Source organism: Myxine glutinosa, chromosome 2, assembly GCF_964187855.1.
Source record: "Myxine glutinosa chromosome 2, kmMyxGlut1.1, whole genome shotgun sequence".
NCBI classification, from domain to species: Eukaryota; Metazoa; Chordata; class Myxini; order Myxiniformes; family Myxinidae; genus Myxine; species Myxine glutinosa.
The window spans coordinates 170,385,674-170,529,852 of record NC_136262.1 but is presented as its reverse complement, the minus strand read 5'-3'; the positions used below and the strand labels follow the sequence as shown (position 1 = coordinate 170,529,852).

General features: G+C 46.4%; 2 protein-coding genes across 4 annotated transcripts in view; both read right to left on the bottom strand.

The window, feature by feature from the left end:
• LOC137421082 (platelet-derived growth factor C) overlaps positions 1-11,631 on the bottom strand; it is a 95,591-nt gene extending 83,960 nt beyond the window's left edge. The window contains exon 1 of the mRNA XM_078772671.1: positions 11,404-11,631. Coding sequence (XP_078628797.1) covers positions 11,404-11,476 — 73 coding nt within the window. The 5' untranslated portion in view covers positions 11,477-11,631. The remainder of the gene's footprint in view (positions 1-11,403) is intronic.
• Positions 11,632-80,956: 69,325 nt separating this feature from the next.
• On the bottom strand, positions 80,957-137,240 carry POLR1E (RNA polymerase I subunit E). Of its 3 annotated transcripts, none has more exons than XM_068106791.2 (12): positions 137,101-137,240; positions 130,581-130,684; positions 127,548-127,624; positions 127,343-127,428; positions 127,170-127,225; positions 103,679-103,823; positions 95,135-95,242; positions 90,446-90,542; positions 89,279-89,418; positions 81,922-82,003; positions 81,606-81,743; positions 80,957-81,411 (listed from the first exon to the last, which is right to left on the bottom strand). In XM_068106791.2, exons 1-12 carry the CDS (start codon positions 137,162-137,164, stop codon positions 81,240-81,242), a joined length of 1,269 nt encoding a protein of 422 aa, XP_067962892.2. In that variant the 5' UTR covers positions 137,165-137,240; the 3' UTR covers positions 80,957-81,239. The 3 variants fall into 3 exon arrangements, with proteins under 3 accessions (XP_067962892.2, XP_067962893.2, XP_067962894.2); XM_068106792.2 differs by having other exon boundaries at positions 81,606-81,737; XM_068106793.2 differs by lacking the exon at positions 81,606-81,743.
• Between the last annotated feature and the right edge of the window lie 6,939 nt (positions 137,241-144,179).

Sequence of the window (144,179 nt, the reverse complement as noted above, 5' to 3'; positions counted from 1 at the left end):
ACAGACTGACGGACGGGCGACGCACCATCCCATAAGCTCTCCAGAACTACGTTGCAGGTGAAATTAAAATGACCCCAATTTTAATGTTACTGTAAAGTATTTCTATTGCGTATATTTTATACAGTACATGTTATCCATATTAAGTCTGTCTCTGTCTCTGTCTTTCTCTTTCTCTTTCTCTTTCTCTTTCTCTTTCTCTTTCTCTTTCTCTCTCTCTCTCTCTCTCTCTCTCTCTCTCTCTCTCTCTCTCTCTCTCTCTCTCTCTCTCTCTCTCTCTCTCTCTCCAATTCACCAATAATTGACATTGGACTGGTAGGATAGTTCGATGTAAAGGATAGCCGAGACTACTTGAGGTAGCCTATGCACACTCACCTCTGAGCTGTCTAGCCCAGGTTCGAATCTCGACGCAGGTAGCAGTTTGAGGTGTCGAGCAGCAGAGTCCAAATATCCCAACTTGTTGGTGGGGAAGAAAATTGCCGTGGTTTGTTCCCACGGGATAGAAAAGTATGGATGACAGCAAACTAAACCTTCGGAGTTAAGAAGGTGAAGGTCTCACAGACAGAGCCAGTTATAGGTAATGGATATTGGCCCCATCAAAAATACCGTCCGTTGTGTCGGTATCCGGATGCTTGCTTACATGTAAAGTTTGTGTACCCAGAGCCTCCGTTTAGCGCCAGTGGAGCCTGCAGCCGCTGGGGACCACCCAAAAATAGGGGCCACCCACATCAGCTAAAGCATCTTTCTTTAAAGTCCAGTTGTGCAACATAGATGATATCAATAACACAATCCTGCATGCCTACCGGCTACCAATCGCTTCACTGATGGGTTTAATCAAAGACATCATGTTGCACTTCACAACCACATGGCGTATCTGTCTGTGAATCTCAATGAGGATGAAAAATACAGTGAAACACGCGAAAACCGGACCTTTCATGGCAGTGTTGGTGTTGGTGTTGTTGTTGTTGTTTTATTTATTTGCTCCTTCCGTGTCCGTCACACTCTATTCGAAAATCGTAAATGGTTCCTGCCGCCATACATTAAACATCTTCTTCATGCAATTCAGAAAGATAGACGGACTTTTAAAATAGAAACCTGAATGTTTTATGTTTAAACAGACATTGATTTTTTTCCAAGTAGGCCTATAAATGATAGGCCTACTTGGAAAAAAATCAATTCTATTATAGTATAATCGATCATTTCTTCTTGTTTCCATACTTTTTCAAGTAACATCCCTACATCCTTTTTAATTTAAAAAAAATGTTTTTATTACTTGTTAAATAGCTTTCCAACGACCTCAAAGTAAATCGATTGACATTTACTATGAATTATTTACGATTCTACGTCATTTCCTCAATCTTCCGGAAGTACCTTTAGGACGTGAGTCAGCGTTATCTTCTTTATCTTAACACATTCGGCATTAGGCTCACATGAGCTATCCTGGCAATAATGAACAGTGATAGGCACAGAAACCAAGGTCCGAGGCATTCCGAATCTGGGACAGCAAAAATTAGATAGCAAGAGGCGTCGAAGGTTGGAGAAACAAAATTGAGAGGCTGTCTTGAGAAATTTCTGATCGAACCACCCAGATTCGGTAGCACAGCACATTTGACTCAATGTCACAGATCCAGCGCCAGGAGCAAGACAGGAATTCTGGGGACATGGATAAAGACACAACACTTTCAATGGAAGAGCAGATGCCTGGAGCAGAGAAAGAATCAGTTGGAGGTGAGCAGTCTGTGGATTTTGTCGAAAAATTTGCTGACTATTCAGTGGCCTCAAGTGCTGGACCAGGTGACAATTTCTGCCAATGTCAAGTTCGGTCCAAAGCATGTGAAACTGCATGAATTTCCAAATAAACAATGCGAATAGGAGATTCTCAGCTGAAAAATATTAAAGAAAGCTCAAAAATGGTGAACGAATCGAGCGCACATGTCTCATATATTCTATAGCGGTCTACACTGTGCACCGCTTCGTTTGTAAGCCTTTTGGAAATGTCGCCATGGATCTCACCTGTGATAGTGTTTCGGCCTGGAAAGATTTGTCAAAAACATTGTCCCGACATGAAATCTCACCACACCACACAGCTTGCATGCAGAAGTGGAAGGAATTGGATGCAAGGTTAAAAGCCGGAAAGACTCTCGATGATAAGCTTCAGAGTTTGATAGAGCTGGAGAAAAACCATTGGAGAAACGTCCTTGAGCGTTTGATTGCAATTGTTCATTTTTTAGCTGAGAGATATCTGGCATTCCTTGGGTCATCGAAAGGCCTCTATGAGCCTAACTGGTAATTTTCTTGGGCAGTTGGAGTTGATGGCTCGATTTGACCCAGTCATGCAGGAGCATATTCGATGATCATCAACCGGGGAAGTACGAGATAACTATCTGAGTGCCGATATTCAGAACGAGCTCCTTGGATTAATAGCCAACAAAATCAGAAATGAAATACTTGCACATGTTTCAACTTACAAGTCCGACTCAGTGTTGCCCAGATATCGGACACCAAGAGCAACTTTCCATCATCATCCACTTCGTTTGTGTGCAAGCTGGCGAGTCTTCTGAAATATGTGAACATTTCATATCATTTTTGTTGTGAAAGACACGACCGGCATAAAACTAACGGAGAAGTCATTGGAAATATTGGACGGCTTTGGTCTGCCTTTGTCTGACTGCAGAGGCGTGCGAGTCATGTTATTTTGACTCCATGACTCATACATGTTTGATGCTCTTCTCCGCATCCCCTCAGTGAATATCTCAAGAATTTATATCCATAATAGACCAAATCCACCACGTAATACTTCAAAATAATTATATTTTTGAGCAATTTTCGGAATGATGTGACATTCACTTTGTTCTGTTCTCGAGTTGTTGCCTTTGAGCTTTATTTGCAGGAATTCATCATTTTTGTCTTTTCAGTCTGTACTACATTTTATGCCCGGTGTGTACCCCGGTTTAGAAGAGGTACACCGTATCCCTGCGTGTCGTAAGAGGCGACTAAAAGGGTTGGCGTCAGGAAGGGCAACCGGCCATAAAACACACTGCCTCAAAGAGGGAACCATGACAAGTACAATTACATATGGGCAGGGTACAGCCCGAAGTACCTCGTGGGGGACCTCACTCCCTCTCGTCAAAAATTAAGGTGGGGAACCCGATCGAAGCAAGGGTGGAAATCACTCCATTTATGACGACGAAACGTCTGATGCCCGACGTAGAGATCGGTTTCTGAGGTTTGGGACATGGAATGTCGGGACAATGACAGGGAGATCAGGAGAAGTGGTGGAAGTATTGGTCAGAAGAAGAGTGGACATATGTTGTGTGCAGGAGACGAGATGGAAGGGAAATGGTGTGAGAATGGTGAAGGGTAGGCAGGGACATAAATACGAGTTTGTGTGGCAAGGGTGCCCGGAGGGCGTGAATGGTGTTGGTGTCCTGTTTTCTGAGGAGTTTGTGGACAGTGTGGTGAGTGTGACCAGCGTGAGTGAAAGGTTGATGATGGTGAGAATGATGATTGGAAAGCTCTTGGTGAACGTCATCTCGGGATATACTCCGCAGGTCGGTCGGAGCGATGAAGAGAAGGACAAGTTCTGGTTTGCAATAGAGAAGCTGATGGAAAACGTGAACAATGAGGAAGTTGTTGTGGTAGGACACCTAAATGGATATGTGGGAAGGAGTATAGACGGTTTTGAGAAAGTTCATCGGGGTTACGGATATGGTGTGAGGAATGAAGAAGGTGCAAGGATTTTGGAGTTGGCTGATGGAGCTGGGTTGTTGATTTGTAATACTCAGTTCCAGAAAGAGGATAATAAGCTTGTTACATACACGTCAGGTGGGTCGACGACAACCGTTGACTACCTGATGGTGCGTAGGTGAGATCGGGGGCACCTCCGGGACACAAAGGTGATCCCGGGGGAGGAGGCTGTTTCACAGCACCACTTGGTTGGCTGCAACATAAGGGTGAAATGTCCGAGGAGAGCTCGGCGGGTGAAGTACCAACTGAGAATGAAGGTGTGGAGGTTGAAAGAGGCGACAGTGAGGGAGGCATTAAAAGAGAGGCTGAGTATAGCAGAGGATGATGTAGTTGAGCTTGAAAGTGGTTGGATGTCAATGAAAGATAGTCTATTGGGAGCCGTTGGTGAGGTATATGGATGGACAAAAGGACCACCGAGGCACTCGGAAACATGGTGGTGGGATGTTGAAGTTGGAAAGAGGATTGACGAAAAGAGGAAGAGGTTCAAGGAGTGGCAGAAGGTGAAGGGTACGGTGGCAGAAAAAGCAGAGCATGAAAGTTATAAGGCAGCCAAGAAGGCTGCAAAGAAAGAGGTAGCAAAGGCGCAGGAGGCATGTAGGAAAATGTTCGGAGAACGCTTGGATTCGGAAGAGGGTCAGAGAGCGGTATTCAGGATTGCAAAGGAGATAGGGAAAGAGAGGTGTGATGGGGGTAAGTTGCTTGAAGGATGAAGTGGAACAAATCATTGTGGACCCAGATGGAATTAAAGGAAGATGGAAGAGATATATGGAAATGCTGCTGAATGCAGAGAATGAATGGGATGGCAACATAGAGAGTAACCCAGTTTTAGGACTGGCAGAGAAGATAACTGAGAAGGAAGTTGAGGAAGCGATAAAAGCAATGAAGAGTAGAAAAGCGGGAGGGCCGACGGGAGTTGTGGGAGATAGGTTGAAGGCAGCAGGAAGTTGGGGTGTGAAGAGAATGACAGAGATCTGTAATCTGGTGGTGAAAGAAGGCCGCTATTGGAGAAGCGATAAAGTTATTGGAGCATGGAATTAAGGTATTGGAAAGGGTGTTGGAGAGGACTACAAGGAAGAAAGTGAAGATTGACGAAATGCAGCTGGGATTTATGCCAGGCAGAGGAACGACAGACGCGCTCTTTCTTGTGAGGCAGTTGCAGGATAAGTACATGGAGAAGAGGAAGAAGTTGTTTCTTGGGTTTGTTGATCTGGAGAAAGCATTCGATAGGGTTCCACACGAAGTAGTGACATGGGCATTGAGGAAGTTAGGAGTGGAGGAATGGTTGATCAGAGTCGTGATGGAAATGTACGAAAGAGCGCGCACAGCTGTAAGGACGAAGGACGGGGACAGTGGTGAGTTTGAGGTGAAGGTGGGAGTGCATCAGGGGTCGGTACTAAGTCCACTAAAAATTTGTAGCTGTGATGGAGGTGCTGGCTCGGAATGTAAAGGAGGGTTTACCGTGGGAGTTGTTGTATGCAGATGATCTGGTGTTGATTGTAGAAAGTGTGGATGGACTGAAGGAGAAGATGAACGAGTGGAAGGAATATATGGAGACAAAAGGTCTGAAGGTGAATATCGGAAAAACGAAGGTGATGGCAAGTGCTAAACCATGTGGTGAGGTGGAAAGAAATGGGAAGTGGCCGTGTGCTGTGTGCAGGAAGGGTGTCGTAGTGAACTCCATTCAACGTACAATGTGCACTGAGTGGGTTCATCAAAAATGCAGTGTTCTGAGAGGGTCATTAACCGGTGTGGCAGCTACATTCACGTGTAAGGTGTGCACAGAGGGAGCTGCAGATGGAGGAAATGTTGAGTTGGATCTTGGAGACGGCCTGGAGCTGGAAGGTGTGAAAACATTTTGCTACCTCGGAGACATGCTGAATGGAGAAGGTGGATCAGACTCGGCAACGGTTGCAAGAGTGAGAAGTGCATGGAAGAAGTTTCTGGAACTGATTGGCGTGCTGACGAGGAGGGGATTGTCGTTGAAGCTGAAGGGAAAGGTGTATGCTGCATGTGTGAGAAGTGTTATGATTTATGGGAGCGAGACATGAGGAATGAACGTAGAGCAGCAACTAAGGGTGGAAAGGGTGGAAATGCGAATGGTTTGGTGGATGTGCGGAGTATCGTTGAGAGAGAGGAAGACAAATGATGAATTGCAAAAGATGATGGGAATAGAGCCTGTGATGGATGCTGAGAAGGGAAACAGGTTGAGATGGTTTGGTCACGGGTTGAGGAAGGATGAAAGTGACTGGTTGAGAAGAGTGATGGAAATGAATGTAGAAGGAAGTAGAGGATGGGGAAGAACGAGAAAGACTTGGCTAAAGGTGGTGGAAGAAGAAATGCGGGCAAAGGGGTTAACAAGGAGAGATGCAGAAAATAGGGCAAAATGGTGGAGATTGTCATGGGGACCGCAAGGTTAACCCCCGCTCTAGCAGGAAAAAATGGCCTTAAAATGCCTGTTGTTGTTTTGTTGTGTCGTCTCTACTACATCTGTGCTCAGTTTGTTGGTGATCGGCAGATCGGGTCATTATTGACAGAGCTGTGTGCGTATAGATATATTCAGAAATCATCAGATCTGCATTTGCTTTTTCCATCGTGAAATTCGAATAAACGACGTCATTTTCCCTGTCGTAATTTCTCCTCTCGCTCATCATTTCATTTTAGCGATTGATTGGGGTTTTTAAGAGGGTTCTACAAACGAATTCTGAAGGATTTCTGCAGCTCAGTTTCTGAGATATAAAGATTTTTTAAATGTTTGCATTTTTGGTCATTGTGATTTTTAAGGTCAAATTTTAATTTTTGTATCCCAATGGAACATGGCAGTCAATTCCTAAGTCAGATTTGGTTTGATGTGCCTTAATTCATAGATTTGATGGGCTTAAATGCAAAACCCCACTTCTTTCTCTGATGTTTCATTCCAGAGTTATTGTTAGAAATGCGATTTTCACCCTTTGATGACCTTTACATGTGGAATTGGTTCATTGTTGGCCACATATCACACTCTGCTTGACCCAGACTACTATCCTATCAAGTTTGGTTACAATCGGTCCAGGCATAGCCGAGATATGACAATACATTACCCATGATGGTGTGGAAAGACAGATACACGCAGAGACAGACAGAACTGGTCATTTGAATACTTCGCTAACCCCCTCTGGAACCGAGGTATGAATCGATTCTTCGCCTGAAGATCTGTCACCATAATATTAGCCCTCCAAAAGAAAGGGCCGCCACATGAGGTTTGCAGGGGCCCCCCACATACCCAGCAGAGGCTCTGCAGTGTACCAACATGTACATCACAGTAGCAGAGGGCGAGGAACATTTAAAAATGTCTGTGGAAAATAAATTGGATGTTGGAAAGTTTGAGGAATTTTTTTAAGAGACTTGTCATTTCCAGCCGAACGCAAACTGCAAGTGCTCTCGAATGTCCGACAGGTCGGATGACTGATCCATCGAATCAGGTGTGGTGGTGGGACCCCCATGCCCCATCATAGGGAAAGGAAACTAAATATGCTTAATCCCCTCTCGCCCTCCCCCCAACCCTACCTCCACCTCCCAGGACACTGAACTCCAGGCGCCGGTTCACACCTGCACATCCCTTTGCAAATAATTCCCATGACCTCCCGACGGTGCTAAGCCGGCTTTCCCGCACACAGACCTGGACGAAGGAACATTCCACGGAGCTTTAGCCAGAGGCGCCACGACAGCGATGGAACGCCCACACGGCGACGACTCGGACAATCCGCCTTCAACACGCGTCTCACGTCTTGTGGCTTGTGATCTCGAGTGCAAGACTCACCCGAGCGCCCGTCTCCTGCTCTCTCACCGGAACATCTGTCTGCTCTCTCACCAGAACGCCCGTCTCCCACTCTCTCACCAGAACGTCCGTCTGCTCTCTCACCAGAACGTCCGTCTGCTCTCTCAACAGAACGCCCGTTTCCTCTCTCACCAGAACGCTCGTCTCCCACTGTCTCACCAGAACGCCCATCTCTCTCTCACCAGAACGCTCGTCTCCCACTCTCTCACCAGAACGCCCGTCTCTCGCTCTCTCACCAGAACGCCCATCTCTCTCTCACCAGAACGCTCGTCTCTCGCTCTCTCACCAGAACGCCCATCTCTCTCTCACCAGAACGCCCATCTCTCTCTCACCAGAACGCCCATCTCTCTCTCACCAGAACGCTCGTCTCTCGCTCTCTCACCAGAACGCCCGTCACTCGCTCTCTCACCAGAACGCCCGTCTCCCGCTCTCTCACCAGAACGTCCGTCTGCTCTCTCACCAGAACGTCCGTCTGCTCTCTCACCAGAACGCCCATCTCTCTCTCACCAGAACGCCCATCTCTCTCTCACCAGAACGCCCATCTCTCTCTCACCAGAACGCTCGTCTCCCACTCTCTCACCAGAACGCCCATCTCTCTCTCACCAGAACGCCCGTCTCTCTCTCACCAGAACGCCCGTCTCTCTCTCACCAGAACGCCCGTCTCTCTCTCACCAGAACGCCCGTCTCTCTCTCACCAGAACGCCCGTCTCTCTCTCTCTCTCTCACCAGAACGCCCGTCTCTCTCACCAGAACGCCCGTCTCTCTCTCTCTCTCACCAGAACGCCCGTCTCTCTCTCTCTCTCACCAGAACGCCCGTTTCCTCTCTCACCCGTGCGCCCGTCTCCCGCTCTCTCACCCGTCTCCCGCTCTCTCACCCGTCTCCCGCTCTCTCTCTCTTTCTCTTTCTCTTTCTTTCTCTCTCTCTCTCTCTCTCTCACCAGAGCGCCCGTCTTTCTTTCTCTCACCAGAGCGCCCATCTTTCTTTCTCTCACCAGAGCGCCCGTCTTTCTTTCTCTCACCAGAGCGCCCGTCTTTCTTTCTCTCACCAGAGCGCCCGTCTTTCTTGCTCTCACCAGAGCGCCCGTCTTTCTTGCTCTCACCAGAGTGCCCGTCTTTCTTGCTCTCACCAGAGCGCCCGTCTTTCTTTCTCTTTCTCTTTCTCTCTCTCTCTCACCAGAGCGCACGTCTTTCTTGCTCTCACCAGAGCGCCCGTCTTTCTTGCTCTCACCAGAGCACCCGTCTTTCTTTCTCTTTCTCTTTCTCTCTCTCTCTCTCTCACCAGAGCGCCCGTCTTTCTTTCTCTCACCAGAGCGCCCGTCTTTCTCTCACCAGAGCGCCCGTCTTTCTTTGTCTCACCAGAGCGCCCGTCTTTCTCTCACCAGAGCGCCCGTCTTTCTTTCTCTCACCAGAGCGCCCGTCTTTCTCTCACCAGAGCGCCTGTCTTTCTTTCTCTCACCAGAGCGCCCGTCTTTCTCTCACCAGAGCGCCCGTCTTTCTTTCTCTCACCAGAGCGCCCGTCTTTCTTTCTCTCACCAGAGCGCCCGTCTTTCTTTCTCTCACCAGAGCGCCCGTCTTTCTTTCTCTCACCAGAGCGCCCGTCTTTCTTTCTCTCACCAGAGCGCCCGTCTTTCTTTCTCTCACCAGAGCGCCTGTCTTTCTCTCACCAGACCGCCCGTCTTTCTTTCTCTCACCAGAGCGCCCGTCTTTCTCTCACCAGAGCGCCCGTCTTTCTTTCTCTCACCAGAGCGCCCGTCTTTCTTTCCCTCACCAGAGCGCCCGTCTTTCTTTCTCTCACCAGAGCGCCCGTCTTTATTTCTCTCACCAGAGCGCCCGTCTTTCTTTCTCTCACCAGAGCGCCCGTCTTTCTTTCTCTCACCAGAGCGCCCGTCTTTCTTTCTCTCACCAGAGCGCCCGTCTTTCTTTCTCTCACCAGTGCGCCCGTCTTTCTTTCTCTCACCAGAGCACCCGTCTTTCTTTCTCTCACCAGAGCGCCCGTCTTTCTTTCTCTCACCAGAGCGCCCGTCTTTCTCTCTCTCACCAGAGCGCACATCTCTCTCTCTCTCTCTCTCTCTCACCAGAGCGTCCGTCTTTCTTTCTCTCACCAGAGCGCCCGTCTTTCTTTCTCTCACCAGAGCGCCCATCTTTCTTTCTCTCACCAGTGCGCCCGTCTTTCTTTCTCTCACCAGAGCGCCCGTCTTTCTTTCTCTCACCAGAGCGCCCGTCTTTCTCTCTCTCACCAGAGCGCACATCTCTCTCTCTCTCTCTCACCAGAGCGTCCGTCTTTCTTTCCCTCACCAGAGCGCCCGTCTTTCTTTCCGCCACCAGAGCGCTCGTCTTTCTCACCAGAGCGCCCGTCTTGCTTTCTCTCACCAGAGCGCCCGTCTTGCTTTCTCTCACCAGAGCGCCCGTCTTTTTCTCTCACCAGAGCGCCCGTCTTTTTCTCTCACCAGAGCGCCCGTCTTTTTCTCTCACCAGAGCGCCCGTCTTTCTCTCTCTCACCAGAGCGCGCGTCTTTCTCGCTCTCAGCAGAGCGCGCGTCTTTCTCTCTCTCACCAGAGCGGACGTCTTTCTCTCTCTCACCAGAGCACACGTCTTTCTTTCTCTCACCAGAGCGCCCGTCTTTCTCTCTCTCACCAGAGCGCCCGTCTTTCTCTCTCTCACCAGAGCACCCGTCTTTCTCTCTCTCACCAGAGCGCCCGTCTTTCTCTCACCAGAGCGCCCGTCTTTCTCTCTCTCACCAGAGAGCACGTCTTTCTTTCTCTCACCAGAGCGCACGTCTTTCTTTCTCTCACCAGAGCGCCCGTCTTTCTTTCTCTCACCAGAGCGCCCGTCCTTTTCTCTCACCAGAGCGCACGTCTTTTTCTCTCATCAGAGCGCCCGTCTTTTTCTCTCACCAGAGCGCCCGTCTTTTTCTCTCACCAGAGCGCCCGTCTTTCTCTCTCTCACCAGAGCGCTCGTCTTTCTTTCTCTCACCAGAGCGCCCGTCCTTTTCTCTCACCAGAGCGCACGTCTTTTTCTCTCACCAGAGCGCACGTCTTTTTCTCTCACCAGAGCGCCCGTCTTTTTCTCTCACCAGAGCGCCCGTCTTTCTCTCTCTCTCACCAGAGCGCACGTCTTTCTCGCTCTCACTAGAGCGCACGTCTTTCTCTCTCTCACCAGAGCGCACGTCTTTCTTTCTCTCACCAGAGCGCTCGTCTTTCTCTCTCTCACCAGAGCGCACGTCTTTCTCTCTCTCACCAGAGCGCACGTCTTTCTCTCTCTCACCAGAGCGCTCGTCTTTCTTTCTCTCACCAGAGCGCCCGTCTTTCTTTCTCTCACCAGAGCGCTCGTCTTTCTCACCAGAGCGCCCGTCTATCTTTCTCTCACCAGAGCACCCGTCTCCCGCTCTCACCCTCTTCTGGCCTTAGTCGCTGGGCGTCCCACCTCAATGCATGGCTACTGTCAGAGGAGGTGGTGGGTGAGGTGCCCGTGCCAGTTGGCGATCCCTCCTTGAGACTCCAAACGACGCAATAACGTAAACATGGCGTAACTTGTTTTTTTGAACTAGTCTGGGTTTTGTGTAAATGCAGCCAGCCTATGTGGCGGCCGTCACCAACACCTCACCGACACCTCCTCTGAGAACACCCCACGAGGCGGGACGTTCGGCTCTGCATCTCGTATCGAATTAAAAAAAACAACAACACCTTTCACTACAGACCCGAACAGCCGAACTGAACACCCAAGGTGAGTGCGTAATGACGTAAACGTACACAACCCCCGCCCACGCGCACGTAATATATTTATGGGCAACAAGTTACCCATTATAAAATTATGACGTCATGTCGGGGATGCCAGAGTTAACTTACCGGCTGGTTCAGTTTCCGATGCCGTGTGCTGCCAAAGCTGGAGCAGCAGCAGCAGGATTCGGACCCACGGCATCGCCAGACGTCCTCGCCAATGGACTTGGCGTTTCTGCTTCAACCTGAGACGCGTCGAGACCCTCTAAACATTGACCGCTCAATCCCACCCGCTCGCTGCCACGCTCCGTTCCTCGGCCACCGATCTGTGCACGCGTTCATCCATCCGACCGCACCCAAAACTACCGAGGCTGCACTACAAACGAACCTCCCACCCCCCCGCAGTGGAGTTAAGTGCGGTGCCCCGAGCTCCGCGCACTGGAAGTGTTTTTGTGCCGAATGAACCGCGCCCGGCTCCTTTGTCACGGTGGATTCGCTTCAATGTGCGGGGAGGATGGGGGTGATGGAGGGGGAGAAGTGGGGCAGCACCGCCAGGGGTGGGGCGTGAAGGATGCCCGACCACATAATCAATGAACCTCTCACTGTCACTCTCCGTGCTTTCTCCTCCTCCTCGAACTCACCCTGCGGGCTCCATCCCCTCGTCCCATTGTCCTTGCACGTTCCGTCTCGGTAAACGCGTGGGGACATTCCGGGGCACACCTATGGCCGTGGCTTTGTTTCAAACCAAAAGTTTAATTGCGAAGCCTGTTCTGTCCTGGTATCCGACCATGAGGGCCTGAAGAAGCTGCTTTTGTTTGCTTCAAGGATTTGACAACAGAGGGGTCATTCCGGAATTCTTCGCACCTGTTCCTGACACTCTGTCCGTATCGGAGATATGACACCTTTGGCGCGAACAAAAGTTGCATAAACGTAAATAAAAGTTTCTATTGCAGAGAACACCTGATGTGGATGGTCAAGAACTGAAGACATAACCAAGACAGACGAGATTCTATCAGGAGGAGGTATATATGGGGCAAATATGGGGTGCATCTTGGCCCACATACAATATTCATGAAAAACTATAGACACTGTCGGCGAAAATAAATTTCCTTAACCTATTTCGACATTTTAAAATGGGCTGGCAGGATGGCTTTGGCTCTAGAGGTGCGCACACTCACCTGGAAGCTGTTAACCTGGGTTTGAATCCCGACTCGGCCATAATCAGTGTGTACCATCCCACTCACCCTGTGCTTCACCGGCTCATTCATCAGTGTGTACCATCCCACTGATGGACGTTAAACTGGGCGTCCCGTCTAACAGAAATAGTTGATGGCCGTTATAAAGATGCCACGGTGTCCTTCACGAAGAGTAGGCGAGCCATCGCCGGCATTCCGAACAAATAAAACATTCCTGCTCTAACGTCAGGTTGGACCACAGGTTCATGAAATATTGGGATCAAGCTTCCCCTGACCAACCCCACAATAGCGTGACAATAATTGTAGTTGTTGAAAATTTTAAGATAAAAAAAAACCAATATATATGTATGTACAGTGCATTCAGAAAGTATTCAGACCCCTTCACCTTTTTCACATTTTGTTATGTTGCAGCCTTGTGCTGAAATCGTTTAAATTCATTTTTTCCCTCATCAATCTACACTCAATACCCCATAATGAAAAAGAGAAAACAGCATTTTAGAAAGTTTTGCAAATTTATTAAAAATAAAAAACTGAAATATCACATTGACATAGGTATTCAGACCCTTTGCTATGACACTTGAAATTTAGCTCAGGTGCCTCCCATTTCTCTTGATCATCTTTGAGATGTTTCTACACCTTGATTGGAGTCCACCTGTGGTAAATTCAATTGATTGGACATGATTTGGAAAGGCCCACACCTGTCTATATAAGGTCTCAACTGACAATGCATATCAGAGCAAAAACCAAGCCATGGGGTCGAAGGAACTGCCTGCAGAGCTCAGAGACAGGATTGTGTCGAGGCACAGATCTGGGGAAGCCCACAAAAACATTTCTGCTGCATTGAAGGTTCCCAAGAGCACAGTGGCCTCCATAATTCTTAAATGGAAGAAGTTTGGAACAACCAGGATTCTTCCTAGAGCTGGCCGCCCGGCCAAACTGAGCAATCGGGGGAGAAGGGCCTTGGTAAGAGAGGTGACCAAGAACCCGATGGTCACTCTGGCTGAGCTCCAGAGATCCTTTGTGGAGATGGGAGAAACTTCCAGAAGGACAACCATCACTGCAACACTCCACCGATCTGGGCTTTATGGCAGAGTGGCCAGATGGAAACCTCTCCTCATTGAAAGACACATGAAAGCCCGCTTGGAGTTTGCAAAAAAGCACCTGAAGGACTCTCAGACTGTGAGAAACAAGATTCTGTGGGCTTTCATTTGGCCGGGCAGCCAGCTCCACGAAGAGTCCTTTTTTTTTTGTATACTGAATCGAGGCTCGTGAAAGAGCTGACATTTACTTCACAAACAAATCAACCAGACAAACAAAATATATAAAAAGAGGGAGTGGAAGACAAGATGGGGAGAGAAGGGGAAGCACACAAACACAACAATTGAGAGCAGGGAGATGTGTGGGAGGGAGAGGGCTTGGGGGGAGGAGGCGTGGGAAGGGGTAGGAGAAATATAAAACACAAGGACACCAAGGACTTCCAGGACAGAAGTTGGTATTTCAAAAAAGTGGATTTGGGGTGAAATTAGCGGGGGTAGAAAAGATCAAGGTTTTGGATGGGGGAAGATAAGAGATGGTGGTGAACAGCTGTTTTAAAGACCTGGAGGGTGCAGTGGGATTGAAGAGAGTGAGGGAGTTTGTTCCAGAGGCAGGAGAAAAGAGGAATGAAGGAGTGAAGGTGAGCCGAAAGTCTTGATTTTGGCAGGTTTAACCATAAGAGGGTTGCAGGCAGATCTTGTGCGACCGGCAGGAATATTTGCGGGACAGAGCCCAGAGAGAGCTGGGGGGAGGCAAGGCCAGAGAGGAGTCGGTAGAAGACAGAAAGACCACCAACCTGCCTGCGGTGAGTGAGTGAAAGGCCCTTGGAGTTAGCTTCATCACGGGAGATTCCAATGATTCTGAACGCTTTGGTTTCAACAGCGTGAGGACGAGCTAGGTGTGAGGCAGGAGCACCAGCGCAGAGGGGAGAGCAGTATTCCATTGAGCTGTGGATGAAAGCCTTGTATGTGGTGAGGAGCTCAGGTTTGCCAAGGAAGGACTTCGCACGACGGTGGATGCCCAGTCGGCGACTGGCTTTGGAGGCCAGATTTGAAATGTGGTTTTCCCAGGAAAGATCATAGCAGACAGTGAGACCCAAAAGCTTGAGTGACAGAACTTCTTGGAGAGGATTATTCAGAAAGTAGATGGGAGGGTTGTCTAGTCGGTCTTTTCGGCGAGACATCGTAAGAGTGTGAGATTTGTCAGGATTGGAAGACATGTTCCACTTGTTTGCCCAGTCTGTGATTTTGTCCAGGTCTGCATTGAGTGAGGAGGATGAAGACTGCCGATCTGAGGGATGGGGAATGGAGCGACAGAGAGTAGAGTCATCAGCAAAGAGATAGAGAGGATTTTCAAGAGAGTCAGAGAGATCATCGAAGAAGACCAGAAAAAGCACAGGGCCCAGAACACTGCCTTGGGGAACTCCAGCCTGAACAGGAAGAGGAGATGAGAGAAACCCATTCAGGGCCACACGTTAACTACGACTAGAGAGGAAGTCCGCCAGCCATGCGTGGAGATTTCCATGGATACCAAAAGAGGAGAGTTTGATGAGCAGAGCGGGGTGCCAGACCGTATCGAAGGCACGTGATATGTCAAGGGAGACAGCTCTAATTTCCTGTTTGGCATTGAGGACCTCCATCCATTGTTGAGAAAGCAGAAGCAGCATGTCCAGAGTAGAGTGACCAGGTCTGAAACCAAATTGATGATCAGAGATCAAGCCATTGGAGAAGAGGAAAGATTTCATGTCTGAAGCAATGATGGATTCCATGACTTTGCTGATAATTGGGAGAAGGCTGATTGGTCTGTAGTTGCTAGGATCTGTTTTTGCACCTTTTTTGTGCAAAGCGGTGATGTTGGCTGATTTCCAAGCAGATGGCAGATGACCTTGAGCAAAAGAGAGGGTGAAGAGAACAGAGAGAGGGAGTGAAAGAGCGGAAGAACAGGATTTTAGGACCCGTAGGCTGATGCCGTCAGGTCCAGTTGCAGAATCAGAGTCGAGGGTTGACAGAAACTTTTCCACCTTGTCAGGAGGAAAGGACACAGAGTTCAGGAGCAGCTGGGTACGACTGGGTACAGAGAGGGATGGGTGTGGGACACAAGATTTAGACTTAGATGGAAACACAGAGTTGAGGCATTCAGCTTTTTCACGTGCGGAGTCAGCCGTGTAGCCATTTGAGGTGAGGAAGGGGATGGAGGGGGAACAAACACCAGAAACAGATTTGACCAGACGCCACCAGGATTTGGAAGAGGGAGACAGATAAGAGAGTTTGGTCCTGAGAACGGAGAGATATTGTTTCCTGGCTCTCGTGAGGGTGGACACACACTTGTTTCGGGCTTTGTGAAAGGAAATGAGATTTCCTTCCGTTGGATTTGCTTTCCAGGAGACGAAAGCAAGTTGTTTCTGGGCAATAGCCTCACCACAAGATTCCGTGTACCATGGACGGGAGGAAGGGTATGACAACTGAAGACGTACACACATTAATCGTACACTTTTCAAAATACAATCTCACCCCTCCCCTCCAAATCTTCCCCATCACCCCTCCCCTCCAAATCTTCCCCATCACCCCCCCCCCTTCAAAACTTCCCCATCATCCCTCCCCTCCAAATCTACCCCCTTGCCCCTCCCCTCCAAATCTTCCCCATCACCCATCTTTCAAATTTTCCCCCTTGCCCCTCCCCTCCAAATCTTCCCCATCACCCATCCCTTTCAAATCTTCCCCCTTGCCCCTCCCCTCCAAATCTTCCCCATCACCCATCCCTTTCAAATCTTCCCCCTTGCCCCTTCCCTCCAAATCTTCCCCATCACCCCTCCCCTCCAAAACTTCCCCATCACCCCTCCCCTCTAAATCTACCCCCTTGCCCCTTCCCTCCAAATCTTCCCAATCACCCATTCCTTTCAAATCTCCCCCCACACCCCTCCCCTCCGAGACTCTCCCTCGCTCCTCCCCTCCTAGACTCCCCTCTCACCACTCCTCCTCAAAGCGTCCTCCCCGCTTCTTCCCCCTTCCAACTTTCACCTTCATCTCACTCAACCTTCTGCCTCACTCTTCCCCCTCGTCAAATAACACCTCACTGCGCCTCACCCAATCACCATCAAACCTTTTGTCCGCCCCATTCTTCCCTTTCTCCAAGCTATTCTGTAATCTCTGACACACCTTCAACAGCTCTCCCTACCTCTTCCTCCTCTTCCACATCTTACCCGACCCCTCCCCCCTCCTGTTCTGTATCCGATGCTCCCCCTTCCTCTTCCTTAAAAGTATGGACCTCAAACATCCGGGGCCTTCGCTCAAACTTGTCTGATCTCTCCATACAGGTTGCTGCTGACAAACCAGATGTGATCTGCTTAACATAAACTTTCCTCCTTCATGATGTCTCTGATTCCTTGGTATCTATCCCAGGTTACTCCCTCCTCCGGTATGATAGACCTGAGCCTCGTCCTGGAGGTGGGGTTGCTATCTTTATTAAAAAAACTCTCTTCCTCACTCGCCCTGCACTGCCCTCTCTCCACCTCACCCCCAGGAATACCTTTGGCTATGGCTTCCCCTTCGCTCCCACCTTTTGTTCATATGTGTGTTGTACCGTCCACCAAACAGTGATGACTCCATCTACATCTCGCTGTCTGAGAATCTGGACCAACTTCTATCTACCCATCCCAACTCTCTCTTCCTCATATGTGGTGATTTCAACTGTCACCATGCCAGTTGGCTGGGTGTGGGTACCTTTCTCACCAGCCATGGCTCTTCAGCAAAGGACTTCTGTGACTCACTGGGACTGACACAATCTGTCAATTTCCCGACCCGGATTTCAATCAACGGAGCATCTTCTCTTCTGGACTTGGTTATGACTAACTTCCCTGAAAATGTCTGCTGCTCTTCTTCTGCTCCAATCGGCTCTTCTTATCATGTGCTTGTTAAAGTGGACATCTCTCTGACCATTCTCAGAGAGCCTCCTCAGCGTCGACGAGTCTGGCATTTCACTCAGGCCAACTGGCACGGTCTTCAAGCAGCCATCAATCATCTGGACTGGTCTCCCATCTCTACCGCCTCTGACATCAACTCATCCTGGGAATTCTTCCAAAGTAAATTTATCTCCCTCATGCACAGATTTATCCCATCTCGTCTTCAATTGTCATACCCTTCCTCCCGTCCATGGTACATGGAATCTTGTGGTGAGGCTATTGCCCAGAAACAACTTGCTTTCGTCTCCTGGAAAGCAAATCCAACGGAAGGAAATCTCATTTCCTTTCACAAAGCCCGAAACAAGTGTTACATATTTATGTGAATGTATGTGAATTACCATGCAGGTGTTTGCTTCCGTGTGTAGTATATTAAGTTGTTGTGTAGTTGTTGTGGTTGGAGGGTCAGGAGCCCTTCTGAAAGAGTGGCAGGAAACGGAAGTGGCCGGAAGCGGAAGTGACGGGAAACGGAGGAAAAAAGACACGAGGAGAGAAAAGGACGGTGCTTCCTCTTCCTCGCCCCGCGACGACGAGAAGGTGGAATCGACCTTACGCTGCGCGGAAAACGCGCCGTTGCGAAACGTCTGGCGAGAGGAGTTACCTGGGCGGTAAATACCTTTGGACACGTCCAGTCACTGTGAGTTCGTGCACGAAACCAAGCGTCCGGGACAGTTTGCCCCGTCTACAAAGACGCGTACGGGTCCGCACGTTGGGCCTCGCTCGAGTCGGAAGCCGCGCTGGGTTTTGCCCCGTCTACAAAGACGCGTACGGGTCCGCACGTTGGGCCTCGCTCGCGTCGGAAGCCGCGCTGGGTTTTTGCCCATCTACAAGGACGCGTAAGAGTCGCACTTGGGGCCTCGCGCACGTTGGACGCCGCGCTGGGTTTGCCCCGTGGCTTGGCAAGGAGGTGCGCTGCAGCCGCGGCCCCAGTCCGAGACGGCACGTTTAGAGCACGTCCGCCCGGGGCTCGTTCAACCGCCCGTGTGCGGAGAGGAGAGACATTGACCACGGAGGGAGTCAGGAGTGGGGCTCACGTGAGGAATGTATAAGATTAAGATGGCCATCTTAGAGTTGTGTAGATGAGTTCACATGGTTGTAATATTGATTGTGCATTGTTGATGGTTGTTGATTGCTCAGTGAATATATTATTGATTATTCCGGATCCTTGGTGTGGGGTTTCTTCTTGACCGGAATTCATATTGATTGCGTTACGAAAGCGTATAAACCATATATCTTTCTGGCGGGGTCCCTCCCACGGTCCGGGGGTCACCAAGACCAGGTAGTTACCGGGAGGACCACGTAACAGAATTGGGGGCTCGTCCAAATTACGATTTGCGGTTTCGCAATTGGGTCTACGTCCGGGATCTAAAAGTGTATAAAATAATAAAATAATAATATTTTTGGTAATTAAAATTTATTAATTAATTATTAATTGGTAATATTTTTTTTTTGAGAAATTGGGGAAAGTCTTGGGGTGAAGGTTAACAGGTGTTAACGATAGGCACCATGGCGTTTGTGGCACAGAACTTTGGGGTAACCCCGAGTGAGGCACAGTTCCGAGCGTTGCTAAAGTCGGATCTCTTGAAATTGGCCAAACATTTTAACTTGGAGGTCCGAACTAATTTGAGGAAGGCAGAGTTGCAGGCCACGGTGATACAATCTATGGTGGGATTAGGAACATGGGACGAGTTAGCCTGGGAGTGGCTACCCGAAGAACCAGAAGACGTGGAGCTCCGGAAACTGGAGTTACAATTACGGAGCCAGGAACGGATCAAAGAAGAAGAAAGGAAAGCAGAAAAGGAAAGAGCAGAAGAAGAAAGGAAAGCAGAAAAGGAAAGAGCAGAAGAAGAAAGGAAAGCAGAAAAGGAAAGAGCAGAAGAAGAAAGGAAAGCAGAGGAGAGGAGAGAAGAGAAACAAGCAGAGGAAAGGAGAGTGGAACGAGAACTCCAGGAAAGGTTAGCAGAAGAAGAAAGGAAAGCAGAAAAGGAAAGAGCAGAAGAAGAAAGGAAAGCAGAAAAGGAAAGAGCAGAGGAAGAAAGGAAAGCAGAGGAGAGGAGAGAAGAGAAACAAGCAGAGGAAAGGAGAGTGGAAAGAGAACTCCAGGAAAGAAGAGAAAAGGAACAAGCAGAGGAAAGGAGAGCTGCAAGGGACCTCGAAGCAGAGGAGAGAAAAGCGGAAAGGGAATTAAAGGAACGTGACATGCAGCTTCAGCAAGAAATCAAATTCAAGGAGCTGGAGTTAATGAGAGAACGGGGAGAGGCACCACCCTTGCTGACGGGGTCGACACCTAACCAGAAAACCTGGGATGTGGGCAGACATGTGAGGCTGGTTCCACCGTTCAGTGAAAAAGAAGTCGCGAAATTCTTCCCACACTTTGAGAAAGTGGCTCGACAATTAAACTGGCCGGAGGAGGCCTGGACCATACTCGTACAAAGTGTGCTGGTGGGGAAAGCTCAGGAAATTTATTCGGCGCTACCAATGGACCAATGTGCAGATTATGAGGTACTGAAGAAGCACATCCTCAAGGCCTATGAGTTGGTTCCGGAAGCTTACAGGCAAAAATTCAGGAATGCCAGGAAGAGGGAGAGTGAGACCCATGTGGAGTTTGCCAGAGTGAAAGAAAACATGTTTGATCGGTGGTGTGAGTCAAAAGGAGTCGGGAAAGACTTCGAGACATTGCGGGACTTGATCCTGGTGGAGGAATTCCAGCAGTGTGTCCACGAGGACATCAAAGTGTACCTGCAGGAAAAGAAGGTACCAAAGTTGTGGGACGCAGCCACCATGGCAGATGATTATGCCTTAACCCACCGAATAGGGGTCCACGAACCTAACTCCTCGCCTAGATCTCCGCAGGGGAGGTGGGGAACAGCAGGTGCGGAGAACGACCATACATGGCGGCGGCCTCGAGATGATTATGGGGACAACTATGATACCCCACCGGTTCGAAATCAGAGGGATGCGGGCCCAAGACAAACTTATAGTTCGGGGGGCCCGAGGCAGACCCCGAGTTTTTCCTCCGGGCCTACTTGCGCGTTTTGCAAAAAACCTGGACACTTGATGTCCAGTTGTTACCTCATGAAAAGGGACAACCCAGAGCGGAGTCCGACTATTACAACTCCGAATGCGATGGCTAGCGTAAGAAATCGCCATCAAGAGGGTTACCAACCATTTGTTTCCGAGGGGTTTGTGTCACTGGATGGAGCCTCGACTAACCGGAGACCGGTTAGGATATTGAGAGACACAGGGGCCCATCAATCTTTAATGCTTGAAGGCATTTTGCCATGGTCCGAGGAGACGGCAACGGGGGATAGTGTTCGTTTACAGGGGATCGGGGGCGGTGTTAGTGCTCCCCTTCAGGTCATCCAGTTGGAGTCCGATTTGGTGTCAGGACCGGTCACCGTCGGTTTACAAGCCACGTTTCCTGTAGAGGGTGTATCTGTGGTTCTCGGGAATGATTTGGCCGGGGGTCAAGTTTATGGTAACCTGAGGGTTGAGAAAGAGCCCAGCAGGGAAAATAACACCACACCAGCTCGGGATGGTGACAAAAGTGCCAAGTTATTTGTAGGGGGACTGAACTTCAAAACAGAGGAAGAAGTTCTGACCTCTGTCTTCAACAGATATGGGCCGCTGGTGGAAGTGCGGTTGGTAAGAGACTGGGAAACGCAACAGTCAAGAGGGTTCGGCTTTGTCACGTTTGCCAGCACAAAAGACGCCAGAGAGGCAGAGAAGAATTGGAATGGCAAGGATTTGGAGGGTCGGACCATAACAGTAGGGAAGGCATTTCGTAGGCGTCGAGAGGTCTACAGGAGAGGACAACTGGGCGGTAGTTTTGGTGGTGGCCGCAGTCAATATTATTATGGAGGCTCCCTGAGTTACGGCCGCTCCCGAAGGAAGAATTGGCAAAGTAGTGGCCGAGAAGAAGACCGGTATTCAGGGGACTACAGGGACCAGTGGTCCCACCCTAATTATTGGGGACGTTCCGAGAAGTTGAAGCACTGAAGGCGGCGGAGCCGCCGAGCCAAGATTCCTACACGAATTAACCGTGAACGCCGTTCCTAAAGGCGCCCATGTAGAGAACTTTCCTGCACGGACTAACCGTGAACTCCACGTTCCTCAAGGCGCCCATGTAGAGAACTTTCCTGCACGGACTAACCGTGAACTCCGCGTTCCTAAAGGCATCCATGTAGTGAATACTCGGCTTGGCCTCCCGGAAAAGTGCTATCGAGTGGCTTAACTGGCTTTATTTTTAAGTGATAACTGTGCCCGGGGGGAATTGATAATGTGGGGGGGTTGAGTTATCTGGTTTATTTCTCCAAATTGGCCGGCAAAGAAAGTTTTCGCTGGGTTCAAACTTTCTTTCTTGAAGGGGGGGAGTGTTACATATTTATGTGAATGTATGTGAATTACCATGCAGGTGTTTGCTTCCGTGTGTAGTATATTAAGTTGTTGTGTAGTTGTTGTGGTTGGAGGGTCAGGAGCCCTTCTGAAAGAGTGGCAGGAAACGGAAGTGGCCGGAAGCGGAAGTGACGGGAAACGGAGGAAAAAAGACACGAGGAGAGAAAAGGACGGTGCTTCCTCTTCCTCGCCCCGCGACGACGAGAAGGTGGAATCGACCTTACGCTGCGCGGAAAACGCGCCGTTGCGAAACGTCTGGCGAGAGGAGTTACCTGGGCGGTAAATACCTTTGGACACGTCCAGTCACTGTGAGTTCGTGCACGAAACCAAGCGTCCGGGACAGTTTGCCCCGTCTACAAAGACGCGTACGGGTCCGCACGTTGGGCCTCGCTCGAGTCGGAAGCCGCGCTGGGTTTTGCCCCGTCTACAAAGACGCGTACGGGTCCGCACGTTGGGCCTCGCTCGCGTCGGAAGCCGCGCTGGGTTTTTGCCCATCTACAAGGACGCGTAAGAGTCGCACTTGGGGCCTCGCGCACGTTGGACGCCGCGCTGGGTTTGCCCCGTGGCTTGGCAAGGAGGTGCGCTGCAGCCGCGGCCCCAGTCCGAGACGGCACGTTTAGAGCACGTCCGCCCGGGGCTCGTTCAACCGCCCGTGTGCGGAGAGGAGAGACATTGACCACGGAGGGAGTCAGGAGTGGGGCTCACGTGAGGAATGTATAAGATTAAGATGGCCATCTTAGAGTTGTGTAGATGAGTTCACATGGTTGTAATATTGATTGTGCATTGTTGATGGTTGTTGATTGCTCAGTGAATATATTATTGATTATTCCGGATCCTTGGTGTGGGGTTTCTTCTTGACCGGAATTCATATTGATTGCGTTACGAAAGCGTATAAACCATATATCTTTCTGGCGGGGTCCCTCCCACGGTCCGGGGGTCACCAAGACCAGGTAGTTACCGGGAGGACCACGTAACACAAGTGTGTGTCCACCCTCAGGAGAGACAGGAAACAATATCTCTCCGTTCTCAGGACCGAACTCTCTTATCTGTCTCCCTCTTCCAAATCCTGGTGGCGTCTGGTCAAATCTGTTTCTGGTGTTTGTTCCCCCTCCATCCCCTCCCTCACCTCAAACGGCCACACGGCTGACTCCGCACGTGAAAAAGCTGAATGCCTCAACTCTGTGTTTGCCTCTAAATCTTGTGTCCCAAACCCATCCCTCTCTGTACCCACCGTACCCAGTCGTACCCAGCTGCTCCTGGACTCTGTGTCCTTTCCTCCTGACAAGGTGGAAAAGTTTCTGTCAACCCTCGACTCGGATTCTGCAACTGGACCTGACGGCATCAGCCCACAGGTCCTAAAATCCTGTTCTTCCGCTCTTTCACTCCCTCTCTCTGTTCTCTTCACCCTCTCTTTTGCTCAAGGTCATCTTCCATCTGCTTGGAAATCTGCCAACATCACCGCTTTGCACAAAAAGGTGCAAAAACAGATCCCAGCAACTACAGACCAATCAGCCTTCTCCCAATTATCAGCAAAGTCATGGAATCCATCATTGCTTCAGATATGAAATCTTTCCTCTTCTCCAATGGCTTGATCTCTGATCATCAATTTGGTTTCAGACCTGGACACTCTACTCTGGACATGCTGCTTCTGCTTTCACAACAATGGATGGAGGTCCTCAATGCCAAACAGGAAATTAGAGCAGTCTCCCTTGACATATCAGTGCCTTCGATACGGTCTGGCACCCCGCTCTGCTCACCAAACTCTCCTCTTTTGGTATCCATGGAAATCTCCACGCATGGCTGGCGGACTACCTCCCTAGTCGTAGTCAACGTGTGGCCCTAAATGGGTTTCTCTCATCTCCTCTTCCTGTTCAGGCTGGAGTTCCCCAAGGCAGTGTTCTGGGCCCTGTGCTTTTTCTGGTCTTCATCAATGATCTCTCTAGCCTGGTGTTGGTTTAGCGGTGAGGGTGCCGGCTTGGGATCCTTGGATCCTGGGTTCGAATCCTGATCGATCGCTGAATTAACGCCAGGGGGGTTGACTCAGCCTGTCATCCTTCCGAGGTCGGCAAATTGAGTACCAGCTTGCTGGGATGAATGATCACGGTGTGTACCCCGGTTTAGAATAGGTACACACCATATCCCTGCGCATCCTAAGAGCGTGACCAAGGGTTGGTGTCAGGAAGGGCATCCGGCCATAAAAACATTGCCTCAAACAGGGAACCATGATTGTCATGGGGCCCGCAAGGCTAACCCCCACTCTAGTGGGGAAAACGGCCTTAAAACGATCATTCATTCATTCATTCATTCATTCATTCATTCATCAATGATCTCTCTGACTCTCTTGAAAATCCTCTCTATCTCTTTGCTGATGACTCTACTTTCTGTCGCTCCATTCTTCATCCCTCAGATCGGCAGTCTGCAGCCTCCTCACTCTCTGTAGACCTGGATAAAATCACAGACTGGGCAAACAATTGGAACATGTCTTTCAATCCTGACCAATCTCACACTCTTACGATGTCTCTCCGAAAAGACCGACTGGACAACCCTCCCATCCACTTTCTGAATAATCCTCTCCAATAAGTTCTGTCACTCAAGCTTTTGGGTCTCACTATCTGCCATGATCTTTCCTGGGAAAACCACATTTCAAATCTGGCCGTCAAAGCCAGTCGACTGGGCATCCTCCGTCGTGCAAAGTCCTTCCTTGGCACACCTGAGCTCCTCACCACATACAAGGCTTTCATCCGCAGCTCAATGGAATACTGCTCTCCCCTCTGGGCTGGTGCTCCTGCCTCACACCGAGCTCGTCTTCACCCTGTTGAAGCCAAAGCATTCAGAATAATTGGAATCTCCCACGATGAAGCTAACTCCAAGGGCCTCTCACTCACTCACCGCAGGCAGGTTGGTGGTCTTTCCGTCTTCTACCGACTCCTCTCTGGCCTTGCCCCCCCAGCTCTCTCTGGGCTCTGTGCCGCAAATATTCCTACAGGTCGCACAAGATCTGCCTGCAACCCTCTTATGGTTAAACTGCCAAAATCAAGACTCTCTGCTCACCTTCACTCCTTCATTCTTCTTTTCTCCCGCCTCTGGAACAAACTCCCTCACTCTCTTCAATCCCACTCCACCCTCCAGGTCTTTAAAACAGCTGTTCACCACCATCTCTTATCTTCCCCCATCCAAAACCTTGATCTTTTCTACCCCTGCTAATTTCACCCCAATTCCACTTTTTTGAAACACCAACTTCTGTCCTGGAAGTCCTTGGTGTCCTTGTGTTTTATACTTCTCCCTCCCCCCCCCCCTTCCCACGCCTCCTCCCCCCAAGCCCTCTCCCTTCCACACATCTCCCTGCTCTCAAATGTTGTGTTTGTGTGCTTCCCCTTCTCTCCCCATCTTGTCTTCCGCTCCCTCTTTTTATATATTTTGTTTGTCTGGTTGATTTGTTTGTGAAGTAAATGTTAGTTCTTTCACGAGCCTCGATTCAGTATACAAAAAAAAAAGCAAAAAAAAAAAAAGACGAGATGGGATAAATCTGTGCATGAGAGAGAGCAATATACTTTGGAAGAATTGCCAGGATGAGTTGATGTCAGAGGCGGTAGAGATGGGAGACCAGTCCATATGATTGATGGCTGCTTGAAGACCGTGCCAGTTGGCCTGAGTGAAATGCCAGACTCGTCGACGCTGAGGAGGCTCTCTGAGAATGGTCAGAGAGATGTCCACTTTAACAAGCACATGATCAGATGAGCCGATTGGAGCAGAAGAAGAGCAGCAAACATTTTCAGGGAAGTTTGTCATAACCAAGTCCAGAAGAGAAGATGCTCCGTTGACTGAGATCCGGGTCGGGAAATTGACAGATTGTGTCAGTCCCAGTGAGTCGCAGAAGTCCTTTGCTGAAGAGCCATGGCTGGTGAGAGAGGTACCCACACCCAGCCAACTGGCATGGTGACAATTGAAATCACCACATATGAGGAAGAGAGAGTTGGGATGGGTAGATAGAAGTTGGTCCATATCAGACAGCGAGATGTAGATGGAGTCATCACTGTTTGGTGGACGGTACAACACACATATGAACAAAAGGTGGGAGTGAAGGGGAAGCCGTAGCCAAAGGTATTCCTGGGTGTGAGGTGGAGAGAGGGCAGTGCAGGGCGAGTGAGGAAGAGTTTAAAAAAAAATAAAGATAGCAACCCCACCTCCAGGACGAGGCTCGGGTCTATCATACCAGAGGAGGGAGTAACCTGGGAGAGATACCAAGGAATCAGAGACATCATGAAGGAGGAAGGTTTCTGTTAAGCAGATCACGTCTGGTTTGTCAGAAGCAACCTTTATGGAGAGATCAGTCAAGTTTGAGCGAAGGCCCCGGATGTTTGAGGACCATACCGTGAATGAAGAGGAAGGGGGAGCATCAGATACAGAACAGGGGGGGGGGGGGGGGGTAGGGTAAGATGTGGAAGAGGAGGAAGAGGTAGGGAGAGCTGTTGAAGGTGTGTCAGAGATTTCAGAACAGCTTGGAGAAAGGGAAGAATGGGGTGGACAAAAGGTTTGATGGTGATTGGGTGAGGCGCAGTGAGGTGTTATTTGAGGAGGGGGAAGAGTGAGGCAGAAGGTTGGGGGAGATGAAGTTGGAAGGGGGAAGAAGCGGGGAGGACGCTTTGAGGAGGAGGGGTGAGAGGGGAGTCTAGGAGGGGAGGAGCGAGGGAGATTCTCGGAGGGGAGAGGTGTGGGGGGAGTTTAGGAGGGAAGGGGCAAGGGGGGAGATTTGAAAGGGATGGGTGATGGGGAAGATTTGGAGGGGAGGGGCAAGGGGGAAGATTTGAAAGAGATGGGTGATGGGGATGATTTGGAGGGGAGGGGCAAGAGGGTAGATTTGGAGGGGAGGGGTGATGGGGAAGTTTTGGAGGGGAGGGGTGATGGGGAAGTTTTGGAGGTAAGGGGTGATGGGGAAGATTTGGAGGGGAGGGGCAATGGGGAAGATTTGAAAGGGATGGGTGATGGGGAAGATTTGGAGGGGAGGGGCAAGGGGGAATATTTGAAAGAGATGGGTGATGGGGAAGATTTGGAGGGGAGGGGCAAGGGGGTAGATTTGGAGGGGAGGGGTGATGGGGAAGTTTTGGAGGGGAGGGGTGATGGGGAAGTTTTGGAGGGAAGGGGTGATGGGGAAGTTTTGGAGGGTAGGGGTGATGGGGAAGATTTGGAGGGGAGGGGTAAGATTGGATTTTGAAAAGTGTACGATTCATGGGAAACGAACATTTATTGCAAAATGAGTTTCTTCAGACCTTCGAGTCAAAAATACGTTTGAGGGCGCTGAAGGAGGGGTGGAGTGCTGGAGAGTTTCAGGAATGTAGAAAAGAGGAACTGTAAGAGATGGAAAAAAAATTTGGAATGAATAGATTTGGTGAGCAAGTCAAAAGCATCCTTTTTTTTTTTTTTTTTTTTTTTTTTTGTATACAAGATCGAGGCTCGTGAAAGAGCGAACATTAATCACACAGAAAGACAAACCGACACATAAAACATATAACATAGGGAGCGGTAGACAAGATGGGGAGAGAGGGGGAAGGACACAAACACAACAGAAGAAGAAGAAGTTTCTTCTTTTATAGAAGAAGAAGAAAAAGGTGTTATAACATACAACAGAATACAGTTCTTCAGGGGAAAGTTTAAACATTTTTAACAACGTGATCACGTGATCACGAACAACGTGATCGAAGAATGAACGAACAAATAAGAACAACGAAAAAACGAATAAGAACAGAGAAGAAATATTTTATGGGTTTTTTTTTTTTGAGTTGAGATTTTAAACAAGGAAGTATGGGGTGCAAAGACTGGGAAAAACAGAGAACGAAAGTAATTGCAGCGCAATCGACGAACCGCTGAGAGAAAAACAAAGCCTCAAGCCAAGGTCGGACACGGTAGCCTACTACACTAGGCCTCAGAATACGCAACACGAATTAACCGACGATTTTGTATACAGGTATGAAAAATTAACACCGAGAATCTTACTATAGACACATTAATAGGTACACACACCGAAAGATAGATACAGTTTCGACAAAAACACAATTGTGAAAAATTACTTAACTTCGAAAGCGTGAGCGCATGGACAGCTTCAAAGAGACGTGACCTCCAATCAATTTCTCCCATAGAGAAATGGGAGGCACCTGAGCTAAATTTCAAGTGTCATAGCAAAGGGTATGAATACTTATGTCAATGTGATATTTCAGTTTTTTCTTTTTAATAAATTTGCAAAACTTTCTAAAATCCTGTTTTCTCTTTGTCATTATGGGGTATTGAGTGTAGATTGATGAGGGAAAAAATGAATTTAAACGATTTCAGCATAAGGCTGCAACATAACAAAATGTGAAAAAAGTGAAGGGGTCTGAATACTTTCTGAATGCACTGTATATGTATATATATATATATATATATATATATATATATATATATATATATATATATATATATATATATATATATATATATATATATATATCTATTATGGGTTTTTATGGGTTTGCACCTAAACGGTGGTTTTTATAGACTCGTGCTTCACTCGTGGGAAACCCACGGACATAGACGTGCATGACATTTGGACATCTTGGGTTAGATACTGCAGATTCAGTTTTCCAAAATGCTTACTGCCAATTCATCAGATCCAGAAATGATGTAATGTACAAAAATTTTATTTATTTCACATGTGACTCCTCACTCCTATCCTCACTCCTCTCCTCTACTCACTCCTCTCCTCACTCCTCTCCTCCACTCAATCCTCTCCTCACTCCACACTTCTCTCCAACCAGGATGGCGGTTTTTAGTTCGGGTGGGATTTGAACCCAGGCGAAACAAAGTGTGCGTACCTCGAGGCCATCCTTCCAGCCCTAACTGCAATTCATCTGTCACATTATTTACTCTGCTCTGTTTACGGGAATAACTTTGGTATCATGGCAACAGAAACTTGTGTAAATTAAAAATGCAGCCGATGATTATCTTTATTGTTTGTTTTATTTTCGATTGGGGGGAATTTGGGTGACATGACCGTGTCAGAGCTCACCCAAAGTTGCCTTGAGAGCATTACGAGTCAGCAACAATTCGTAGACTGGCACAACATATCCACACCAGATCAGGCCGGTCGGCAGATTATCCTCTTATCCCCTCCTTGAAGGTCATTAATGGCCTGGCGAGTGACATGGGAATTCTCTTTAACCCAAATTCGATTTCCAGAAGTTTAAATCCACGTCCTTCATACTGCTGCCTTCAGCTGCATTTGAACCTGGAACCTCTGGGACGCCAAGCAGGTGTTTATGACACTGAGGCCACCACTGTCCACCTGCCCTTAACAAATACTTATTGCAAAGACAGATTGATAAAACTCCCACAGATGTTGGTACTCCTGCTTGCAGGAACTCTAAATTAATTTGAGACATTGCAAATTCTTCCATTTTAAATAACCATAAAGATAATCCTTTGCAAATACTCGGCGATCGTTTCCAGCCCTCCACCAACTTCCAAATTTCTGCCGCAATGTGCAGGGGCACTGCATCAGCGAACAGACACATTCCTCAATAATTATGGAATTAGTGGGACGAATTTGTAATTGAATATCTGCTCAATATGCATTAACTAATGACGATGACAACAAAGCCAACAGGAAAACTAGAACGAGCAATCAACGATTCGCCTACTAATTGTACCATACATCCTTTATAGACAAAGTCACATTCTAATTGTACCATACATCCTTTATAGACATAGCCCAGCCCAGCGGTTAACACCACCAGGTGACGAATAGCTGGATGGTCCTTTACACAGAGGAGCGTAGCTGAAACTGGTGGTTGGTCCATCGCGTGCGGGACAGGAGGCAATGGGTGCTTACCTGGACAAAGCACACGGGCTGGTTCCCGAAACCTGCGAACAAACAAACACGACACAACAAATACAAAATGCCACAATAATGATTTAATGAAAGTAATGCATGGCAAAATAAAGGTTGAGGTAAAACTAAATCCTAATTTGAGACGTCTCCACTCAGACACAAATATAGACAAGGGGAAAGAGAAAATAAAATAAATGTACATTATAGTCGGCCGGCACTCAGCTCTGATCTCGACGAGCACTTTGGTGGGGTCGGTCGACGAGAGGACCGCAGGTCGAAGCACCTAAAAATGGCGCCGGTCAATCTGCTGTGCAGCAGGCGGCCAAACCTTATCGACATAATCACTCCCGGGCTCAATCCCGGGCCAGCCAGCACAACATGGCCCCCAGCTTGCCCGAAGAGCACCACAGACCAGCAACCAGACTAGCTCCTTCGACGATTCAAAAGTTCCACAAAGGCTCCGAAAACTCTTCACAAGCGCAGGTGGGCCACAAGCAGCCGAGCCACCCGAGAGACAAAGACAAAGAGAGGCCAATGAGACGCCTTCCACTCTCCCCGAGCGATAGTTGTCTCCTCTCCGAAGCCGTTGTGTGACTGTCGGCAGATGTGATCCTCAATTGCGCTTTTCTCTTGACGAGCGCACACGAGACAAGGCGACCGCCCGATCCGAAAGCCAGACCGAGAGAGCGTCTTCTTCTTCCTTCTTGCACCTTCTCGCTCTGACGTCACTCTGTCCAATCACCGAGCTCCGTCGAATCACCCCATGGTCGTGCTCGACCAATGACGAAGCTCGGGTGGATGCACCTATCTCTCCCGTGGGTATGTCCTAAGGGTATTTTTTTTGAAAATCTGTGGAAAAAAAAAGTTTTTTTGTTTGAATTTTGTTTTTTGTTTTTAACTTAAATGTTCAACTTCAATTGTTTATAAAATGCAAAATATATATTATTAATATATTACAAATGCATATATTACATTTGTGCAAAATAGTTTTGTATTATGATTGCCAGCACAACGTTTGTATTATTATGATATTATGTATTGTGATTGTTTTGTTGCCTGTAGTTTTGAATCAACGTCAACGCCTTTCTCCGGCCACGTATGATTGTTTGTATTATGTAAACCATCACAAAACAGCAACTCAGGTACAGTCATCCATCTATATATCTACATATCTGGGCAGTGTCTGTGTTGTCACTGAACTACTCCTTCAAACTTTTATTTCCGTGGTTGTGAAGTGTTTTTAATAACGTTGTAGGTGGGGTGTTTTGAATCACGTGGTGCTGAGGTGTTTTGAATCACGTGGCGGTGAGGTGTTTTTAATTACGTGGTGGTGAGGTATTTTTTATTTCGTCGTGAGGTGTTTTGAATTACGTGGTGGTATGTTTTTTATTTCGTTGTGGTGAGGTGTTTTTAATTATGTGGTGGTGAGGTTTTTTTGATTATGTGGTGGTGAGGTGTTTTTAATTTCGTCGTGGTGAGGCGTTTTTAATTTCGTCGTGGTGAGGTGTTTATATTTCGTGGTGGTGAGGTGTTTTTAATTACATGGTGGTGAGGTTTTTTAATTACATGGTGGTGAGGTGTTTTGAATTACGTGGTGGTGAGGTGTTTTGAATTATGTGGTGGTGAGGTGTTTTTAATTACGTGGTGGTGAGGTGTTTTTAATTTCGTTGTGGTGAGGCGTTTTTAATTTCGTCATGGTGAGGTGTTTTTATTTCGTGGTGGTGAGGTGTTTTTTATTTCATGGTGGTGAGGTGTTTTTTTATTTCATGGTGGTGAGGTGTTTTAATTACGTGGTGGTGAGGTGTTTTTATTTCGTGGTGGTGAGGTGTTTTTTATTTCATGATGGTGAGGTGTTTTTTTATTTCATGGTGGTGAGGTGTTTTTTTTATTTCATGGTGGTGAGGTGTTTTAATTACGTGGTGGTGTGTTTTTTTATTTCATGGTGGTGAGGTGTTTTTTATTTCATGGTGATGATGTGTTTTAATTACGTGGTGGTGAGGTGTTTTTTATTTTGTGGTGGTGGTGTTTTTTATTTCGTGGTGGTGAAGTGTTGGGATTCTTTTTTAAATTATTTTAATATTTTTTTTCAACCTAAATTGCCTATAAAAATGTAATATCACAAACACAACAAATACATTTGTGCAAAGTAATTGTTTGTATTATGATTGGTGAAAATCATGACAACACAGCAACTCAGGTACAGTCATTAGCCTCAGCTAAAATAAGCCCGTTCCTCTGCAACAAGCGTAGCGAGCCGTGCCAAGCTAGTGTGTGTGTGTGTGTGTGTGTGTGTGTGTGTGTGTGTGTGTGTGTGTGTGTGTGTGTGTGTGTGTGTGTGTGTGTGTGTGCGTGCGCGTCCCTGTCCCCGCTCATTTAGACTTGCCTACACGTTAGTTTTTAACCGATCTTCACGAAACTACACCAAGTGGTAGAGTTCGTGGTCCGGCAAAATCCTATATATTTTTGAGGTCAAAAGGTCAACATAGGCCAAAGGTCAACGACTTTTTTCGAATTTCTAAAATCCTCAATTTTCATCCGATTGACTTGAAATTTGAATAGGAATATCACATCAGCTTAGTGAAACCAACCACCAACTATTTTTGAGAACAGCATAGGCGAAAAGGTCAACATAGGCCAAAGGTCAACCACTTTTTTCGGATTTCTAAAATCCTCAATTTTCATCCGATTGACTTGAAATTTGATAGGAATATCATATCAGCTAACTAAATTCGACGACCAACTTTTTGTGAGAACAGCATTGGCCAAAAGGTCAACATAGGCCGAATTTCTAAAATTGACAATTTTCTTCCAATTAACTTTAAATTTGAAGGCGATTTGCATATCCGGTCATATAATTTAACGACCAATTCTTTGTGAGGTCAAAAGGATGCTCTACTGAGTGCCAGTCTACTTTGTTCTCCTTTGGCTTTGCCAAGTGTCGCTCTGTGAGTGATTTTTCGTCTGTCTGTCTGTCTGTCTGTCTGTTTGTTACTTGCCGGAAAAGATTCCGGCAAGTATGTTGATCGGTTGGTTTGTCTGTCTGCTTGTCTGCCTGTCTGTCTGTGCGCAGCACTACATCTACACCGTTGCATGTAGAATCGCCAAACTTTACACACATATTTGTCTTGCCCTGGAATAGACTTTGCCCAATTTTTAACTCTCAGCCCAAGGCCTCCATTATGACGTCATAATTTCATAATTCGACAAATTCTTCGACTTCATACAAAACTTCATCCGATCAAGATGCAATTTCTTGAGCACCAAGTCGGCATAAACTGGTGGAGAAAAAAAAAAGATGATGACGTCATCGATCACGTGGTTTGGCCGCCATCTTGGGGAATAAAATATGTTAATGATGATGTCATAGGTGCCTCCATTATGACGTCATAATTCGACAAGTACAAAACTTCATCCGATCAAGATGAAATTTCTTGAGCATCATCAAGGAATAAATTAGTTTAGAAAACAAATAATGATGACGTCATCAGTCACGTGATTCGGCCGCCATATTTGTTTTAACACAAACGCCTTTAAAAAAAACACTAAAAACACGTTCTGGCGAGGGCCTACAATCTCTGATTTCTCTTTCTTGTTTCTCTATGTAAATGTTTACGGTGTAGCGCCATCTGGTGATGGTGGCAGGGGGTATTACAATCCGTTTTTTTTTTTTTTTTTTTTTTTTCACCATAAAGCACTCTTCGCATGGGTAAATTCATTTTGGCAAAGAGGACGACTAATTGGTCTGTCAGCGAAGCATGGGTTGGCTACACCAGTATTTTATAGGCACAGTCACATTCAAATTGAACATACTTTATAAACGTACTCACATTCTAATTGAACATACTTTATAAACGTACTCACATTCTAATTGAACATACTTTATAAACGTACTCACATGCTAATTGAACATACTTTATAAACGTACTCACATGCTAATTGAACATACTTTATAAACGTACTCACATGCTAATTGAACATACTTTATAAACGTACTCACATTCTAATTGAACATACTTTATAAACGTACTCACATGCTAATTGAACATACTTTATAAACGTACTCACATTCTAATTGAACATACTTTATAAACATACTCACATGCAAATTGAACATACTTTATAAACATACTCACATTCTAATTGAACATACTTTATAAACGTACTCACATGCTAATTGAACATACTTTATAAACATACTCACATTCTAATTGAACATACTTTATAAACGTACTCACATGCAAATTGAACATACTTTATAAACGTACTCACATGCAAATTGAACATACTTTATAAACATACTCACATTCTAATTGAACATACTTTATAAACATACTCACATTCTAATTGAACATACTTTATAAACGTACTCACATGCAAATTGAACATACTTTATAAACGTACTCACATGCTAATTGAACATACTTTATAAACGTACTCACATTCTAATTGAACATACTTTATAAACATACTCACATTCTAATTGAACATACTTTATAAACGTACTCACATGCAAATTGAACATACTTTATAAACGTACTCACATTCTAATTGAACATACTTTATAAACATACTCACATTCTAATTGAACATACTTTATAAACATACTCACATTCTAATTGAACATACTTTATAAACGTACTCACATGCAAATTGAACATACTTTATAAACGTACTCACATTCTAATTGAACATACTTTATAAACGTACTCACATGCAAATTGAACATACTTTATAAACATACTCACATTCTAATTGAACATACTTTATAAACATACTCACATGTTAATTGAACATACTTTATAAACGTACTCACATGCTAATTGAACATACTTTATAAACGTACTCACATGCTAATTGAACATACTGTAGCGGTACCGCTGGATGTACATAATCGCCTTGCACCGGCCAGAACACGGCCAGACGCGCCTCTCCCGGGCATGCCCGGACTCACTGTTCCCGGGCACGCCCGAACCTCCCGGGCACGCCCGGTCTCGTCTTTCCCGGGCATGCCCGCTCTCGCCTTTCCAGGGCTCGCCCAGAGCGTCCGGGCATGCCCGCTATCGCCTTTCCAGGGCTCGCCCAGAGCGTCCGGGCATGCCCGCTATCGCCCTTCCAGGGCTCGCCCAGAGCGTCCGGGCATGCCCGCTATCGCCTTTCCAGGGCTCGGCCAGAGCGTCCGGGCATGCCCGCTATCACCTTTCCAGTGCTCGCCCAGAGCGCCCGGGCACGCCCAGCCTCGACTTGCCAGGCCGCAGCCAAACACGCCCGGGCAGGTCCAGACTCGCCTTTCCAAGGCTCGCCCTTGATACCCGGGCATGCCCGGTATAGCTTTTGCCGGGCAAACTTCCCGACATAAATGTGAATATATATTGTTGCCCGAAAAACGGGCTTGTCAGAATACCTGAGCTGTTTTGTTTCAATAAAGCAACTCGGACGAATTCCGTCTTTGGTCGCGTCAATTCTTTCGACTCGCGTTGGAGCGCAGTTCCTTCATTGGTGACCTACCGACATGGATACGGCAGTGACGCTTAAACTGCCTACCTTCTGGGAGGCTCACGCGGCTGTTTGGTTCGCCCAGGCGGACTCCCAGTTCGCCCTGCGAGGCATCACCGCGGACGACACCCGCTTCCACCATGTTGTGGCGGCGCTCGGTTCCGCCACCGCGGCCCGCGCCTTGAGCCTCCTCCAGCACCCGCCGGCTGCTGACAAATACGACGCGCTGAAGACGCTCCTCCTCGGTGCTTTCGCCCTCTCACCGGCAGCACGCGCACGGTGCCTGCTTGACCTGCCCGAGCTCGGCGACACGCGCCCGTCCGAGCGCATGGACTATATGCTCTCGTTGCTCGGCGAGCACTCTCCGGCATTCCTGTTCCGGGAGCTGTTCCTCCGTCAGCTGCCTAACCCGGTACGCCTCGCCCTGGCTGGCACGTTGATCACGGATTCCCGCGCCCTCGCCAGGGAAGCCGATAAGATCTCCTCGGCGGGCCAGCACATCGGCGCGGTTACCTGGAGCCCGCCGCCGTCCGAGACGACGCCCGAGCGCCCTGCGCGGTTGGAGGCCGAACTGCCGGTGCAACTGGCGGCCGCCACGCCGCACCGCCCGCTTCTGACACGACGGCCGGGTCCTCCACCTGACCAGGCGTGGTGTTATTACCACGCCAGGTTCGGACCCAAGGCTCGGACGTGCCGGCCCCCGTGCACTTTCGGCAGGTCGGGAAACGGCCGGGCCGGCGTTCATTCCCAGCCATGAGCGCCGGCCACTCGGGCAACTTGCTGTTTATTCGGGACAAAGCGTCTGGACGGCGTTTCCTGTGCGACACCGGCGCCCAACTGAGCGTCATACCTGCCTCCGAGCAGGACAGGCTGGACGCAGTTTGCGGCCCCTCTTTGGTCGCTGCTAATGGCTCGGCCATACGCACTTTCGGCCCACGCGTCGTCACCCTCTGCTTCGGCAGCCAGCGCTTTCAATGGACTTTTGTTACCGCCAGCGTCCCCGTGGCTTTGCTGGGCGCCGACTTCCTCTGCGCGCACGGGCTGCTGGTCGACGTCAAACGACGTCGCCTTGTCCACGCCGAGACCTTCAGCTCCCTGGCGTGCACAATGAGCAGCTCCGCGCCGACCGAACTGGCGTGCGCCCTCCCGGCAACGAACGAGTTCGCTCGCCTGCTCGTGGAATTCCCGGCACTCACGCGGCCGACGTTTTCGGCCGTCGCGGTCCGGCACGGGATCGAGCACCACATACCCACTACGGGCCCGCCGGTCTACGCCAGGGCCCGCCGCCTCGACCCAGTCAAGCTCGCCGTGGCAAAGGCCGAATTCGATGCGTTGGAGCACCTCGGCATCGTGCGGCGCTCCGATAGCGCGTGGGCCTCGCCACTGCACATCGTGCCAAAGCCGGGGGGTGGATGGCGCCCGTGTGGCGAATACCGCCATCTCAATGACGCTACCACCCCCGACAGGTACCCGATCCCGCATATTCAGGACTTTTCCGCCCGTTTGGCGGGACGGGTCATCTTTTCGAAAATTGACCTGATACGGGGCTACCACCAGGTACCTGTCCGGGCGGCCGACGTCCCGAAGACGGCCGTCATCACGCCGTTTGGCCTGTTCGAATTTTTGCGGATGCCGTTTGGCCTCAAGAACGCAGCCCAGGCGTTCCAGCGCTTGATGGACGGCGTGCTGCGCAACCTGCCGTTTCTTTTCGTCTATCTGGACGACATCCTCGTCGCCAGCACGTCCCGCGCCGAGCACCTCCTCCACCTCCGAACACTGTTCGAGCGCCTCAGCGAGCACGGCCTCATCGTCAACCCGGTCAAATGCCACTTCTGCACGACGACCGTTGACTTTTTGGGCCACCGCATCACCAAGACCGGGGCCATGCCGCTGCCGACCAAGGTCGAGGCCATCACCACGTTCCCGCGTCCCCGTTCCATCAAGGCCCTCCAAGAGTTCCTCGGCATGGTGAATTTTTATCACCGATTCGTGCCCCGCACTGCTCAGCTCATGCGGCCCCTTTACGAGGCCCTCCGGGGCAAGCCGGCCAAGCATGACATTGTTTGGTCCGCGGCCATGGACGCGGCCTTCGCCAGTGCCAAACGGGCCCTCACCGACGCAACGCTGCTGGCTCACCCGGTGCTCAACGCGCCCATCGCCCTCACTACGGACGCCTCCAACTACGCGGTGGGCGCCGTCCATGAGCAATGGGTGGACGGGGTTTGGCAGCCACTCGCTTTTTTCAGCCGGCAACTCCGGCCGAACGAGTTAAACTACAGCACGTTCGACCGCGAGCTGCTCGGGCTATTCCTGGCCGTTCGCCATTTCCGACACCTCCTGGAGGGCCGCCCGTTCACGGCTTTCGTCGACCACAAGCCATTGGTCTACGCAATGGCTAAGGTCACGGAGCCGTGGTCGGCCCGCCAGCAGCGCCACCTCTCCGCCGTGTCGGAGTTCACCACGGACATCCAGCACGTCGCCGGCAAAGACAACGCCGTGGCCGACTGCCTTTCGCGGGCCAGCGCGAACGCGGTCCACCTCGGCGTGGACTTCGCGCTCATGGCGGCCGACCAGACCACCGACGCCTCGGTGCAGGCACTCCGCGTGGCGGACACGGGCCTCCGCCTGGCCGACATCCCCTTCGCGGGCACCGTCCTGCTCTGCGACGTCTCCCAGGGCCAGCCTCGCCCCATCGTGCCCGTTTCCTGGCAGCGCCGCATCTTCGCCTCCATCCACGGCCTTTCTCACCCGGGCCGGAAAGCTTCTCAGAAGCTGGTGTCGGCGCGTTTCGTCTGGCACGGCCTTAGACGAAACATCCGCGACTGGGCCAACGCCTGCACGGCCTGCCAGCGAGCCAAGGTCCACCGCCACACCCAGGCCCCGCTGGCACCTTTCGCCGTGCCTGAACGGCGTTTCGACCATGTCTACGTGGACCTGGTGGGTCCCCTGCCCCCCTCGCGGGGGTTCACCCACCTGCTCACCATGGTGGACAGGACCACCAGGTGGCCGGAGGCCGTGCCCCTCACCTCCACCACCACCGCCGACGTGGCGCAGGCGTTCATCGCCACCTGGGTCGCGCGCTTCGGCGCACCAGCGGACATCTCGTCCGACCGCGGCCCACAGTTCACGTCTGAGCTTTGGGGCACGGTCGCCCGTTCGTTGGGGGTCACGCTGCACCGCACCACGGCCTACCACCCCCAAGCCAATGGGTTGTGCGAGCGGTTTCACCGCTCCATGAAGGCCGCACTCATGGCCGGCCTTCAGGACGACGGTTGGGCCGACCGGCTGCCGTGGGTCCTTTTGGGCCTTCGCACGGCCCCCAAGGAAGACCTCCAGGCGTCCGCCGCCGAGCTCGTCTACGGCCAGCCACTCCGCGTCCCGGGCGAATTCGTGCCTGACGCTACCAGTCCCTGGTCCGCCGCTCGCCAGCGCTCGGACCTCCAGGAGGCCGCCCGACGATTTGCCCCCGTGCCGACGTCCCGCCACGGTGGCCCCCAGTCCTACGTCCCCCCGGCGCTTCGCACAGCGGAGTACGTCTTTGTGCGTCATGACGCGCACCGGGGGCCACTCCGGCCGCCGTACGACGGGCCCTTCCGGGTCCTGCGACGGGGCGACAAGTCTTTCATCGTCGACTTCGGCGGCCGGCCGGACCGGATTTCTGTGGACCGCCTCAAACCGGCGCACATGGATGTCGACCGACCACCACGGTTGGCCCTTCCTCCGCGGCGAGGCCGCCCCCCGTCCACAGTTCCCCCCGCTCGACCACCCACCACCACGTCAGACCCCACCCCACGACCCTCCAGGGGTCGCTTCGGCCGGGTCATCCGGACCCCCCTTAAATTGACCCTGCCGGTGCAGGTCGATTCTGGAGGGGCGTGTGTAGCGGTTACCGCTGGATGTACATAATCGCCTTGCACCGGCCAGAACACGGCCAGACGCGCCTCTCCCGGGCATGCCTGGACTCACTGTTCCCGGGCACGCCCGAACCTCCCGGGCACGCCCGGTCTCGTCTTTCCCGGGCATGCCCGCTCTCGCCTTTCCAGGGCTCGCCCAGAGCGTCCGGGCATGCCCGCTATCGCCTTTCCAGGGCTCGCCCAGAGCGTCCGGGCATGCCCGATATCGCCTTTCCAGGGCTCGCCCAGAGCGTCCGGGCATGCCCGCTATCGCCTTTCCAGGGCTCGCCCAGAGCGTCCGGGCATGCCCGCTATCGCCTTTCCAGTGCTCGCCCAGAGCGCCCGGGCACGCCCAGCCTCGACTTGCCAGGCCGCAGCCAAACACGCCCGGGCAGGTCCAGACTCGCCTTTCCAAGGCTCGCCCTTGATACCCGGGCATGCCCGGTATAGCTTTTGCCGGGCAAACTTGCCGACATAAATGTGTATATATATTGTTGCCCGAAAAACGGGCTTGTCAGAATACCTGAGCTGTTTTGTTTCAATAAAGCAACTCGGACGAATTCCGTCTTTGGTCGCGTCAATTCTTTCGACTCGCGTTGGAGCGCAGTTCCTTCAATACTTTATAAACGTACTCACATTCTAATTGAACATACTTTATAAACGTACTCACATGCTAATTGAACATACTTTATAAACGTACTCACATTCTAATTGAACATACTGTTGCGAATATGGAATTTGGCCTCCATATCCGCTTGTAAATATTCCCCTATTTTCTCCGATACTCCCCAACTCTCCCTTACCCCATTCCCTAGTCCCATTGTCTGTAAACAACACCCATTAGAGCCGATCTTCCCCTTCATCCCCCCATTAAATGTCGTGCCCAGGTCCCCCGCACCACACGTAGACAATTATAGGACATCTTGCTAGTTATTCTTAATCTATGTCAGTTAAGGACTTGTTTCCATTAATTATGACTCTTCGTTGCACCAGAATGTGATTATATGGCACCTGTTAGGAAGTTTAGGACCTCCCCATACCTCTCCGCATCTCTTCCCCATGAAGAAGCGCCAACTACAACAACAACAACAAAAGAGGGGGGCGGCGCGGTGACGGCATGGGGAGTGGGCGTCCTCCTTCCGGCTCGGTTAGCCGCCATTGACCACGCGCTCCACGGGGTTACCACGAAGGGGCTCCCTGTCGGCCCCTCGTCAAGGGCGGAGCCGGTAACCCCCGCACCCAATGAGAAGCCATGGGCCGATGCCATCTGGGGCGGCGCTAACGAGCCGAGGGCGTGTCACTCCCCGCCGGATATACGCGGCCCCGCGCCGGACGTGACGTCAGATGCGCCCCGAGCTTGGAAGGACAAGACGCCACCCTCCCGAGCGCTGAGCGACCTCCCCGGCATCTCCACCAAAGTCGCGACCCACGAGCGCTGAGCGACCTCCCCGCATCTGCTGGACACCACCGTACGTGATTCTGTCCCTGAGCCAGGTGCACCTGAGCCATCGACTGCCGCTTTCCTTGCCATCAAATCCCGTGTGAGTCAGCGTTGTCCCGTTTATCTGTGGTCTGTCTAGGGTTAATATAAGAGTGTGTCTAAGTGCCTGTCTTCCTATGCTGTCCCTCTTGTAGTTGTAATCTAACCTTTTTCCGTACGAATATACTTGAGAACTGAACCCCTGGTGTCGTATTGTGTCATTATAATCCAGCCGGGTGTCTTCTCTTTCCTATTGAGCCAGCATAGCGCGATTAGTCAACCCCGGGTGCAATCGGGGTAACTTGTACGGATACGGCGGCCATCCCGCTCGGCCCACCATACCATCAAAGTCGTATCTGTAACAATTGGTGTCGGGAGTGAGATTCGAGGCCCGACCAAATTTGGAAAAAAAAAAACGAATAGAGGAAAAAAAAAAAAATTTGGTCAAAATTTGGAGCGGCCGAAATTTGTTTTGTTTTACGAAACTCGAATTTTGCAAGTCGCGCTATGGCGGATCAAGACGGCTGGGGTCCGGTAGGGGAGAGTGAAGTAGGGTCGATCCAGGACCAAAATGAGGGACAGGAGGAGAGCGAAGCAGTGAGGGCGGCAGGTTCGCAAAATAGCGCCGTCACGCACGAAGAAGCGGGCGCGCAAAATGGCGCCTCGCTGATCACCGCGCCAGCGACCGTGGCAGCGCCCCCGGTGGATTTGAACTTGTTTTTTATACAAATAAAGGCGCTCATGGTCCAGACAAGTGAAGACCTGAGGAATGACTTGGGAAACCAAATGGGGGTAATGAGAAACCAAATGGGGGTAATGAGGGACGAAGCGAGGGCTCGGAGTGAGCAAATGGGGGTAATGAGGGACGAAGCGAGGGGTACCAGTGAGGGGTTAGACAATAATTTTGAGGAGTTAGACAAGAAATTTGGGAAGATAGACAATAATTTTGAGGGGTTAGACAACGGGATAAAAGAAGTGAAAAATGGGTTAATGGGGGTAGAAAATAGAATGGCTGCCCAGGAGAATCAGATAGAGGGAGTGAAAAATGGGTTAGAGGGGTTAGAAAACAGTATGGAAGGCAAATTGAGGGACATGAGGGACCAAGCGGAAAGGGAAGTTAAACAAATGGAGCAGCAGATAGAGGGGGTCAGAATGGGGGTAGAAACCAAACTGGATGCTCACAGGGAGGAAATGGAGCAGATGAGGGTGGCATCTGGGCAGGAGATGCAAGTGATGGGAGAGCAGATCAGAAGAGGAGTGAGTGAGGAGGTCGGAGGAGTGCGCGAGGAGGTGAGGCACTGTAGGGAGCACATGGAGAAGGAGGTGAGAAAGGGGACTGTAAAGTTACAGGGGGGCATAGAGGTCCTGACGCAGGAGGTGGAACAGCTGACGGAGGGACAAAAAGAACTAACGGAGCAGGTTCAAAGGAACACTGCGGTATTAGGAGGGTTAAAAGTGACACAGAAAGAACTAAAAGACGACTTAATAGCGACAAAGAGGGAATGTCAGATGGTACGTGAGGGACTGACAACGAGGTTGGACGAGGTCATAGAGGTAATGGAGACGAAGGACCGGCAGGTGAGGACGCACCTGGAAACGGTCAAGGTAGCCTTGGAGGACGAGCTTGAGGAGACGTACCGGGGAATAAAAGAGGTGAAGCACAAATTAGAAGAAGTGGAAGAAGGGATGAGCGAAATTAAAAAGCGACGGAGAGAGGATAAGAAAGAGATAAAAGAGGAGATAAAAGAATTGGTCCAAAGTCTGTGCTTGGATCGTGATGATGTGCTCATTAACCGGATGAGGGATTCACAGGTGATGGAGGAGAAGCGAAGAGGAAGAGGACCCGGTGTAAGTGGTGACCAATATGGTCGTGCGTATGATGCGCCAGGGGATTTAATGAGCTTGGGGGTCGAGATGGACCCGGGTGTTCGTGAGAGGCCGTTGGTGAAGTGTGCGACCGGTCTGGTGTGCGAAAAAGGAGGTGTGCGAGAAAATCCGACTCTGGGGTGTGTGAGGAAAAAGTGCGTGCCAAGGAGTGAGTGTGCTGGCGAGAGTGAGTCGGACGTAGCGTGTGTGCGAGGGAGCACATGGAAGCGCGGTGTGGTGAGTGTTACAGAGGGTGTAACGGGAGAGTGTGCACAAGAGTGTGCGCGAGAAAGGTGTGTGACGGACAGGTGCATGAGGAAAGAGTGCGCTGTCAGAAGTAAGGAAGAGTGTCCACCTGTGGTGAGTGTTACAGAGGGTGTAACGGGAGAGTGTGCGCGAGAAAGGTGTGTGACGGACAGGTGCATGGGGAAAGAGTGCGCTGTCAAGAGTAAGGGTGAGTGCGCTGTCAGGAATGGAGGTGAAAGTAGTGAGAGTGACATGGAGCGTGAGTTAGTTGTGACAGGTGAGCGAGGATGTACACCTGGGATGGAAGGATGCACACCTGGAATGGTAGAGCGTGAGTGGGAATGCACGCTGGAGTTGGTGGTGAGGCACGTGGTTGGGTGTGCGAATGAGAGCACACCTGTGATTGTCACAGAGGAGGTGACCGAGGAGGGGGCGCGAAGAGGTGTATTGGTGAGGTGTGCGAGCGACGAATGTGTGCCAAAGTGTTCGGTGGTCAGGTGTGTGACCAAGGCTGTGAGTGGAATGAGTGTACCTGGGTGTGTAAGGAAAGGTACGAGGAGCATGGGCACGGCTGGATGTGTGAGCAAGGAACGGGCTGCGGGGTGTAAGCGTCCAGGTGAAGCATCGACGTTAGACGGGGTAGAGTTTAGAACGACTTATAGCCGAATCGGGCCCTCGGTGCGTGCCGGGCCTCGCTTTGAACGGCCGCGTCCAGGCTCCACTAGGCGGAGCTGGCAGCCCGATAGAAAGGGTCGTCATGGCGACCACTTTTTGGTGAGACGTGCCGGCAGGTCGAGATCGGGGCATTGGATGGCTCCACGCCGAGGTGGTGCGTGGGATCTCGGCACGGGTAAGCCCCCGTCCCTGCACCGAGTGCCGGACGCATCCAGCCGCTGGCACAAAACAACCAGCATCCATTGCTTGGCTTTACGAAGCCAGGCTTTGGACAGGAATTGGCGCACCGAGAGGCAGTAGTGAGTAGACTGGGTGATGAGGTTAGTGTTTTGGCCCCGAAATTAGAGAAAAACAAAATTTGATGATTGGCAAGGGATTGGCAGTAGTGATTGGCAGATGATGGGTAGTGATTGGCAAATTTTTAATTTGTTGAAATTTGATGTGCAAAATTGGTAGTGAGAGACCCCCGATGTGGTGGGATGGCAAATCCACCATCCTTCCCATGTGGGGCAAAGGAGCAATAGCTTATGGGGTGTATGGCAGTGAAAACTAGCCCGGGTGGGTTAGGATATGGTGTGTAGGGATCTAGCGAAGATTGACATTAGGTAACGTTAAGATTAGTTAGTGACTGATACCGGTAGTGGGGACGCAGGTAGATTAGTATGGATGATAATGACGTGGGAGCGCAATAGTTTAAAGGGACGACTGGGAAGCGCAAGTTTCAGAAGGGAGTAGTTAGCTGAGATGATGCTGTGTGTGTGAGGATTGAACAGGTGTGATTGCACAGGTGTGCAACTGGACAGGTGTGTGGAGTAGTGTATGAGTAGTGAGTGTTGTGGATCAGCGCGAATGCGCTTGGGGAGAGAAGGGTGCCGGTGGCACCAGGTGTGAGAGCACAGGTGTGCAGGTACAGGTGTGTGGAGAGAGTTGGAGTAAGTGGTACGGAGTGGTGTGCATGGTGCGAAGGTGTGGATGGGGGAAGAGTGGACCCCCATCACGGATACCCGGGGCGGGTAGTGTAAGTGTTAGGTAGAGGGTGCAGGTAAATTGTGGTTGGATATTGGCATCTGTGGTGCGGTTGCAGAATGGTGTTGTGAATGGGTGCATTAGTGTTGTGGAAATGGCTGGGCGTGTAGCCTGTTAGTGTGTGTAGTTGGTTGGGCACTCCACCACTGTGAGGATGTCGGCCAGGTGAGGCCGCAGGTGGGCTCTGGGAGCCGGTAGTTGTGAGTGGGTGCCTAAGGATCCCGGGTGTGGATCGGGCAGCCCAGTGCCAGAGAGGGCACGGAGTGGGGAGAGAGCCAGAGGGCCTTCCCCTGGTAGTTAGGTTAGGGTAAGGAGCAGGTAAGCTCGGAGGCAACTACAGTGGTGGAGGTGTGCAGGTGGGTAGACCCACTGGGAGAGGTACACGTCGCAGCCCAGAAATTGTACGAGGGCACCGGGAGATGAATCGGGGGAGTGAGACCCCAAATTGAAGAGCACCACAGTCTGGCCAATGGGAATTGGTTTTTAGAACCCATAGTGTAAGAGGGCCAATGGTTTGGCCGGAGAAAGACCCCGGGTAGTGTAAAGTTGTTAAAGTCATTTAGGAAATAGTTAGGATTGATGAACCTGTCGCACCATACGCAGCCACTTACCTGTGGTGATGATGATGACTCCACACCTGTGTTTTCTTTGTTTGTGTTGCAGAAATGAGAATTGCTGTTGGATTTGTGAGACGCATCACGACGTGGATGAGACATTGGGGTGATTCCATCTCTCCCTCCCTAGGAGGGACTGATGATGAATTGGTAATGGCAAATTATGATGTTGAGTTGGAGATGGCAAATTTTGATGAGAGTTGAAAATGGCAAATTTGATTGGTTAGGAGGGAGAGAAGACGAATTTGGTTTATGGGAGGAACGGGGAAGACAGTAGGGATGTTTGTTGATTTGTAAAGTAGATGTTTATGGGTAGTGTTGTGTTTTGTGGATACAGTAAGGGGTAAGGGAGGGGCCATGTAGGTTACCTGGTGGGGGGGGGGCGTACGATAGGAACGTACCTGTCTCACCTGGTTCCCATGTGCCCCCAGTGTGCATTACCTTATATTGCGTGCACTTTTGCGCCCTTACCACCTTACTCACTTGTTTCTTCTTTTGTCTCCCACCTCCGAGGATCTGGCTTTGGGGTAGAGAGAGAGGAGAGAGAGGTGCTGGCTACGCAGTTGTGGGCCTGCACTTTCGCTGCTTGCTGCCGGGATCGATACACCATATGGACCGCAATGTTTGTGGCCACCCACGATGGACCGCAGTTCGTTTGCGGCCAAGCACCACCCGGGGATGGACCTATGGGTCAACGTGGCACCTATGCCATACAGGTGAACCACTTTTAAGTAACACCAAGTGCACCACAAGAAGAGCAAGAGACACCTGCAGGGTTAGGGGTTGTCGAATTTATTTTTATTCCAATGAACAATGGTGACTGCACCGATTGGTGGTGGGGTGGTGCTTTTGATGCGCGGGAAGGGTGCTCTGCACGTTATTAAAGGCCGTCGGCCACAGAGCACTCGTGGGTTGGTGTATCGATGTTGGCAAGCGCGCTCTCTCTATGCATAACATCTGCATGTGTTCCTCCAAAGACAGGTCCTGGATCGTAGTGTAGATATCAGCGTAGTCTTGTAAATAATGCTCCCTACCGGCTGTATGTTTAGTTTGAGAATTCTTTCCGGATTCGGTTATCCTGTGGGTGTGTTTCTGTGAGGAGAAGGGTGCAACGTCGCAGGGGGACATATTTACTCATTTGTGAATATCTGTAAAACTGTCGCACTCAGGGTAGAGTTAATAGTAGAGGGAACTACATTGCGTGCCACACTAAAGTAGGTAAAAATTTATCGGGTCGGGACGCCCCGAGGGTAGAGAAGGGTGCAATGTTGCGAATATGGAATTTGGCCTCCATATCCGCTTGTAAATATTCCCCTATTTTCTCCGATACTCCCCAACTCTCCCTTACCCCATTCCCTAGTCCCATTGTCTGTAAACAACACCCATTAGAGCCGATCTTCCCCTTCATCCCCCCATTAAATGTCGTGCCCAGGTCCCCCGCACCACACGTAGACAATTATAGGACATCTTGCTAGTTATTCTTAATCTATGTCAGTTAAGGACTTGTTTCCATTAATTATGACTCTTCGTTGCACCAGAATGTGATTATATGGCACCTGTTAGGAAGTTTAGGACCTCCCCATACCTCTCCGCATCTCTTCCCCATGAAGAAGCGCCAACTACAACAACAACAACAAAAGAGGGGGGCGGCGCGGTGACGGCATGGGGAGTGGGCGTCCTCCTTCCGGCTCGGTTAGCCGCCATTGACCACGCGCTCCACGGGGTTACCACGAAGGGGCTCCCTGTCGGCCCCTCGTCAAGGGCGGAGCCGGTAACCCCCGCACCCAATGAGAAGCCATGGGCCGATGCCATCTGGGGCGGCGCTAACGAGCCGAGGGCGTGTCACTCCCCGCCGGATATACGCGGCCCCGCGCCGGACGTGACGTCAGATGCGCCCCGAGCTTGGAAGGACAAGACGCCACCCTCCCGAGCGCTGAGCGACCTCCCCGGCATCTCCACCAAAGTCGCGACCCACGAGCGCTGAGCGACCTCCCCGCATCTGCTGGACACCACCGTACGTGATTCTGTCCCTGAGCCAGGTGCACCTGAGCCATCGACTGCCGCTTTCCTTGCCATCAAATCCCGTGTGAGTCAGCGTTGTCCCGTTTATCTGTGGTCTGTCTAGGGTTAATATAAGAGTGTGTCTAAGTGCCTGTCTTCCTATGCTGTCCCTCTTGTAGTTGTAATCTAACCTTTTTCCGTACGAATATACTTGAGAACTGAACCCCTGGTGTCGTATTGTGTCATTATAATCCAGCCGGGTGTCTTCTCTTTCCTATTGAGCCAGCATAGCGCGATTAGTCAACCCCGGGTGCAATCGGGGTAACTTGTACGGATACGGCGGCCATCCCGCTCGGCCCACCATACCATCAAAGTCGTATCTGTAACAATACTTTATAAACATACTCACATGCTAATTGAACATACTTTATAAACATACTCACATTCTAATTGAACATACTTTATAAACGTACTCACATTCTAATTGAACATACTTTATAAACGTACTCACATGCTAATTGAACATACTTTATAAACATACTCACATTCTAATTGAACATACTTTATAAACATACTCACATTCTAATTGAACATACTTTATAAACGTACTCACATGCTAATTGAACATACTTTATAAACGTACTCACATTCTAATTGAACATACTTTATAAACGTACTCACATTCTAATTGAACATACTGTTACGGACACGACTTATTGAGATGTTATGCTGGGCCGAGCGGAATGGCCGCCGTGTTCGCACAAGTTACCCGATTACACTCGAACGTTGGCCGAGTCGCGCTATGCTAAATCAATGAAGGAAAGGACACAACGGCTGGGTTAAATGACACGACACCAGGGGTACAGTTCTCAAGACCTCCGGAGGAGGATATAATATGGGATATGCAGAACGTTTAGATTACACGGACAAGAGGTACAGCACAGAAAGGTAGGCACTTATACACGGTCTTATCTTAGCCCCGACAGACCACAGACAAACGGGACAAGGCTGACTCACACAGGGATTGATGGCAAGGAGGGGCAGGTAGTCGATGGCTCAAGGTGCACCTTGGCTCAGGGGCAGAATCGACCCGGTCCGGTCCAGAGATGCGGGGAGGTATCGTCGCGCTGGAGGTGGCGTCCTTTTCTCTCCAAGCTGAGGCGCATCTGACGTCACCTCCGGTAAGTGGCTGCGTATATCCAGCGGGGAGTGACACACCCTCGGCTCGTTAGCTCCGCCCCAGATGGAATCGGTCCGCCGCTTCTTATTGGGTGCGGGGGGGTTACCGGGCTCCGCCCTTGACGAGGAGCTGACAGTCAGCCCCTGTGTGGTAACCCCGTCGGAGCACATGCTCAATGGCGGCTAACCAAGCCGGAGTGAGGACGCGCACTCCCCGCGCCGCTGTTGTTGTTGTTGGTGTTGTTGTTTCATGAGATGATGGGAGGATGCGGAGATGAGATTGTGGGGAGGTATTGGGAGGTCCTAAACTTACTACTGGTGCCATACAATCACATTCTGGTGCAACGAAGAGTCAGAATTAATGGAAACGAGTCCTTAACTGACATAGACTAAGAATAACTAGCAAGATGTCCTATAGTTGTCTACGTGAGATGCGGTGAACCTGGGTACGACATTTAATGGGGGAAAAAGGGGAAGGTCGGGGCTACAGAGTGTTGTTTACAGACAATGGGACTAGGGAATGGGGGATTGGGGATAGTTGGGGAGTATTGGGGAAATAGGGGAATATTTACAAGCGGATATGGATGGAGGCCAAATCCCATATCCGCAACAATACTTTATAAACGTACTCACATGCTAATTGAACATACTTTATAAACGTACTCACATTCTAATTGAACATACTTTATAAACGTACTCACATGCTAATTGAACATACTTTATAAACATACTCACATTCTAATTGAACATACTTTATAAACATACTCACATTCTAATTGAACGTACTTTATAGATGGATACGAATATGATAAAAAAACATTTAATTGGTCTCAACCTGAAAGGGATGCGAGACCATTGCAATGCCCTCGTGTGTGTGTGTGTATGTGTGTGTGTGTGTGTGTGTGTGTGTGTGTGTGTGTGTGTGTGTGTGTGTGTGTGTGTGTGTGTGTGTGTGTGTGTGTGTGTGTGTGTGTCTGCATTTTCGCTTTTAGAAAACAACCGCTTGTCCGATCGATGCAAAACTTTAAACATAGGAGTGATTCCCCATGGACAATATTTTATTGCTATGACGTCATAGGTTACGTGGTATGGCAGTCATATTGGATTAAAGGAAAGAATTTGGACATCATTTTCTCAGAAACCACTAAACGAAAAAAATTGAAACTTGGCATATGTCATCAAGACATCAACTCCCCAAGGGCGATAACGTTGATGTCATCGGAGAAGTAGTTTTGCAGTGATAATTGGTTAAATTGAAATTCTAATCCTGAGAAAAAATCTAGAAACTTCATATAAACATGATCTGATGTGAGTGAAGAATTAAATTTATGACATTCTTAACCCATGCCAAGAAACTATGTGACATAATCGGGTGCATGGATGACACAGGAAAATGGGTCACAATAGCAGCGTGTTCAGTTAACAATTGTATTTACTGGTGTGACGGTGCGCTACGCGGGCCTCACCCGACGTCGTTTCAGAGGGATAGACATCTTTGACCATTTCGGTGTCTTTTGGGTCTTCATGGTGTTTTGGGTCTTCAGGGCCATTTGGGTCTTCAAGGTCTTTTGGATCCTCTGGGCCTTTAAGGGTATTTCGGGTGTTTTGGGTCTTCAGGGTCTTTGGGGTCTTTTGGGACTTCAGTGTCTTCAGGGTGCGTTTGGTCCTTAAGGGTCTTTTGTTTCCTCTGGGTCTTTAAAGGTCTTTCGGGTATTTTGGTTCTTCGGGGTATTTAAGGGTCTTTTGGGTCTAAAGGATCGTTTGGGTCTTCAGGGTGTTTTGGGTCTTCAGGGTGTTTTGGGTGTTCCGGGTCTTTTGGTCTTTGGGGTGTTTTGGGTCTTCTGTGTATTTTTGGGTCCTCGGGGTCTTTTGGGTCTTCGGGGTATTTTGGGTCTTCAGGGTCCTCGGTGTCTTTTGGATCTTCGGGGTGTTTTGGCTCTTCGGGGTATTTTGGGTCTTCGGGGTATTTAGGGTCTTCTTGGTCTTTGGGGTATTTTGGGTCTTCGATGTCTTCAGAGTCTTTGGGGTCTTTTGGGTCTTCAGTGTCTTCAGGGGCTTTTGGGTCTTAAGGGTATTTTGGTTTCTCTGGGTCTTTCAGGGTGTTCCGGGTGTTTTGGGTCTTCGGTGTCTTCAGTGGCTTTTGGGTTGGAAGGGTCTTTTGGTTCATTTGGGTCTTTGGGTAGTTTTGGGTCTTCGGGGTCTTTTGGGCAGGTTCGTTACGGCACTCTACAATACGGTATGGTTCGGTACGGCACTCTACAGTACGGTTCGGTATGGCACTGTACAGTACAGTTCGGTATGGCACTGTACAGAACGGTTCGGTACGGCACTGTACAGTATGGTTCGTCACAGGACTGTACAATACGGGTTGTTACGTCACTACAGTATGGCACTGTACAGTATGGTACGGTAATCCCTGTGTCGTTTTTCCATCGCACAACAGAACCCAACAGAACCGTGAAAATAGGCGGAGTTATCTGAAGTGACAAAAAAAACGTGTCCGCTGTGGTGACGTAATTACCTCCGTCATCAAAGGTGGATGTAGGTTATGTTTTTACCCCCGTCTGTCTGTTCGTTTGTCTGTGAACAAAATATCTCAAAAGGTTGTGTACGGATTCGGACGAAATTTGGTAGAGATGTAGCGTATGTGGTAAGGAAGAAATGATTCGATTTTGGTGAAGATCCGGATCCGGCTAGTATAATATTTAAAGTGATTCTTCACGATAGAGTGATATGGCCAAGCAGGTGGAGGTGTGCTCTCCACGGAGTGCAGTTCTCGTTTACTGATATTTTCGTTTCTGGATCCAATGGTTTGGTGACATTTTCGTGGGATATTTTGGCTTCAAGGTGCCAAATTCCAGCTTTCTCGCCCAACTACAAGGTACTAAACATTTATATCGGTGAGTGAGTGAGCCAGTGGTTACAAAGAGCTTTATCTATTGGATGAGCTCATCCACCAGCTGCACATCTCACGTGAGCCTCTCTGGTCTTCACATGAACAAAAGAACAACCTGTTGTGCCTTTTGCGGTTTTACGCATTTTGCTCTCTCTGCACATTTTGCTTACACGACACGAACACTCTTCCTTTTTTCCATACAAAGCTGCTCCTCACTACCATTGTCATGTATTGAATGCTTACCTTTTGTTACCTTCGCAAAAGCGGAAGGTTATGTTTTGATCGCTGTGTATTTATTTGTATGTCTGTGTGTGTGTGTGTGTGTATGTTATTCGCATAACTCAAAAAGTATTCAACCGAATTGCATGAAATTTGGTGGGATGATTGGTTATTATACGGGACACATTTGATTAGATTTTGGGAGCAATCGGGTCAAAGGTCAAGGTCAAGGTCACGAAAAGGTCAAAATCGTATTTTTGTTGTTCTGTTCCCTACACTCCCATGCCAAGTACAGAACAGTAGCTGCGGCGAAGGTATGCGCTCTACCGAGTGCCCGTTCTAGTTCAGTATGTATTCTTAATGCATTAAAATAACATGAAATTACATGTTTGGTAAATTCTGCTGATTCTAGAACACTCGACATTTAAATTTCAAGAGAAAACCACAAAATAGTTGTAACGCGTGCCCAAAGTCTGAACTTCGGGAATTTGGAAGGGATTGACTGTTTTTTCCCGATTTTCTGGATAATCAGCTGGGATCCGTCCTTCGAGGTCTTCAACTTTTCAGCCAAGAACCTCTCCAAACGTGGGTCCACAACTTTGGCCGTGGGTTCACATCGGTCGTTCCACAACGGATGTAAACAAAACTTGGTGGATTGTGCTGTGATGTGCAAATGGTCAATCAATCCGGCGACGTAATCTCACTTTCAAACCCTCTACCCAAATCCTACAGCTCTGTCTTCCTTGTTTTATGCTTTCATGCATTAATATACTCATATAAAGCTCTTTCTTTGCCTAACCCTATCCACTGACTCGCACACTGATGTTATATGTCTAATACTCTCTCTAAGTACCTCCGCCACCAAAGGTGGATGGAGGTTATGTTTTCACCCCTGTCTGTCCGTTTGTCCGTTAACAAAATATCTCAAAAAAATTTGGACGGATTCGGACCAAATTTGGCAGAGACGTAGCGTATGTGACAAGGAAGAAATGATTACATTTTGGTGAAAATCCGGATCTGGCCAGTAGAATTTCTTAAGCGATTGTTCACCATTGGGAGATCGGGTCAAAAACAATACATAACATGGTATCTCCAAAAGTTGTCGACGGATTCGGACGAAATTTGGCAGAGACGTAGCGTATGTGACAAGGACGAAATGATTAGATTTTGGTGAAGATCCGGATCCGGCTAGTAGAATTTCTTAAGTGATTCTTCACCATTGGGAGATAGGGACAAAAACGATACATAACAGGATATCTCAAAGAGTTGTGGACGGATTTGGACGAAACTTGGTGGAGAGGTTGGGTGTCTGACAAGGACAAATAGATTCGATTTTGGTGAAGATCTGAAAATGGATCCGGCTACAAGAATTATTTAATTTTCTAAGTGATTCTTCAGCATTATTTCGAGATAGGGCCAAAATCAAACCATAGCAGGATATCTCAAAAAGTTATGGATGGATTTGGACGAAACTTGTTGGATCTGTTGTGTATGTGACAAAGAAGAATCGATTCAATTTTGGTGAACACCCGGATCCGGATCCGGCTAGTAAAATATTTAGTGATTCTTCACCATTGAGTGATATGGCCAACCAGGTGGAGGTATTAGTCAGGCAGCTTAGCAGCATATTTATCAAAATGGGGAACGGCTTGACAAAAGCGCCATTTTTATTTTGGTGGTCCATTAGACCATATACAATAGATTTAGGACCGGAGGCAAGAAATATACAGTGTTCTTCGCCTTTTTATTGGACAAAAACCCAAGGACAAAAACCAATTATGTATATATTTTCAACAAGGAGGCTAACTTTTATTTCATGACATGCAGTGTTATTTGTAAAACTTATGCATGCCTGCATAATAAATCTTACTCTTCCATGTAATAATAATTAGTAATATAATATAGACAGGTCCATGCCAGGCAGAAATGGCGCCGTTTTCCAGTCAAGGTTTTCTCAGTGGATTTATATACTTTTGATCATACTCTGTCGAATAAGCTTGTGGGCCACCCTGAAATTTGCCTCAAATCCAAGATGGCGGCCAAAAATCCAAAATGGCCACCAGAATAGCTAAAATAGTATTTCTGAGAGTTGCTTTTACCCATAGATGATTTTTTTTCAACTGATTGTGGCCTATTATGATAAAGAAAGATAACTCAGTCATAACTCAGCCATAAAAATTAACAATCGGTACTTTATTAACAAAATGGCCGCCGGGCAACTTCCGTATTACGGAAACTGCTATAACTTCAGTTCCGAGTGTGATATGATTATAATTTTGGTGTCCAGTCATATGTTTTTGGGGTCAAGGAATCCATATTTGTACTTTTTATTTCAGTGAAATCATTGGTTCATAAAGAAATCTAAGATGGCTGCCAATACTGGCCACCGATGTGGCAGATTCAGTCATGTCTTGTGCTCCATAATATATATTACAATACATTTTGATTCAATTTCTTGGTTTCCAAAGTCTGGTTATCCATTTAGTTGGTTTATCATGACACTAGCTCAATAGATCATCCCCTAAATCATGGATGAACAATAAATCCAAGATGGCTGCCGCTGAACGGCTCCTAGTCAGTTTTGCTTCGTCTACCAAACTACACAGGTTTATAAAATGTATCTGAATTCCCATTCAATATGATCCCCGGCTTTGGTTATGCTTTGGGAAAAATATGTTGTTCAAAAGGCACATAATCCTCAGTTACTAAGATCAAGATCAAGATCACTCTCTTCACTCTGAAAGTCTGAATAAAGTCCACAGGTATCCGAAGAAAGTTGTTCCATTTGTGTAGACGAATGCTTCTTGCGTAGTGACGTCCTTCAAATGCTTGAGCAACAGAACCATCGGCAATAGCTCCGGCATCTACCCACCAGTCCTTCAAACCAAGACATCCATACTTCTTGAAGAGAATCTTGAGGTTCACCAGAATGGTATGGAATCCTCCCATGAGTGGTATTATTTTGTCATACCTCTCCTGATGCTGATATAGCCATGAAATGATCAACATTTTGCTGTTGATTGCCTCATCTGCATGTGCAAAAATATAGTCCAGTTCAAGATCTTCAGCAATCTGTACTATCATGTCCATGTACCATTTAATCACATTGTCTCCCGGGGGCAATGGAACGACAGGAAGATACTCCAACTTGCACTTTGTAGTGGAGCAATCAGTCACAGTTTTCATGAATGAAGTCCAAGAACCTACAGGTCCCAGCACGTCTTTATCAATCTCAGGAAAGTATTCTTCTAGGCAGTCGTCACCAACAGTACCAACGAGAACCCAAGCAATATTCCGTTCCAGAGCATCGTGTAACACTTGTGAATCTCTGTAGTCATCATTGAAGTCGGGAAAGGATGGAGGGGGTGCTCTTTTCTTAGGGATTTTGGATGCTCCATAGTCAGGCTCCTCTTGCTCAATGATATTGGACTGTTTAAGTTTTGAAGTGTTGCCAGCGGCGGTATCATCAGCATGTACAGCCTGGAATATTGTACCAGTTGTGTGATGAGTAGTTTGGGCTCCCGTCAGCGTCTGCTGTTTACCATCTGAGTTATCAAATGTTATATGTACACTTCGACCCTTGACGAAACCTGGAGGTAGCATCTTCTTGTGCTCCATGCTGATGGACTTTGCCCAATTATTGTTCAAGTCACGGACATCTGTGTATGGTATTCCAACGCCACATCGATTCAAGAGAGTAGTTGCCTCTTTGCTACCAGTGATTCTATGTATGGTCAAACTCAAAGCAGTTCCTAATGGTGATCGCTCACCTTTGACCATTTTTTCCCAGCTCTGAGTTATAGCTGAAATTTTCTCCGCTTCAGCGTTGCTTGTAGCCGTAGCATACCCAAATGCGTTTGTAGATCTCCTGGGATTGATTGACCAAGAAATGGCATTGAAGATACAGTGAAGAGGTCTGTGACTATCGAGTAGATCAAACAGCTCATCTGGTTCAAGGGGCCATTTGATATCATACCTCTGTGAAAGTTTACGACGAATCAGCTTTGAAAATGCTATTGTCAAATCAGATTCACGTAGACCATTTCCTTCAATTGTAGCCGCAGAATACGATATCGGATTGACCGCAGTGGAATGGACAACTAGCCGGTTCCCAAACAAGTGGAAGTCGATGGCGTCACCAAATTTCTCAGTCAGTCGTTTTTTCAACATGCAGGTTTTTGAAATCGGAGGGTCCTCAAGTTCATTGTCTTCACTGATCTCCTTTATGTCCTCAATCAATTCTCTCAGGAAATACGCCTTTTGATCCTTGACTACCATGCGGTGAAACAGTTTGAAAAAGCTGTCCATAACCTCGGTAGCTAATCTATCCTTCTCTGCTGCATCCGCTGACAGCAACTTTCTATCATATGCATAGGTAAAATTGTCATAACAACTTTTATGATAGTACACATCAACTGCAAACATGTCATATGATGCTCCACTCAGAATAACATCGAGTCGCTTCGCTGCATCATGGAACTTATCTCCTTCATCTTTGATTTTCATGTCCTTTGAACGTTCTACTTTACTGACAGCATTCTTCTCGGAGCATCTACCAAGACCACCACTATTGTACGGTTTACTGTCATCTTTCGTATCCACGTTGCACACGAAACAGATTTGCTTTTTCTCAAGTGACCCCCTGCGTATCCTATACGCGGGAGCAGCAACTGGTTCATTCGACTCATGAATATTCTCTGAACTGGAAACGGGAAGTTTGCGAGACTGGGCTTCCTTTCGGGCAATTCTGTTCCGAAATGTGATTCTACAGTTCTCATGAATCTTGACATCATGGCCTGCACTAGATAGTCTCACAGCGGCTGATTGAAATTCAGCATATGGTGCCTGAGTACACAGACTCTTGTCAACTTTAACCCATCTTCCCGCTAATTCTTGAATAGACTGCAATCCCTCCTCAGTCATATTATAAGCTGACTCAACGTCCTTAATAGTTTCATTACAGAGGCAGCACAACGGTTTGTCGCCCCTTGCTAAACTCAAAATCGGCGTGGATGCCATTGTGCAACCCTTTTCTCCTGTGCCAAAAAAGTTTTGTCTTTATGTAGTAATTTTATGAGGATTCACTGTATCTGCTAAGCCAGGATTCATGGAATCATTTCTTTGCGTCCGCATTCATGGAATCATTTCTTTGCATCCGGATTCAAGGAATCTGAAATGGAAACCAAGAAATTGAATCAAAATGTATTGTAATATATATTTCACTGAAATAAAAAGTACAAATATGGATTCCTTGACCCCAAAAACATATGACTGGACACCAAAATTATAATCATATCACACTCGGAACTGAAGTTATAGCAGTTTCCGTAATACGGAAGTTGCCCGGCGGCCATTTTGTTAATAAAGTACCGATTGTTAATTTTTATGGCTGAGTTATGACTGAGTTATCTTTCTTTATCATAATAGGCCACAATCAGTTGAAAAAAAATCATCTATGGGTAAAAGCAACTCTCAGAAATACTATTTTAGCTATTCTGGTGGCCATTTTGGATTTTTGGCCGCCATCTTGGATTTGAGGCAAATTTCAGGGTGGCCCACAAGCTTATTCGACAGAGTATGATCAAAAGTATATAAATCCACTGAGAAAACCTTGACTGGAAAACGGCGCCATTTCTGCCTGGCATGGACCTGTCTAATACCGAGTGTTTATACAAATGTGTTATACTTGTGACTCGCGCACCTCTCATATATCTAACATGTACGCAACTACAAGGATGTAATGACAATATAGCTTTGGAACAGACAACATGTTGTTCAAGGTTCAACAACATGTTGTTCATGTTGTTCAGACAACATGTTGTTGGCTTCCGTTTCCGGTCTTGCTGGCGACGGTTCGTTTTTTCGCAGGTCTCCACGCTCTCCATCGAAATCGAAGTTAAGTCATTGTTCCAATTTGTATTTTCGTTATAACTGTATTTCTTTTATGGTGTATGTACGTTTATTGTCCCGTCAAAGATTTTCGGTGCAAATCTTTCATACCTGTATTGAAAATCGCGTTAATTCGTGTCGTCTCGAGGTCTTGTACAGTGTACACTGTACAACCTTGAGGCTTTGTTTTTCTCTCAGCGCCTGTCGTTTGTGATCCAATAACTTTCGTTCTCTGTTTTCGCAGTCTTTCCACCCCAAAGCCTACTTCCTTATGTAAATCTCAACTAAAAAAAAACAAAAAAAAAAGACTACCTTCTCTGTGCTCATTCGTTTATTCATTCTTATTCGTTCGTTCGTTCTTCGACCACGTGTTTCTCCCCCATTTCCCCAGATAGATTGTCAAATTTCAATTCGTTATTTTATCGTCCATGTGATATTGTTTGATTATAGTTAGTTTTGGTTTGAATTTCCTGTAACTCGTAATTAATTAATCGTTTTCTGCCCTTGTGTGTGGCCTTGTAGTTGTACCCCCGTCGGTGTTTTGTTAACTTAAGTGTGTTTTGCTTGGCTCTTGGTTTTTTCCCTTCTACCCCGAACATAATACTGTCTAACGTTCTAATTCCCCCCCCCCCCCCCAAAAAAACAAAAAAAAACAAAAACATTTATTTTATTTTCTCCACGTGTACTGTTGTCTCATCCTGTATTTTCTGTCCAGGTGTGCTGTTCGCCCCACCCCCATTATCTCCTTGCCATCCACCGTTTGCCCTGTTCACGTGACTCGTGGACCGTGGTGGTCCCTCTCGGCTCTCCCCCCGTTGGTATTTTTGTGCATATAAGATTGTTCATAGTTCTGTTTAAATATTTTTAAATATGTTTAACCTTTCCCCTTCTGTTTTTTATTCAGTGGTATATTACAACACGCTGTTTTTCTTCCTATTTAAAAGGCTTTTCTCAATTTCCTCTCCAACTCATTCCACTTCAAAAAAAAGAAATTCAATATCTTATACGTCTCCCTCACTACATGGTCTAAATTCACATTCATTCCATCCCTCCTCCATCATCCTGAACCGGATTGCTAACTTGAAAATCACAACAAACCCAATTTGTTATCAATGTTCGTCTTTCATTAATCATCCACTTTCTAAACTCCCCTCTTGCCCCTCCCATCCAAATCCCCCCCCTTACACCTACACTCCGAAACTTCCCCCTTGCCCCTCCACTCTTAAACTCCCCCCTTGCCCCTCCACTCCTGAACTCCCCCCTTGCCCTTCCCCTCCTAAACTTCCCCTTTGCCCCTCCCCTCCTAATCCCCCCCCTTGCCCCTCCACTCCTGGTCTCCCCCCTTTCCCCTTCCCTCCAAAACTCCCCCCTTGCCCCTCCCCTCCTAAACTCCCCCCTCACTCCTCCCCTTCAAAACTCCCCCCCAATCCCTCCCATTCAATTCTCCCCCCATACCATTCCTCTCCAATTCTCTCTCCTCCCCCCTCCTCCTCCAAGCTGCCTCCTCCCCACTTCGTCTCCCTTCTATCTCATACCTCCACCCCCCCAAACCTTCTACTTTCCTCTGCCCCCCCTCAAACAACCCCTCACTGTGCCGCATCCCTTCACCAGCAAACCTTTCATCCTCCTCATCCTTCCCTTTCTTGGAACTCTTCTGCAACATCTGAAACACTATCAACTGCTCTCCCTACCTCCCCCTCTCATCCTTCATCTTACCCTACTCCTCCCCTCCCCTGTCCTGTACCCGATGCTCCCCCTCTCTCTTCATTAACGGTATGGACCTCAAACATCCGGGGCCTTCGCTCAAACCTGACTGATCTCTCCATACAGGTTGCTTCTGACAATCCAGACTTGATCTGCTTAACAGAGACTTTCCTCCTTCAAGATGTCTCTGATTCCTTAATATCTCTTCCTGGTTACTCCCTCCTCCGGTATGATAGACCTGAGCCTCGGCCTGGTGGTGGGGTGGCTATCTTTGTCAAAAACTCTCTTCCTCACTCTCCTTGCACTGCTCTCTTTCCTCCTCACCCGCAGGAGTACCTCTGGTTACGGCTTCCTCTCCGCTCCCACCTTTTGTTCATATGTGTTCTGTACCGTCCCCCAAACAGTGATGACTCCATCTACATTTCAATGTCTGACAACATGGACCAACTTCTATCCACTCATCCCAACTCTCTCTTCCTCATATGTGGTGACTTCAACTGTCATCATGCCACCTGGTTGGGTGTGGGTTCCTCTCTCACTAGTCATGGCACCTCAGCAAAGGACTTCTGTGACTCACTGGGATTGACACAATCTGTGAATTTCCCGACCCGGATCTCAGCCAATGGAGTATCTTCTCTTCTAGACTTGGTTATGACAAACTTCCCTGCTAATGTCTGCTGCTCTTCTTCTGCTCCAATCGGTTCTTCTGATCATGTGCTTGTCAAAGTGGACATCTCTCTGGCCATTCTCAGAGAGCCTCCTCAGCGTCGACGAGTCTGGCATTTCACTCAGGCCGACTGGGACGGTCTTCAAGCAGCCATCAATCGTCTGGATTGGTCTCCCATCTCCACTGCCTCTGACATCAATTCTTCCTGGGAATTCTTCCAAAGCAAACTGATCTCTCTCATGCACAGATTTATCCCATCTCGCCTTCAATTGTCTTACCCTTCCTCCCGTCCATGGTACACTGAATCTTGTGGTGAGGCAGTTGCCCTGAAACAACTTGCCTTTGCCTCTTGGAAGGCTAATCCAACTGAAGGAAATCTCAGTTCCTTCCACCAAGCTCGGAACAAGTGTGTGTCTACCCTCAGGAGTGCCAGGAAGCACTATCTCTCCTCACTCAAGAATGAACTCTCAAACCTGTCTCCTTCCTCCAAATCCTGGTGGCGTCTGGTCAAATCCGTTTCTGGTGTTTGTTCCCCCTCCATCCCCTCCCTTACCTCAAATGGCCACACAGTTGACATCGCACGTGACAAAGCCGAATGCCTCAACTCTGTGTTCGCCTCGAAATCCTTAGTCCCAAACCCATCTCTCTCTGTTCCCACCTTTCCCAGTCGAACCCAAATGCTCCTGGACTCTGTGTCCTTCTCTCCTGACAAGGTGGAGGAGTTTTTGTCAAACCTCGACTCTGATTCTGCAACTGGACCAGACGGCATCAGCCCACGGGTCCTAAAATCCTGCTCTGCCGCTCTATCTCACCCTCTCTCTGTTCTTTTCACCCTATCTTTTGCTCAAGGTCATCTGCCAGCATCCTGGAAATCAGCTAACATTACCGCTTTACACAAAAAAGGTGCAAAAACAGATCCTTGCAACTACAGACCAATCAGCCTGCTCCCAATTATCAGCAAAGTCATGGAATCCATCATTGCTTCGGATATGAAATCTTTCCTCTTCTCCAATGGCTTGATCTCTGATCATCAATTTGGTTTCAGACCAGGTCACTCTACTCTGGACATGCTGCTTCTGCTGTCTCAACAATGGATGGAGGTCCTGAATGCCAAACAGGAAATCAGAGCTGTCTCCCTTGACATATCAAGGGCCTTTGATACGGTCTGGCACCCAGCTCTGCTCACCAAACTCTCCTCCTATGGTATCCATGGAAATCTCCATGCATGGCTTGCGGACTTCCTCTCTGGTCGTAGTCAACGTGTGGCCCTGAATGGATTTCTCTCATCTCCCCTTCCTGTTCAGGCTGGAGTTCCCCAAGGAAGTGTGCTGGGCCCTGTGCTTTTTCTGGTCTTTATCAATGATCTCTCTGACTCTCTGGAAAATCCTCTCTATCTCTTTGCTGATGACTCCACTCTCTGCCGCTCCATTCCTCTTCCCTCAGATAGGCAGTCTGCAGCCTCCTCACTCTCTGAAGACCTGGACAAAATCACAGACTGGTCAAACAAGTGGAACATGTCTTTCAATCCTGCCAAATCTCACTCTCTTACTATGTCTCTCCGAAAAGATCGACTGGACAACCCTCCCATCTACTTTCTCAACAATCCTCTCCAAGAAGTTCTGTCACTCAAGCTTTTGGGTCTCACTATCTGCCATGATCTTTCTTGGGAAAACCACATTTCCAAGCTGGCCTCCAAAGCCAGTCGCCGACTGGGCATCCTCCGTCGTGCGAAGTCCTTCCTCGGCACACCTGAGCTCCTCACCACATACAAGGCTTTCATCCGCAGCTCAATGGAATACTGTTCTCCCCTATGGGCTGGTGCTCCTGCCTCACACCTGGCTCGGCTTCACGCTGTTGAATCCAAAGCTTTCAAAATCATTGGAATCTCCCGCGATGAAGCTATCTCTGAGGGCCTTTCACTCACTCACCGCAGGCAGGTAGGTGGTCTTTCTGTCTTCTACCGACTCCTCTCCGGCCTTGCTCCCCCAGCTCTCTCCGTGCTCTGTCCCCCAAATATTCCTACAGGTCGCACAAGATCTGCCAGCAACCCTCTGATGGTTAAACTGCCGAAATCTCGGCTCTCTGCTCACCTTCACTCTTTCATTCCTCTTTTCTCCCGCCTGTGGAACAAACTCCCACACTCCCTTCAATCCCTCTCCTCCCTCCAGGTCTTTAAAACAGCTGTTCACCACCATCTCTTATCTTCCCCCATCCATAACCTTGATCTTTTCTACCCCCACTAATTCACCCCAGATCCACCTTGTTTGAAATTCCAACTTATTTCCTGGAAATCCTGGCAGTGTCCATATGTTTATACCTCTCCCACCCCCCCCCCCCTTCACATGCCTCCCCCCCTTCACATGCCTCCCCCCTTCACATGCCTCCCCCCCAAAGCCCTCTCCCTCCCACAGATCTCTCGATGTCTCCATGTCTCTCGGTCCCTGCTCTCAAATGTTGTGTTTGTGTCCTCCCCCCTCTCTCCCCATCTTGTCTACCGCTCCCGATGTTATTTGTTTTATGTGTCTGTTTGTCTTTCTGTGTGATTAATTTTCGCTCTTTCACGAGCCTCGATCTTGTATACAAAAAAAAAAAAAAAAAAAAAAAAAAAAAAAAAAAAAAAAAAAAAGGTAATTTGTCCAGCAATTTATGTATTTACGATTTTAGTCTAACTCCAATAGCTGATGATTTATTTGCATAAATGTGTTGCTCGATATTATGCTGTGCGAGTCGTATTTGCGCAAAAGTCAAACACTGTATATGTCTTGCCTCCGGTCCTAATTCTATTGCATATGGTCCAATGAACCACTAAAATAAAAATGGTACTTTTGTAAAGTCGTTCCCCCAAAAATTGCTAAGCTGCCTAACTGTGCTCTCTACTAAGTGCTGTTCTAGTACCTTAATGAGGACATTCATAATCCCCACACATTTCATTCTGTAACCATACATGCATTATCTTACTTACACACATACACACACACAGTCATTGTCCTCTGTGCTCTTTAACATATACAGTACAATATCCTCCATGTTTAATAACAAAAAATGAACCGATTTAATTTCCTCCGAGTGGAGGTTGACGATTAGAGCATGGGAATGGGAACAGCAAGGCACAGGCAAAATGGTCACTCGTCTCGGACAATTCATTTGGGTCGGCTAGAGTGTGAGAGCCCAAAGGAATACTCCAGTGAAATTAGAACGGCACTGGGTAGACAGCATACCTCCACCTGGCTGAACAGTTTACGTTTTGTATCCCACTGATAGGCCGGATTTGGATCCGGACTTGAACTAAAATCGAATTGCCTTGCTCTTGTCACCGAACCAACTCATCCACCAAGTTTTGTCATAATCCGTCCACAACTTTTTGAACTATCATGTTATATATCGTTTCACTCAATGGTGAAGAATCACATAAAGAGTGAAAAAATTCCCTGATCCAGTCAGATCTTCACCAAAATCTAATCAAGTAGTCCTTGTCATACACCCAACCTGTCCACCAGGTTTCATCCCAATCCGTCTATAATCTTTTGAGATATCCTGCTCCCAGACAAGCAGACAGACAGACAAACATGGGTGAAAACATAACCTCCATCACCTTCGGCGGCAGAGGAAATAAACCATTGGATATTTAAAGTCCAACAACCAGAATTGACAACGTCCATGAAAACACAGTTTGCTACACGAGGCAGCGTCAGTACCATACTGCGACAAAGAACCAGAAGGTATATCGGATTCAGGAGGGAGAACAAAAAACAACATACCTACACTGTTAGAGATGTTTGTCTGTCTATGATTGTGTGTCGCCATTTATTCTCATAGATGGCTGAACAGGTTTTCGTAAAACTTTCAGAGGTTCATCAGTGACAGCCAGGAAGTGTTTTTTTTTTTGGGGGGGGGGGGGGGGGGGTGGGGGTTCTTTTTTTTTATTTTAAAGAAAACAGTTTTTTGAAAAAAATTGAGAATTTTATATATTTTTGGGAATTTTGGGGCATTCTTTTTCTTCTTTTAATCACTTGTGGGGGTTGTTACATATCACCTCCCCAAACCCCGGTTACGGTGCACCTCAGAGTCTCGAGAGGGAAAGTGGCAGAAAGATTTGTTATTTTGCATTTTCTAATAAACCTTGGTGAAACCACACGAATGTAATTGTAGAACAAAACAAGTAATTGTATTAACAACCCTCACATACACAATAATAACACTGTTAAAGAAAGTACAATGAAAATGTCACTTGCATCAAATGAACAATACATATGATGGTACCATCATTCCCCAATGCTCTCAAAGCAATGAACTCACAATACGCAAAACGTGAGTGGAATGTAACATTCCCCAAAGTCCGTGCACTAATAATCCCCATGATGGTTGAAGTCGTGCAGAACGACGAGAACAGGCAGGTATCGGCACGGCGGCGAACGAGGAGTTACGAGGTGAGAGGTCGATATGGGAATTGAGCCGATATGAAAACCAACGGCGCTCCACACGATGATGTAGATATGGGAATCCCAATGATAAAACAAGATGCACCAGGCGGACAGCCTTCTTGAGAACAAAATAGCATATAGGCCTGTAATGGAGGTTCTTGCTTTCCCGCCAACAATAACTCACGCTTGGTAATAAAACCTGAGACGCAGGTTTAATTGCAATCGCAATATATGACGATGTCGCGGGCAATCCCTTTCATGGGAAGCCCAACTCATTCGCGACCAATATCAAAAAAGTCCGCTCGCAGCCATGATGTGACTTACAGCTGTATCTCAATCATGGCCGTTCTCCTCTCTCCTCTTTCTCTTCCGGTTCGTTTGCCGCATTTTCCTTTTTCCTTCACAAACACTTTTTTTCACCTTTCACTGAAGTCATCTCCATTTCACACAAAAAATCTTAACAACAATATTACCTGGAACTAAAAATCCGACAAGTATATAATAACAACAAAGGCGGAAGTGACGGATCCGTAACAGGGGTGTATGGACCCCATTCCTTAGTGGGTTGGAACTCTTTTGACCTTTGGCTGCCAGCTTAGTTTGTTTCAACTGTGTTACGGCCTGAAGCACACCAAGCCAAGCCTTCAATCACACTGTCTTTATTTATAGATTATCACACGAAAAATCTCTTCCTACACATAAAACCAAGAAGGGAGAAAAGAGGGGAAAACCAGAGTAGGCCAGTCCAAGAGTAGGCAGGTCCAAGAGTAGGCAGGTCCAGGAGTAGGCCCCAAGGCAGGCCCAGCAGTAGGCCCCAGGGCAGGCCCAGTGGTATGCCCCAGTGCAGGCCCAGCACGAGAGGGTAGGAGTAGGCAAGTTCACGAGTAGGCCCCAAGGCAGGCCCAGCAGTAGGCCCCAGGGCAGGCCCAGTGGTACGCCCCAGTGCAGGCCCAGCATGAGAGGGTAGGAGTAGGCAAGTCCACGAGTAGGCCCCAAGGCAGGCCCAACAGTAGGCCCCAGGGCAGGCCCAGTGGTAGGCCCCAGTGCAGGCCCAGCACGAGAGGGTAGGAGTAGGCAAGTCCACGAGTAGGCCCCCAAGACAGTAGAGGTACAGCAGCAAGAGTTCGATCAACGTCACCCTTCAGGTAGAGAGATGGCAGCTGGAAACTCTACAACCCCAGAAAAAGCACTCCGCCATGAGCCCTTCTCCAAAACGGCCACTCTCTCCTCCGAATCCCCTTCCTGGTCCCTCCCCTGCCCCACAGCCAATCATAGGCTTTATACACATGGACCATACCACTTGGTCTAACTCCCAAGGGGGTGGGGGAGGGGGGGGGGGGAGGAAGAAGAAAAAGGTCACAGACCGTAACAACTGGTTCATGAATCTTTCTCCTTTACCGTTAATCCCCCATGCTTCATGCGTAGCGTATGTTTCTAAAAGGAAGCCCGAGGATAGCAAGGCCTCTCACATTGTGCTATCTCTTGTGAGAATGTAAAACTTGTGTTGGTTGAGAAGAACTCCATGACAAGACACATTCATCACATGTGAGAACATAAGCATTTTTAACAGTTTGCTTGTGTTTCATTTCAAATCTTTGTGGAATACATACTATCGACTTCCCCGAGGCAAGAACACAGTTGTTTTCATGAAGTGCAACGCATAAGAGCGAAATCTGCAATGGTAAATGAATGCTAATTTCCAGGCAGGATTCAATATAGCAGATTCATAGACGAGCAATTTTTGTCTGAAACCAACCCGAAGCCATTTTATACCAGAAGGTTGTCAAATGCCAGCCAATCTTGGAGCAGAGTTGAATGTTTGAATCAATTGAAATAGACCAATCTGGGGATGCTGAATATTTCTTCTTATTGTTATTCTTTAGTAGGCAGATCATGTACTGTGGTGGCATCCTTAACTCCGGGAGCAGCTGTGCCACTGATGCAGTGCCCCCTGTGGGTTCGGGCAGGAATTTGTAATTTGTTTAGGGTGCCGGCGATAACTCGCCGACTCTTAGCGAAGGACACCGTGGGATCTTTGACGTCCACCAACTGATGCTGGTAGACGGAACGCCGGTTTAAGATCCAGCCAAGGTCAGCACACACATGGATGAACCACACTGCCTGTGAAACACCAGGATGGCAGTTTATAGCTGGGTCTGTTTTGGAACCCAGGCTAGACAGCTCAGAGGCGAGTGGGTGTACTTCTTGGCCATCCTCCCAGCGCAGTCACTGAGCACACAAAAGGGAATTAAAACGGACGAAAGAGAAGGAAGTACGAGGTGGCAGAATGAGATGCCAGTTGCCATGAATGCTGGAACACTCTCAGGAAGCACATGTTTCTCCAACTTTCGAAATGGATTTAGTGTTCAAAATGGATCGAGTTTTATTTATTTGAACTTAAAAGCATTTTCTGCTTCAATGGAACGAATTGCTTTGTTTATTTTACTTTGTGTGTTTTGGGTTTACTTACCACTCCCACACTCTCTGCCTAATATGGTGTCATTTTCCACTTCGTGATGCAATTCGAGTTTTTTTTCTTCCTGAAATGATGTCATTACTGGGGTGTTATCTGGAGCTATTTGAGAAGCTTTTGTGGTTTTTTTAGCACAGGGTTGTTGAACTATTGAGCTTCACTTCATCCATCTTAAACCTTTCAATGCTGTACTGGGATTGTTTGGGGAAGGATAGAGCACCGGATCTTTTGAGCCTGAGATTCACGTTCATTTGGGCCCAGTGAACTGAACTTGTTCTTATTGGATTACATTTAAAGCCTGCAGCTTACCTCTGTATTGAATTTGATTTGGTTGCCTTCCACACGCCACTGCTTACTATGGAGCTCAACTTTGGAATATTGAGTTTCAGTAGATGCTTCGGAATAGCTTCGCCAATATACCAATCAAATTGTAGGCCTAAATCGTGGAAGAAGAGACCGATATAATAGATATGGCAGGTCTTGTTGATAATACAAGCTACTGTTGGCAGACTGTTGGTCTTGGTGCATCATTGTGTGCAATCAAAGCATGGAACGGTTTCTCAATGGTGTGCGAGACAAAATCTCATGGAATTGGTCTACAGTGAGGGCCAAAGGTACCATTACCATTGGATATCAGTTAAGGTTGCAAAAGCCAACATTTACATTTGCACAAGCAAAGAATGGCATTCTACCCCCCCCCCCCCCCCTGACTCTGACCTCCAAAGTCTCAAATTTCTTTATCCGCTGGCAATCATCTTATATTCTTCTGCAAACACCATTTGGCAAAAACTGCTCTTCTCAAGTGCAATGAATATGCGAAATCACGCTAAGAGGTCATCTTTTTAGCCGCGTCGCAGACGCTGCTCATAGAGTGCCCTCTGCTGTTGTTGTTGTTGTTCTTCTTCTTCTTGTTCTTCTTGTTCTTGCAGAGAAGACAAAACCTCAAAGCTCCACCCATTCTGGGAACCATAGCTCCACCCATTCTGGGAGAGCCTTCATATAAACAAATATCCACCATTTTATTAACTCGCATAGCTTTGAGGCCTGTTTTGTAGGCCCGTGGTGTCTTCCTCTCTCACACAGTTTTATTTCAAATCAAATACGATATATCATTTCATTTTTCACAGTCGCTAACATAGTTTTAGACTCGGTTGAAAAAAAACGGGAAGAAAATCCGATGAAAGTTGCCCTTTATAGAACGAAATGAATTCTCAAAGGCCTGTAACTTCAAGTCCATTGAGATATTTTTTTTTTAAATCGCGGCATGGTCAGTCATACACCGCCCGAAATAAGAGATGGGAAAATGCCGAGATATATATATTTTGTTTAAATCGCGGCATGGTCAGTCATACACCGCCCGAAATAACAGACGGGAAAATGCCGAGATATATTAAAAACTCGTCCATTTGATGACAATCGTCACGATGAAATATTTAATTTATACGTCGTCACAATAATGTGGAGAGAGGAGCATAGCTTCGTTCACGTGTCGCCACACACGGGAAATTGCCGAGATTTTTTTTTTTAAAATCGCGGCATGGTCAGTCATACACCGCCTGAAATAACAGACGGGAAAATGCCGAGATATATTAAAAATTCGTCGCCACACACGGGAAATTGCCGAGATATATTTTCACTTTGCACAAAAATAACATCAAGTAATCGAATCAATAGGAATGTCCTGTGCCTATAACATCGACGTTATAGGCACAGCTGCATCTAGGCATTGTGTAACATAGACGCGGCTTTTGTTTTAATTAAAACTTTTTGTATTTGTTTTTTAAAGACAGGTATAAAACCTGTAAATCACTGGCACTGAAAACTTCCAGGATTTTCAATAAACAATTTCATCAAATGCCCTTCCCATCTTTCGTTCAAAAAAGATTGGTATTACTCCAGGGCATCCACCATGTTGGCCATCCAATCAATCCATTTTCTTCCCATAAATACGCAAGTTTAGAAATGACATAATCCGTCCCAGAATGCTCGGTGTGCATGCGCAGAAACCCTTATAAACGACCAACCTGGTGTTGGCCTAATGGTTAGGGTGCCGGGCTTGGGATCCGAAGGTCCTGAGTTCAAATCCCGTTGAATTAACGTCATGTGGGGTTGACTCCGCCTGTCATCCTTCTGAGGTCTGCAAAATGAGTACCAGATAACTGGTTACAGAGAGGCATTGCATCAGCGGCAGACGCCCCAACAGAAAAATGATGCAACCCTCAGACAGGTGGCTGCACACGAACCACCCATCCTATAAAGGACAGTGTTTAGGGCAACATAAAGTATATCATGCAATATCAGACAACGACTATTACCTGAAATGGCTCACAAAGCTTCGAAAACCCAAAAATACTTGAAAAAGTATCTGCAAGAAAGGTTTTCCCTCCACGGAAAGGAGTAAATCACGTCTCAGCACGACAAAATATTCGGATAACTTGCTGAGCTTGCCCAATAACTTTCGATTGCAGATCCCCAAACTGCAAACCCCCAAAGGACGTGGACCGGTACAAGGCCTGAATGTTCGTAGACAGGTGCGTTCCACCCAAACCTTCGGACCATCGCTGCCAATGAGTAAAGTAAAGCAAAAATAACGTTCACAGTAAAGGAAGAAGATTGTTGCTCTGTTTCACAGGAAACATATAACAGAGTTCAACCTAGAAATGCATCTGGAAATGCAAAGCCAGTATGCATCTGCTTTATATTCAGCCTTCTTCTTCCGTATGCTAAACATGACACAAACAGCTGAAATCAAAGCATACTAAAATACTGTCGTGTGGACAGCTCTATTAAAACGGAGCACACCACGAATGACCAATTGAGCGTTACTTTGTGGCGTTGTTCAATAGCGGATTTATTATCGACGCGGGAGAGGAAGAGAGAAGAAGAAGAAGTGGGAAGCTTTTACCTGTCAGTCCCGCACGATAGCTCCGATCCTGCAGGAAATGAACACACACGAAAAACGGAATTAAAATGTACAAAAATAAACAAGACTTTATTACCACGGATGCCGATAATACAAAATAAAACGCGACGCTCAAATCAATGTTCTAAATTGGGACATGCCAACACCAGACTTGCACACAGACGAAGGGATAATAAAATGAAAAGAACCGTTGTGTGTGTGTGCGTGTGTGTGTGTGTGTGTGTGTGTGTGTGTGTGTGTGTGTGTGTGTGTGTGTGGGCTTAGTTCAAATGGTTGAAGTATTCTGTCAGGAACTGTCGGCCCCAAACTCGCCGTCCGGACGCGGCTCCGCGCTTGGCGGGAAGAAGGCCCACCCGGCCATTGGCACGCACCTCTCGTTCTGCACTGCTAGGCCTCACCGGACGTCTTGCTTACCCCCGCCTCTTCAAGCTGCAGCAGCAAGCTGCGCTGGTACGCCCGTCGCTCGCACAGAGAAGCCAACTCTTCGTACTCGCTCAACCGTCTCTTCACCAAAGTCCGAAGGCAAGAGAATATAAAGGAACGCAAGGGAAGTCCAGGGCATGCAGAAAGAAGGTCCAGTGCAAGAGGGATCCAGAACCAGAAAGGGAAAACGTGGGCCTGCGAGTTATTTTATTGGCCTTCTCGTGACGTCAACTGTCCTCTCCACCAATCAGCGTGCCGCTTCTTACTTGCCCCTGCCTTGACCAATCATGAGTCCTTCCTTACTCTGGCCTTTCATTGGTGGGATCTCCCCCATCAAACCCCCTCGACCAATCAGTCGCGAGGTGGGCATGGCCTCAGCCTGCCTGAGCAATGTTTTATCACCATGCTGGCGCAATGCGTGGGCGCTTCCTGCCTGCACTACTCTTGTTCCGGTGAATTTTGTTGTGGTGGGGGATTCAATTAGTGTGTGTGTGCTATTGGGCCTGTCTAGTGTCTATTGGTGTAGTGCCATAAGGGACAAAGGATAGATTACAGAGGTTTGACTAACAAGGTAGTAGTTAACATAATCCCTAAAACTAGTTAACATGCCCCATTCCTCGTAATGGGGACGAAGATACACCTTAATCCGACATTCTGGCTAAACAGGTCCCAACTTATGTACATCGAGATGGTTGTTCGTCTTCACGACAGTCAGAGCATGATACCTACACAGATCTACCTGATGTATATATTACTCTACCCCCAAATTCATAGCAATACGCAATTTGGTATCTGTCTGTCTGTCTGATGATGATGATGATGATGATGATGATGATTTTTTGACCGCGATACATTCCGTCGTTACTTATCCAATTTCAACCAAACTTGACAGGATGATGAAGGGTTACATAATGAAGGTTGTAGCACATTCATTTGCCCCCCTCCCCAAGGGGGTTATCTCCCCCGAGCGGGTTTTCCCCACCGTTGCCACCAATGGAATTGCGTGTTGAGGTGTATATCCATGTTAAGTTAGCTTTATCGTGGCGTTTTTCCAAGGCTGCTTCTAATAATAAAACTAATAATAATAATAGCATAATATTAATGTTATTACAAAACAATATTAATACCAATAATATCCCACCTCCCCAAGAGGTTTTTCCTCCTTGAACAAACGTTGTCAACGTTTATAAATAGCTTATCATGGCGTTTTCGTGGGAGCAACGGCACAACGGCCTCTACCAGAGGTAAAAAAATATTATAAACCACAAACACGTATGATTAGCTTTTTAAACAGTCGATAATGCTGTTTATAACACTAAATAAAGAAATTTGGAGGAATCCCGACATCCGTGAAGTAAGTTTTACTTACAGAACTGAGCGACGATGTACGGTACTCTATATACACCACAAGGGTTGGGTTAATAACATGACTCTTCCTGCCGCTAACGTGGCGTTTTTCGAACTTTTGAAACTCGCTGATGCTGTTTAACACGAAACTGAAAGGGAGGAAGCCCGAAAGGGAAGGAAGGGTGTGCTCATTTACCAAGCAGCTATCTCGCGCTTGCCAAGCCAGCCGTTCCTTAACAGTTTTGAATGCAATGCTTGCTCGAATGCTGAAACCACTTGGTGATCTCTCCACAATAAACTTGGTAAATTAACACACACCCAATGTTCGTGAGACCCGACCATGGATCTACTGTAATCTATATACCCCAAAGAGGAATGACCCTTCCTGCCACTCCCGTAGTGAGCGAGTGTACTAGTTCAAAAAAGACGATTTTAAGCGACCTTGACCTTTTCATCTAAAAAAAAAAAAAAAAAAAATCAGCTTATAGCTTTCCATTGGTGAACCAATTCAGCGACCAAACAAGCAAATTTTTAAAATTTCAGGTCAATTGGTTGAAAATTGACGATTTTATGTGATCCTGACCTTCGACCTTTTGACCAAATTATTAATGTGTCTTCTCCCTATTCTCATAATAAAGCTTTGTTGAGAATTTGATGAGTAAAACTCAAATGGTAAAAACGTTACGGCCCGCAGAGACATAGATAGCAGGGAACTAGAGACAGCTGTCAAAAGGTCTGTAGGACGGTCTGTAGGACCGAGCATGTATTGCAGCTCAGGTCAGAGATTGGACATTGTCCAATCAAGACAATTACAATTGATGCAGCCATCACCCAATCAACGATGGTGATCATTACGAAGTGGAAAATTACAAGCACAACATTCTCTGACCATTTGATCTGCAATATAATCAGAAAATAAATAATCTCAAAAAGTGAATTCTGTGATAGTATTGTTACGGTTCGCGGTTAAGGATGTTATATTTGCCGAGCGGAGGCTCCGCGACCGAACAGTTGTTCCCCGACGAAACCCGATTCACCCAAACGTTGGCCGTATCGCGCCACAGATACTCAATGTGGAAAAGACTAAGACGACGAATGCAAAGAGGAAGAAGAAGAAGACGTACAGAAGAGTAACGGGGTTTATTATTTACACACACATAAGCAAAAAGAGCAGTCACGATTATTTACAGGTGACATGAAAACACAGGTGACACAGTGAAAATTACTAGCTTATACTGACTTAGTTTACTACCCAGGACAGCACGAACAGAACAAACTCACGTACGCAAATGGATGGAAGGGTAGGAATCGTTTGGAGGGATGAGCAGGTGGGATCACAGGGCACAGCGAGCAGGTCCACTCCGGGCGGGAAGCGAGGAGCCGGCAGCTCCTTGTATTCGGCTTTACAGCGCACGCCGGCAGGGTCACTTGGCTGGTTGAAACGGGGCTGGTTGAAGCGGCTCTTTGTCACAGGCTTTTCGTATCTCTCACGCAACTCCGGTGCTACTCTGAACTCTCTCCCGGTGGACTGCCGACCCTCTTACGCACCTGGACTCATCTGCCGTATCTCTGGTGTAGCTTGTCCCAGCGATCGTCGCACCCTTCTCTGCAAACCTTCAGCGCGGGTCTGACACGCCCTCTTCAGTTTTGGTACCGCCTCCCCCCCCGTGCTCTGTTTCGTGACCTTGTATGGTAATCCCACGGGCGTGTCTCCTTATTTGGGCATGGCGCCGACGGCACGCCCCTCGTGGCGAGCCACGGGCTTGTTTCCTTATTTGGGCATGGGGCTGAACAGCCCCGCCCTTCGTGGCGCGCCCTGGGCTTGCCTCTCCCGGGCGACCCCGCCCTTCCTGTTCAAACAGAGCACGGAGCACATATTCACTATAGCAGCGAAATGAGAGGGCGTGCACCCCACGCTTGTGAACTGCTTTACCCGCAGATGGAGAGTTTGGCTGGGAAATGGAAGTATTGAAGGGGAGCTATTCTTAATTGATTCGGTGCAATGGAGTATTATTCTAATGGCAGACAAGGCCTTACTCTAAAACACATAATAAGATATAAGCTACTGAACAAGGGTTTTATCGGGTCCTGCAATGTGGTGTTTCATGGAATAACTACCGGGACGCCCTTTTTACCTTTACACAACTCTGGAGGCAGGAGGGGCCATATCCAACCAATGTTACACAACAATTTACCACTACAATACACCCAATCAAAAAAATGCAATCCTCATATCCGCAACAGTATGTTAGATGAAGCAAATGTGACTGCAAAGCAAACCTCCATCATGTGACCAAACCCATCCGAGGGTTATTGCGATATCATGTACTTGGCACCAATTCTGTTTATCGAGCCAAACCTTCATGAACAGATGCACACAAGCCTTTGATCAGTGTGGTCATGGCATGGAGTAATGGATGAGTACTGTGGCACTTTGGAATGGAGGAGCAGGTTTTGACACATTATTCCAGTGAGGCAAGATCTGCAGGATGTGCAGCAATGCCAATTGCAGGCTTAACAACCACAACATCTGAAAGAGCAATGGAGCCGACGTTTTGAGGAATCGTGGAGAGCCCCACCTCCAACTTGTTTCAATAAATGATGCGTGATGTTTATATAAGGGTCAATGCTATGATTAGAACAGAGGGTACATATATAGATTGCGTTACGTTTTTGGGGGTAGGGATACTTTAGTCAAAGTAGATTTGTATCGGTAGGTGCCCTGAATGTCATGCAGAAACCTTGATGTAACAAGCATTCTGAGTATTGCGCTGCAATACATGTCCCATACCGGCAGTCTGTCATCCGGAAAACTGTTGGGGAAATTACCAAAGGGTTATTTACACACAGGTTCTGAATCATTCCTAATCGCTAATTACCTCAGGACGGGCTCACCTGTGATTCGCACTCGGGACTTCGATATATAAACACTGGCAGACAGGTCAGCAGAAGCACGAGAAAATAAGTTGTTGATAAAGAACCTTTCGAGTCGCTAAATATCAGTAATTTATTATATTTTCCGGTTCACGATCAATGATCGATGTGTGTATATATATATGTTGCTCGGCTTGGCTCCGCCCCTCCGGAAAGCGCGCGCTGTGTCACGCTGTTGACGTTTGCGAGACGAGGCTGAGGGCGCGTGGTGCGGCTTGAGGAGAACTCCAGAATAAACAAGAGATATCCTTTAAAAAAAAAAAAAATTCGTTTAATTAACGATATCTGCCAAACCACGCGCCCTATCGCAAATTCCAAAAGGACATTTTAGTAGATTGACGTGCTGAACAGATCTGTGAAGTTTCCCCTCGATTGGATCAAAAATGAGGGAGGGGCTCGGTATTAAAGGTTCATGCTTAAAAACGTCATAACTCTGAAACCATGTGATGCATGAAGTCATGCTCGCCGACTTTTTTGTTCGTCATGGGTATGCGATTCTGCCTGCAAAGTTTGGCCTCGATCTGTTCAGCCATTGCGGAGAAAAAAGGTGTTTTCATGTTTTCACGAATATCAATATGGCGGCCGAACCACGTGACCTGTGACATCATAATTACCATTAAAATATTCTACAGACCGAGTCCCTCCTATGGTGAAAATTTGATCTCAATCGGTCCTATTATTGCAGAGAAAATCTTTTTTAAAGGAAATTAAAACTTAAAATGGCACTGAGTTAAGGATCATCAGAATTATCAGAATTCCCAAAGTTCAAAGTGCCATAACTTTGTCAAAAATGATCGAAACGTCGTGAAGTTCGAACTTGACCTGTAACTTATCATGAGGAAACCATGTGCCAAGTTTGAAATCATTTGCATTAAGCGTTTTTTTTTTTGTTTTTTTTTGTATACAAGATCGAGGCTCGTGAAAGAGCGAACATTAATCACACAGAAAGACAAACCGACACATAAAACATATAACATCGGGAGCGGTAGACAAGATGGGGAGAGAGGGGGAAGGACACAAACACAACATTTGAGAGCAGGGACCGAGAGACATCGAGAGATCTGAGAGAGGGCGAGGACTTTGGGTGGGGCGGCATGGGAAGGGGGCGGTGGGAGAGGTATAAAACATATGGACACTGCCAGGACTTCCAGGAAAGAAGTTGGAATTTCAAACAAGGTGGATCTGGGGTGAATTAGCGGGGGTAGAAAAGATCAAGGTTTTGGATGGGGGAAGATAAGAGATGGTGGTGAACAGCTGTTTTAAAGACCTGGAGGGAGGAGTGGGATTGAAGGGAGTGAGGGAGTTTGTTCCAGAGGTGGGAGAAAAGAGGAATGAAAGAGTGAAGGTGAGCAGAGAGCCGAGATTTCGGCAGTTTAACCATCAGAGGGTTGCTGGCAGATCTTGTGCGACCTGTAGGAATATTTGGGGGACAGAGCACAGAGAGAGCTGGGGGTGCAAGGCCGGAGAGGAGTCGGTAGAAGACAGAAAGACCACCTACCTGCCTGCGGTGAGTGAGTGAAAGGCCCTCAGAGATAGCTTCATCGCGGGAGATTCCAATAATTCTGAAAGCTTTGGTTTCAACAGCGTGAAGCCGAGCTAGGTGTGAGGCAGGAGCACCGGCCCATAGGGGAGAACAGTATTCCATTGAGCTGCGGATGAAAGCCTTGTATGTGGTGAGGAGCTCAGGTGTGCCAAGGAAGGACTTCGCACGACGGAGGATGCCCAGTCGGCGACTGGCTTTGGTAGCCAGCTTGGAAATGTGGTTTTCCCAAGAAAGATCATGGCAGATAGTTAGACCAAAAAGCTTGAGCGACAGAACTTCTTGGAGAGGATTGTTGAGAAAGTAGATGGGAGGGTTGTCCAGTCGATCTTTTCGGAGCGTTTAGAAAAAAGTCCTGAAAACTGTTCTTTGCTTGATGGACGGACTGACGGACTGACAGACGGAGGGACGGCATGCAAACCCAGTCTCCTCCGGTGTACACCGGTAGGGGACTAACAAGCATTCTGAGTATTGCGCTGCAATACATGTCCCTTACCGGCAGTCTGTCGTCCGGAAAACTGTTGGGGAAATTACCAAAGTTCAAAGTGCCATAACTTTGTCAAAAATGATCGAAACGTCGTGAAGTTCGAACTTGATCTGTAACTTATCATGAGGAAACCATGTACCAAGTTTGAAATCATTAGCATTAAGAGTTTAGAAAAAAAAGTCCGGAAAACAGTTCTTTGCGTGACGACGGACAGACGGAGGGACGGAGTGCAAACCTATAGTCCCCTCCGGTGTACACCGGTAGAGGACTAATAAGTACTTGTTTTGACCGTGTGTTCAGATTAAGCTTGTATATTCGTCCCCACCATGAGGGGGCGGGGCATGTTAACTAGCTTAGGTAATAAGGGTTAATTAATTCCTTGTATTTTGTTCCCTCTGTGATTTATCCCTATGTCCCTTATGGTACCACATTAGACACTAACTCGAATTGCGCATTTAATGGCACTCAATAATAAAACATTCCAGAAGCAGGACATTGAGCGCGATGGCTGAAAACACCAACTTGGATGGCAACATCGAAGCATTCCGTGGGGTCACGCCCCCAAGAGCAGTGATTGCTTAGAGGGAGCGCGAGGCGCTCGGGGATTGGTGGAAGGATGACGTCAGCGAGAACGTTCTGGAGCGGGTGAGTTGGCACGGACTGGTTGGATTAGGATGAGGATGATGTCAGGGGATGGATTTATAAAAGACTTGTGATTCTAACATCGTCGCTCGGTTGCTGGATCGTGCTCTCTCCTGGCTGGATACTGGATTGACCGGCCGTCTGGTATTGTGTCTTTCACTGAGGAGAGGCTTCCGTCTGGCCACTCTGCCATAAAGCCCAGATCGGTGGAGTGTTGCAGTAATGGTTGTCTTTCTGGAAGTTTCTCCCATCTCCACACAGGATCTCTGGAGCTCAGCCAGAGTGACCATCGGGTTCTTGGTCACCTCTCTTACCAAGGCCCTTCACCCCCGATTGCTCAGTTTTGCCGGGCGGCCAGCTCTAGGAAGAGTCCTGGTTGTTCCAAACTTCTTCCATTTAAGAATTATGGAGGCCACTGTGCTCTTGGGAACCTTCAATGCAGCAGAATTTTTTTTTAGGCTTCCCCAGATCTGTGCCTCGACACAATCCTGTCTCTGAGCTCTGCAGGCCGTTCCTTCGGCCTCATGGCTTGGTTCTTGCTCTGATATGCAGTCAGCTGTGAGACCTTAGTCACGTGAAAAAGTAAGTACACCCCATGTTTGAAAGTAAGTACAAGTTTTGACTTTTTCAACATATTCCAACGTACAGCTATTTGACCTTCATTTCAACAATATTGATAGATAAAGGTGATATAATATAACAAATATCATGAAACATTTACATTTTGTAGTCCATTGTATAATTTAAATAAACATAAATGCAAATTTCGCATGTGGAAAAAGTAAGTACACCCTTGGCTCGAATAGGTGGTATTGCCCCCTTTGGCAGAAACAACCTCAAGGAGGCGTTTCTTATAACTGTCTACCAGTCTCTGACATCGACTGGGAGAAATTTTTGCCCACTTCTCCATGCAGAATTTTTTCAGCTGTGCAATGTTTGAGGGGTTTCTTGCATGCACAGCTCGTTTCAAATCCCCCCACAACATCTCGATGGGATTTAGATCTGGGCTTTGACTTGGCCATTCCAGAACCCTCCATTTCTTTCTTTTCAGCCATTCCTTCGTGGATTTACTGGTATGTTTAGGGTCATTGTCATGTTGCAAGGTACACCTTCGGTTGAGCTTCAACTTTCCGACAGATGGCCTCACATTATCCTCAAGCACCCTCTGATACAATGAAGAATTCATAGTGATTAATTATATTATGGTGAGCTGCCCAGGCCTTGATGCAGCAAAACTGCCCCAAAACATATTTCCACCACCATGCTTTACAGTTGGTATCAGGTTCTTGTGGTCAAATGCTGTCTTTGGTTTTCGCCAAACATGTCTTCTGGTACTGTGGCCAAATATCTCGACCTTTGACTCATCTGTCCAGAGCACATTGCACTCAAATATAACGGTGTGCACATGCGTGACCAAAAAAACCCATCTCTCAATGTTTTTAAATTCTAACATAGACTTGATGCAAGCGGATATTTCAGGCCAGTGGTTCTCCCTTATGAACAAGATTTGAGCGTGTGAAAACAAATATGTTGTTTATAGGGTCATACTGCTTCATCATATGAAAGATAACCAACTCCCTAGATGGTGGTCATGAAATGGAACAATATACCAGGACAGCAGGCTGTCTATACACATAATACCCCATAATGTCAGTGGAATTCGTTTAATATAAATTTTTACAAATTAATTAAAAATGAAAAGCTGAAATGTCTCGAGTCAATAAGTATTCAGCCCCCTTGCTATGATACTCCAAATTGAGCTCAGGTGCATCCAATTTTATTTGATTATCCTTGAGATGTCGCTACAACTTGATTGGAGTCCACCTGTGGCCAATTCAAATGATTTATAAACACACCTTTCTATATAACTAAGGTCCCACAGTTGACAGTGCATGTCAGAGCAGAAACTCCACCATGAAGTCACATACAAGTACTACTTTGGCTGCAAGGTGGGCGACCAAGACAGGACATGGGCACCACACATATGTTGCAGTGTTTGTACCTCCGGACTGACACAATGGTTTAATGGGAAACGAACGTCGATAGCCAAATAATCATCCAAATGACTGGAGCTCGCTGCATCGGATGCTTTCAAGCCAGTAGTCCACAATTTCCTGAGGAACCATCGAGCAGCCCACTTTGCCAAGTTCATTCAAGATATGATAAAGGCCTTTGAGGAAATGGGTTGCCGCATGTTGCTGAAGTTGCATTTACTTCATTCACACTTGGACTTCTTCCCAACCAACCTTGGTGCTGTGAGTGATGGTGAGCATGGTGAGAGGTTCCACCAAGATGTCAACACAATGGAGACGCTCTATCAGGGGCGTTTCAACCCCAACATGATGGAGGACGATTGCTGTTTTCTTCAGAGACAAACCACAAAAGCAAGTGCTTTCTAAACAGTTAATGTATACTTTATACAATGTGTGTATGTTGTTCAATGTGCTTCAGCTTATGGTCGACCTTGTACATTAAATGATGTGCTCATATGGTGCAATGTGCTTGATTTTTAAAATAAGCAATGCCTGAAAAATGTCATTTTTCTGTAACTACAAATCCTGACATGGAGTCAATTCTGTCTTCAGATTGGGAATCAGCATGCTCAAACTAATAAATGAAACCTACATTTACCTCGGTTGCAAACGGAAAGTTTTGTTTTATTATCCAATGATATCGATGTTTCCCCGCCATGAGCAGCAAGTTTTATTGGTCGAGACGCCGTACAATTTTGCTAAAGTACTGCTAAACTGAAGGTTTTCAAGTGGAAACATGGCAATATGTGTTCTACAGTGTTCAGAACTTGTGATTCAAATGAAAAAAAAAAAAGTTTTAAACGCTGCAAAAAAAACCCCAAAAAACAAAAAACAACAACACTGAATTGTATATTTATCACCATTGATTCACCCTCTTTTACACCACCTCAGTTAACATCTGTGTGTCCCTAAGAAGTCTCAAAACGAAGTTTCCTGTTTGGAATTTTTTTCATTGCCAGACAAAGACTGAAGCAGCCGCTTTCTCTCGCTTTGCACTACGTTTATGGGATAATACATTCTTCATAAATTACTTTTTCAACGATCATTCACTGGAACCACCGTTAAATGGATCAGGTTGCTCTCAGCAGGGAGGAGAGGTGAGGAAAAGGGGAAGAGGGGGGGAAGAGGGGAAGAGGGGGGGGAAGAGGAGGGGGAAGAGGAGGGGGGAAGAGGAGGAGGGGAACGAGGAGGAGGGGAAGGAACGAGGAGGGGGAGGAACGAGGAGGAGGGAATGAGGAGGGGGGAACGAGGAGGGGGGGACGGGACGAGGAGGGGGGAATGAGGAGGGTTGAATGAGTGGGGGAACGAACGAGGAGGAGGGGGGGAAACGAACGAGGGGGGGAATGAGGAGGGAACAAACGAGGAGGGAATGAATGAGGGGGGGACGAGGGGAGGAATGAGGGAGGGGAAGAGGAGGGGAAGAAGGGAGGCAAGAGGGGTGGGGAAGGGGGAGGAAGAGGGTTGGAACAAGGGGGGGGGAGAAGGTAGGGGAGGGGGAAGAAGGGAGGGGAGGCGGAAGAAGGGGGGGAGGGTGAAGAAGGGAGGGGAGGGGGAAGAAGGGAGGGGAGGGTGAAGAAGGGAGGGGGAGGAGAAAGAAGGGAGGGGGAAGAGAAAGAAGGGAGGGGGAGGAGAAAGAAGGGAGGGGGAGGAGAAAGAAGGGAGGGGGAAGAGAAAGAAGGGAGGGGGAGGAGAAAGAAGGGAGGGGGAGGAGAAAGAAGGGAGTGGGAGGGGGAAGAAGGGAGAGAGGAGGAAGAAAGGGGGAGGGGAAAGAAGGGGGAGGAAGGGGGGAAAAGGTGAGGAAGAGAGAGGAAGAAGGGATGAAGAGGTGAGGAAGAGGGGATGAAGAGGTGAGGAAGAGGGGATGAAAAGAGGAAGAGGGGAGGAAAAGGGGAGGAAGAGGGGTGGGGGATAATAAAAAGAAAATAAAGTGACTGTTCAAACTGCAGATTGATCAAATTTGACTCAAAAAGGGCAAATCCACTGGTACTTTGCTTATCTGGAATCGAGACCAACCGCACTACCAGAAGTTTGGGAATCCTTAAGGCTGGACCTCATAAGGCTTTGTAAAGTTAATGACAAAACAAAATTAAACTGACAATTTAGTTCACCATTTCTTACCTCTTTTCACCAAATACCTTCATAATGAGTGCCTGGACAAGAAGCAGCAGGTGAAAAGGAAGGGAAACCTGTTTATTATGAAGGTTCCATCAGCCATGGCTTGTTGAGCAGTACAAAGGCCATTACTGGCAATTTATGAATGATAAATCCCTGGCTCAAACAGCAACAAAATCAATTGCTCAAAACAAAGAAATCCATTACAATTGCTTTGGTAAGAATGATGCCAGATGAAGGAATCAGCTTTGTTGGATATGATCCACAGTAAGCAGGTGACACATGTATCCCAAAATAAAATCCAACCCTCGGCACGTTTGCAGAAGTGCAGCTCTGCTGTTCATGTCCGTTTCTTCTTCATGGCCAATGGAGGTTCAGGTAAGACGAAAGGTAACTTGAGGGTGGCCTGCCAGTGATAGTCTCCCAAAAAGGATTCAGGTTTGCTCTTCTGGCTCTTTGAGGCCCGAGGACGTTTGATTTTTAGGCCCATGGCATTGGCCAGCTCAATAATCCTGAAAACACACAATTAACAGTTCCAAAGTCTTTGCACAATGGTCGGTTGTGAAACATTTCAGGTCTCTGGATTTGCTACGAATGTGAATGCAATTTAAATTTTTTTTATCGTGCCTGTATTGTACAGTGACACTCTGCCCCCAGAATTACTCTCTAGCTCGTCATACAACCAGAAAGAGGTAAAGCGGCTCACTTTTTTTGAGAAACCTTCAGGTCTGCTCGCAGGTGAGTGATATTCATGCAGAAAGCAGAGACGTGCAGTGCAATGGCGAGAACATAAACATTCAACTTGTCCTTCAGTGGCGGGGTTATCACGCGCATCATCCTGCCACTACACCGCAAAGGTCAATTGCCGTCGACAAGAAAAGCAATTTCAAGTTCCACAAACCAAGAGAACGGGAATACAATAAGCATAGGGACAAAGCGGCATTGGGCGAGAAACAAAGAATGAGGCAGGTGAGAGAGAAAAAGAGAAAAATTTCAAAATAAATTGTTCCTTCAATTCCCACCTATCATTGCTGTAGGACTGTGTGGTGAAAGTATCCATCAACTTGTGAGCAACCACAGGTGGAATTTCAGGTCCAAGGGGGTCTGCCAATGCAAATTGTGATGCAGTTTTACAAAAACAGTTCATATGTGGCATTCACCATCATACTTACGGAAAAAGACCCCGGGATGACTCAAACACACAAGGGATCCTCAGTTAGATATCGCACTGGTGACCGTGGTGTTACGTGGTCCCCTCGGTGAATACCTGGTCTCGGTGACCCCCGGACCGTGAGAGGAACTTCGCCAGAAAGCTGTATTAAATATGCGCTTTCGCCACGCAATCCATATGAATTTCACCCCAGGAGACAACTGACGTTCAAGGATATATTTCAATGGGAATGACCATACAATTGCAATGACACAACCACGGAGATTTTCCCCGAGCAATCAACCATATACAACCATCAACAATTCCCAATTCACAAGCACTTTCCTATGAGTAAGATGGCCATCTTATATACGTGTGTCCCGGTGAGTACTCACGACACCCTTTTGGTCTCGGTCCCGCACAATGTCTCTGGGCCCCTCCTGACCAAGATGATGGTCGCCGTCACCGCACTCGGGCGGTAGAACGAACCCCGGGTGGACGTGTTTCCACCGGGCAGGTATCGTACCAGGCACCGTGGCTGCAGCCCCTCGTGGCCACGCGAGGCGGATACGGTAAAGCAAGCCAAACCCCACGCCGCTTGCAAGGCGGGTTAGGCCCCAACGTGCGACCCGCACGCGTCTGTTTGGACGGTGCCGCGAACGAGGCCAGGCGCGGGGTCGATGCACGGCCCCACGTCAACTTGCCGTCTCCACCGGGCAGGTACAAGTCCCGGTAATTCCTCTCGCCAGACAGGCTTCGGATCGGAACGCCGCTTTTCCACCTTTTTTCGGAGCGGGGCGAGGAAGAATAATACTCGTCCTTTTTCCTCGTGTCTTTTCTTCTTCCGTTTCCGGTCACTTCCGTTTCCGGCCACTCCCTCAGAAGGGCTCCTGACCCTCCAACCACAACAACTACACAACAACTTAATATACTACACACGGATAAGCAAAGACCTGAATGGTAATTCACATACATTCATATAAATATGTAACACTCCCCCCCTTCAAGAAAGAAAGTTTGAACCCAGCGAAAACTTTCTTTGCCGGCCAATTTGGAGAAACAAACCAGATCACTCAACCCCCCCCACATTATCCGTTCCCCCCGGGCACAGTTATCACTTAAAAATAAAGCAACCCAAATTTCACCACAACCCCTCCAGATTACTCCCTCTGGACTAAGTACCAACAACGACATTGTCCCTGCCAAATCAAACTCCATCTCATGACCCTCTGACTTTGACCGTCAGTTTCTTGGGAATGAAGGTTAAGGGGTTGATCAAAGATCCAAAGTTAAGCAACTCGATAGCACTTTTTCCGGGAGGCCAAGCCGAGTATTCACTACATGGATGCCTTTAGGAACGCGGAGTTCACGGTTAGTCCGTGCAGGAAAGTTCTCTACATGGGCGCCTTGAGGAACGTGGAGTTCACGGTTAGTCCGTGCATGAAAGTTCACTACATGGACGCCTTTAGGAACGGCGTTCACGGTTAATTCGTGTAGGAATCTTGGCTCGGCGGCTCCGCCGCCTTCAGTGCTTCAACTTCTCAGAACTTCCCTAATAATTAGGGTGGGACCACTGGTCCCTGTAGTCCCCTGAATAGCGGTCTCCTTCTCGGCCACTACCAAAACTACCGCCCAGTTGTCCTCTCCTGTAGACCTCTCGACGCCTACGAAATGCCTTCCCTACTGTTATGGTCCGACCCTCCAAATCCTTGCCATTCCAATTCTTCTCTGCCTCTCTGGCGTCTTTTGTGCTGGCAAACGTGACAAAGCCGAACCCTCTTGACTGTTGCGTTTCCCAGTCTCTTACCAACCGCACTTCCACCAGCGGCCCATATCTGTTGAAGACAGAGGTCAGAAGTCCTTCCTCTGTTTTGAAGTTCAGTCCCCCTACAAATAACTTGGCACTTTTGTCGCCATCCCGAGCTGGTGTGGTGTTATTTTCCCTGCTGGGCTCTTTACCAACCCTCAGGTTACCATAAACTTGACCCCCGGCCAAATCATTCCCGATAACCACAGATACACCCTCTACAGGAAGCGTGGCTTGTAAACCGACGGTGACCGGTCCTGACACCAAATCGGACTCCAACTGGATGACCTGAAGGGGAGCACTAACACCGCCCCCGATCCCCTGTAAACGAACACTATCCCCCGTTGCCGTCTCCTCGGACCATGGCAAAATGCCTTCAAGCATTAAAGATTGATGGGCCCCTGTGTCCCTCAATATCCTAACCGGTCTCCGGTTAGTCGAGGCTCCATCCAGTGACACAAACCCCTCTGAAATAAATGGTTGGTAACCCTTTTGATGGCGATTTCTTACGGTAGCCATCGCATTCGGAGTTGTAATAGTCGGACTCCGCTCTGGGTTGTCCCTTTTCATGAGGTAACAACTGGACATCAAGTGTCCAGGTTTCTTGCAAAACGCGCAAGTAGGCCCGGAGGAAAAACCCGGGGTCTGCCTCGGGCCCCCCGAACTATAAGTTTGTCTTGGGCCCGCATCCCTCTGATTTCGAACCGGTGGGGTATCATAGTTGTACCCATAATCATCTCGAGGCCGCCGCCATGTATGGTCGTTCTCCGCACCTGCTGTTCCCCACCTCCCCTGCGGAGATCTAGGCGAGGAGTTAGGTTCGTGGACCCCTATTCGGTGGGTTAAGGCATAATCATCTGCCATGGTGGCTGCGTCCCACAACTTTGGTACCTTCTTTTCCTGCAGGTACACTTTGATGTCCTCGTGGACACACTGCTGGAATTCCTCCACCAGGATCAAGTCCCGCAATGTCTCGAAGTCTTTCCCGACTCCTTTTGACTCACACCACCGATCAAACATGTTTTCTTTCACTCTGGCAAACTCCACATGGGTCTCACTCTCCCTCTTCCTGGCATTCCTGAATTTTTGCCTGTAAGCTTCCGGAACCAACTCATAGGCTTTGAGGATGTGCTTCTTCAGTACCTCATAATCTGCACATTGGTCCATTGGTAGCGCCGAATAAATTTCCTGAGCTTTCCCCACCAGCACACTTTGCACGAGTATGGTCCATGCCTCCTCCGGCCAGTTTAATTGTCGAGCCACTTTCTCAAAGTGTGGAAAAAATTTCGCGACTTCTTTTTCACTGAACGGTGGAACCAGCCTCACATGTCTGCCCACATCCCAGGTTTTCTGGTTAGGTGTCGACCCCGTCAGCAAGGGTGGTGCCTCTCCCCGTTCTCTCATTAACTCCAGCTCCTTGAATTTGATTTCTTGCTGAAGCTCCATGTCACGTTCCTTTAATTCCCTTTCCGCTTTTCTCTCCTCTGCTTCGAGGTCCCTTGCAGCTCTCCTTTCCTCTGCTTGTTCCTTTTCTCTTCTTTCCTGGAGTTCTCTTTCCACTCTCCTTTCCTCGGTTCTTTCTTGTGCTGTTTTCTCTTCCAACCTTTCCTGGAGTTCTCGTTCCACTCTCCTTTCCTCTGCTTGTTTCTCTTCTCTCCTCGCTTCTGCTTTCCTTTCTTCTTCTTTTAACCTTTCCTGGAGTTCTCGTTCCACTCTCCTTTCCTCCGCTTGTTTCTCTTCCCTCCTCTCTTCTGCTTTCCTTTCTTCTTCTGCTCTTTCCTTTTCTGCTTTCCTTTCTTCTTCTGCTCTTTCCTTTTCTGCTTTCCTTTCTTCTTCTTTAATCCGTTCCTGGCTCCGTAATTGCAACTCCAGTTTCCGGAGCTCAACGTCTTCTGGTTCTTCGGGTAGCCACTCCCAGGCTAACTCGTCCCATGTTCCTAATCCCACCATAGATTGTATCACCGTGGCCTGCAACTCTGCCTTCCTCAAATTAGTTCGGACCTCCAAGTTAAAATGTTTGGCCAATTTCAAGAGGTCCGCCTTTAGCAACGCTCGGAACTGTGCCTCACTCGGGGTTACCCCAAAGTTCTGTGCCACAAACGCCATGGTGCCTATCGTTAACACCTGTTAACCTTCACCCAAGACTTTACCCCAATTTCTCAAAATAAAATTACCAATTAATAATTAATTAATAATTTTTAATTAATAAAAAATTATTATTTTATTATTTTATACAATTTTAAATCCCGGACGTAGACCCAATTGCGAAACCGCAAATCGTAATTTGGACGAGCCCCCAATTCTGTTACGTGGTCCCCTCGGTGAATACCTGGTCTCGGTGACCCCCGGACCGTGAGAGGAACTTCGCCAGAAAGCTGTATTAAATATGCGCTTTCGCCACGCAATCCATATGAATTTCACCCCAGGAGACAACTGACGTTCAAGGATATATTTCAATGGGAATGACCATACAATTGCAATGACACAACCACGGAGATTTTCCCCGAGCAATCAACCATATACAACCATCAACAATTCCCAATTCACAAGCACTTTCCTATGAGTAAGATGGCCATCTTATATACGTGTGTCCCGGTGAGTACTCACGACACCCTTTTGGTCTCGGTCCCGCACAATGTCTCTGGGCCCCTCCTGACCAAGATGATGGTCGCCGTCACCGCACTCGGGCGGTAGAACGAACCCCGGGTGGACGTGTTTCCACCGGGCAGGTATCGTACCAGGCACCGTGGCTGCAGCCCCTCGTGGCCACGCGAGGCGGATACGGTAAAGCAAGCCAAACCCCACGCCGCTTGCAAGGCGGGTTAGGCCCCAACGTGCGACCCGCACGCGTCTGTTTGGACGGTGCCGCGAACGAGGCCAGGCGCGGGGTCGATGCACGGCCCCACGTCAACTTGCCGTCTCCACCGGGCAGGTACAAGTCCCGGTAATTCCTCTCGCCAGACAGGCTTCGGATCGGAACGCCGCTTTTCCACCTTTTTTCGGAGCGGGGCGAGGAAGAATAATACTCGTCCTTTTTCCTCGTGTCTTTTCTTCTTCCGTTTCCGGTCACTTCCGTTTCTGGCCACTCCCTCAGAAGGGCTCCCGACCCTCCAACCACAACAACTACACAACAACTTAATATACTACACACGGATAAGCAAAGACCTGAATGGTAATTCACATACATTCATATAAATATGTAACAGTGGTTAGTCACGTTAGCTTCCCCTTGCAACAGGGATGGGGTAAAATGCATTGTGTGTCTTCAGTAGGTTCTATCACCTTTGTAACCTCCCACCTTCTTGGGATCCACCTCTCTATCATTCCATATCCATCCCAATCCCTCACCCTTTCAAAAATCCCCTTCCATGTATTTTCTAAAAAACCCCTCTCTTCATTTAATCCATTTCAATCCCTCCTATCCTCAATCCATTTGAATCCTTTTTCCCCATCCTTGTTCCCCCTGCACAAACCATGCACACAACGCAACATGTCTTACAGGACACACATTACGTTACAAACTATAATCAAAGCCATTTCACAAGTTAATCCCAGCGCTGAGTGCGCATTGAGTAAAAACTGCGAAAGCAGCGAGAGAACGTGAGATGCAGGGGTCAGAGCGTTTGAGCGATCCTTGCTCCCTGAAGCCTCACCTCTCCCAAGGTCAATATAAGGTGGGACGCAATGAGGATCACGGCTGATAATGCACCCAGGGAACCGGAGAGGGAACCAACCTGCGTGCCAGCCTGTTTGATTCGAGGGATGGAACGAACGAGCCACGTTGGCTCGTTCGTTCCATCCCAACCCGAAACCGAAACCGAAAACAACCCAAAAACAAAATGCCTCTGGCAACTTTGGCGGCGGAGGTAGAAAAACAGTAAGTCGCCTCTTTGGAAAGATTTAAAATTTTCTTTAACTGCCAGACAGAGTAAAAATATCTCACTCCTCTCTACGCACGTGCGATTGGGACGGATTCAGATCCAAAGATGGTAAAATGAAACGCTCGTCTTTCTACTCGTGTTCTGATTCACATTCAAAAGAAAACGTTCAATTCAAGTAGACTGTTCCTCGATCGTAAAATAATAACACGGACGGACGGACAGATAGATAGAGACAGACATGAACGAATTGCTTAACCCCGCTTCTCGCTTCACATGTGTGGGGTAAAAACAGCGCTGGACCGATCTCCACCAAATTTTGCATGCGTGTTGGTATTACCCAGGGTCAGGTGATGGGCATGAAGAACACCCTCCTCAACACCCTGCAAGGAGGGTTAGGGGGGGGTAGGGGGAGAGGGGGGCAGAGGAAAATGATTTGCCAAAGCTCATGCTCCCTAGGGGAGCAGGTGTTTATATTACCACAAAACACCGAAATAACGACTGGTGATTGAACCAATCACCATCCCAACTGAGAAACATTCAAAACTAGAAGAGCACGATCGGCAGAGAGCATACCTCCACCAAGCTGAACAGTTTACGTTTTGTATCCCACTGATAGGCTGGATCTGCATCAGGACCTTAACCAAAATCTAATCGGCTTGTTATTGTCACCTAACCAACTCATTCACCAAGTTTTGTCATGATCAGCCCACAACCATTTGAAATATTGTGCTAAATATCATTTTTGGGCCCATCTCTCAATGGTGAACAATCACTTTAAAAAAATGATTGTATCCGGATTTGGATCTTCACCAAAAATTTAAAAGTTCGTTCGTGTCTTGTCACACACCCAACCTGTCCACCAAATTTTGGCCGAATCCATCGATCGCTTTTAGATATCCTGCTCACAGACAAACAAGCAAACAAACAGACAGGGGTCAAAACATAACCTCCATCCACATTTGGTGGCAAGTGTAATAATAAGCCAACCATGAAAAAGTTATCCGATATCACTGGTGTTGGCTTAGCGGTTAGGGTGCCGGCTTGGGATCCTAGGATCCTGGGTTCGAATCCCGGTCGATCGCTGAATTAACGCCGGGGGGTTGACCCAGCCTGTCATCCTTCCGAGGTCGGCAAATTGAGTACCAGTTCACTGGTAATTCCCTGTGTGTCCCTCGCAAGAGGCAACGAACAGGGTTGGCGGCAGGAAGGGCATCCGGCCGGAAAACATTGCTTCAAAATGTGGACCACGGTGCCCGAAAAAGGCCAACCCCTGCTCTGCAGGGAAAAATGGCCTCCAAAGGTGGTTTTATACAGAGGAAAACATAACAAGAAAAAGATGCTTTATATTTAAAATGCCAAAGATGAGTGCAAGAAAGTGTCATACGTATCTTACTCCACCAAGAAAATTGATAAACACGAGTACAAGATTTCATTTCGAATAACACCATCCCTTCACAACACAACAGTGACGTTTCATGAATGAGAAAATTGAATCCAACTGAGTGAGTAGTAAAGAAACACAAAGCTTATGTTTGCCTTACCGTTACGTTTAAGGTCATTCCAAGTGAGGTTTGAAAAAGCCAACATCGTTTCCAGGTACCAGAGGCAGGCTGCATGCTGTGCAGCATCTCTGTTGCTTGGGGGTCCTTCACGCAAGATATTCGTTGTGAATTGGCCAAGGCTGCAACAATAGATATCCAATAAAAGCTCAAATTGATGGATATCAACTCTACGCATATAGATACAGTACCACAACTTCCTTTTCACAAATACACACACAGATACCACCCAATCCCACAGGTCCGTCCTCCCCTCCCCAACACAAAGCACACAGGTCCCTCCTCCCCTCCCCAATACAAAGCACACAGGTCCCTCCTACCCTCCCCAATACAAAGCACACAGGGCCCTCCTCCCCTCCCCAATACAAAGCACACAGGTCCCTCCTCCCCTCCCCAATACAAAGCACACAGGTCCCTCCTCCCCTCCCCAATACAAAGCACACAGGTCCCTCCTACCCTCCCCAAAACAAAGCACACAGGGCCCTCCTCCCCTCCCCAATACAAAGCACACAGGTCCCTCCTCCCCTCCCCAATACAAAGCACACAGGTCCCTCCTCCCCTCCCCAATACAAAGCACACAGGTCCCTCCTCCCCTCCCCAATACAAAGCATACAGGTCCGTCCTCCCCTCCCCAAAACAAAGCACACAGGTTCCTCCTACCCTCCCCAATACAAAGCACACAGGTCCCTCCTCTCCTCCCCAAAACAAAGCACACAGGTCCCTCCTCTCCTCCCCAAAACAAAGCACACAGGTCCCTCCTCCCCTCCCCAACACAAAGCACACAGGTCCCTCCTCCCCTCCCCAACACCAAGCACACAGGTCCCTCCTCTCCTCCCCAATATAAAGCACACAGGCCCCTCCTCTCCTCCCCAAAACAGAGCATACAGGTCCCTCCTACCCTCCCTAACACCAAGCACACAGGTCCCTCCTACCCTCCCCAACACCAAGCACACAGGTGCCTCCTCTCCCCAAAACAAAGCACACAGGTGCCTCCTCCCCTCCCCAATACAAAGCACACAGGTCCCTCCTCCCCTCCCCAATACAAAGCACAGGTCCCTCCTCCCCTCCCCAATACAAAGCACAGGTCCCTCCTCCCCTCCCCAACAACAAACACACATGTTCCTCCTCCCCAACACCAACCACAGTTACCTTTTCTGAGGAGGAATCGTTTCACCTCTACTCCACAGGTACGATAAGAATTCGGAGGAAACTTCACGTATGGCTTGAAACTCGTGTTCAAGAATAACTCGCTCCAGTTAAGGAAATAAAGGAAGATACTGAAAGTCACCATCTAACTTGATCAACAGGCTTATCTTTCTGAGTGTTTGTTTCTGCGAACATATTATCCTTCATTATCGTGAAGCTGGAAGGTGTGAAAACATTTTGCTACCTCGGAGACATGCTGAATGGAGAAGGTGGATCAGACTCGGCAACGGTTGCTCGAGTGAGATGTGCATGGAAGAAGTTTCGGGAACTGAGTGGCGTGCTGATGAGGAGGAGAGTGTCGTTGAAGCTGAAGGGAAAGGTGTATGCAGCATGTGTGAGAAGTGTTACGATTTATGGGAGCGAGACATGGGTAATGAACGTAGAGCAGCAACGAAGGCTGGAAAGGGTGGAAATGCGAATCGTTCGGTGTATGTGTGGAGTATCGTTGAGAGAGAGGAAGACAAATGATGAATTGCGAAAGATGATGGGAATAGAGCCTGTGATTGATGCTGTGAAGAGGAACAGGTTGAGATGGTTTGGTCATGTGTTGAGGAAGGATGAAAGTGACTGGTTGAGAAGAGTGATGGAAATGAATGTAGAAGGAAGCGGAGGATGGGGAAGACCGAGAAAGACTTGGCTAAAGACGGTGGAAGAAGAAATGCGGGCAAGGGGGTTAACAAGGAGAGATGCAGAAAATAGGGCAAAATGGTGGAGATTGTCATGGGGACCGCAAGGCTAACCCCCGCTCTAGCAGGGAAAATGGCCTTAAAATGCATGTTGTGTTGTGTTGTTGTATCCAGCTTGTAAGCAATCTAATTCCCACTGAGGTATCATCAAAATTAATCACTTTATTTGGGGCAATCAAAACGTTTGCGATGAGTAAAGTTAAGGAAATAAATTTTTAAGGATAGGTAGCTAAATAACTATTTTCTAGAGATCATTTTCAAGATAAATTGTGCAGATGTCAATTTTATTCTCAAATCTTCAATATTAGTGATTAGATTAACCAGGGCCAATAGATGCCTCTCAATGACAAAACAAAGCTCTAATGGTTGGGGAGGGGAATGGAGGGGGGGGGGGGGCATGGAGGAAGGAAATGGGGTTGGACAGGGAAGGGTTTTGGTTGAAGTCTTTCACAAAGCAGCTGTCTGGGGAAGATGTACAACTGAAAGTTGCACAAAGTTGTAATTTGTTCAGGATAACAGCGATAACTCACCTATTTATCACAAAAGACACCGTTAGTCCATGGGCCAATATATAGGTTACCGGTACCACTCGGGGGAGGGGGGGGGGGGGAATAATCCATATGCTATTTTTCAAGCAGTATTATAGCCCAAGTTTACATTTTCACATAATGGACATCTAAAATGTGCAGCTTTATTTTTAAAAAATAATTATTGAAGGACATATCAGGACATTATTTTAAAAATCATTAAAAGTAAAAGTGAGCTTATTACCCTGTGCTCGCGAAGCAAAAGGCAGGGTTAAGCATTCGGGTACGTACGTACATACGTACGTACGTGTCTGCATTTCATTACCCTGCACTCGCGAAGCGAAAGGCAGAGTTAAGCATTCGGGTACGTACGTGCGGGCGTGCATTTCAGTAAAGTGTGTGCCGTGTCAGAATTTTTAAAATTCATTTTCTCGGCAACCGTCGATCCGATTGACATGGAATTTTCACCATAGGAGGGACTCCTGTAGAATATTTTGGTGAACATTATGACGTCACAGGTAACGTGTAACAAGCACCATCTTGGAAAAACCAAAAAAAACTTTGCATCTCTATATCTCAAAAACCACTGCACAGAAATAATGATATCTCTATAGTAGCCAAATGTGCAATGAGACCTACCTCTATAGTAGCCAGATGGAAGCCAAACAGTTCAATCTTGGTTTCATCAGACCACAGAATCTTGTTTCTCACAGTCTGAGAGTCCTTTAGGTGCTTTTTTGAAAACTCCAAGCGGGCTTTCATGTGTCTTTCACTGAGGAGAGGCTTCCGTCTGGCCACTCTGCCATAAAGTCCAGATCGGTGGAGTGTTGCAGTGATGGTTGTCCTTCTGGAAGTTTCTCCCATCTCCACACAGGATCTCTGGAGCTCAGCCAGAGTGACCATCGGGTTCTTGGTCACCTCTCTTACCAAGGCCCTTCTCTCCCCCGATTGCTCAGTTTGGCCGGGCGGCCAGCTCTAGGAAGAGTCCTGGTTGTTCCAAACTTCTTCCATTTAAGAATTATGGAGGCCACTGTGCTCTTGGGAACCTTCAATGCGGCAGAAATGTTTTTGTGGGCTTCCCCAGATCTGTGCCTCGACACAATCCTGTCTCTGAGCTCTGCAGGCAGTTCCTTCGACCCCATGGCTTGGTTTTTGCTCTGATATGCATTGTCAGCTGTGAGACCTCATATAGACAGGTGTGTGCCTTTCCAAATCATGTCCAATCAATTGAATTTACCACAGGTGGACTCCAATCAAGGTGAAGAAACATCTCAAAGACGATGAAGAGAAATGGGAGGCACCTGAGCTAAATTTCAAGTGTCATAGCAAAGGGTCTGAATACTTATATCAATGTGATATTTCAGTTTTTTATTTTTAATAAATTTGCAAAACTTTCTAAAATCCTGTTTTCTCTTTGTCATTATGGGGGTATTGAGTGTAGATTGATGAGGGAAAAAATGAATTTAAACGATTTCAGCATAAGGCTGCAACATAACAAAATGTGAAAAAAGTGAAGGGGTCGGAATACTTTCTGAATGCACTGTATGTTCGGTTTTAGAATGGGAATGATTGTGGCCGGTTTCCATTGTGAAGCCACGAATAGTTATTTCTATTAGATTATTATCTAAGATTATTATTATCTATTACTATTATCATCAAGTTCATGCTTGGAGGCCGTATGTACTAAGGTGTTTTAAGTGAATGTTGGATTTGAGATCTGAGCGAGTTGCGGATGAGTTTTTAAGTTTTCTAACTGTCTGAGATTTGTTCTAAAGTAAAAGGAGGAAATTCAACATAGTTTAGTTTGGCGTTTTCGTTTGATCACAGATGTGTCGTCTCTGCAAGTGGGTCCATGGATTATGTGGGAGTAATATTTCATGAGGATCCCTGGTGTTGGCTTAGCGGTTAGGGTGCCGGCTTGGGATCCTAGGATCTTGGGTTCGAATCCCGGTCGATCGCTGAATTAACGCCAGTGGGGTTGACTCAGCCTGTCATCCTTCCGAGGTCGGCAAATTGAGTACCAGCTTGCTGGGATGAATGATCACGGTGTGTACCCCAATTTAGAATAGGATACACCGTATCCCTGTGCATCGTAAGAGCGTGACCAAGGGTTGGCGTCAGGAAGGGCATCCGGCCATAAAAACAAGGCCTCAAACAGGGAACCATGATTGTCATGGGGCCCGCAAGGCTAACCCCTGCTGTAGTGGGGGAAATGGCCTTAAAACGATCATTCTATTCATTATAATGTTTCATGAGGAAGTCGGCTTGCTCTTTGTTGGTGTGAAGTAATATTTGGTTCACATTCCTGAGGTTTCTGTTTCTTTTTAAATAAACGTTTAAAGTTGTATCACTCTTTTTGAAACACCCTGTATATGTTACATTGTTTCGGTATCTTAAGTAAATAGAGTTCAGTTGGACTTCAGGTGATTAATGAAGTTTTTTTTAACGTTTATAGAGTGCATTTATCCTTTTATGTAACTGATGCGTGATCATAATGGGCAGGTAATCGGAAGTTAATTCATATGACGGGTTCCAGGAGGAGACTATGGCCAGTTCAGGCGAGGTGATGTCTGGAGGGTTTAGGTTTAGTTGTAGGATTGTGGTATTCGAGTGGGTTGCTTGGTACCATTTAGTATGGTTAACTGAATGAATGAATGAATGAATGATCGTTTTAAGGCCATTTTCCCCGCGAGAGCGGGTGTTAGCCTTGCGGGCCCCATGACAATCATGGTTCCCTGTTTGAGGCAATGTTTTTATGGCCGGATGCCCTTCCTGACGCCAACCCTTGGTCACGCTCTTACGATGCGCAGGGATACGGTGTACCTATTCTAAACCGGGGTACACACCGGGATCATTCATCCCAGCAAGCTGGTACTCAATTTGCCGACCTCGCGTCAACCCCCCTGGCGTTAATTCAGCGATCGACCGGGATTCGAACCCAGGATCCTAGGATCCCAAGCCGGCACCCTAACCGCTAAGCCAACACCAGGTTTAGTATGGTTAACTGAATGAATGAATGAATGAATGAATGAATGAGTTTCCCCAGATCTCAGGACAGCCTCAGTGCTGTCCATCATGTCAGACACCATGTGCTAAATATCACAGCACCGTTCTGAAAATGGCATCTCAAGTGCTCGACACACGGTTATTACCAACGCATCTTCACAGCCGGCTTGGTGTTTGGTACCGCATTCATTATGCAATTCATTCATTCAGTATGGTTAACTGTTGAAGTCTATTATGAATTTGCAATCCACTTTAGTTTACTGCTTGGGATATCAAACAAGTGGGGCGATGGGCATTGCTGAAAGCCCTCTCAAAGGTAAGTGTGTTACCCATGCATTATCTAGCCAGACTGGAAAGGTAGGAGAGGAGTAGGGGGTGAGGGGATGGGATCAAAATTGTTATCAAAAGGATACGGCCAGAGAGGCTGTATATCTCAGCAACTGAGTCAGCGCCTGGACAGCAAGGAGGAAGGTAAGTCAACTGTTCTGTGTTCTTGGCATGTGACACCTCATTGGACAAAGCTGGGGGTTAAAAGGTGCAAGACAGACAGGTACTTCAAGAACAGTGTCGAACTGATCACAGTGAAATACTTTAAAAGACCTCATACCTCATACCTTATACATGGACAAACACAATAAAGTAAAAGATAAGTTACTCAAAGTTGTTCAATGTACATGCAGCAATCCAGACTTTTCATTCTGACCAATCAAGTGTTGTTTTCACTGAAAAATATGAAACCAATTCGAATACAATACCTTGGAACCAGCAGCATCACTTTCACAAATCTGAGTTCAAACGCGCAACAATGTCGAAAGCTTGCTCATCGACCACACCAGGTTCAAACTTGCCGAGCACGTGTTTCATGATATCGTTTGCAAGCGCATGACGTGGAAATCAGGTTTGATTTTACAATCACCACAACCGTTTGTTCCAATGGTAAAATAATGTTTACGGGTATCAAGGGGGATTATATTGTTACGGATATGGCTTGGGGTTAAATACAACAATTATTTTATATTACATGTTTTGCATAAGCGTACGTAATTAATGTACTGGTGATGCAGTGTCGAATTAAATGTTTATAAAAGATTTTGTCCTCCCTTCCCCCATTTTGTGTCCAAGCTCCCATAAGGGGGGATAGGAGGGAACGGGTCTGTCTGTCTGTCTGTCCATCGCGTTTGAGTAAAATAAGGCTTAGATAATTAAGTTTGTCATGGTTCTTAGGGTGGGGATTATTTTTATCAATTGGTTTCTGTTTGACTTAATCGCAGCTTGCAGTCATGCTCTTTCCCTTTCTCCTCCATCCCCATTCATTGTAAAGAACTTCCTGTTAATTGATGAGAACCCGTGTCATGGCCATTTGGGGGAATACAGACCTCTAAGCGCATATGGTAAAAAAACAAAAAAAAAAACACCCTTAGAGGCCATTTTCCCCCGCTAGGTGGGGGTTGGCCTTTTTCGGGAACCGTGGTTGTTGTTGTTTTTGGTCCCCTTTTTGAAGCAATGTTTTACGGCCGGATGCCCTTCCTGACGCCAACCCTTTTTGCCGCCTTTAACGACAAACAGGGAATTACCAGTGAACTGGTACTCAATTAGCCGACCTCAGAAGGATGACAGGCTGAGTCAACCCCCCTGGCGTTAATTCAGCGATCGACCGGGATTCGAACCCAGGATCCTAGGATCCTAAGCTGGCACCCTAGCCGCTAGCCCAACACCAGGGCTAAAAGCGCATATGGTTGATTGGCAATAAACCAATAAGCGGGTAAATTGGGAATTGGTGCATTAAGGCGCCACGACAGTGCCTTCAAAAATTACCCCTTCACTTTTTTCACATTTTGTTGTCACAGCCTGAATTAAAAATGGATGAAATTGAGATTTTTTAGCAGCGTCGCAGACGCGCTCATAGAGTGCCCTCTGCTGTTGTTGTTCTTCTTCTTCTTCTTGTTCTTGCAGAGAAGACAAAACCTCAAAGCTCCACCCATTCTGGGAACCATAGCTCCACCCATTCTGGGAGAGCCTTCATATAAACAAATATCCACCATTTTATTAACTCGCATTTCTTTGAGGCCTGTTTTGTAGGCCCGTGGTGTCTTCCTCTCTCACACAGTTTTATTTCAAATCAAATTCGATATATCATTTCATTTTTCACAGTCGCTAACATAGTTTTAGACTCGGTTGAAAAAAAACGGGAAGAAAATCCGATGAAAGTTGCCCTTTATAGAACGAAATGAATTCTCAAAGGCCTGTAACTTCAAGTCCATTGAGATTTTTTTTTTTTTTTATCGCGGCATGGTCAGTCATACACCGCCCGAAATAAGAGACGGGAAAATGCCGAGATATATATATTTTGTTTAAATCGCGGCATGGTCAGTCATACACCGCCCGAAATAACAGACGGGAAAATGCAGAGATATATTAAAAATTCGTCCATTTGATGACAATCATCACGATGAAATATTTAATTTATACGTCGTCACAATAATGTGGAGAGAGGAGCATAGCTTCGTTCACGTGTCGCCACATACGGGAAATTGCCGAGATATTTTTTTTACAATCACGGCATGGTCAGTCATACACCGCCTGAAATAACAGACGGGAAAATGCCGAGATATATTAAAAATTCGTCCATTTGATGACAATCGTCACGATGAAATATTTAATTTATACGTCGTCACAATAATGTGGAGAGAGGAGCATAGCTTCGTTCACGTGTCGCCACACACGGGAAATTGCCGAGATATATATATATTTTTAAAGCGCGGCATGGTCAGTCATACACCGCCTGAAATAACAGACGGGAAAATGCCGAGATATATTAAAAATTCGTCGCCACACACGGGAAATTGCCGAGATATATTTTCACTTTGCACAAAAATAACATCAAGTAATCGAATCAATAGGAATGTCCTGTGCCTATAACATCGACGTTATAGGCACAGCTGCATCTAGGCATTGTGTAACATCGACGCGGCTTTTGTTTTAATTAAAACTTTTTGTACTTGTTTTGTCACTGATCGACACATATCCCTGGTGTTGGCTTAGCGGTTAGGGTGCCGGCTTGGGATCCTAGGATCCTGGGTTCGAATCCCGGTCGATCGTTGAATTAATGACAGGGGGGTTGACTCAGCCTGTCATCCTTCCGAGGTTGGCAAATTGAGTACCAGCTTGCTGGGATGAATGATCACGGTGTGTACACCGTATCCCTGCGCATCGTAAGAGCATGCATCGTAAGAGCATGACCAAGGGTTGGCGTCAGGAAGGGCATCCGGCCATAAAAACATTGCCTCAAACAGGGAACCATGATTGTCAAGGGGCCCGCAAGGCTAACCCCCGCTCTAGCAGGGAAAATGGCCTTAAAACGATCATTCATTCATTCATTCACTGATCGACACATAATATCCCATAATGTCAAAGTGGAATTTTTTTTTTGAATTTTTTACAAAATAATTTAAAATTAAATACAGAAATATCTAATTTACATAAGTATTCGCCCCTTAGTCAATACTTCGTAAAAGCACACTTTGCAGCAATTACAGCTCTGAGTCTTTTTGGTATATCTGTATCAGCTTTGCAAATCTGGATTTGGGGAGTTTCTCCCATTCTTCCTTGCAGATTTGCTCAAGCTCCATCAAATTGGATGGGGAGCATCGGTGGACAGCAATCTACGTCTGTCATTAATACATTCATTTTTAAAAATAAACTTGCATATTTCAGATGTCCATCACGTGAAAATGTAACCTTGAGATGTTATACTACTTGAAAAGTAGCATATGGAATATTGCCCCTAAATGGTACCAGTAACTCAAATTTGAGGGTTGATAGAGTAAAGAAGAAATGTTAAATAGTTGTCTGTCCAGTAATACCCTGTTTAGTGCTTAGGATACGTTCCTAAACATGGAGCGCTAAGCGGCACAGCGCTCTACGGGGTCATTATAAATCATTACGTATGGGCGTAATGATTACATAAAAAGTCTTTCCACAGATTTTCAATGGGATTAAGGTCTGGGCTTTCGCTGGACCACTCAAGGATTTTTGCATTCATTCATATTCATTCATTTTGTTCTGAAGCCATTCCAGTGTTGCTTTGGCTGTATGCTTGGGGTCATTGTCCTGTTGGAATGTAAATCTTTGCTGCAGTCCAAGGTCTTTTGCACTCTGAAGCAGGTTCTCCTCAAAGATTTGCCTGTATTTGGATTCTTTAATTGTTCCCTCTATCCTTACAAGTCTCACTGTCATTGCCGCTGAAAAGCATCACCATAGCATGATGCCCCACCATCATGCTTCACGGCAGGGATGGTGTTCGATGGGTGATGAGTTGTGCTCGGTTTCCGCCAGACGTAGCGCTTTGCATTCAGACCAAATAGTTCAATTTTCATCTCATCAGATCACAGATTATTTTGTCTCATGCTCTCAGTCTTTCAGGTGCTTTTTTTGCAAACTCCAGGTATTCTGTCATGTGGCTTTTTCTCAGGAATGGCTTCCATCTGGCCACTCTCCGATAAAGGCTAGATTTGTGAAGTGTTTGACTGTTGTTCTTCCGGCAGGTTCTCCCATCTCAGCCAAAGAATTCTGTAGTTCTGTCAGAGTGGTCATTGCATTCTTGGTCACCTCCCTGACCAAGGTCCTGCTTGCTCAGTTGCTCAGTTTGGTCGGACAGCCAGCTCTTGGAAGAGTCTGAGTAGTTCCATATTCTTTCCATTTCATGATGGGAGCTCACTGTGCTCTTGGAAACTTTCAACACTCTATAAATTGTTTTATGCCCTTCCCCAGATCTTTGCCTCCTCACAATTCTATCTCGGAGTTCTACGGAAAGTTCCTTGGAGTTCATGGTAGAGTTTCTGCTCTGACATGCACCGTGTACTGTGGGACCTTATATAGAAAGATGTGTTTCTTTCAAAATCATGTCCAATCAATTGAATTGGCCACAAGTGGATACCAATCAAGTTGTAGAGACATCTTAAGGATGATCAAAGGAAGTTGGATGCACCTGAGCTCATTTTGGAGTGTCATAGCAAAGGGGTTGAATACTTCTTGACTCGAGAGATTTCAGCTTTTCATTGTTAATTATTTTGTAAAAATTTCTAAAAGAAAAATATTCCACTTTGACATTATGAGGTATTATGTGCAGATCAGTGCCAAAAAACAGAAAATCTCAATTTAATCCATTTTAAAGTCAGGCTGCAACACAACAACAATAACAACAACAACAACAGGCATTTTAAGGCCATTTTCCCTGCAAGAGCGGGGGTTAGCCTTGCGGTCCCCATGACAATGTTCTCCATTTTGCCCTATTTTCTGCATCTCCCCTTGTTAACCCCGTTGCCCGCATTTCTTCTTCGACCATCTTTAGCCAAGTCTTTCTCGGTCTTCCCCGTCCTCTACTTCCTTCTACATTCATTTCCATCACTCTTCTCAACCAGTCACTTTCATCCTTCCTCAACACATGACCAAACCATCTCAACCTGTTCCTCTTCACAACAACAATCACAGGCTCTATTCCCATCATCTTTCGCAATTCATCATTTGTCTTCCTCTCTCTCAACGATACTCCACACATCCACCGAACCATTCGCATTTCCACCCTTTCCAGCCTTTCTTGCTGCTCTACGTTCATTACCCATGTCTCACTCCCATAAATCATAACACTTCTCACACATGCAGCATACACCTTTCCCTTCAGCTTCAATGACACTCCCCTCCTCGTCAGCACGCCACTCAGTTCCCAAAACTTCTTCCATGCACACCTCACCCGAGCAACCGTTGCCGAGTCTGATCCACCTTCTCCATTCAGCATGTCTCCAAGGTAACAAAATGTTTTCACACCTTCCAGCTTCACGCCATCTCCAAGATCCAACTCAACATTTCCTCCATCTGCAGCTCCCTCTGTGCACACCTTACACTTGAAAGTAGCTGCCACACTGGATAATGACCCTATCAAACCACTACATTTTTGATGAACCCACTCAGCGCACATTGTACATTGAATGGAATTCACTCAGACACCCTTCCTGCACACAGCACACGGCCACTTCCCAGTTCTTTCCACCTCACCACATGCTTTACCACTTGCCATCACCTTCGTTTTTCCGATATTCACCTTCAGACCTTTTGTCTCCATACATTCCTTCCACTTGTTCATCTTTTCCTTCAGTCCATCCATACTTTCTGCAATCAACACCAGATCATCTGCATACAACAACTCCCACGGTAGACCCTCCTTTACGTTCTGAGCCGGCACCTCCATCACAGCTACAAATAGTAGTTGACTTAGTACCGACCTTTGATGCACTCCCACCTTCACCTCAAACTCACCACTGTTCCCGTCCTTCGTCCTTACAGCTGTGCGCGCTCTTTTGTACATTGCCATCACGACTCTGATCCACCATTCCTCCACTCCTAACTTCCTCAATGCCCATGTCACTACTTCACGTGGAACCCTATCGAATGCTTTCTCCAGATCTACAAACCCAAGAAACAACTTCTTCCTCTTCTCCATATACTTCTCCTGCAACTGCCTCACAATAAAAAGGCGTCTGTCGTTCCTCTTCCTGGCATAAATCCAAACTGCATTTCGTCAATCTTCACTTTCTTCCTTGTCCTCCTCTCCAACACCCTTTCCAATACCTTCATTCCATGCTCCAATAACTTTATCGCTCGATACGAGCCACACTCCAGAGGGTCACCTTTCCCCTTGTATAGAGGGACGAGGGTACTCAGTTCCCAATCCACTGGAATGCGGCCTTCTTTCACCACCAGATTGCAGATCTCTGTCATTCTCTTCACACCCCAATTTCCGGCTGCCTTCAACATATCTCCCACAACTCCCGTCGGCCCTCCCGCTTTTCTACTCTTCATTGCTTTTATCGCTTCCTCAACTTCCTTCTCGCTTATTCTCTCTGCCGGTCCTAAAACTGGGTTACTCTCTATGTTGCCATCCCATTCATTCTCTGCATTCAACAGTATTTCCATATATCTCTTCCATCTTCCTTTAATTCCATCTGGGTCCACAACGATTTGTCCCACTTCATCCTTCAAGCAACTCACCCCCATCACATCACACCTCTCTTTCGCTATCTGCTTTGGAATCCTGAATACTGCTTTCTGACCCTCTTCCGAATCCAAGCGCTCTCCGAACATTTTCCTACGTGCCTCCTGTGCCTTTGCTACCTCTTTCTTTGCAGCCTTCTTGGCTGCCTTATAACTTTCATGCTCTGCCTTTTCTGCCCCCATACCCTTCGCCTTCTGCCACTCCTTGAACTTCTTCCTCTTCTCGTCAATCTTCTTTCCAACTTCATCATCCCACCACCATGTTTCCGAGTGCCTCGGTGGTCCTTTTGTCCATCCACATACCTCACCAACGACTCCCAACAGACTATATCTTTCATTGACATCCAACCACTTTCAAGCTCAACCACATCATCCTCCACCATACTCAGCCTCTCTTTTAATGCCTCCCTCACTGTCACCTCTTTCAACCTCCACACCTTCATTCTCGGTTGGTACTTCACCCGCCGAGCTCTCCTCGCACCTTTCACCCTTATGTCGCAGACAACCAAGTGGTGCTGTGAAACAGCCTCCTCCCCCGGGATCACCTTTGTGTCCCGGAGGTGCCCCCTATCGCGCCTACGCACCAGCAGGTAGTCAACGGTTGTCGTCGACCCACCTGACGTGTATGTAACAAAGTGGGGGTGTAAATGTGGGCGTGTATGTAACATCACACAACAAAATGTGAAAAAGTCAAGGGGTGTAAATACTTTCTGATGGCACTGTATATTGAAAGTGAGTCACCGACAAACTACGCTCAGCTATCCCTGCCAGCAGTTTTGTTACAGCTGGGCAGTCTTCGATCGTCGGTGAGTGCGCAAGTGCAGGACGGACACGGGACTTCTTGCACCCTTCCTGCCTGATAAGAGGGCCAGTACTTAGAGACCTTGTGACTGTTACAATATTTTTCATCAAATCAGATTACCCACATTCAAAATGATCTTCAATAGACATAGCTTGCCATATTCAAGACAAGTCAATTGTGTAATTTCACCTGTATTCCACTGTTAACATTGCCTTTTGAGTACCAAAGCCACACCTTAACATGAACAGGTGACAAGAGGATGGGGTGGTTGCTGATGGGCTCGTAATATCAAAATGGAATGACTGTGTCATCACAATTCTTATTCTTATTAATTTAGCACATGAGCCTCTATTCGTGATCCTTCAGCCACTCTATTCAAATATATATTTCACATGATGAGCAGTGGAAACACGAAGTACAACAATCTCCAAATCATCCAGAAGCAAAACCTTGTCGGCAAAATGCTTTTACGACGAAGCAAAACCTCGACGCCAGTTTAAGATGGACGTAGCGCATCAAGAAAACAAGCAATCTTGTAATTGTAATCATATCAGTTAGAAGAGCAGCATCAAATGAAAGCTCTACTTGGAGGATTTTTTTATGGTAAGCTGGTGAAGGTACTCAGATACGTACGAGTAAATGAGAAAACACGTGTTGCGGTGGAGGTGTGGTAGGATTGCTGCAGTGAGCATGTGGAGTCTTAGCAGCTTGAAAATGTGACAGAAAAAAGGGCAAGACGAGTTTGACTTCATGTCTGTGGCAAAGCGAGATCAAAGAGTGTGGGAATTACAAGTGTGATCAACCTTGCCCCCATGTCGCTAAACCGTAGTTCGCTGGATAAGCCCAGCATACCGTGCACCTCGAGGATACTCGGGATTACGTGGCATGGCAATTGAAAATGGATCTGGATCGCTTGGACAAAGTCGAGGGATTAAGTTCTGAAATGCCATTTCAAGGTTTCGAAATTTCCACTTAATAACCAAATAAATCCCATTCCATTTAATTACAAATCAAAAAGGTTTTCCCATGCTTTTTGGGGGAATTTGCAATTTTTTCTGCAAGCCAAAGGAGAGTTAACAGCTCAAAAGGAATCAGTGGCATCACTCACCCTCAGCCCCCTTTTCTTCGATGACCTGATGAGCCGCGGCTGCCACGGCCTGCTCCAGCTTCTCACTGCCCACGACATTCAAGCGACGAGATGAAAGAGCTCGTTTCCTCCGATGACTGCCAAATGCTTCAGTCAGTAAGTCAACCTGGAGTATAGCATTCCCAAGTTGTCACAGCTTCAGGCTACCTCAAATACATCCCTTGTGCAATGGCTGATCAGCAAATCCATGGTCTGACATTGAAAAATCAAAAAATCAAATCGAAAGATAGTTCAATCCAGCCTTTAACAATTTTAACAATTTGAGAACAACTTAACTATCACATGTTTATACTTTTAAACTGTAGGGGAAATGGTGGGGGAGACTCATGACTCCAATGACCGGACACAGGTTTTACAAAAGGTCATGACTTTATTATTTAACTGGTTGTTCACTTTCATTCCAATACCAAATAACTACCGTTTAACTCAATGGACCAGGTCACTCTATCCGCATGGTCCTTCTCGTTCGGCCGATGTTCCTCCGCCATTCCCGTCGGGCAGAGGTTCTGATGATGGGCGCTCGTTCGCTCCGTCGAGCAGGAGTTATCGTGGCAAGTGCTCTTTTGGCTCAAAGTCCCTTCTGTTTATATCGGCACACTTCAGTTAATCCTCTGTCCGCTGAAATCGTAATCCCTTCTCCGCTGACGTTACTGGTCGCCTCCCTGGCACCAGCTAGCCCCCCTCCTGCTGCGAGTTCCATTTACCAAACAATAGGGGGGTGCTCCAGCCTGGGGCTGTGACCAGGTGTTTCAAGAGATTACCATGTTCGTGCACATTCTGCTTCGTTACCAGATTTAATCAATGAGTTACCAGTGCCAATCAATAAGTTACACTGAGTTACACTTCCACAATTCCCTCATTTTTTTTGTTTTTGTTTATATTAACCATTAATCTAAACATCAAAATAAGTAAACAGTCAATCACTACAAGTAAACATCATTACAAGTATAAGTAAATAATCAATCACTGCAAGTAAACATCATTACAAGTATAAGTAAATAATCATAACTTTGGTAATCAAATTCCCTTAGGCATACACCGTCATCCTGCAAGAATCACAAAACATTTCGTTGGTCATTGACTCCTTCCATATTGTTCAATCTATTGCATTTGCATCACAAATATATTTTCAAAACAACACTTCACCATCACCAAGATACAACAATTTCACTTCATTTTCAAGTTTTGTAAAGCATCTGCACCATCTGGCAAAAACGTTTGCCTCCACACAAATGTTGACTTTGTTTGAAAGGAAGGGCTGATCACTTGTGTTTGAATCCAGGTATGAAACATTTTCTCCTAATGTCTTCATAGCTCCTGCACTATTTCGTGTAGGATTTCGCTGTTGTGGTAACATTGCGGAGTCATAGACTGACCCTGCTCTCCTTGTAGCATTCTTGCCACTTTTTGCTGTAAACCATTGTAATTCCTGAACAAGGCCTTCACCCAGTTGTAGTCGACTTGCCTCCTCCCTCATTGTGAGTGGGCAGCAAGTATTGGTGTGACGTTGATTGGCCAGCAAGATGTGGAACAGGGATGCCGGATGCATCCACAATGATGTTGGGACCATGGTGTTCAGGTCATCCATAGTCCATACCAGGAGTGGCCCGCAGAATCGTGCACAGCTGTTGTGAAAAGGCACAGCCATTGGTTTGCAGCTCCATGCTGGCTCCCCGGAAGTTGGTGAAGTAATAACATATGTCCCCGCATTTCACAGAGGTTGTGGGTAAAATGTCATTGTCCTGCAACTTCTGATGTGATGAATGTTCGAAGCCTTCGAACAAGAGTAAGTGATCGCCTTTCTTTCATAGGTTGCAGTGTGATCCAGGCAAATGGTCACATAAATTTCCTTGGTGAAGGTAAGCATTCATCTCCAAGTTACACGGGAGAATGTCTTCATCATTCTTTGAGAGAGAGGGTGTATGCCATGATTAACTTCATTTTTAGCCACAAATTTTCTTTCTCGAACTTCTTCCCAATTCCGTTAGCACTTCCTTCAAAATGTGATCTCGTCTTATCCTTATGCTCAGTCACATCTGAATCTGCTTTCCGCACACCCTGAATCAGATAGGGTACATCTTACCATGAAATCAGCATAATCATGTATATCTTCCGACAGTTTCACATCGAACAATTTGTTGTTTTTCCTTAACACAAAAAGTTATATTCATTTATATGCGTCACACAAATAATATTCAATCAGGTATGTATTTTATTACTAAACTAAGAATAGCATCCACAATTGCTTTCAGGTTAATATTGTTACAGACGCGGTTGTGGATGTTAGTTTACCGAGCGGTTTGGTATGACCGCGTCTGCACAGTTTACCCGATTATACTCGAACGTTGGCCGAGTCGCGCTATGCTAAATCAATTAAGGAAAGGACACAACGGCTGGGTTAGATGACACGACACCAGGGGTACAGTTCTCAAGACCTCCGGAGGAGGTTATAATATGGGATATGCGGAACGTTTAGATTACAAGGACAAGAGGGACAGCATAGGAAGGTGGGCACTTAATCACGGTCTTATAGTAGCCCCGACAGACCACAGATAAACAGGACAAAACTGACTCACACAGGGATTGATGGCAAGGAAGGGCAGGTAGTCGAGGCTCAAGGTGCACCTTGGCTCAGGGGCAGAATCGACCCGGTCCGGTCCAGAGATGCGGGAGGTCTCTCAGCGCTCGGAGGTGGCGACTTCTCTTTTCAAGCTGGGGGCGCATCTGACGTCACGTCCGGTAAGTGGCTGCGTATATCCAGCGGGGAGTGACACGCCCTCGGCTCGTTAGCTCCGCCCCAGATGGAATCGGCCCGTTGCTTCTTATTGGGTGCGGGGGGTTACCGGGCTCCGCCCTTGACGAGGGGCCGACAGTCAGCCCCTTCGTGGTAACCCCGTCGGCGCACATGGGCAATGGCGGCTAACCAAGCCGGAGTGAGGACGCACACTCCCCGCGCGCTGTTGTTGTAGTTGTTGTTGTTGTTGTTGTTTCATGAGGAAGATGGGAGGAGGTATGGGGAGGTCCTAAACTCACTACTGGTGCCATACAATCACATTCTGGTGCAACGAAGAGTCAGAATTAATGGAAACGAGTCCTTAACTGACATAGACTAAGAATAACTAGCAAGATGTCCTATAGTTGTCTACGTGAGATGCGGTGAACCTGGGCACGACATTTAATGGGGGAAAAAGGGGAAGGTCGGTTCTACAGAGTGTTGTTTACAGACAATGGGACTAGGGAATGGGGGATTGGGGATAGTTGGGGAGTATTGGGGAAATAGGGGAATATTTACAAGCGGATATGGAGGCCAAATCCCATATCCGCAACAATATAGTTCAAAAATTAACTCATGCAGGTATTTTAGCACTACTCTAAGAAAATAAATTGTATATGATTACAATCACAAACGGGAATACCTAATTCCCAACAACAATTTCCCCAAACCAACAAATTAAGCATAATGTATTATTACCATAATTCCTCTCCACTTTTTTTCTTTTCCCTCTTTTTTTTTTTCCTAACAGTGTGTCACTCGTGGTGATATGAGTTCACTGATATTGTAATTGACACAACTCATAACATTGTCGTTATGCCATTATCTTAATTCTACTGTATTCATTTGCAACATCACTTGATTTAATCTTTTAATCTCAGTATTTATGCCGCCATAAAAGTCTTCCTTTTCTGGTTCCACATTTCTTTCCTCATTTGTCACTTCATGCGTTATCATCGTGTTGTTGGTTACCTTATTCAAATACACCGTCACTAAGGCTTTCAAGCAAGCCACCACTAAAAAATTGCCAATATAACTACTAAACCAACAAACAAGTCTGCTACTCCTTGTATATATTCATACCTATGACATAATTATATGTTGATGACATTCAACATTATATACTGTTACGTAACCGTGGTTAACACCACAGTTACGGATGACCGATTTGCGAGACTTTAACTCCCGAGGCGAACACTCAATGGCGGACTCAAGTTCAACACCAACGCGCGGAATGGCGGGACGCAGCGAAGGCTCCGCAACCTTATCTATTAAAATCAAACACCCAGGAAAACTGCGTTCAGATATTATGTACAAAAAGTAATATAAGGGTTTATTAGGAAAAGTAAAGCCAGTGAAAAAGCCCGCCGGTAAATCTAATAACTCTAATAAACCTAAATCGGGACGTCCCCACACGACTGACAGCAAACACAAACGAGGGAGATTAATTACGAAAATAACACGTCTTGTAAAATGTACACAAGGAGCTCAGCTTATCTGTCTTTGTCGTCTTGTATTGTTTGCCGTCCACCCCGGCACCGCTCGGCCCCGATGCACCCACGAGGCCTTGCTCCACCAGGCTCCGATCCTCTCGCCGCCCACCAGGTCCGTGCACCACGCTCCAAAGCACCCAACGCAAGCCAGCAGCTTCACACGAGGTCGATCCCCACACAAAGCACGAAGACAGGACCGGAGAGAACGCAGGTGTGACTGCACGTCTCGTCCTTCCAACTCGCTTCTCAATTGCTCACTGCCAAGCTCGAACTCGACTGCGACTGCCCGAAATGGCGTGTCCTCTCCAACTCCAACTGGCGAACTAACTCCGTGTGACTTGCGACTCAAACTCTCTGGTGCCTGCCTGCGTCTGCCACGAACTCAACTCAACTGCCTGAAATGGCGTCCGACCGTCGCCTATATTGGTGGCCGATGACGTCACATTGGCGCACTCCTCAGCCAATCATAGCCTCCCAACTCGCCCAGGTCACGCCCTCTGCGGCATGCGACTCCTGACATCTCCCGTCCGTGACCCCGCGGTCCTGGCATAACACGTGCCGGCCAGGTTTGTAGGCCTTTTGAGGTGTACACGGTGGCGGCCAATTATGGCGGTGTTTTTGACCTGGTTTCCTGTCAATTTAATACGAAGTCCTTGTCAGGGAAAGGGGATTATTTAATGTTGCGCTAAGGACCTAACTAATGTTTATGTGGTTTGCAGTGCCATAATGGACAAAGGTTTGATTACTAGGTGATACTCACAGGGGCGTTACCTTTAATCCCTCACTATTTAACACTCGAATCTCCAGGTAGATCCACACTCATACATCTTACCCCGACAACCGCCTGAACATCAATAACTTATTACATGTAGAGTCCCTGTCACGACAGCCGAATACCTACCTATTCAGATCTACCTAGCTCTAGATGTTGCATTACCAAATTCATAACAATACCAAACTAACAAGCTTCCTAAAAGGTAAATAAAGAAAATCCCTTAATATGTAACATAAATCAGATTATTTGTCTTACCCTGATCCCCCTATCTCCCGGGGTTGAACTCAATCCCCTGATCATGAGTGTAGTTGTGATACATTTTTTACTCATGTTGTATTAATATCAGCAGGTAATTGTATGTCATGTAGGCAAATAAATGTCACTATCCCAAGTAGGAATATCACATGTTGAAAATGTAATGTTTATCAATGCAAGGGGTGTTAAAATGTAATTCAAATGACTGTAAATCACGACTATCATTTATCTGCCACTGAATGTTCTGCTGGGCTGCTAGGTGCAGCCTCATTTTCTGTGGGATCGTCCACCTTAGCCCCATGTGCTTGCTTGCAATGAGAGGCATGAATCCAACTTTCTATTTTGGGTCCATATTCGTTTCTATTCTTATCAATCTCCTATGGTTTATCATTTTGTTCCAAGATACCGCAACCAAAGGTTTTAACCAAAGCTCTACCAAACTATTTCCAATTTGAACAAAAATGCCAGTGAAACAATGATTCGAAGAATTAACTTCAAGGGGTCAATAAATTTATTCTATAGCCAGATCTAATTTTCCCATCCAATAGTTTGCCTTGCCACATGTCATATTATAACACTTTAATAAACCTTCGAAAAATGTTTCCCATCTCAACAAATTTCCTTTTTTTCAAATAGCCATGTGTAACTTACGTATTTAACTACAATTTCCTCTCAATTTGTTTGGCCTAACTGGCCGCAAAAGTGGCTGCCAGCATGCAGTACTGTTTTTTATCTACCAAGGAAGTGTTCGTCCACACAAGACCTCTACCAAAATGTTGTTTGTAAAAACAAATCTGGGATTTCTGATTACATGGATGCACACTCTCAGGACATTTTCAGGCTGCTGTTAACAATCCACTACGATAAATTAATTCCTTTACCCACAATCAAATAATTAGTACAAATTGAGGATATTATCCCTATCACATTTTTTTTTATAGATTCATGATGTTGGATCTAATTTTTTCCAATAATTTTCCACTGCTGCAAGGAAGAACAATAGCTCTCATAAGTCTTAGTAATATCGTACTTAATTTACCCAGCATCGAATAATTTATTTACTATCCTTTCTCATCTGTTAACCAGTGACTTTGTTTGAACTCCAGAACTGAAATACTCATAATAGTTCAAACCAGCAAAATTTTCTTTACTATTTTCCCATATCATCTATGCCTAAAACACATCCATACATACAGCACAATTTATATGCTGATAAAATTCAAGTTTATATATATAAAAAATCCATGAGCAGAGTACTCTGGGAAGTCAGTGTAAGACCTCTCCAAAATTTGGCTAATTTTGTACTCCCACATTTTTATGAAGCTCATATCCATAAATAGCTTTGATTCTCATATAAATTCGATCACAATGGAATCCCAAGATTACTCCCAATTTTTACTATTAATGAATAGCTGCTCATAACTCAGCAAATCAAATCTTTATTCTCCATCTCCCTTGACAAAAGTGATAATTTTTATAATCAAATTATATTTCTATTTTTTATTTTACGAATTCTCTCGATATGCGATCCCATCCCCATGGAACTATCTATTTTCCAGACAAGGCACACTGTCGGTGTCAACAATCTTGTAAGATTGATACACAAAAACAAAAAAACACTGACACACAAAATACCCACACACACATGCATTATGCGTATTTGTTTGCGTTGGAACCCTTATTTACAGATCCGGATGGGTGTCAACTTTATTTCAATTTCTCAAAATTTGTCCTTCAATTTTATAAGCGCTAATACACAAATGGACCAAAAAGTTTATTCTTAGAAAACCCCTATGACGTCACATTGACATTACCCTTTCAGTTCTCACAATAATTTATCCAAATTTGACTACCCACCCATTTGTATGTCAGTCGACCACTGACCTATCATTCGTGTGGAACAATAGTCCGAAATTCCCACCTGGTCATGATGTGACTCTTGTCACTTGGTTTGCCAAAAAAAATTGCAAAGCAATTGTTCCAAACTTTGTAAATTTAAAATTTTGTGCCCAACATAAAAGATCCAATTTCGGCATTTGATCAATTAATTATCAATTTGCTTACAAGCAAAAGAAAAATGAATAATTCTTGCTCCGACAACTTTTCAGACCCAAGAATCATCGACAGTTATTCATGTTTGTCCAGTAATCTAATTTGTTGAGGCCAATCGTCATTTGGGATTTGTCGCAATGAAGGCCTAATCATTGTCTGAGGTATCGGTCAGCACTGGTACCCTTGATCTTGGTTTACCCTATGAACTTGTCTTCCTTTTGGTATACGGACATCCTCTTTTCCAATGTCCCATCCGTCCACACTTGAAACACCGGTTTCTGTCGTTGCCTGGTCTGTGCACCTGTGCACTTGTATTGCTGGGCTGCATCTCTACATCCCTGAGTTGCCACTGCAATCTCTCGTTATCTCCTGAAACACGAAAAAATTATCTGTGCCGTCCTTTTTGGGGAGACAACTGGAAATCAGATGGGACAACTGTCACTTTCATTCCTAATTTCGAGGGCAGTTGTGCATTTGTCTCCTCCACTGTATCCTGTATCCTTTTTATTTTAAGTTCTAGATCCGTTATCCATTCTTGCTGTTCCCGTTGTCTGGATTCACCATCCCAAAGATGGAATGCAAGCCAGTCTACCGTTAGATTCTGTCTCTTCCTGGCTTTCAATCTTTGTTCCAATCTTTCCAATCGACTTCGCTCAAATGTACCATCTCTTGGAAACTCCTCATCATGTCCCTTTGTCCACAAATACCAATTCTCGACCTGCCTTATAGCTTCGGCACCATAACGGTCGTACATATGATGTGTACAAGTACCTTTTTGTGGAATCTCTGGTTGTCCTTGTGTGTTCTTGCAGGCTCCATTTCCCATTCTGCCTTTTATCAAAGTAGCGTTGGATGTGTTGTAGTTTGTTCCTCTAAAGCTTCACTCGTACCTCCAGGAAGGATCTCTCCACCTGTTCAAACGGTGATTTCCAGAGAACCTCCCTCACCTGTGGCTTTTGCACAATCCAATCTCACAGATCAGTATTTGCAGATGAGCCGGAGGGTCAGTATGAAATGGGTGAATCCTCAGGTGTCCGCTCTGTTGACGGGGAAATCACACAATGGTAACCGCACATATATATCTGTATATAAACTCACCACCTTGCTCAATTTTCCAAGGTTGTCTTCACATTGATAATATCTCACAAAGATATCAAAGCTTCTTTCTTGAGACCGCATTTTCATCAATCAAACAATCAATATATTCAATTCAATTTATTCAGTTCAATTTATTCAGTTAAATTTATTCAATTAAATTCAATCAATTAGATTCAATCAATCAACAATTCAATCAATTATTCAATTTCAATTAATTCATCAATATTCATCAATAAATCAAATTAATCATTTTGGATGACTCCTTGCATAAGCCCTTTCCCCAATGATGTCAGGACAGGTCCATCCATTGACTGAGATCGAATCTCATCGGTCGTCACCTCTGGTTCGTACCTCATGTCAATTGATGAATCACCGTCCTGTCCTAGGGTCATATCTGACACATTTCCCCATTTTGCCTGGTCTCCACAAATTTTCTTTGCAACCACTAAAGGCAACTCATCCTTCATTCGTGAGACAGCCAAAATGGATGGCAGATATTAAAGTTCATTGGGAAAAATATCTCATCATTTTTTTTTTTTTAATAGTACCCAAATCTCTTGGCAATATAAATTTCGTAAAACTCCTGAAATAAGACTGTAAAATTCCTTCAATCATGCTAAATTTTGAAACTCCATCGCTTGTAACACCCAATTTATCCCATAGGGCTTGAAAGTTCTTTCCCAAGTTCATGCAATCATTCTGCATTTGAACCCTATGATATCCTTCATAATAATCATCATGATTTTATAGTCATGGTCCTATCATAATCATCTATTTAAAACGAACATTTCCTTTATCACCACAGCTATGTGGTATAATCAACAATAGAATAAAACTGTACATAGCAACAGGCTACCTCATGGCCACTTAGTATACCTATTGACAATAAGTCATAACAATATCGAATAATCATTGAACAATTAAAATCGCTTCCACTGCTCCAGCCGCAGCATTCGTCATTTTGTCTGCTCATCCGCGTGACCAAAACGAAATAAAGGGAGCTCAACCATTACACAGCGCTTTTAATGGCGCATGCCATAGGAACTCAACGCAATTTCGACTCGGCCAGAAAACGAGCAAATTTTGCAGGATGTTAACTGGAATTAGTCGTGAAAATATATCCAAAATACACAAAAATACACACCCACAAAAATAAACAACAAAACCCAAACAAACCCAAGGTCGACCATATTACACAATTAAATTACACCTTAAATTATTCATTAAATTACTCATTAAATTACTCATTAAATTACTCATTAAATTACATCATTTCAGCATCGTATTGATTGCTGAAATGTTCATGGGTTTGAACACACCTTGAAAGAGGTATGCTTTGCGGTTTTGCCCACCTACCACGTTTAATTAAATTACATCATTTCAGTATCGTATTGATTGCTGAAATGTTCATGGGTTTGAACACACCTTAAAAGAGGTATGCTTTGCGGTTTTGCCCACCTACCACGTTTAATTAAATTACATCATTTCAGCATCGTATTGATTGCTGAAATGTTCATGGGTTTGAACACACCTTAAAAGAGGTATGCTTTGCGGTTTTGCCCACCTACCACGTTTAATTAAATTACATCATTTCAGCATCGTATTGATTGCTGAAATGTTCATGGGTTTGAACACACCTTAAAAGAGGTATGCTTTGCGGTTTTGCCCACCTACCACGTTGAATTAAATTACATCATTTCAATTAAAAAAAACATCGCTTCTACTGCTCCAGCCGCAGCATTCGTCACTTTGTCTGCTCATCCGCATGACCAAAACGAAATAAAGGGAGCTCAACCATTACACAGCGCTTTTAATGGCGCATGCCATAGGAACTCAACGCAATTTCGACTCGGCCAGAAAACGAGCAAATTTTGCAGGATGTTAACTGGAATTAGTCGTGAAAATATATCCAAAATACACAAAAATACACACCCACAAAAAATAAACAACATTTATTCCGTTCAACAGAACAAACATTTCCTATATCATGACATGCATGTATGTCTTCAAAATTATATGACCAAGAGAAAAAGTAAAATTAATTAAAAACTGCGGGCAGTGATGATCCGGGGACCATACCGCTCCATCCTGATTGGACGAGTGCATGCTAGAGTCGTTAACAACGACAGTCCAGATCCGATTGTTCAAAATTTCAACTAAATCGATCGAAAAATGAACGCAGGGATGCATTTTAAAGGTGCAGTGGCACTAACTGAGTTGCCACGAATATGGCCACGAAATTGCCAATATGGCCATCACAAAATATTTTCCTTAATCAATTGGCTCATAGCATAACCAATCTGCAAGTATTTCATCCGAAGATGTATCTCTGAGGACTTTTAATTAAATAAGTCATTTATAAATCAACGAGTTAATTTATTAAATGATTAATCAATAAATCAAAATTTTCCTTGACAGCCACATCACTCGGTCAGTGTCATGTCCAAATATCAGCTTCCTTACTCAAAAGGTGCCTGAGTTAATGTAATGTAATTACTGTAATAAGATTACTGCAATTACTGTAATGATTACTGTAATTACTGTAATTACCAGAACTGTAATTACTGTAATTACCTCAGGTAATTACTGTAATTTAATAAGAAATGTAATTAATTAAATAAGTACTTCATTAATCGCTAATAATTAAATAACTCGTGAATTCTTATCCGATTTACTTAACATTTGAGTGTCCCCAAAACGTTGGAGCAAAACGTTGCAACAACGAAAGTGAAACGTTGTAGCGGCGTTGTGGAAACGTCAGCAAAACACAACATTTGAATGTTCCCAAAACGTTGGAGCAAAACGTTGCAACAACGAAAGTGAAACGTTGTAGCGACGTTGTGGAAACGTCAGCAAAACACAACATTTGAATGTTCCCAAAACGTTGGAGCAAAACGTTGCAACAACGAAAGTGAAACGTTGTAGCGACGTTGTGGAAACGTTAGCAAAACCCAACATTTAAATGTTCCCAAAACGTTGGAGCAAAACGTTGCAACAACGAAAGTGAAACGTTGTAGCGACGTTGTGGACACGTTAGCAAAACCCAACATTTAAATGTTCCCAAAACGTTGGAGCAAAACGTTGCAACAACGAAAGTGAAACGTTGTAGCGACGTTGTGGAAACGTTAGCAAAACCCAACATTTAAATGTTCCCAAAACGTTGGAGCAAAACGTTGCAACAACGAAAGTGAAACGTTGTAGCGACGTTGTGGAAACGTCAGCAAAACACAACATTTGAATGTTCCCAAAACGTTGGAGCAAAACGTTGCAACAACGAAAGTGAAACGTTGTAGCGACGTTGTGGAAACGTTAGCAAAACACAACATTTGAATGTTCCCAAAACGTTGGAGCAAAACGTTGCAACAACGAAAGTGAAACGTTGTAGCGACGTTGTGGAAACGTTAGCAAAACCCAACATTTAAATGTTCCCAAAACGTTCCAACAACAAATGATCACAAGTAATTATCACATTGCAATGACCTCTTAACATTCCTAAACCAATAAGCTAGTCTGGCGATGCCAAATACCCCACACCCCTGTCATCCCAGAAGTCACTGTTTGCCACAACCATTATTTGGAAGTCTTTTGCTGTCAAAACTCAATTTCTCTGCTGTCAAAGGCCCAAAACCCGGCCTCTGTGACTTCTCCGCCAATTGTCACTTTCTCTTGACAAAAACAAACATCTTCTATATTTATCCCATTAAAATCCCATTAAAATCCCATATCTTGTCACCCTTTGCATTGTTGAAAGCAATTAATTCCATAACTCAATATTACCTCAATATATACATATATATAAAAATCCGATCCCATTAAAATCCCATTAAAATCCCATATCTTGTCACCCTTTGCATTGTTGAAAGCAATTAATTCCATAACTCAATATTACCTCAATTTATATATACTAGGGCATGCCCGTACTATATATAAGCTAGGACGTGCCCGTACGTGGGTGCCCGTTCCTTGCCAAAAAAAAAAAAAAAAAAAAAATTTGTGTAGGGGTGTGTGTGTGTAAACATCCTAGGGCGTGCCCGTACGTGGGTGCAAAAAAACATGCGTGCAAACAACAACAACAAAAAAAAAATTTGAAACCACGTGGCAGTAACGACCACAGAACCCCCCTCCCTCTATTTACATGAATGGTTTGGTCCATTCGCAACGACCACAGAACCCCCCCCTCTATTTACATGAATGGTTTGGTCCATTCGCAAAGCCAAAGCGAACGACCACAGAACCCCCCCCTCTATTTACATGAATGGTTTGGTCCATTCGCAAAGCCAAAGCGAACGACCACAGAACACCCCCCCCCCCTCTATTTACATGAATGGTTTGGTCCATTCGCAAAGCCAAAGCGAACGGCGAACGGCTAAATCGCCATAGCTCGGTAAGTACTTGTCCGATTAATTTAAAACCTTGAAAAGGCACATCCTCGGGTCCCCAGCAATATACCTGGCAAGTTTCAAGTATATCGGACCGGTAGTTGTCGAGAAACAGCGGTCACAGACAAACAAACGTACAAACGTACAAACGTACAAACGTACAAACGTACAAACGTACAAACGTACAAACGTACAAACAAACAAACAGAGATTACTGGAATTATAGATAGATAAAAATCCGATCCCATTAAAATCCCATATCTTGTCACCCTTTGCATTGTTGAAAGCAATTAACTCCATAACTCAATATTACCTCAATTTATATATATAAAAATCCGATCCCATTAAAATCCCATTAAAATCCCATATCTTGTCACCCTTTGCATTGTTAAAAGCAATTAATTCCATAACTCAATATTACCTCAATTTATATATATAAAAATCCGATCCCATTAAAATCCCATTAAAATCCCATATCTTGTCACCCTTTGCATTGTTGAAAGCAATTAATTCCATAACTCAATATTACCTCAATATATATATATATAAATCCGATCCCATTAAAATCCCATTAAAATCCCATATCTTGTCACCCTTTGCATTGTTGAAAGCAATTAATTCCATAACTCAATATTACCTCAATATATATATATAAAAATCCGATCCCATTAAAATCCCATTAAAATCCCATATCGTGTCACCCTTTGCATTGTTGAAAGCAATTAATTCCATAACTCAATATTACCTCAATATATATATATAAAAATCCGATCCCATTAAAATCCCATTAAAATCCCATATCTTGTCACCCTTTGCATTGTTGAAAGCAATTAATTCCATAACTCAATATTACCTCAATATATATATATATAAATCCGATCCCATTAAAATCCCATTAAAATCCCATATCTTGTCACCCTTTGCATTGTTGAAAGCAATTAATTCCATAACTCAATATTACCTCAATATATATATATAAAAATCCGATCCCATTAAAATCCCATTAAAATCCCATATCTTGTCACCCTTTGCATTGTTGAAAGCAATTAATTCCATAACTCAATATTACCTCAATTTATATATACTAGGACGTGCCCGCACGTACGTGCTTGCCCGTACGTGCTTGCCCGTACGTGCGTGCAAAAAAACATGCGTGCAAACAACAACAAAAAAAAAACTTTGAAACCACGTGGCAGTAACGACCACAGAACCCCCCCCCCCCCTCTATTTACATGAAATGGTTTGGTCCATTCGCAAAGCCAGTAACGACCACAGAACCCCCCCCCCTCTATTTACATGAAATGGTTTGGTCCATTCGCAAAGCCAAAGCGAACGGCTTGCGAGTACGGTGACCATACCTTGGGAACCACTTGTCCGATTAATTTCAAACCTTGAAAAGGCACATCCTCGGGTCCCCAGCAATATACCTGGCAAGTTTCAAGTATATCGGACCGGTAGTTGTCGAGAAACAGCGGTCGCATACACACACACACACACACACACACACACACACACACACACACACACACACACACACACACACACACACACACACACACACACACACACACACACACACACACACACACACACACACACACACACACACACACACACACACACACACACACACATTACTGGAATTATAGATAGATAAAAATCCGATCCCATTAAAATCCCATTAAAATCCCATATCTTGTCACCCTTTGCATTGTTGAAAGCAATTAATTCCATAACTCAATATTACCTCAATTTATATATATATAAATCCGATTTCCCGGCTCCCTGTCGCACGCCGAGCAAGTCGCGTGCTTTGAGCAAGTGCAAAAAAAATATCTGTATATAAAATTCCATTGCCCGCTGCCTTAATCGCACACCCTGAGCGGGCAGCTCAGGGGTACGTTTACAAGTGCTAAGCAAATGTGCGTGTGCAAACAGGTGTACGCGCCCTAGTGTACGAATGTACGTGCCCTACAGACCTCGGAAAACAGATCGCCCCCATGGTGCACTTCATGGGTCGGTCCGTTCGCCGTGCTCCGCAGGGTTTTTTAATTATCATGTCAGAACTGGCACATTTTACTTAGACAGCGCAAAAATACATATTTTACAAAAATTGTTACACTCCTCGGATAATCGTTACGTACGCCTCCTTGCCAACACACGGTCCCAACTGCAGGCAAGCCTACAGACGCGCGTTTCTCAGTGACGCGTGTCAGACGAACTGGCGCATTTATTTACACAGCGAAAAAACCCGTATTTACAGATCGCTAGAGAAAAAAAAACACGAATAATAGATAAAACCGTTTGTCAATGTTCCATCCTTGGATTACCTATGGACAATCACAAGTCCCACACACCAAATCCTACCATCTTCAGAATTCATATTTCATAATGGACAGATCCCCGAGACGCCATGCTTACCTTGGCGACGTCCACTCGAAATTCCAGCGGTGCCTCCAGATTGTAGGGGAAATGGTGGGGGAGACTCATGACTCCAATGACCGGACACAGGTTTTACAAAAGGTCATGACTTTATTATTTAACTGGTTGTTCACTTTCATTCCAATACCAAATAACTACCGTTTAACTCAATGGACCAGGTCACTCTATCCGCATGGTCCTTCTCGTTCGGCCGATGTTCCTCCGCCATTCCCGTCGGGCAGAGGTTCTGATGATGGGCGCTCGTTCGCTCCGTCGAGCAGGAGTTATCGTGGCAAGTGCTCTTTTGGCTCAAAGTCCCTTCTGTTTATATCGGCACACTTCAGTTAATCCTCTGTCCGCTGAAATCGTAATCCCTTCTCCGCTGACGTTACTGGTCGCCTCCCTGGCACCAGCAAGCCCCCCTCCTGCTGCGAGTTCCATTTACCAAACAATAGGGGGGTGCTCCAGCCTGGGGCTGTGACCAGGTGTTTCAAGAGATTACCATGTTCGTGCACATTCTGCTTCATTACCAGATTTAATCAATGAGTTACCAGTGCCAATCAATAAGTTACACTGAGTTACACTTCCACAAAACCAACAGGCCACGGGCAGACCAATCAGGTCTCATCATACTAATCGATCGGCAGATCCGTTGGGAACTGCCAGGCCTAAAGGGTAAGCTCAATATTATTTTCCCACTCGCTCTGCAGTAAACTGCTTGTGGAGGGAATTATACATGCATGTTGAGATATATGTTAAAGGAGTCAACAAACAAGTTAATGTTCATTTGGGTATCCCGCTCCATTCCCTCTTTCTTTGGCCTGACGTAGGGTAAAGCCCAAAACGTTAATTCTTCTTTTTATGCACAGCGGATCAACTACCATTTCAGGTATTTTAAAAGGTTGGTGGTATTGTTACCTCCATGACCGAAGATGGATGGAAGTTATGTTTTCACCCCTGTCTGTTTGTTTGTCCGTCTGTCTGTGAACAAGATATCTCAAAAAGTTGTGGATGGATTCGGATGAAATTTGACAGAGAGGTAGTGTATGCGAAAAGGACTAAATGATTAAATTTTGGTGAAGATTTGAATCCGAATATGGATCCGAGAATTTTTGAGTGATTCTTCACCATTGAGTGATTCGGCTAAAACCGATATACAGTCTCGTGAAAAAGTACGTACAGTAGTACACCCCATGTAAAGTTTTGACTTTTTCAACATATTTCAACATACAGTTATTTGATCTTCATTTCAACAATATTGACAGATAAACGTGATATAATCTAACAAATATCATGAAACATTTACATTTTGCAGTCCATTGTATAATTTAAATAAACATAAATGCAAATTTCACATGTGGAAAAAGTAAGTACACCCCTACATTTATCACTACTTCAAATACCTAAAATTAGAATCAGGTGCACCAGCTCAGGTGCAAATGATTAGAACATCGTCAGAGAGGATCTTGGAGGAACCTGTCTTATTTAAACCTCAGACATTTAGTTTGGTTTGCTCTTTGTTGTTGAAGTGTGCGGCATCACCATGCCTAGATCAAAAGAGCTCTCTGAGGCATTCAGAAAGAAGGTTGTAGATGCCTACGAGACTGGGAAGGGATTTAAAAAGATCTCCAAAGAATTTGAAATCAATCATTCGACTGTCCGGAAGATCATCTACAAGTGGACAAGATTCCAAACAACTGCCAACTTGTTCAGGCCAGGCCGCCCCAGCAAGTTCAGCCCGAGAGCAGACCGCAAGATGCTGAAAGAAGTCTCGAAGAACCCCAGAATCTCATCACGGGACCTACAGGTAGCTCTTGCCACTGTTGATGTCAAAGTGCACGAGTCTACCATAAGAAAGAGGCTGCACAAATTTGATCTACATGGGAGGTGTGCCAGGAGGAAACCTTTGCTGTCCAGAAAGAACATCAGGGCAAGACTAAAGTTTGCCATGAACACCGAGGCAAAGACCAGCACTTCTGGAACAATGTGCTCTGGATGGATGAGTCAAAGGTAGAGCTATTTGGCCACAGTACCAGAAGACATGTTTGGCGAAAACCAAAGACAGCATTTGACCACGAGAACCTGATACAAACTGTAAAGCATGGTGGTGGAAATATTATGGTTTGGGGCAGCTTTGCTGCATCAGGGCCTAGGCAGCTCACCATCATAGAATCCACTATGAATTATTCATTGTACCAGAGTATGCTTGAGGATAATGTGAGGCCATCTGTCGGAAAGTTGAAGCTCAACCGAGGGTGGACCTTGCAACATGACAATGACCCTAAACATACCAGTAAATCCACCATGGAATGGCTGAAAAGAAAGAAATGGAGGGTTCTGGAATGGCCAAGTCAAGGCCAAGTCAAAGCCCAGATCTAAATCCCATCGAGATGTTGTGGGGGGATTTGAAACGAGCTGTGCATGCAAGATGGTGTTGATTGCAGGAAGTATGGATGGACTGAAGGAGAAGATGAACAAGTGGAAGGAATGTATGGAGACAAAAGGTCTGAAGGTGAATATCAGAAAAACGAAGGTGATGGCAAGTGGTAAAGCATGTGGTGAGGTAGAAAGAACTGGGAAGTGGCCGTGTGCTATGTGCAGGAAGGGTGTCGGAGTGAATTCCATTCAATGTACAATGTGTGCTGAGTGGGTTCATCAAAAATGTAGTGGTTTGAGAGGGTCATTAACCAGTATGACAGCTACATTCAAGTGTAAGGTGTGCACAGAGGGAGCTGCAGATGGAGGAAATGTTGAGTTGGATCTTGGAGATGGTGTGAAGCTGGAAGGTGTGAAAACATTTTGTTACCTTGGAGACATGCTGAATGGAGAAGGTGGATCAGACTCTGCAACGGTTGCTCGAGTGAGATGTGCATGGAAGACGTTTCGGGAACTGAGTGGCGTGCTGACGAGGAGGGGAGTGTCATTGAAGCTGAAGGGAACGGTGTATGCTGCATGTGTGAGAAGTGTTATGATTTATGGGAGTGAGACATGGGTAATGAACGTAGAGCAGCAACGAAGGCTGGAAAGGGTGGAAATGCGAATGGTTCGGTGGATGTGTGGAGTATCATTGAGAGAGAGGAAGACAAATGATGAATTGCGAAAGATGATGGGAATAGAGCCTGTGATGGATGCTGTGAAGAGAAACAGGTTGAGATGGTTTGGTCATGTGTTGAGGAAGGATGAAAGTGACTGGTTGAAAAGAGTGATGGAAATGAATGTCGAAGGAAGTAGAGGATGGGGAAGACCGAGAAAGACTTGGCTAAACATGGTCGAAGAAGAAATGCAGGCAAGGGGGTTAACAAGGGGAGATGCAGAAAATAGGGCAAAATGGAGAACATTGTCATGGGGACCGCAAGGCTAACGCCCGCTCTTGCAGGGAAAATGGCCTTAAAATGCCTGTTGTTGTTTGTTGTTGTGAATGCAAGAAACCCCTCAAACATCGCACAGCTGAAAGAATTCTGCATGGAGGAGTGGGCAAAAATTTCTCCCAGTCGATGTCAGAGACTGGTAGACAGTTATAAGAAACGCGTACTTGAGGTTGTTTCTGCCAAAGAGGGCAATACCACCTATTAGAGCCAAGGGTGTACTTACTGTTTCCACATGCGGTATTTGCATTTATGTTTATTTAAATTATACAATGGACTACAAAATGTAAATGTTTCATGATATTTGTTATATTATATCATCTTTATCTCTCAATATTGTTGAAATGAAGATCAAATCGCTGTATGTTGAAATATGTTGAAAAAGTCAAAACTTTACATGGGGTGTACTTACTTTTTCACGTGACTGTATGGCACGATATCTCAAAAAGTTGTGGACGGATTTGGACAAAACCTGGTGGACAGGTTGGGTGCGTGACAAGGATGAATCGATTCGATTTTGGTGAAGATCTGAATGTGGATTCGGCCTATCAGTGGGATACAAAACAAACTGTCCAGCCTGGCCGAGGTATGCACTCCACCGAGTGCCATTCTAGTTTTGTTTGTTTTGCCTTCTCTTGCTACCCACACAGACCGCTGAACTTTGTGCTGAATTTAGCAATCATATTCTTTCTTTCTTTATAGAAACAGACTTTCACATCATTTGTGGGTCAGATGCATGGCAAGTTTTGTCACGTTAGGTCTAAAAGGTTACTCATGTCGAATTATTAGATAATCGGAACTAGAAAATAGCATGAGTAACCATGGAAATCCTGGCAGTGTCCATATGTTTATACCTCTCCCACCCCCCCCCCCCTTCACATGCCTCCCCCCCTTCACATGCCTAACCCCTTCACATGCCTCCCCCCCAAAGCCCTCTCCCTCCCACAGATCTCTCGATGTCTCCATGTCTCTCGGTCCCTGCTCTCAAATGTTGTGTTTGTGTCCTTCCCCCTCTCTCCCCATCTTGTCTACCGCTCCCGATGTTATTTGTTTTATGTGTCTGTTTGTCTTTCTGTGTGATTAATTTTCGCTCTTTCACGAGCCTCGATCTTGTATACAAAAAAAAAAAAAAAAAAAAAAAAAAAAAATTGGAATTAAATTGCCATAATGCTGCGAGGCGAGGAAGAGTTGTTGGAACCTATATTCATCTGTCAATTAAATATAAGATCTTATAAGGTTTTAATATGCATGCAGAATCGATTTGGCTCCAGAAATAAATTGAAAAAAGAAAAAGGTTATTGTCGGAGTTGTATATAGGAAACCAAATACAGGTATTGTTGAGTTTCAAAATAGTTTGCTTTGTACACGAGAAAATATGAAAGTAGCTAAAACACCTTGTATTTTGATGGGTGATATGATGGAGAAAATTCCTTGAAAATGTCCATATCTTGCGGTGTTCCACAAGTCTCTGTCTTGGGACCAACTTTCTTTCTTGTTTATCTATCTATAATTCCAGTAATCTCTGTCTGTCTGTCTGTACGTCTGTACGTTTGTCTGTGACCGCTGTTTCTCGACAACCACGGGTCCGATATACTTTTAACTTGCCAGGTATATTGCTGGGGACCCGAGGATGTGCCTTTTCAAGGTTTCATATTAATCGGACAATTACTTACCGAGCTATGTCCAAAAAACGATTCAACCAATCAGAGAGCAGCGAACGATCGCGTGTGCCGAACGTGGCGGGCACACTCTGCCTCGGATGGCACATTTGAGAGCGTATTCATTTATTTCACGTTTGCAAACTATGTTGGCGTTAAACTATGTTTTACAACTAATAAAAACGAATTTGCGATTCATTCGCTTTCCTGCGCGTTTGTGCACGCGATGGCGATTTCTTTACCAAACTCCGGAAGCCGTTCGCTTTGGACCAAACCATTGCATGTAAATAGAGGGGGGGGATTGTCACCACTCGCAAGCCGTTCGCTTTGGACCAAACCATTTCATGTAAATAGAGGGGGGGGATATAATTTTAGATATAGATATAGTACGGGCATGCCCTAGTATTAATGATTTGCCAAATGCCACTATTTTAATTTTAGATTCTTTGCAAATAATTCCAATTTATTTTATACCTTTCCAATGGCCAAAGCTACAATAGATATGAGAGAAGTAAGTACACATCTGGAAATGGTCACAAGTTGGTGTAACGATACTAAAATACACAATTTGGCATCTGTCTGTCTGTCTGTTTGATGATTATGATGATTTTTTTGACGCCAATACATTCCATCGTTACTTATCCAATCTCAACCAAGCTTGACAGGATGATGAAGGGTTACATAATGAAGGTTGTAGCACATTAATTTGCACACCTCCCCAAGAGGGTTTTCTCCCCCGAGTGGGTTTTCCCCACCATTGCCGTCAATGTGGTTGCGTATTGAGGTGTGGATCGATGTTAAGTTAGCTTTATCGTGGCGTTTTTCCAAGGTCGCTTCTAATAACAAAACTAATGATAATAGCATTATCATTAATAGCATTCATTACATGAATGTTATTACAAATACCAATAATATCCCACCTCCCCAAGGGGTTTTCCCTCCTTGAACAAACGTCAAGTTAACGTTCATAAATAGCTTTTCATGCCGTTTTCTTCGAAGAAATGGCCCAACGCGGCCTCTACCAGAAGTAAAAATATTATAAACCACAAACACACATGATTAGCTTTTTAAACAGTCACCAATGCTGTTTATGACATTAAACAAAGAAATTTGGAGGAATCCCGACATCCGTGAGGTAAGTTTTACTAACAGAACTGAGCAAAGATCTACTGTAATATATATACCTCACAAGGGTTGGGTTAATGCTACCGTGGCATTTTTCCTCGCCAACTTTTGAAACTCGCTCCTGCTGTTTAACACAAAACTGAAAGGGAGGAAGCCTGGAGTGTGCTCATTTACCAAGCAGCTAGCTAGTGCTTGCCAAGCCAGCCGTTCCTTAACGGTTTTGAATGGAGTTCTTGCTCAAATGCTTAAACCACTTGGTGGTCTCTCCACAAGAAACTTGTTAAATGAACACACATCCAATGCTCTTGAGACCTGACCATAGATCTACTGTAATCTATATACCACAAAGAGGAATGATCCTTCCTGCCACTCCTGTAGTGAGCAGGTGTACTGGTGTAAATAAACTTACAATTAATTTATCCAAGACAAATTATATGCTTATTCGAGGTCGATGGAAATCTATCAGTACAGGGAAGCCTCAAGATTGCAGAAACCACAATAAGTGAGGTTGACGATATAATTTATTGGGTTAATTATAGATAAGCACATCACTTGGAAAAAAAATAATATTGAGAAGGTTAATAAATGTACCCATCAAAAAATTGGCATTTTATATGGATTGCAAAACTTTTTCCCGAGACGCATTTTGATTTATATTTAAAATTATATAGCCACATATTACATATGGAATAGAAGGGCGGGGAAGCACTTATGAAACTAATTTGAAGTGTATAATGTTTACTCAGAAGATGGCTTTGCGTACTTTTACATTTAGTACAACTAGGGCATGCCCGTACTATATCTATATCTAAAATTATATCCCCCCCTCTATTTACATGAAATGGTTTGGTCCATGAAATGTTTTGGTCCATTCGCAACGCCAAAGCGAACGGCGAACGCTTTACATGAAATGTTTTGGTCCATGAAATGTTTTGGTCCATTCGCAACGCCAAAGCGAACGGCGAACGGCTTGCGAGTACAGTGACAATCCCCCCGGGGTTTTAATTAGTTTTAAAACATCGTTTAACGCCAACATAGCGCCAACATAGTTTGCCGACGGGAAATAAATGAATACGCTCTCAAATGTGCCATCCGAGGCAGAGTGTGTTCGCCACGTTCGGCACACGCGATAGCTCGCTGCTCTCTGATTGGTTGAATCGTTTTTTGGACATAGCTCGGTAAGTAATTGTCCGATTAATATGAAACCTTGAAAAGGCACATCCTCGGGTCCCCAGCAATATACCTGGCAAGTTTAAAGTATATCAGACCCGTGGTTGTCGAGAAACAGCGGTCACAGACAAACAAACAAACACACAGAGATTACTGGAATTATAGATAGATAATGTCACAGTCAAAGCTTTTGTTTAAAGAATTGAAATTGTTGAATGTTTTTCAATTGCATGGACTGTCTGTTTGTAGCTTTATGTATGACTTAACTTCCACAATCAATTGTTCAATACTGTATTGTTCTTTAATACAACATAAATACCAGACAAAAGGAAAGTGAAAAACTGTATGTACCAAAATGTCACACTTCTCTTAGGATATTTTCTATATCATACACAGGTAATAATTTTTGGAATGAATTACTGTTAGATACAAGAAAGAAAACTTCGCGACCGTTTCTGTAAAACTCAGAGTACTTCATGAAAGATTAACGATATGTCCATAACTCAAAACGATTAAAATGCTTAAATGTTAAGGTACCAGACCCGATTAGAAATTTATGCTATTTTCTAGTTCCGATTATCCAATAATGTTTAATATTTGATTTTTTTTTTTTAAAGGCGCTGTAGACAAAGTATTGTTGATTTTGATTTGGATAACAATAAAGTTCAAGTTTCAAGTTTCAAGATCTGTGTGCTGACCCAATCCATAGCCCACAGATGGATTACAATAGACTACCGTCCCTTCGGGGACATTGGAAGCTAATGAGACAACCTCATCTAAAACATTCCTCTCAACATGACATTTATGCATTTCACAAAAAATACTTAAAGGACAAGACACATATCGAATAACAATTTTGAGGACAAAAAAAAAGAAAAGTACACCTACTTTTTCTCGAAAAGTGGATTCCAAAGAATTTTGCAAAGGTGTGTGATTCATCTCACCTGCAAAAAAAGCACTTTTTTGTTTTTTGAACCAACAGCTAACAATACAACAATGAAGTGATTAAATTTCAGAAAAAGGAAGGCAACATACCGAGGAAATAAGGAAAATCTCCATACCTGGGATTTTAGGGACCATGCGAAAGATCTGTGCATCACACACTTTCAACTTGCTTCGATTCTTATTTAACACACCTACAAAGTACCTGTGTGATGGAGAATGATAGAACAGGTGCTCACATGAAATAATACAGGCCACCGAGAACGAACTCGACAACCAATATGTTTTAAAAGCAAACGTATAATCACCTAATTGCAAGCCTACCTGCACAATCTGGATGCACTGGGAACGTCGGGGCCAAAGTTCTGGCCCACATAGCAAATCCCATTACTCTCAGCAACCTGAAATACAAGGGTCGTAAAATAATTTGGAAACTGCACGCATAAGGAGGAAGTTGATCGGAATTACACGCAAACCATTTGCTGCAATCCTAGTGACTGACAACACGATGCGAGGAAACCTGGCCGTGTTTGATAAACATAGGGGCGATACCCCTGGCGCTCACCTGGTAGAATAAACAGGAAACTGCACTGACTAAAAGGTATTTTAAACCAATTTCATTGGTTGCTCAGACAGGGTAGCATGTAGAATCATACTAACATAATCATAAGACTGTAAACAAACAAAAAAAAATACCTATTTTGGGGGGCAACCCCCCCCCCTCCCTCCTCCTCCTCCTCCTCTTACCCCCATGTACCTCCTCAGAGCCCAATTTTTCCAATGCCATGAGCAAACATTGATACATCATGGATGATGAAGGTTGTGGTGAAGTTTCATCAAAATTGTGTGTGTTGGTTCTGAGAAAAAAGAAAACACCTATTTTGGGGGGCAAGCCCCCCCATAGACCAACTTGGAACCCAATTTTTTTAATGCCAGGAACAAACTTTGGTACAACACGGGTGATTAAGTTTGTGGTTAAGTTTCATCAGAATTGCACGTGCAGTTTCTGAGAAGAAAGCAAACAGATTTTGGGGAGCAATCGTAATCACTTTGAACGTCACATCATTCTGTGCTTGTTCCAATTCATTTTGAATATTCACGCTCATTTAGCAAGTGAAATGTAAAGTGAACATGTACGAGTGCAAATTGACAATGACAACGTCTTGGATGCTTGACAACTCATACGGAGTTGAAGTCCCAGCCAAAATTCCATCTACATGGTACTGCACCGACATGAGGCCAAGACCGTAATCATTCCATTGCTCCAGATAAATAAAATTTCCACTATTAGTGAATAAATTATTTATCATCATTGATCATCTGGAACTCGCATGAGCATTTTCCTCTCACCGAATATATCATCATGTATCATGCTCAATCCAGAGCGATGGGTCGTCACTCAGAGGCAGGTGTGCAATTTGTTCAGGATGCCAGCGATAACTCGTGTACTCTTTGCGAAGGACATCATGGGATCTTTAACGTCCATCAACTAATGGTGGCAAATGGAGCGCCAAATTTAATATCCACCCAAGGGACGGCCTGCGAGACACTAGGATGGCCATTTATAGCTCGGTCCGGATTCGAACCCAACCTACATAGGTCAGAGGGGCGAGGGTGCATACCTCGAGGTTATCCTGCCAGCGCTATTTTCTCCAATACTCCCCAACTTTCCCCAATCCCCCATTCCCTAGTCCCATTGCATGTAAATAACAATCAGTAGAGCCGACCTTCCCCTTATTCCCCCATTAAATGTCGTGCCCAGGTCCACCGCACCACACGTAGACAACTTTCGGACATCTTCCTAGTTATTCTTAGTCTATGTCAGTTAAGGCCTCGTTTCCATTAATTATGACTCTTCGTTGCACCAGAATGTGATTATATGGCATCAGTAGTGAGTTTAGGACCTTTCCCATACCTCCTCCCATCTTCTTCCCCGTCTACAACAACAGAGGGGCACGGCGCTGCGCGGGGGGGAGTGTGCGTCCTCCCACCGGCTCGGTTCGCCGCCATCGACAATGCGCTCCAGACGATGCGCTCCAGACCATGCGCTCCACGGGGTTACCACGAAGGGGCTCCTTGTCAGCTCCTCGTCAAGGGCGGAGCCTGGTAAACCCCCCGCACGCACCCAATGAGAAGCAACGTGCCGATTCCACGAGGCGGAGCTAACGAGCCGAGGGCGTGTCACTCCCCGCCGGATATACGCGGCCACGCGCCGGATGTGACGAGAGATGCGCATACGCCCCGAGCTGGAGAAAGAAGGACCTGCGAGCGCTGAGAGAGAAAGGCCCGCCTGTGAAAGAACGTCCCCTCCGAGCGCTGTGAAACCTCCCGCATCTCTGGACCGGACCGGGTCGATTCTAACCTTTGAGCACAGGTGCACCTGGAGCCATCACTACCCGCCTGTCCTTTCCATCAACCCCCGTGTGAGTCAGCCGTTGTCCCGTTTGCCTGTCGTCTGTTGGGGAATAATATAAGATTGTGTCTAAGTGCTTGTCTTTCTATGTTGTACCTCTAGCCCCTGTAATCTAACCTTTTCCGTAACGAATATAATCTCCTCCGGAGGTCTTGAGAACCGTATCCCTGGTGTCGTCATTTTATAACCCAGCCGGGTGTCTTCTTTTTCTTATTGAGCCAGCGTGGCGCGGCTTCGTCAACGTCGAGTATAATCGGTAACTTGTGCAGACGTGGTCATACCAAAACCGCTCGGTAAACTAACATCTAAGCCACGTCTGTAACAATATACTCACATGTCATCAGCACACTTTTAACACACGAGAATACAAGTGCAGCAGCCTAATAATCCAATTGTCACAACATTACAAATATGATTGCCAAAAGTTGTGCTCACCTAAAAAATTTAGCGATTCATTAAAAAAGTCAAAAGAAATGACGCGGACTAGAGATGTGCTCCGTTGCAGCTCAATGCCCGTACGATCGGATTGAAAATGGCGAGAAACAAAGCACCGATTCGAGCTTGAGGTGCAAACCTGAGGTCAAAAGCTTGAGCTTGAGGTCAAAAGAAATGCACCGCACGTCGGAGATGAGCGATATTGTTCCGATTACAGCAAATAACCTCGTTTCTGATCTGTGGATCATTTGTTAGCCAAACTGGTCGGACCCCCGTCCCCCTTTCATCTGCGACTCCTTCCTAATGTTGAGGTGCATGCAATAATTGCTCTTTCACTCGTTTCCACTTGGGCCCACTTTCTGTTGACAATTTGTCCACCGTTCTTACATCCTTCCATGAACCGACACACTTGCACACAACAAAATCCAAGCTGTAGCACTGCTGTCCGTGCTCCACGGTCTGTGGCCACATTTGGCAGGTCTGCACGAGTATCACGAATACAAACTCACCAGCATCTCCTGGCTTCTCTTATTGAGACTGTCCGTCTCGCAGTGCTGGTAACGTGCAAAGCCGAGCTCACTGCCATGCCTTAGCGTCCCATTCGTGAAATCAACTGGAGGAACAACAGACGAGGCAGCAAGTTAGATAGCACTGTAACTGTTAACTTGGTATAAAATAGATTTAACAGTCAAAGTACACAGGCCTCGTCAGAGGCGAATTCACATATTGGTCTTGCACACCAAATGTTCATTTTTAAAGGCCATGCCATCAAATGGTTGGTGTAGAGCCGAACAACAAAAATCTGAATATGCCTTCGTCGACTTAAACTAGAACGGCACTCAGTAAATGCCTGCTGAACAGTTTACGTTTTGTATCCCACTGATATGGATGGACTGAAGGAAAAGATGAACAAGTGGAAGGAATGTATGGAGACAAAAAGTCTGAAGGTGAATATCGGAAAGACGAAGGTGATGGCAAGTGGTAAAGCATGTGGTGAGGTGGAAAGAACTGGGAAGTGGCCCTGTGCTGTGTGTAGGAAGGGTGTCGGAGTGAACTTCATTCAATGTACAATGTGCGCTGAGTGGGTTCATCAAAAATGTAGTGGTCTGAGAGGGTCATTAACCAGTGTGGCAGCTACATTCAAATGTAAGGTGTGCACAGAGGGAGCTGCAGATGGAGGAAATGTTGAGTTGGATCTTGGAGACGGCGAGAAGCTGGAAAGTGTGAAAACATTTTTCTACCTAGGAGACATGCTGAATGAAGAAGGTGGATCAGACTCGGCAACGGTTGCTAGAGTGAGATGTGCATGGAAGAAGTTTCGGGAACTGAGTGGCGTGCTGATGAGGAGGGGAGTGTCGTTGAAGCTGAAGGGAAAGGTGTATGCTGCATGTGAGAAGTGTTATGATTTATGGGAGTGAGACATGGGTAATGAATGTTGACCAGCAACGAAGGCTGGAAAGGGTGGAAATGCGAATGGTTCGGTGGATGTGTGGGGTATCGTTGAGAGAGAGGAAGACAAAGGATGAATTGCGAAAGATGATGGGAATAGAGCCTGTGATTGATGCTGTGAAGAGGAACAGGTTGAGATGGTTTGGTCATGTGTTGAGGAAGGATGAAAGTGACTGGTTGAGAAGAGTGATGGAAATGAACGTAGAAGGAAGTAGAGGACAGGGAAGACCGAGAAAGACTTGGCTAAACATGGTGGAAGAAGAAATGCGAATGGTTCGGTGGATGTGTGGAGTATCGTTGAGAGAGAGGAAGACAAATGATGAATTGCGAAAGATGATGGGAATAGAGCCTGTGATTGATGCTGTGAAGAGGAACAGGTTGAGATGGTTTGGTCATGTGTTGAGGAAGGATGAAAGTGACTGGTTGAGAAGAGTGATGGAAATGAATGTAGAAGGAGGTAGAGGACGGGGAAGACCGAGAAAGACTTGGCTAAACATGGTGGAAGAAGAAATGCGGGCAAGGGGGTTAACAAGGAGAGATGCAGAAAATAGGGCAAAATGGAGAAGATTGTCATGGGAACCGCAAGGCTAACCCCCGCTCTAGCAGGGAAAATGGCCTTAAAATGCCTGTTGTTTGTTTTTGTATCCCACTGATAGGCCGGATCTGGATTCGGACCTGAACCAAAATCCTATCGGCTTGTTCTTGTCACCTAACCAACTCGTCCATCAAGTTTAGTCATAACACATCCATAACTTTTTAAAATATCATGTTATGCATCGCTTTTTCACCCAATCTGTCAACGATGAAGAATCACTTAAAAATTACATAATTATTGCAGCCGAATCCATATTCAGATCTTCAACAAAATCGAAACGATTAGTCCTTGTCACACACCCAACCTGTCCAACAAGTTTCGTCCGAATCCGTCCACAACTTTTTGAGATATCCTGCTATGTATCGTTTTTGGCCCTATCTCCCAATGGTGAAGAATCACTTATAAAAATTAAATAATTCTCATATCCAAATCCATATTCAGATCTTCACCAAAATCGAATCTATTTGTCCTTGTCAGACACCCAACCTCTCCAACAAGTTTCGTCCAAATCTGTCCACAACCTTTTGAGATATCCTGCTCTATCATTTTTGGCCCAATCTCCCAATGGTGAATAACTAAAAATTCTAGTGACCGAATCCGAATCCGGATCTTCACCAAAATCTAATCATTTCGTCCTTGTCACATACGCTACATCTCTGCCAAATCTAGACCGAATCCATGCACAACTTTTTGAGATATCTTGTTCACAAACAAACGGACACACGGACAGACAGGGGTGAAAACATAACCCCAATCCACCTTTGGTGGCGGAGGTAACAAGATCTTCAGCTACTGTTACTTTGCTCGTACAAGGTCACAAACACTCATGAGGTAAAGAAATATAGACGCCATTCTAAACGTTATAAAAATGAATGAATGATCGTTTTAAGGGCATTTTCCCCGCTAGAGCGGGGGTTAGCCTTGCGGGCCCCATGACAATCATGGTTCCCTGTTTGAGGCAATGTTTTTATGGCCGGATGCCCTTCCTGACGCCAACCCTTGGTCACGCTATTACGATGCGCAGGGATACGGTGTACCTATTTTAAATCGGGGTACACACCGTGATCATTCATCCCAGCAAGCCGGTGCTCAATTTGCCGACCTCGGAAGGATGACAGGCTGAGTCAACCCCCCTGGCGTTAATTCAGCGATCAACCGGGATTTGAACCCAGGACCCTAGGATCCCAAGCCGGCACCCTAACCGCTAAGCGAACTCCAGGGATAAATATGTAGACAAATCTACTGGCGAGAAAGGGCGGTAGGAAACACTTCGGAAGGATCGAAAATCAAAATCATAACTGTATTGAGGAATTTGTGTAACCTCCCACGCACCTGAGGATGGATAAAAAGCGGCGAGGTTCGAGTGGAAACTCAAAATCCGAATTGTATCGAGATATCAAACCAGCGAATGGTTCTACCGAAGCCATGATTGTACGTTTACTTCTGGACCGGGAGCAGTTTCGTATGGATCAAAAGTCAAAATCATAATTTTATTGAGGTAGTTATGAAACCTCGCACACACCTTTTGACACCCGCTGGGACCCCAAAACGTTCCACAGAAGGTTTGGCATGGCGAGCCCCAAAACTGAGGGAGTAGTTTCGGGATGGATGGACACTTCTGTTTTATAATACTAGGGCATGCCCGTACTATATCTATATCTAAAATCATATCCCCCCCTCTATTTACATGAAATGGTTTGGTCCATGAAATGTTTTGGTCCATTCGCAACGCCAAAGCGAACGGCGAACGCTTTACATGAAATGGTTTGGTCCATGAAATGTTTTGGTCCATTCGCAACGCCAAAGCGAACGGCGAACGGCTTGCGAGTACAGTGACAATCCCCCCCCCCCCTCTATTTACATGAAATGGTTTTTATTAGTTTTAAAACATAGTTTAACGCCAACATAGCGCCAACATAGTTTGCAAACGTGAAATAAATGAATACGCTCTCAAATGTGCCGTCCGAGGCAGAGTGTGTTCGCCACGTTCGGCACACGCGATAGCTCGCTGCTCTCTGATTGGTTGAATCGTTTTTTGGACATAGCTCGGTAAGTAATTGTCCGATTAATATGAAACCTTGAAAAGGCACATCCTCGGGTCCCCAGCAATATACCTGGCAAGTTTAAAGTATATCGGACCCGTGGTTGTCGAGAAACAGCGGTCACAGACAAACAAACAAACACACAGAGATTACTGGAATTATAGATAGACTAGGACGTGCCCGTACGTGGGTGCCCGTTCCTTGCCAAAAAAAAAAAAAAAAATTGTGTAGGGGTGTGTGTGTGTAAACATCCTAGGGCGTGCCCGTACGTGGGTGCAAAAAAACATGCGTGCAAACAACAACAACAAAAAAAAACTTTGAAACCACGTGGCAGTAACGACCACAGAACCCCCCCCCCCTCTATTTACATGAATGGTTTGGTCCATTCGCAACGACCACAGAACCCCCCCCTCTATTTACATGAAATGGTTTGGTCCAAAGCGAACGGCTTGCGGAGTTTGGTAAAGAAATCGCCATAGCTCGGTAACTACTTGTCCGATTAATATGAAACCTTGAAAAGGCACATCCTCGGGTCCCCAGCAATATACCTGGCAAGTTTAAAGTATATCGGACCCGTGGTTGTCGAGAAACAGCGGTCACAGACAAAAACACACACACACACACACACACACACACACACACACACACACACACACACACACACACACACACACACACACACACAGACACAGACACAGACACACACACACACACACACACACACACACACACACACACACACACACACACACACACACACACACACACACACACACACACATTAGTGGAATTATAGATAGATAGATAGATAGAGACAATATGATAAATTGTAGACATATTTATGAAAATTTGAAAAGTAGCATAAATGACGATCTTGTAGGGAATCTTTAAAGAAAATCTTGGAGACTGAAAAATCACCGTTTTTCAATTATTTATTTCAACAATTTGAGCGATGTTTGTTTGATGTGGTTTTAGTCTTTCATAACTTCGACAGTTCACAAATAAATGCAAATTTTTCCTACCATATCTTCTGGACAAGATTCATATGCCACCAGAAACTTAGTACGAAAAGAATGAGCAAACTACAGCTAGAGGGCCAAACATAATATGGAATAAAATGTTGATGTAAGGAACAAGTTATTTGTCGATTTTGATATTTTATTGTCTTCATTTACATATTGTCGCGTCCACCCTGCAGTGAAGACCTGACGGCGACAGATGACCAAACGAGCTTTAACTCCAAGGTGTATACTCAACGATGGCTGTAGTGAGACGCGAGAGGGGTGAGGGGGGAGGGGCGGTGGGGAGGGGGGGGGGGAGGGGGGGGAAGGGGGCAAGGGAGGGGGAGGATAGTGGAGGGCAGCGAGGTTCTCACCTGTACAAGCAGACACGACGAGGGGGGGCACGCACTCCCACCGACAGTGAGGGGGGCACGCACTCCCACCGACAGGGAAGGGGGTACGCACTCCCACCGACAGGGAGGGGGGCACGCACTCCCACCGACAGAGAGGGGCACGCACTCCCACCGACAGGGAGGGGGGCACGCACTGCCACCGACAGGGAGGGGGGCACGCACTCCCACCGACAGGGATGGGGGCACGCACTGCCACAGACAGGGAGGGGGGCACGCACTGCCACAGACAGGGAGGGGGGCACGCACTGCCACAGACAGGGAGGGGGGCACGCACTGCCACCGACAGGGAGGGGGGCACGCACTCCCACCGATAGGGAGGGGGGCACGCACTGCCACCGACAGGGAGGGGGGCACCCACTCCCACCGACAGGGAGGGGGGCACGCACTCCCACCGACAGGGATGGGGGCACGCACTCCCACCGACAGGGATGGGGGCACGCACTGCCACAGACAGGGAGGGGGGCACGCACTGCCACAGACAGGGAGGGGGGCACGCACTGCCACCGACAGGGAGGGGGGCACGCACTCCCACCGACAGGGAGGGGGGCACGCACTGCCACCGACAGGGAGGGGGGCACCCACTCCCACCGACAGGGAGGAGGCACGCACTCCCACCGACAGGGAGGCGGCACGCATTCCCACCGACAGGGAGGGGGACACGCACTCCCACCGACAGGGAGGGGGGAACGCACTACCACCGACAGGGAGGGGGGCACGCACTCCCACCGACAGGGAAGGGGGACGCACTCCCACCGACAGGGAGGGGGGAACGCACTCCCACCGACAGGGAGGGGGGAACGCACTCCCACCGACAGGGAGGGGGGAACGCACTCCCACCGACAGGGAGGGGGGAACGCACTCCCACCGACAGGGAGGGGGGAACGCACTCTCACCGACAGGGAGGGGGGGCACGCACTCCCACCGACAGGGAGGGGGGGACGCACTCCCACCGACAGGGAGGGGGGGCACGCACTCCCACCGACAGGGAGGAGGAACGCACTCCCACCGACAGGGAGGAGGAACGCACTCCCACCGACAGGGAGGAGGAACGCACTCCCACCGACGGGGAGGAGGAACGCACTCCCACCGACGGGGAGGAGGAACGTACTCCCACTGGCGAAAACTCCCCAATAATGATGAAAAATAGCCGCCACGTGCTACAAATGAATGAATGGTTTGTCCATGAGTTGCCTTTTGGAATTCGAGGATCTCTCCACTTCAAAGGTCCCACCTCCACCATGACATCATTTGACAATAGTCAATACAGACGACCGACTGTGACCCCTCAAGTCCCCTTCAGACAAATCGCTGTTGCATCGAGGAAACTTGTAGCTAAAACCTCTTTCCTCTCACCCTCCATTTACTGTTTCCTCCTCCGCCCCACATGTTCTACCTTCTAGTTCCTCCGCTGCCCATGTCGAACAACAACATCAACAAGGCGACACCGCAGACTCGATGCCATAAAACAGGAAGTAACGAATCAGGAGTTAAGAAGGACGTTTTCCGCGAGGTTACAACAACATCCTCACCCAGTGCGGCGGATTGTTTTCGCTCGCAGGTCACGTATTCCCATTTGACGCTCTTTGCCGCCATAATGCGCACATTCAATACGTCACCGATCCGCGCCAAGCCGCCAACACTTCCCCTCCGAGTACAGCAAGTACAGTACTGTACTTATTAACTCGCATTACTCAGAGCCGCAGGTTTTAATATGCTGTATTCGTGTTTTATATGCACAAAGCACTCACTGTACTTATAAATATCCTATATTTAAAATCACTCAACCAATCAAAACGTTCAATCGACCATTATCCAAGGTTTCCGGCTATTAACGTGAACATGCCGATGCTGGGCAGTGCGAGGAGTGAAGTTCCTCGAGTTTATTTGTGTTGTTTCATTTAATGTGTTTCTATGTGACAGGGAGTGCACGTTTCTCCGCCACTTCGAAATGAGCCATTGATTCTTCTTCTTATTTTTTTTCTTCTTCTTCTTATTTTATTCTTCTGCCCCTTCCTCTTCTTCCTCCTCCGCCCCTTATTCTTCTTCTTCTTTCTATATGCCACCTGAAACGAGCCTGAGACAATTTTATATGCCTCCTCCTCACCTTCTCCTCATTGGCTGAGGGTGCAACTGTGCCCCCTGTTTCTTAGAACAATAATTTGGGATTTGTTCAGAGTGCCGACGATAGCTTGCCTGCTCTTCTGGAAGGACACCGTGGGATCTTTAACGTCCACCAGCTAATGTGGGCAGAAGGGTCGTCCAGGCCTCACGGGAACGTGCGGTTGGCCACAGAGAAGGCGCAGTAATATTGTCATGTATGTATATATTATATATCTTCTATATTATAGATAGGAGCCGTGTCTGTCTGTTTGTCGTGTTAGAACTTGAGTACGGATTAACGGATTTAAATAAATCCAACTATGGTGGATTCAGGTAACTCCCGGGAGTTTGTGATCCAATTTTTTTTTTTTTTACGGCGTAGCCCATCGGGCATAGCCATTTAGAACAGTGTTTGTCCGTCTGCATGTATGTATGTATGTATGTATGTATGTATGTATGTCCCCTCAAACGTATACCAATCAGAGCTGAGAATCTGGTCACATGACAGGGTGATGTGATTCCTCTTGGAGAGGAATATTCATGACAGGGTGATGTGATTACATCAATGCCAAACAGGAAATTAGAGCTGTCTCCCTCGACATATCACGTGCCTTCGACACGGTCTGGCACCCCGCTCTGCTCACCAAACTCTCCTCCTTTGGTATCCATGGAAATCTCCACGCATGGCTGGCGGACTTCCTCTCTAGTCGTCGTCAACGTGTGGCCCTGAATGGGTTTCTCTCATCTCCTCTTCCTGTTCAGGCTGGAGTTCCCCAAGGCAGTGTTCTGGGCCCCGTGCTTTTTCTGGTCTTCATCAATGATCTCTCTGACTCTCTCGAAAATCCTCTCTATCTCTTTGCTGATGACTCCACTCTCTGCCGCTCCATTCCTCTTCCCTCAGATCGGCAGTCTGCTGCCTCCTCACTCTCTGAAGACCTGGACAAAATCACAGACTGGTCAAACAAGTGGAACATGTCTTTCAATCCTGACAAATCTCACACTCTTACTATGTCTCTCCGAAAAGATCGACTGGACAACCCTCCCATCTACTTTCTCAACAATCCTCTCCAAGAAGTTCTGTCGCTCAAGATTTTGGGTCTCACTATCTGCCATGATCTTTCTTGGGAAAACCACATTTCCAAGCTGGCCTCCAAAGCCAGTCGCCGACTGGGCATCCTCCGTCGTGCGAAGTCCTTCCTCGGCACACCTGAGCTCCTCACCACATACAAGGCTTTCATCCGCAGCTCAATGGAATACTGTTCTCCCCTATGGGCCGGTGCTCCTGCCTCACACCTAGCTCGGCTTCACGCTGTTGAAACCAAAGCTTTCAGAATTATTGGAATCTCCCGCGATGAAGCTATCTCTGAGGGCCTTTCACTCACTCACCGCAGGCAGGTAGGTGGTCTTTCTGTCTTCTACCGACTCCTCTCCGGCCTTGCACCCCCAGCTCTCTCTGTGCTCTGTCCCCCAAATATTCCTACAGGTCGCACAAGATCTGCCAGCAACCCTCTGATGGTTAAACTGCCGAAATCTCGGCTCTCTGCTCACCTTCACTCTTTCATTCCTCTTTTCTCCCGCCTCTGGAACAAACTCCCTCACTCCCTTCAATCCCACTCCTCCCTCCAGGTCTTTAAAACAGCTGTTCACCACCATCTCTTATCTTCCCCCATCCAAAACCTTGATCTTTTCTACCCCCGCTAATTCACCCCAGATCCACCTTGTTTGAAATTCCAACTTCTTTCCTGGAAGTCCTGGCAGTGTCCATATGTTTTATACCTCTCCCACCGCTCCCTTCCCATGCCCCCCCCCCCCCCCCCAAAGCCCTCGCCCTCTCTCAGATCTCTCGATGTCTCCATGTCTCTCGGTCCCTGCTCTCAAATGTTGTTTGTGTCCTTCCCCCTCTCTCCCCATCTTGTCTACCGCTCCCGATGTTATATGTTTTATGTGTCGGTTTGTCTTTCTGTGTGATTAATGTTCGCTCTTTCACGAGCCTCGATCTTGTATACAAAAAAAAAAAAAAAAAAAAAAAAAAAAAAATCTGATGTCATTACGGGGGTACGGCGGCTGACTCTCCACACACTGCCATTTTTAGCCGCGTCGCAGACGCTGGTCATAGAGTGCCCTCTGCTGTTGTTGTTCTTCTTGTTCTTGTTCTTGCAGAGAAGACAAAACCTCAAAGCTCCACCCATTCTGAGAACCATAGCTCCACCCATTCTGGGAGAGGCTTCATATAAACAAATATCCACCATTTTATTAACTCGCATAGCTTTGAGGCCTGTTTTGTAGGCCCGTGGTGTCTTCCTCTCTCACACAGTTTTATTTCAAATCAAATTCGATATATCATTTCATTTTTCACAGTCGCTAACATAGTTTTAGACTCGGTTGAAAAAAAACGGGAAGAAAATCCGATGAAAGTTGCCCTTTATAGAACGAAATGAATTCTCAAAGGCCTGTAACTTCAAGTCCATTGAGATATATATTTTTTAAATCGCGGCATGGTCAGTCATACACCGCCCGAAATAAGAGACGGGAAAATGCCGAGATATATATATATTTTGTTTAAATCGCGGCATGGTCAGTCATACACCGCCCGAAATAACAGACGGGAAAATGCAGAGATATATTAAAAATTCGTCCATTTGATGACAATCGTCATGATGAAATATTTAATTTATACGTCGTCACAATAATGTGGAGAGAGGCGCATAGCTTCGTTCACGTGTCGCCACACACGGGAAATTGCCGAGATATATATTTTTTAAATCGCGGCATGGTCAGTCATACACCGCCTGAAATAACAGATGGGAAAATGCCGAGATATATTAAAAATTCGTCGCCACACACGGGAAATTGCCGAGATATATTTTCACTTTGCACAAAAATAACATCAAGTAATCGAATCAATAGGAATGTCCTGTGCCTATAACATCGACGTTATAGGCACAGCTGCATCTAGGCATTGTGTAACATCGACGCGGCTTTTGTTTTAATTAAAACTTTTTGTACTTGTTATTTATATGCCATTCATGCCGAACATATTGTCAAACCTGTCATACATCACAATCGCCATGCTCTACCTTGACGTTTTTCATTCAGTGTGAAACACAAACAAACCGATTGTTAAAATAACCATGAAATATCAAAAGCATCGGCTGGGGTTACGTCTTCCATCAATAACATACGTATTGGCCTTAGGCGTTATGACTTACCGTCTGCTTCAGACAAATTAAACCCAGGTTTCTTACTACAGTGGTATCGTTTCAGTAGTATCGTTTTCGTAATAATATTATCGTAAATATAACGATAACACTTTAATCCCAATGTCGTGAATGGAAAGTTGATGGATTGAAGCGGTGTCAAAGCGGAAGTAAGGAATTCACCTCGGTTTTAAAAAAATAATAGAATTTTTGTAATAATAATATAACATTATTATTATAGTAAATGTAATAACACCAATCCCTTTGTAGTGACTGCAACGTTACTGGAGGTTAAATATATATCTTATATATATTAAAGTGGTGGAAGTTTCGCGTCCAGCATCCAGCCATCATGCTACGTCATTACGTATATGATGGCATTATGGCGTAAACACCCACCCACTCACTTCGAGAGCGACAGGAAAGGTCATTCCTCTTTGGGGTATATAGATTACACTCTCTATGGTCGGGTCTCAAGAACATTGGGTGTGTATTCATTTACCAAGTTTCTTGTGGAGAGATCACCAAGTGGTTTAAGCATTCGAGTAAGCACTCCATTCAAAACCCTTAAGGAACGGCTGGCTTGGCAAGCGCTTTTAGCTGCTTGGTAAATGAGCACACCTCCAACCCCTGTGGGGTATATAGATTACAGTAGATCTTCGCTCAGTTCTGTAAGTAAAACTTACCTCATGGATGTCGGGATTCCTCCAAATGTCCTTCTTTAATGTTATAAACAGCATTAGCGACTGTTTAAAAAGCTAATCATGTGTGTTTCTGGTTTATAATATTTTACAAACCTGGCTATGCCACAATTAGACTTTTGGTCTTGTTTTTTTTATGCCATCGCCCTCGAAGGTGGCCGGAGGAATTATGTTTTCGGGTTGTCCGTCCGTCTGTCCGTACGCGCTAAACCTCGTTTTTCTCAGCAACCATATGTCCGATTGAGACGAAACTTTCAGGGTAGGAGTGACACCCATGCAGAATGTTTTTATGATAATTGTGATGTCATAGGTCACATGGTATGGCAGCCATCTTGGATTAAACGTAAATAATTAAAAAATCATTTCTCGGAAACAGCGACGTCATAATGGAGGCACCTATGACATCATCAATAACAAATGTTATTCCCCATGGAGAGTTCTTTACAATGAGCCATGTCTCCTTCTTTTTCTATGCAGCGCTTTGAGAAAGAGAGGTGCAAAGTTTTTCGGTTTTTCCAAGATGTCGGCCGAACCACGTGACAAATTACTTCATAATTATTATTTTTTTCTCCACCAATTTATCCCTAGATGACACTTAATAAATTTTATCTTGATCGAATGAAGTTTTGTACTTGTCGAATTATGACGTCATAACGAAGGCACCGATGACATCATTAACATATCTTATTCCCCATGGGGAGTAATTGACAATGAGCCAGGTATCAATTTTTTTCCATGGAGTGGTTTAAGAGATTATAGAGGTGCGAAGTTTTTCCAAGATGGCGCCTGTACCACGTGGCCTATGACGTCATAATAATCATTAAAATATTCCACAGGAGGCCCTCCTATGGTGAAACTTTCATGTCAATCGGACCAACGGTTGCTGAGAAAATGATTTTTTTAAATGCAGACACGGCACACGTACGTAACTGAATGTGGTACAGGCGCCATCTTGGAAAAACCGAAAAATGTTGCACCTCGATCTCCAGAACCGCTGCATGGACAAAATTGAAACATGGCTCATTGTAAAGAACTCCATATGGGGAATAGGTGTTGTTAACGATGACATCATTGGTGCCATAATTATGACGTCATAATTCGACAGGGACAACGTTTAGTCTGATCAGTTTGAAATGTATTAAGCGTGATCTATGCAACAATTATGTCAGAGAATATAAATTTATGATGTCATCGCTCACGTGGTCTGGCAGCCATATTGGATCAAAGGGGGAAAAAAAGTTCAAAAACAGAAGAGTTGGCTCACAACAAGTTGACTGCGCACGGTAAGTATTCGATGAATACCATCGTTATTTTTGTGTCTGATGTTGACTTAACGATTAAGGCGGCTGGCTTAAGATCTTGCCGTTAATTTAACACTCGGTAGGTTGTCTGAGCCTGTCATCCTTCCAAGGTCGGCAAAATGAGCACCAGTTTATTGGGAAGAATGAGCCATTCGAGTGTCCTGCATCAGCGTGCCGACCTGTCTGCAGGATTGTGCCCACAATCTTGGGAAACTACTGCCACGACCCTATGCATCTGAAGATGCAAAAAGGAGTGGTATTCTTCAACAGGTGGATCCAACAAGCAGATCAACAACCAGGACAATAAGGGAGGGGGGTCGGGGGTCGGGGGAAGCTAACCTCAAAGCACAGAGTTAATGGTAGAAAAGAGTGTGGACAGGTTTATATATATATATTGTTGCGGATATGAGGATTGCATTTTTTTGATTGTGTGTATTGTAGTGGTAAATTGTTGTATAACATTGGTTGGATATGGCCCCTTCTGCCTCCAGAGTTGTGTAAAGGTAAAAAGGGCGTCCCGGTAGTTATTCCATGAAACACCACATTGAAGGACACGATAAAACCCTTGTTCAGTAGCTTATATCTTATTATGTGTTTTAGAGTAAGGCCTTGTCTTCCATTAGAAGGACACTCCATTGCACCGAATCAATTAAGAATAGCTCCCCTTCAATCATTCCATTTCCCAGCCAAACTCTCCATCTGTGGGTAAAGCAGTTCACAAGCGTGGGGTGCACGCCCTCTCATTTCGCTGCTATAGTGAATATGTGCTCCGTGCTCCGTTTGAACAGGAGGGGCGGGGTCGCCCGGGAAAGGCAAGCCCAGGGCGCGCCACGAAGGGCGGGGCTGTTCAGCCCCATGCCCAAATAAGGAAACAAGCCCGTGGCTCGCCACGAGGGGCGTGCCGTCGGCGCCATGCCCAAATAAGGAGACAAGCCCGTGGGATTACCATACAAGGTCACAAAACAGAGCACGGGGGAGAGGGCGTGTCAGTCCCGCGCTGGAGAGAAGTGAGAGGATGGGAATACGAGCTGAGCTGCGTGGAGAGGTACGAGACAAGCAGATGAGCTGGAGAGAAGTGAGAGAAAGGCTGAGCTGAGCTGGGTGGAGAGACCCGCGCTGGAAGGGAAGTGAGAGGAAGAAAAATACGAGCTGAGCTGCGTGGAGAGGGACACGACAAAAGAAAGGGTCCAAGAGAAAGCCGAGGAGCTTTTACGAAACAAGCTACACGAGAGATACAACAGAGGAGTGCAGCCCCGTTTCAACCAGCCGCGTGAAGCCCTGACGGTGTGCGCTGTAAAGCGGAATACAA

Excerpts from the sequence above, each read along its gene's own strand:
- POLR1E (XM_068106791.2), bottom strand. The coding sequence starts at position 137,164 with ATGGCGGCAAAGAGCGTCAAATGGGAATACGTGACCTGCGAGCGAAAA. Across the intron at positions 103,824-127,169 it reads AATCCACTTTTCGAGAAAAA|GTTGACTTACTGACTGAAGC; the intron begins GTAGGTGTACTT and ends GCTATACTCCAG. Across the intron at positions 89,419-90,445 it reads ACGATTCCTCCTCAGAAAAG|CCTTGGCCAATTCACAACGA; the intron begins GTAACTGTGGTT and ends CTATTGTTGCAG.